Source organism: Numenius arquata, chromosome 7, assembly GCF_964106895.1.
Source record: "Numenius arquata chromosome 7, bNumArq3.hap1.1, whole genome shotgun sequence".
NCBI lineage: Eukaryota > Metazoa > Chordata > Aves > Charadriiformes > Scolopacidae > Numenius > Numenius arquata.
Genome location: NC_133582.1, coordinates 35,114,530 through 35,236,425, shown reverse-complemented (window position 1 = coordinate 35,236,425; position 121,896 = coordinate 35,114,530). Strand labels below are relative to the sequence as shown.

General features: G+C 41.4%; 1 protein-coding gene across 1 annotated transcript; it reads right to left on the bottom strand.

Annotated features, from left to right (window-relative positions):
* Positions 1-4,831: 4,831 nt before the first annotated feature.
* On the bottom strand, positions 4,832-109,287 carry ITPRID1 (ITPR interacting domain containing 1). Its single transcript, XM_074150864.1, is given in 15 exon segments — positions 4,832-4,888; positions 5,803-6,159; positions 6,854-6,965; positions 7,791-7,918; positions 10,081-11,568; positions 11,974-12,059; positions 27,816-27,870; positions 29,994-30,457; positions 30,460-30,567; positions 36,460-36,662; positions 37,244-37,330; positions 38,114-38,153; positions 40,932-40,938; positions 107,220-107,291; positions 109,264-109,287. Coding segments are annotated over 15 exon segments (3,288 nt in total).
* Positions 109,288-121,896: the final 12,609 nt, after the last annotated feature.

The window sequence follows — 121,896 nt, the reverse complement described above, 5'->3', positions numbered from 1 at the left end:
AGCAAGAAACCCAAGCCCCCAAAAGGCACCTCTTGCATTTGCTTGGCCTGGTTTGGGACGACTCGACTGCCCTTGCTTCCCCTTCTCTATTTGTTAAATGGAACGAGGATGTGAGGAGTCCAGGCTACCCTGCTTCCAGTGCGCTCTGCTCCAATTAGAGCAACCCTAGATCTGGAACAGCTCTCCTGATGTAACAAAAGTAGCACTTTCTCATTATTGCTTTTCCTTATAGATCAAAAATTAAGGGCAATGGAGCCCTTCTGCAGGACACTACAGAAGTGTCACTGATACAACGGGCCCTACTTTTCCAATAATTAGGTATGGGGTTGGTTTTTTTGTTTTACCTTAAGTGACTCAGACTATTTCTTACTCCCTGTAATTTCTCTTCCTGTCAGTAGCTTAGAAAAACCTCCAGAAATTCCAGGCAACCTTTGAAAAGTTAATTCACCAGGAAGATAATGCTTAACTACAGCCTTTATGCACACACGCTTTGTTTCACAGTAGGGCTACAATAGCTTGACTTGAGTTGTCTATTGGAAAGGAAGCTCTACACGTTGTGAAAGGTGGATCTTCCTGTACCTTTACAAGTTGGGAGCTGACATAAAGCAAGTTCCCAAAAATACAGTGAAATTGAAACGTCATGGAGTACAGGAATGTTGAGATGGGCACCACAGTTTTCTTCACCACCCCTCTAGAATACACGACCCTCATCCTGTTCCTTTTTGGTACTGCTGGCAGCCTGCCACCCTTGCCAGATGCTTGCTTTACCTAAAGTCCCTCTAATAAGTACTTACTACAGCCATTCCTGGAGGCAGCTGACTAAGCGGAGAGCACAGAAGAGCAGAAACATTTTACCTGTTTGTATTTGCAGAAGCCTTTTGCAGGTGACAGGGACAGAGCTTGCCAGTCACATGCAGAAAATACACATACAGACATCTTCAGGTGAGGCCCCTTCACGCTCCCTTTGGATAAGGGGTGAGGAAAAAAAAAACCCTCCTTAGCTTCTAACTTTCAGTCTCTTGTGCTTCTTACCCCCTTCCTATTCTGTGACTATCATTAACTATAAGCTCTAACGTCCTGATACTGCTGCTTTTGTATTTTAATGCAAGAGGGGGAGTGGAAATCAGGTGTTCTGCATTATTTGTCATGGTAATAAATGTTTCCCCTATTAAGGTTGAATAGCCTCAATGGGACACATCTGTGTCCCTCTTACTAGCTGTGACCTGTGCTAATTGAGTGAGTGATGTACCCATTGAAAGAAAATAGAAAAGAAGGAAATTAAGATGGATGAATTCAAATGCACCTCTCCAGTGAGGTGAGAACAGTGTTGTTTCACTTTCTTTTAATTCCTGGAAGTCTCAGATGTTCAAATTCTGAATTTTCCCATTTGATAGGAAAATTGCCGTTTTGTTCATATTTCAGCCTCTTTTACCCATATCCGTTTTTACAGGGAAGATAAAAATCTTGTTTCTGGAGCAGAGGCAGTTAAAACAATCAACAGCCTTATAAAGCGGCACTGCAGCTGTTTCTTAAGTAGCAATGGATCTTAATGAAAGGCTGCTCATAAAATTATTATTGCAGCAGCAAGTAGAGGTCCCAACTGATATTAGGCTCCTATTGTGCTAGACACTGTATGAACACATTAGGAGAGAATAACTTCTCTGCAAGGAATTTAAAACCTCATTAGATAAGACAGGAAGAAGCTGTGCCAGGAATAAGGGTCCTCACAGGGTAAAGAAAAAAGCTCTGGTCACAGGGAAAACACATGCTAGAGCCTGGAGTAAGACCCCAGGTTCTTGCCACCCAGGCTCACTGGCAGCCCTCGAGGAGAGCGAAATTCGTATCTAGCAGCTCAGGACCACTATATTCCTATTGCTTGAGGCCAAAATTTAAGGCCTTCTTTTTTCCAAATACAAATTCCAGTCCTACGCAGGGAAAGCCACAGGCCTGTCCTGGGACACCTGCTCGCCATGCTCTGGGAGGCAATCTGGAGGCAGCCTGCCCAAATTACATAGAGCTGGGCTGTGAGTCCAGCAAGAGGCCAGCCCCACGCTGAAAACAGCCATGCCCATGTTATTTGTCTGTCACACCCCCTCTCCTGAGCCCTGCCTTCTTCTAAGCCAGTGTCAAATCTTCTTTGGAGTTGAGGTTGGAAGGGGCTGAACTCCCAAGATACTACTTTTCTTAGAGTCTGCTGGCAGCATTGACAATTAGGCAGCTGATGCATTAACATGCCAGAGAGGCTATGATGTTTATTCATGTGCTGCTCTCGAGGGTTTATTGAATTGATGCCTGGTAAAGCAACTAATGGGAGCCCTTGGCAGGGTACCTTAGATGGATTTCCTTATTATCTCTCTAGATTTTATACTCTCTAGCAAAATCAATATTCAAGCTGGTGCACAATGCGGCCTCTTTTAGCTTCAGGGTTTAAAGATTTATGAGGCATCAGGGAAAACCAATGAAGGCAAAAGACAATGACAAAAGAAATAAAATCCAAGTGACACAAATTGCTACTGAACTAGGGTGGGCAAAAGAAATCATTAGTTTTCAGATTTTCTATCTTTGTTAGGGAACCATTTTTTAATTGACCTCTCCCTGCCTGCCCCTCTCCCTTCCTCCCTCCTGCATGTAAGGCTGCATGTTGCCCTTGCCCTCCAGAAACTGTGACCATGGCAAAGAAAGGTAACAGGCAGTTACAAGGATTTCAGGTGGCAGTTTTCAGTTTCTGCAGGCAAGAGATGCCAAAAGAGGGAAAAGAACCACCGTTGTAACATACCTACACCCTGTGCATCTTACACTTCCATAGCAGGTCTGATCTATATTGCATGGACCTTTGTGGGGCTTCAACTGTCCTGTGAGACAGAGCAAATGGTTCTACCTATTTCAATTTTGGAAAGGTGGAATAGGGAGGAAAACAGCCTTTTGCTCAAATACTTCCACTTCTTTATGTTTTTTCTTTTTTTTTTTTTTTGTGTGTGAGATGTTCTGCAGTGTCACAGAGTCAGTTTTCTTCAGATTTCAAACTTGCAAACTGCCTAGCACTAATGTTTTTCACGAGTAATGTAGTCGTCATCCCCTCCTCCCCATATACGATATGACCCAGTGCCTTGTGAGCTTGCAAGCTAATTTGTATGGTCCTAGCTAGATAGATTAGGATACTCAGGTATGTTATAATTTCATTACTTCCGTGGAGTTATTGAGATTCTCACCATATTTGCTTATGACTGCCCTAAAGGGAAATAAATGATAGAGTTTAAAAGGCTGGTAACACCGTGAGGTTAAGCGGGTGCACAGCTGGCTCCCACGCTGACCAGTGCCACCCCCGAACTTTCTTGATGACAAAATTGCTGTGTATTTTCTTTTCTCCCACATCTTCAACAGTAGCATTATGAGGCTTAGTTCAGCCATCCTTCTTAGCTGTCCTCTCTTCCAGGAGACCTTCAGCATTGGCATCATTGTGTATCCTTCACCATGCTCTTTATTTGCCTTCCTCCACAAACTAAGGTACAACATCTGTAAGTGCAGTTCATAAGTCAGTGGAGGGAGAAAACAATAAGCTAAATTTATTGCTTGTTCCACCAAAACTTAGGTGAAGGATGCTTTGGTCCTGTTGCATGCTGCCTGAAGGTACCGTCACAATCACAAATCTTGACATACAAACTCTTAAACTCTTGATAGTGTGGAAGTGGTGTACAAATCCCATGCAGGGTCTCAAGAAAGGGGCAAGTTTCAACCAGTAAATTTCATGGCCCAGCAGGCTCTGGAGGATCTTGTCAGTTCCTCTGCTATGTACCTCTCTCCCCCAATCATTTTATTACCCTGAACATCTGTGGAAACGTGGAGGTGCAGGAAGCCTCGAGGCTGCTCAGCATGTTTGGCTCCATTTTCTTCTTAAACATGTGCAAATGCTACTTCTATTTGCACCTTCCCAGAGCTGTGATTTTCAACACCAAAGCCTAAATGACACCTAAGATCCCTCCAGAGAATTAAACAAACAAGCCAGTAGGACATCTCACAGGCTGGGAAATGCTAAATTGAAAGCAGTAGTACAAACTGCACTGCTTTGAAAATGAACCGGTTTAATTTCTTTGCTGTAATCCAAACCTGAGAGGTCTTTTCTCATGTCTTTTTCTGCATGAATCCAGGCTCTGTGCATACCCCAGAAAACTGAACCAGGATTCTGATTCAAGACTTAAAATGTAGTACATCCTGTGTTTCTAGTCTCATTTTGATTTTAATTCAATTTATATGAACCCAGGGGACTATCCACAGTAATAGTTTGACAGAGCGGGTGTTTAACATTTTATGCACTGTCAGTGAGCTTCTGATTTGATCCTGACAGTAGAAACAAGCCTCATAAAATTACTAAGAGGCAAGTTAGTAGGAAGTTAAAAGCTAGACCGTGTTTAGGACTATACAAAGTATTTTGAGCTTAAGGATTGAAGGACTGTATTAAAATAACTGGCTGTAAGGAGAATACCTACTAATGGGGTCTCTTGGGCTGTCTGGAAGTTCTTAAGTTTCTTCTCAAAAATAAGCCCTCTCCTCTTCCTTTTAAATGACCTTGCAAAGAACATCCCTATCCAGTGTGATTGCCCATAGGAGCATGGTACGATTTGTAGTCACAGAACAGCAAAATACATAGCGCTTCTATTCAAAACATCCTTTAAAAATGCCTGTTTTTTGGGCCAGTCATCCCATTGCAAATGAAACTGCTGTGATCAGAACTTTCTATAATGCAATGTTTTGTTCATTTGTTTCTGTGATACACCATGCATTTCAGGAGAAAGGCCACAATGATTAAAAACAAAATCCATCAGTCTGTTCTCCATCAGTCTTTTCCTTCTGTTGAATCATTACCTAAAGAATTTCTGAAAGATTTCTTCAACTGGAAAAAAAAAGGAAAAAAGTGTTATTTTCTTTGGCTGTTGAGGGAATGACCAAGACTAGTCTTAAGAGGATATGGGTGCAAAAGATGACAAAACACAATCTCAAATATTTCAATTCCTTGTTCCTCACTGTCTATGGTTCTCCTTCTTTGAACAGTGTGCTAAGGAACCTGATTCTGCTTGATACATATCAGTGGTAATGTCAACATAAATCAAGAAACTGGTATAAGATTACAATAAAAAGCATTCCCTCCCATGGTGTTTACATAAAGTTTATACAGAATTTAACCCTAATTATTCATTTAAGACAACAATCAATCCTTTAAAAACTGGGACATGTGCTTAGGTGGAAGAGACCATTAAATGATAAGGCAGCTGTCTAAGAGATTTTCTAGGCATATTTTATATTTTAAAATGCAGGCAAACAATTTTTTGTGGTTACATTGTGAGACCAGATCATTCAGAAATGCTGACTTCGAATTTCTTCAGAAAAACAAGAAACCTTCCAGTTCACTGCCTTTAGTGCCCTTGTAAAACTGGATAATTGTCTCTGCAAATTGAAGCCATAAATTACTAATTTCACATGGTGGGAGAGGACTGAATATACTAATTAGTCAAACAGTTGCACTCAAAGTTTAAACAAGCCAGGCAAATACAATCCACATACTTAGATGTTCTTCTCTCTGGAGCACCTAGGTCATTGCCACAACTTACTGAGAAATACCAAAGCAGGTCTGCCTGTGCATACTGCAAGTGCCCTGAAACACCCATCCCTTCGGATGAACGCAGGGCTTGGCAGGAAAGGGTCCTGCCCTAGGCTGTGGCAATGAGACACAGAACAGTAAAACCACATTGCAGGTCAGGGATCCCTTCCACTTAAGACCTTGAGGGTGAGACTGAAACATCTCCTTACATTGTGTAAAAATGCCTTAAAGTCCATTTTTGCTTGGGGAAGTCCTTTTATTTCCTTTTTGCTGGCAGAGAGCTCCTGTGGGTCAGACCCAGCTGAATTCGGCTTAGGTGTTGTCCTGGTAGGAAACTGCACTGGGTGTGCACCTGACTGCGAGGCAGAGAGTGAGCCTGTTTATGTTGTCACGTTTTTGCTAGGAGCTCCTGGGAGCACCGTGTTTGAGCACCCACTTTGAGGATGCACAGTGTCAGCAGCATCTGAAAACGCTTGTTTATTCTGGGCTTTTCTTTCTCCCTTCCAATCAGAGAGTCCGAGCTCAGAAAACAGATGGGATTGTTCTATTAGTAATTGGTCCAGCTGCTGCAGAGAAAATAGAAGGAAAAGCATATTGCAGTAATAAAAATATAATGAAAGGAATCAAGCAGGATACACAAGAGTATATGAAGCATACCTGCTTCTTCTGCTTGGTCCAAAGAAGACATGCAATATCTGGCAAAGGAGACGTTGCCATAAAAATGAGGAGAAAAGCCTAGAGGACATTTTATTACAACAGACAGATCTAATTGCCAAATGGAAAATCTCCAAATGGACTTCAATCTGTGACCATTGCAGTCTTGACCCTCTAACCCAAATTTATCAGGGAAGAATCAAAGACAAGTAACCAATCCCCTGATCATGTTTTCTTCACCTTTCCTTATGAAATGGAGAGCTGGTCCAGAAAAAAAACCCAGACCAGTAACCATATATTAGTAATTCTGTAGGCTGACTGCCTATCACTTTATTCCGGAAATCCCAGGACCTTTATAGAGCAGAGGAGAGTACAGTCACCTCTATAAGTATTGGCACTTTTCCTGGGTGGTTGATCTCAACAGCATAATCCAAGAGAAAGAGAGTCAAAAACATAAACTGTAAGTCTGCTATCGGAAATCCTCTTATTCTTGGCACTGAAAGGTTTATTCAAGTGTACCTCAGAGCTAAGACTTTCAACACTGAATAGCAGGACTGACTTTAAACTCTTCCCACATGACCCAGAGCGGTGGCTTGTGCAATGTACCATAAGGATGCCCTCTCTGACCTGGCAAGCTTGATTATTCAACTGAAGTTCCAGCTCTGCAACCTCCTGACGAATGGCTTGCCGTAAGAGTTGCAGGTGTCCGCCTTCCTCCCTGTAGGGAAAGCAGTGACAGCACAGTTGACTGAGCAATGAACATCCTCCTCTTCCTCAGCCCCAGCATAACACCTGTATCTCCCTCTGTTGTGTTTTTTTTTTACCCATGATCACAGGATACCTTACAAAATAATAAATAACAGCCCTTGTCTGCTTGACTTTCATTTCTTATCATTCATTATCCCAGTTCCAAGATTAAAGACATTGTAGTCGCAGAGCCAGCTTGACTCTAGGCAAGTTTATCACTTCTGATTTGTTGCCAGCACAAAGACTACACAAATGCTCTACCTTCAGGCAGATCAAGACTGGAAGCCCCTAGTAACTTTTTGTGAACCTGGAGGCTTCTTAGTAATCCCTGTGAAGTTGGGCTGAGTCCATGATAAACTAGTTCAATCTTTCCTGTATCATCACCCTATTGATCATGGGCACTAAGTATATGGCCTAAAGGGACTGATTTGTCAGAGGTCACTCCCACCTCCTTCCCTGAACCCAGCATTGTCCTGGAACACTGAACAGCTGACTGAGATCTGTTCCTGTGTTCCTATGTTAAAACATTGTAGTTGCACACCAAAAATCTAGCCTGCATCTATGGAACAATCTTCCCTTCAAAATGCTCACGTTTAAGAGCCTTGAACAGTGTGGAGAGAGGCTGGACAAAAATCACAGCACAATAAGTTTCTCTTCCACTTGCAGGATGCCCACAGCTGCACCTCATTGACCAGTAGAGCTCTGCTAACACAAGTGACCAGACACATTGCACGTGCCCACGGGCTGTTGCTGATGATAGCTTTGGATTTAGGTAAGTGTGTTGGGCTGCCATTGCCTTCCTTCATCTGGCATCATGCCGGAAAACAGGGCCTGCTGTTCGGTCAGGTGCTGTTCAATCTCATCCAGCTTCTCCTGGAAGTGCTGGCAGGACCTCTTCATCACTTCTATTTCATGGAGGGTACACTACACAGAAAAACAAGAAGATACCCCACTTGACTACTTTTCTTTGAGCATTTCCATGTTGGGTGCATTTGAAGCTAACAGCCTGAATGGCATGGGTCCTCCTCTTACCCACACAACAAGGACCCCGTGAGCAGCTGCCGTGAAAGTCCAGATGGCACTTCAAGAGAGTTTTCTCTGGGTGCAATCATCACATCCCAGTCACCACCTTTTCTCCTAAAGCATGTAGGATTACGTCCTGGCACTACTCGAGCCAGTGAGAATATAATTTTTGCCATTCCTGATATAGATGGCTACATCAGGGTAGACGTAAATGATCAGTCATACTAGATACCTTCTCTCAGTGAAGAGAGTTATGGCATATTTCCTCTGAAGTATTACAGATGTCTACTTTTGGATCAGAACAATTGCTCTGTTGCAGAGTGAGGACTTCTAGCCATCAAAAAAGTAGACCCAAATGAGCTAGAAGAGATGCTGTCTGTCTTTCAGGTCACCAGGGAAAAGTCAGTGGGCCACCGAAAAATTTCTAGTTGGTTCTTCAAGGCTAACAAAAATCTAGAAAGCACCACGCAAAAGATACAAGAGGCACAATGTGGGTAAGTTTGGTAAATCATGCCACCCCTTATAGATGAGGTCTGGGCAGCTCCCCTGGCACTGACTCTTTGGTCATATTGCAGAGCACAAGTTCACATAGATTTATTGAGAGTTCACACTCAGCAGGGATGGAGGGGGGACTAACTGTACCAGGACTAGTCTCATACAAGACCTTGTTTGAGATAAGGTGTGTGTAAACAGGGTAAATTTGCTGCCTAACAGTTGCATTCCCCATGCACGCCCTCAGTAAATGGGACGTAAACTGAGGGAGCTTCTCTCAGTAACAGATGTAGAAACTACTTCACCTTTAATGGAAAGCACAAAGTAGGCATGGGTGTATTCTCTGCAGAGTGACTAATAGTAAATTCACTCACATATTGCACAGTGACTTGGGTGTGGAGCCATATCCTTAAGAACAGATCTTGGGTAACAGTACAGTGCAAAGTCTGTTCCTCACACGTTCCCTGTCCACCAACTAGAGAAGACAAACCACCATTAGCTCTCCTTATAAGAGTGATACAATGAGAGTAGTCAATGAATGAGAAAAGGCTTCCCAGTTGACCATAAGGTACTGACTCACTGCCATCTTGTGGCAACAGCAAGATAGCTGACAAAAGGTGTTAATACTGTTCAATATACTGTTCAAAGACAAGACATTGCAGATTTATATATTCAATGATGTGGCAGCATAAAATTCACCAGTTTCACTTCCCAAAACTTTTATCTAATAATTTTCTTCCTAATTTGTACAACAGTTCCAGTTTCATTTCCTTATGAAGAGCAAAGAGAAGAGGAAAATGGAGCAGGAGGTATGCTGCTGCTTCCACATTACTCGCAGGATGCAAAAGCCACTCCTGACTCCCTTCCTTGCTTTCTTTCCCAGTACACTCTGAGTCTTTCACAACTTTTTGTAACCCTCAGCAATTCTGAACAAAGAAATAAAAAATCTGGTGACCTTCTGCTATCAGTATTTTTATTGCAATTATTCATCTTAAGTGGGACTTTAGATTTAATGCAAGCTTTTTATTCTGCCATGGGAAAATGGTTTGAGGCTCTGGGAAGTCACAATTCACTTTGATTTAGAGCAATTTGGCTTATGGTATCTATCTAGGTGACCACAGTTAGTCTTTAATAAACACTGAGTAATATAGACTAAATGAGTTCTCAGTAAAAGAGAATTATGCTATATCATTTCTGCAGTCCAATAAGTTACTCAGTTGCTGTAACTCAGCTGATTCACAGGAACTCACTGAAACTCATTCTTATATCTCAGCTCTTCATTTGACCTGTAAACTTTATCACCCAGTTCACTTTTATCAACCATTTTAAGACTGAACTGAATGTACATAAGTCACTAAAAGCAGCAGCCCAACAAAACTGAAGGTACACAGTTAGGTTTGCCATTTTTCTCTCGATGGGAATGCTTCTTTCCTCACCCATTTTCTAAGTTACATTCCCAAGATATGCCTCACTAAAGAAGCAAGCGTGGCAGGAGAGGAAAGGATAAGGCAGCTTGTACATTTAGCTTGTAAGTGTGTCAGCTGCCTATGTATATGAAGAAACCTACTCACTGGAGCAAGATTACACATTGCAGCATCCCGTAAGAGCACCAGCATTTTCAAGAGCTGCAGCTCAGTGGCAGCATAGTTTGAGCAGCAGCCTGCAGGGTTCTGGGGCGAGAGAGCCACAGGGAAGGTCCATGGGCAGCAGCTGGGGCAGCAGCAACAGTGACAGCAGTGACTGCCCTGTGCACTGCTGGTGCCAGAGGCTTCACCCCAGTGGCGTGACCCGTATTCACCACAAAGCATGGTGTCAAGAGAGGCCGATTTTTTCAGGTGAGGATGATGTGGATGAAGCAGCGATGGCCACCTGAGTTTCCTGGCACAGATGTCAGTTTGGCTGGAGGCTTCAGTGGTCTGCTTCATGCCGCTCTTTGAAGCTCCAGGGTCTGAATGTATGAGAGAATCACCCTCAGGGAAGTCCACGGCATCTTCCCTAGCAAGGGTCTCACTGAAAGGAGGATTTTGCCCTACGCTCTTCACCCTTGAAGTCAACTCCAGCTTCAAAGGCATCTGAACAGTAACAGATTTCAGAGGAGTAAAGGCCATTTCATCATTTTGGACAGTGTCTCCCTGTTCTGATTTGTTAGTACCTAACACCTCCCCTACACTTCCAGTCTCTCGATTGTCAGATGAACTTAATCCAGGCTCTTCTGCTAGGCAGGAGGGATGCCTCTGAGATTCTTGCATAGAATAGCTCGAAGCAGAACTGCTCCCACTTTGTGCTGCTGAGCCCTGCTGTGGAGTTTCTGGGAGCTCTGTTTGGGAGGAGCATCTTGTATTTTTTGAATTGCCATCTGTTTTGCAGAACTTCTGGCTGTTTGTCACCTCATTCACTGCAAGCAGGGTACTACCTTTGCTGATCACTTCCACACCCCACCATGGTCCTTTAACACGTCCTGTATGACCTCCATGGGCACTTTCATGACATGTAACTCCAACATCCTTTTCAGTCAGGCACTTCTCACCTTCATCTTCACCTCTGATTTTGTTGTCACTGATGACTGCAGGGTTTATATCAATCAGTTCAGTGAAGGCTACATTCACCTTTTTGTGTCCTGTCCGAAAATATAACTGATGATCAAATTTTGAGCAGCTAGGATCTCCTTCATCCTGAGTATCACTCTGAAAACAAGGACTATGCTCCTTTATGCACTCCTCTTTTCCTGGTTGCTTTCTTCCAGTTTTATGCTCCTTCCTGCCTATATCACAAAACTTTTCTTGTACAAAACTCTGTGGTTCAGCATTACGGGTCTCATACTCTCCATTTTCTGCAGTCAGGAGCAGATGAGTCTCTTCTCCCTGGTCACTGCCTGCTTTTGTTGATCCAAGTGCTGTCAAAATGCTCTCGGAAGCTGTGACGAAGACCTTAGCAACACAATCATCTGGCTTTTATTGAAAATCTTGATTTAACATCAGAAACTCTGTCCTGTATGACACATCTGTTTCTTGATTCTGGATATCAGAAATAAAATTAATCTTTCCTGACAAAGATGCATTCTGAAGGGAAAAAAAAAGAGGAAAAACAATAAAGGAAGGAAGAATTGAAATATTATACCTGTTCTATCACACTGGTTTGCCCATCACTATTTTGCCCTGGGCACCCCCAGACCCAGAGGTATCTTAAAATATGTCTTTAAATATCTTTAAATACCCAGTGAACCAAAGAATCAAATATTTTTGTAATATTTATTCTCTAATGCCTTGCACAAACCTTGCATTAATGTGGTGAAAGAGTTGCACAGAGTTCTGAGGCAAGCTTCTTGCCTTCTGGGGTTTTCTAGGAGGATGAATTTGTTTTCATGAAGCTTTCACCCCTGCATGATTATTATTTTTTTTTATGTTACTTGTGCCAGAGTTACAGAGTTTTCATAGACCTACCAACAACTATTGCTCATTTCTTACTTGCAAAACTACAGGTTCTGGCAGCTCCTCCATGAACCCACTGCTGTCTGACTGGCAGCTGCTTGTTCTTGTCACCATCACCTCTACTGGGGAAAACAAAAGGATAAGGAAAATTAGAAAGAAAGGCAGAAAGCAGTACCAGGTCAAAATGAATATAGAGCTAAGAAGGGGCACTTTAAATGTACATTTTTAGAAATATTCTTGATCCTGGTCAGAAATCTGCAATATTGCTACAACCAGAAAAAATAACAACACATGCTCAGGATAGCTACTGCTGATGTTACTAAGCATTGACTTATTCACCAGCTTGTCACCCGCAGATTTTAGATTTTTATTTACTTACACAACATGCACAATATAAATAACCTATAAAGCAGCCAACCACTAGTTTTACTTTGCTAAAAATACTGACTTTTGACTGTTAGAACTGGTTCAGACCAAGTCTCATTCATACCTATGCAGTTTCGATGGCTTCAACCAGGTGACTCCTCCAAAGAAAGGGAGCTGCCCTAGCCTTTCCCTAGACCAGTTGGTCTCTACTTTGAGGCACCATGTATCATATCATCTTTGTTGTTTTCTGGTCTGAGGACAAGAAATCACAGTAACAAGCAGAGAAGATGTGGAGTTGCATGGCAAGACATAAAGGCAAGGGGAAGATATTCTAGATTTACACCAGACAAGGTTTCCAATCTAGCCGTCACATCATCTGGCTAAATCAATTCTTACCCCAACATTAGCAATTAAATTACACCATTAGCTATGTGATTTAATGAATAAAAGCCAATCCTCTTTAAAAGTACATGATAGAGGGTAAAGCCTGAGTTATCCTGTACATCCCAATACCTTTCAGCCCTTGGATAACTTGCACTTTCAGACAACCTTCATCTTCAGATAATGCCCTCATTCTCAGATACCTGGCACCAAAACAGAGGTGGAGTTGGTGGAGCAGGCTGAGGGATTCTGCTGAGGGAAGGAAGGTATGGAGACTGAGACAATCTGGATACACTTCCTTTCTTGTTTCTTACATACATAATGGTTTCTGAACCCTGAGACCTTTTACCTTCTGGTTAAATCCGTGAAAATGTGACAAATCACCTAGCGGTTCTGAGACCCGAGTTATTAATTCTCATTTGTGTGAATTGGAAAATGCAGGGAAAAAGGCTACAAACTATGTTTTCACACATTACCAGACTATGGACTTTATTAAACATATCTTAGGCATCAAATAATGAAAATCACACAATCTATTTGTAGGCAGAAACTGTAAAATCAAAACCAGATATCATTTTATGTTTTCAAATGAATTACTTGCCTTGTCACTCATCATGAGCACATCAGTCAGATGCTTTCCTATTTCAGATGAGAAATATGTGGTTCCCATCTCACACATTAAAAAATCTGCATTGATGTTGCTGAAAATTGCCTGTTTTGTGGGTGGTCTCGAAAGTCATCCTTGCAGTTTCCCACAGATGACATCATGATTCAACTTCTCCCCCAGGGAGACTGCTCTACAGATTCTCTAAATTTTTTTTAAAGCTGCTTCAGTTACCCATTGCATCTTTCCCAGCTGTTGCTTCCAGTGTGTCAGTCTGACCTGTAGTTTTCCATACATAAAAATGAAGAAAGAAAGGCTTAGGAAAATTTTGAAAAGCAGAAATGTTTCAGCTGCTGCAGTTCCAACTAGTTTCCAACTCAAATTATTTGAGCCTCAAATACTCAATTGTATCCTCCAATCATAACAACTGACCTTCAAGCTTTAAAGTTTGCAGAGTTAAAAGACTACATTATCAGCAGATTACCTAGTGTTTTAAGGCACCTGCTTTTCTCCTGAGACATGCAGGATACCGAAGTAGCTGGCATGCTACTAGAAATTACATGTAGAGAAAAACCCCATAACTTTTAATGGAAGATTAAGTGCTGTGAGAATTCATCTTCTGATCTGGTCAAAACCAGGTGGCTGAAGTCAGGTTTGACCCATTTATTATGATAAATGCAATGCATCTGTTCCAACAACACAATCAATTGTGTTTGTGTATTGCAACCACACAGCCTTCCCACCCATGTTTATATTCATGCACTAGCAAAAGAACTACCCAAAACATGCAATGGTGGACTCTGGGCTGATCTTTAGACATAAGGTGAGACATTAAAGAGTGGATGAAATGTCTGCACACCAAGTTAATACCACTGCAGTTAGCCTACAGAAAGACTGTGTCTCCCTGGACTTGCCCTTTAAGGAGGTGTGATGTGCACTCTGCTATCAAGGAGTAAACATGCAAGGTACGTACATAAATCAAGGCTTTCTGTGTATGCATTTAAAAATGGTAATATAATAGGACCTAATGACCATTCCAAGCATAAATCCAACTTCTACAATTTTTATGTTAGCAAAATAGAAACTTATAAAAGAGAAGTACAGTAGGAGAACCACGTTAAGCACAGTTCACCTGTTCCTGTTACTGTGGTTTCCTGTCCTCAGACCAAGTAATCATCTCCACCTGAGATAGGCAGCTAATTTGCACCTACCTACATATTAAATGTGTAATGAACTAATACTCCTAGAATAAAGGTTTAAATTCCCCATATAGTCAGTGCAAAGCAATGTCTCAGAGGGTCTGAGCTGCAGTTCTTTTCCAACCACATTCAGATGCCTAATTTAATCATTACATCCCACACTGACTTGCAAGATGCTACCCAGTGTGCCAGGCCCTGTTGAAGGTAGGCAGGTGAAGATAAGATGAGATGGTTCTCTAAATCTGTAACGTTATTCAAAGCCAGTCAAAATTCCCTCGATTTCAGTGGAAGTCTGCAATTAAAAAAAGACTTAATAAAAATGAATATGAGCCTCCAACTCAAGGTGGGGTAAAAAGCTATGAAGAGACTGCCAAAGTGTCTCCATGAGGACTTCAAGCTGAATAACATGCTCCTGGGAGAAACACAGCAGGGCTGGGCTGGGAAGGCAGGTCACACTGCAGGCTGAGGCTGTGCCGACGCTAGACTAAACATTTTCAATTTGAGTCAGCTCACTTTCATCCTATGTAAATATAGTTTGATATAATGTCTGTATACCAGGGCCAAGTAATGTTTGCATAATGGCAGGCAGCATTTGCATACCAAGGAAACTGTTTTGGGTGGGGAGTGGGCCAGTCTATCCTCTTAGTGTCCCAAACAGCAATTAAGTGAGTCTGCAAATTAGACCATGCCTGACGCTGTCCTGAGGAGGAGTAGTTTCCCTCTTTGTGAAATTTTCAGCAATGTTAATAGCTTGCCAATGGTAACAGTCCAGTTTTTCTTGGCAGGCTCTAATACCCAGTGAGGAGACCCCTAGCCCAAGTTTCTACTAGGAGATTGAACCTAGAGAGGTCTACTAGGACCTCTACTAGCAGAGGTCCAAAGCAGGTCTTTCCTACGTCTCATAGGACAAATTCCTCTATCTACCAGGTTTCTAAAAATATCCAGGCTGGATGCTGGTGGTGTTTTCTCTCAGAATGGACTAGCATCTAAAGCCCTTTCAGCAATGGCCAAGGTCACCATAGGAACACCACTTCTTCACAGCAACAATTCCTTATGTTTAAATTAACTAAGTCTTTAAGCAATTGGAAGATTGTCTTTAGGAGGGATACAAGTTGGCCAAAATTTACATAGCTTATTTTGATACTTTTAAAATGCTCTTGTCTTTCTCTTTGAAATATGCATTTTTTCTTTTCTGAAAGCAACTACATTTTTTAATTTGAAGAAGAAAGATGAAAAAAAAAAATGGGCTAAACACCTGAACATTAAGCAAAACGTATTTTCTTTTCGAGTCTACCCAAACTGCATTTTCCCCTGATCATTTGGTTCAGCCTCTGAACCAAATTATCCATTATTCATATAGCTCTACGCAGTTCTCCTAGTGTGTGGAGACACCCAAACCTGTAGAGATTCGGCAAATACGTGCAGAGCATCACACCAAGGAAAGATAAAGTATGCTTGGAGAAGTAGAGACACAGACTAGTATTCAACTATGAACTAAAAATTACAACTCTGGGCCCTGTGTGGAGAATACATCTGGCTATGCTGGAAAGAGGAAACATGAGAATCGTCCCTAAAGACCTTGGTGAGGAAAACCTTGGCTATTCGCCTTTCTGTGCTAATTCAACTGGGGGAGTTTAGTTCCTGCATCCCATTTCTGTTCTGCCTGAATTTTAAATAAAAATAGGTTAGAGGAGCTCACTAATCAGGTTTCTGCTTCATTTTGTACCCTATAAGAAAGTACATGCCTTCCAAATCTCAAAGGTCCCACACAGCTTTCCAGGCCTTCACTTGATCAATCCAATTTCATTAAGAGACTTTTTCTCTCCCCTTATTTGCATGCAGATATAGTGTCTCCCATTTTCAGCAACCATCAGTGCAAGAACTTTCTGAAACTAGGTTCACCATTAGTGAAAGAATATTCCCTAATTAGTTAAAAAATAAGCAGAGGAGCACAGTTCTGCATTCCTCTGAGGACTCTGCAGCAGGTTTTCTGTGGACTTGGCTGCAAATAACACAATCTCTTTCTAGTTTCCAGCCTGGAGAATACTTGCAAACTGCAAAAGATGCCATGAGAGCTACTGCACTGCTTGTAAATAATACCAGAATTCTTTGCATGCCTTTTGAATCACATTAACATTGATGAATGTACGTCAACAGTTGTTTTTCGACATCATTTGAATATGTGGGGAAGCATAGGCACAAAAGAGTATTTGTGCAAATTTGAACTTTAAATTCACAAATTAAAAGCTGGACTGCTCATCCTGGCAAAGTAGAATGGCCAATGGCAGTCTAGCAAAGCTGTTCAAAATTTAGATTATTTTTTTTAGCTGTACATCGATGTGCATAAATATTTCTAAAACTATCTGCTACATACATGGGACTAAATAATGCACAGAAACTGCAATTTAGTCAGATATTTTGTAAAAGAAAAGGAAGCCTGGAGAACTTAGAATAAGACTTTTCCACTTCACTCTATAAGTAAAGGCATTTTGCAGTCTCTCTCGCACAAAACTCTCAAGGCTTTGACTTTATTACAGCTTAAACACTCAGGTTAAATTCAGCAGGGAAACTAGATTCAGGCTTAAATCTATGCATAATATTCCCACATCCAGAGTTAAGTGAACATACAAATCTCTCACTGATTGTGCCTTAAGAAACATATCCATTGACAATAGTTGAATTCAACAGTAGCCAAATGCAGTAAGAGATGGGGTGAAAGAAGATCACACCATGTCCACAGAAGTGCCAGAACAGAACAGATATTTTATTATGTTTTGGATGGTTTTCTTCTCAAATACAGGCATCAAGTACTAAAAGTGGTTGGTCCACCAAAGCTGCTGAGCACTAAGACTCTAGCAGCAGCGAGTGGAAGACGTGAAGGCTCTGATTCTCCAACACAAGCCAAAAAAAAAAAAAAAATAAAGAATTTCTGTCTTACATGGAAAAAAAGGACTTTCAAAAATACATTTTCAAACAGCACTTTCAAAATAGAAATGGGTTCGTTTTGGGTAGTTAACCGGATTCTTCCCATTTAGACGTTTCACTCTATCTTCTGCTCTGCAAATTGGTAAATCGGTATGTTACCCTTAACAACACTGCCCTGCCTACAGCATCGTGCAAAATGCTGCTGCAGGACAAGCTGGCTGTGGACTAGAGGAATACATCAGCTGCACGGCACAGTTCTGGATGGTCCAGTCTTATGCTGGGAGAGCTATTGCAGCATACTCCCCTCTCCTGCTACTCAGAGGACAGGCACCACCAATTTTTAAGTATTACACTCCATGATACGGCCAGTAAGAGCTAATAAAACTCCACTGAAAATATGTATTCTGCATAAGCCATGAAGAATCCTTTTTTTTAGTGCTGTTATCCAGAACACTGGACTTTCTGAAGCTCACTCAACCTTGATGCGCCACCAGAAATTATCTTGTACAACTTTCAGCATCTTGGGAAAAGAAACATTGTTATTCATATCAGTTCCCATGTACGCGGAAAAACTTGATCCTATGTAAATGTCCCATAAAAATCTGTTTGTTCGCAGCATACCATACTGTCTTTCCTTAATCTAAGAAATAGCTCCCCCATAGGCAACTGCACCGGTTACTGACTGTTGACTGTGAACATAAACATTTCAGATTGGATATTAGGAGAAATGTTTCCCCGGAAAGGGTTATTGCACATTGGACTGGGCTGCCCAGGGCAGTGGTTGAGGCACCGTCCCTGGAGGAATTTAAAAGCCGGGTCGACATAGTGCTTAGAGACATGGTTTAGTGATGTGGGTGTGTTTTGGTTTTTTTGTTGGTGTGTGGATTTTTTTTTTTTGGTTTGGTTTGGGTTTTTTTTTTGGGGGGGTGTTCAGAGTTAGGTTGATGGTTGGACTAGATGATCTTAAAAGTCCCTTCTAACGTAGACAGCTCTATGATTCTATGATTTAATTTAGTGCCACTGAAATCTCAAAGGAAAAGCCTATTCATAGTCTTTATTTTTTTTTTTCTTTTTGCATCTCTGCAAAACTTCTATAACACCGATTCACTTCCTGCATTGCAGAAAAGGCAATGAACATGCAAACTGAGGTGAGCAACAACTAGTTTATATTTATTTCCTAGCCAAATGCAATACACAGTTCTTCATCTTGCCCGTAAGAGAGATCAGTCTAGAATTTTTTGTCACTGGAGCAGAGCTGCAGCACCGACCCCTTTCTGCACAGCTACATCTCAGTTTTGTGCTGCATTTCAAGAGAATAATCACCAGATGGCAGCAGCACATAAACCACACATGGTATTTCCAAAGGCCAGCACAAACCAGAGTTTTTATCCATGGCCTTCTGCAAATTTTATTTTTTGATGACGCTATAGCAGAGATTAGATAAACCATCCTATTAGAATAGTCATATTATTTGAAAGCAAACAATACACCCCAAAATGCACCAGATGCAGCAAAAGCTCCTATTCTTATTCAAAGCCAAGTGTAGCTATGAAATTTGTCTATCCCTTGCTCCCTTTGAATTGAAGAGGAATTTCATGTCAATCATCTTGCACAGTGTAACTGGGTGAAAATATATTTTAGAAAAGCTCTACAGAAAACATTTTCTATTATTAATTGTTCCTCACCTTGTTGGTAGGTGCCGTATGAATAAAACAAAAGAATGGTCTATGCCCAGAAGAGCTTACAAGTGAACAAAATCTGGCTCCTCTGAGGTATCTCCATCTGCTTGGCAAAACCTAGTTCCCCCAGCTCTCGCCCACCCTGAAATGTTCTTCTCCCCATCACTTTGGTACCACTGGCATATGGAGGAATTTGGGTACACTATTCATTTTATGGGGGTGAACAAGGGGGAAAAGCCATGCAGCCCAGTGACTGCAATGACCTCACATGAGTGCACGGATGCTGCACCCTGAGGAGGTGAGACAGGGCTGGGGGGGACGAAAGGTGGCAGGCACATATGTCATGCAACAGCTATGGATATTTTGCTCCATCTCCACGTTCAGCCTGCAGTTCTTTATATGGTTATCTATGGGGGTCCGGCTGTCAGAGCCATCGTTAGCAGGAGACGTGCATAGCTCTGGGGGCACTGGGAGTGCACACACCGTGCTCCACAACCTCCTGTGCAACCTCCCACTCCTCGCCCAGGGCCCAGCTCCCCGCAGAGCCCTGGGTGCCCATGTCCCCCTGGGAGGACATCAGCCTAGATGCTCTCCAGATATCAGCCATAAGCACTTGAAGGAACCAGGTCACGGAGCATTAAAGAGACAAACTGTGCTGGCCCAAAGCATTGCAGAAATAGCTAGGTAGCAAATCTACGTCTACTATCAGAGCATTCAGCTTCAGTCCTCCTGCAAAACACCCAAGGAAAAAGCAGTTTTGCACCAAGTTCAAACCAAGTTTCTGGCTTAAGACTCAGTGTATGGTATGGTTATGTCTGGCGTGCTTGTGGCACAGCACAGTCAGCAGGCAGAGCGCAGCAGCCTGGAGCGCTGCCCAGGTTGCAAAACCTGGTGGAAAAGCAGGGTGAGAGGGTGCTCTGTCAGTTCCCGATGCGGGGGCTAGACAGCCACAGCTACCTGCACTACACGTTACCATGTTTTAAAGCTGGTGCACATATTTACTGATTTAAAACTAGCTTCAGTACATCTGCTGTGCACTACAGTCAGCACCACAACAGCAGGTATAAATATACTCCTCTGTGAAATGCCTGGGGCTGGTGGGTGGGTGGGTTGGCTCTCTCACTCTCTCACATTACAGATTGTCCTGAGCTCATGTGTAGAGGGAAGCTTTGGAGAAGAAATGAATTAGCTGATAACATTCTGTTAAACTACTCATTAACAAAAATGAAACAATTTTGATTTTCTTTTTTGAATGTTCATTTCCCCTCCTCCTTACCCAAATCAGAGATGAATGTGGGCATGTTCTCTACTCTGTACATAACTGAAAAGGATGTAATTTCCTGCACTAGTGAACCACCCTGTGCATCTCTACAGAGGGTCAAAGCTGACATCTGGGGGCATTGGTGGCAGAGATTCACCATCCAGAAGTTTCCACCTTTGCCACTTTCAAGAATATCCCCAGTACGATTTGGTCCACGACTCTGGGAATCCCCTTTAATAGCTTGGCTGGAGTATTTAAAGTAGCTGGGGACAGAGGTCTTGTCAGGTTTATTAATAAGATCAACATTGTGAATCTCCCATGCTGTTGACTGAGAGCAGCAGAAGCGACCCTGCAAACTGCCATGCTCGGGAGCAAGGTGTCTGCCTTCCCATCAGAGCTTCCCGTCCTCTCCTGCCTGTTCTACACAAGAACACGCTGCCCTAGAAATGATAAAAGTATAAATGAGTAATCTGAGAGCTGAATTTGACAGGAAAAGAGAGAACATTGTAGGCAGTTCTCTGTGATAAATGATGTTTCTGCAGTCTGGGAGGTTAGGAGTAGTGATTAATCTAGTCAAAACCTGAAATTGCAGTCACTTTGACAATAGTCTTTTATCTTCCCTCAGCTGATGAAACAGCCTCAAACTTTGCCAGGTCCTCCTCCTACTTTTCCTTGAGAGTCAGTATCACTTCCATCTTCTTTCAACTGATCTTCAGCTAACTGTCATTAATTCAGATTCCCGTTGCTGCCAAATGCTGGGAGAGATGGGTGATGGTTGTGTCTGCTTCTGATGAAAATGAGAGGTAGAGCTGAATGTCATCAGCCTACACTGTAGATCACGTTACATCACAACTTCTCCCAGTAGCAGCTGCACAGAGATAATGAATAAAAAATAAGCGATTGCAGGGAGCCTGGTAGGGCTCTCTGCAACTGAGAGCACCTCACAAAAGGGAGGACGGCTTCCAGCAACCTCTACCGGGACCTTTGAGAAAAATGAGTGAAAAGCCCCTATGTTTTTGCTAGGTCCTGCAACTTCTGCCTGGTCAGTAGTGCCAAAAGCAATTGGGGGGCCGAGCGTCTGGCTCTCAGGTGTTACTTTGTAGACATCAACAGCCAATTATAACAGCTCTATTTCCACGGTAATAGCCATTAAGTTGCATTCAGGGGGTCTAAGAGTATCAGGATTAGTCAGCATGTCTCTCTTTGCTAGTGATATTTTCATGAGGCGAAATCTTAAGTATCAGTCAGTAGTTGACAAGTATGTAGAAGATCTATGGAATAGGAATCGTGTTTCTTATCCATAAAGAAACCCACGTTCTCCAGCGCATAAAAACACTCCCAGGATAACACCAAAGGGCCCCTTCTCTCAGGTGTCACTGACAGCGCAGGGATCAACCCTCTCACAGCAGCCATGGCGAAGCAACGTGGGGCTATCAAAAAAAGTACGTACATTTTCACGAAGCTGCCTTGAAGCCCGAGCTGGGAGTGGGGTTGGGATTTTGGATCTTGCAGCAAGGTTCAAAGGGTCAGGCTGTCAACTGGAACAATTAGTATAGCAACATGGGGGTCTATGACTACACAGGCAAGGCTCTGATCCTCCTATGCTCTGTTGAGGGCATGGGAAGAAAAGGCAGAGGAGGCAATATTAGAAAAAACCTTTCAAGATCTCAGCACAACTTTAATACAACTAGATTTCATTTCAGGAATTTTCTTGTTTAGAAGGCTGTCACGGCTAATCTAAAATGATGTCTCTTAAGTATTTGGTTGTCCTCCTGGATACCTAAGGTATTTTATTATTTTTTTCCCCCTAAGATTTAAACAACAACAGGTTTTATAACTTCCACCAGGCCATCTGCCTTAAGTATGTGGTGTGTGCATATCCTTTCCCAATAGGATGAATCAGCCTGCTGCAGCAGGACCTAAAATATGACACATATGTGCAACAAAATGTTATAAATGTGCAATGACTTTTAGGAATGTACTCACTGAAAATCGTACAACCCCCCAAAGCTCTTTGATGGCTGCTTAGGCTGCAGTCAGGGTGTCCTGACACCACTGGCAAGCGGCAAGACCTCCCAGAAGCCATTTCAAATGTCTGCCAGACTTATGCTCTTTGCTGCCCATCTAGATTCTGTACTGGTGAATGTGGCATCACCACCTCCTGCGTCTCCATCTTTCTATCCATTGCTGAACTTAGACATATGCATGTGTGTGAGATACATCAAGGAGGACTGTTCGCAGCAGCCAGGGTATTCTCAAGAGCTGCAGAAGTAAATTGCCTTTCTAGGAGAACTTCTCTGAGGGAACCAGACAACTCAGGATGCTATCAGGCAGGGAGAAGATGCAGGAAGGTTTGAAGACTCATCATTTCACAACTTTGCTCTTTTCCCTTTGCTCTCTCCACTTTGCTCTTTTCTCTCAGTCTCTGCTTCCCGGCAGTTTCTGCTTCTTTCTGGGACCATAGCTCTTTCCCTCCAGACTTCTTCAGGCTGCTAAATGCACTGAAATAATACAGCTTCCTCTTATTCTCCCTTACAGATCCCTTATGTAAGAAATGGAAAAAATAAGAAAGCCTTTACATGGCTCATGTACCAAAGATGGGAAAAATGTGGCCTGTGGTATCATGAAACATACGGGGGCAACTCAAAGCAGCTAAAGAAGGCAGATGTCTCCTTTGTGCCAGGTCACTTACAGAAAACTGTTGCAAAGAGGAATCTATCTATTGCGGATCTATTATTCATCATGTTTTATGAAGAAAGAGCTTATATTTGGAGACTGTATGTGATAATTAACCAATGCCAAAGTTCAACATAGAGGTCTGGAAGTATCAACACAAGAGTAGGTTCAGGACATTTTTAAGTTCAGCTTCTGATTTTGATTGCAGGTTTAGTAAGTCTTCCCTTTGGCTGTCTCTTTGCCTTTCCCTTTCCTTTATTCTGTACTTAAAACTAAAAGTCATTATGTCATACGTGAAGAAAAACAGTGTGATGCAGGCACTACAGCAAATAAGAAATGCTAAATAGCTGTTCTCTTCTTCATACTGAAAACAGAGAAGGTACTCGAAAAATCCTGTACTTTTTGAAGCAAACGTTTTCTTCTTGCACTTTTGAAGACATTGCTCCTTCAATTGGAGGCAGACGTTACAATGGATAATGGGTAATAAACAGGATTCACGTTTTTGGCACTCAGTCAATTAAAAACAACACCAATTGCATTCTGCGAATATTCCCACGGTGCCAAACCACCAGAGGAGTTGGTGAGTAGGAGGAGCGAAGGTGTGATAGTTGAAAGAATTGCTACTTGGTAAGTCACAGGAGCTAATGTGTTAGCTCAGCTTGCGGGGAAGCTAGGACGTTCCCAGCTGCCACAAAAATTGGGTGTATGCAATCCCTGGCAACACTCGTTGGGACAAGATGAATCACAGGCACTTCGGTAGTGAGCTACCATGTCACAGGGAGCCAGATGGAGGTGGTTACTTCCCTGATTGATTGCCTCTTGGGCTACCAAGGGCTTTTCCAGCAGGCTAATGCCTTTCTGTTGGCACTTGAACGCCCAGGAGCAGCGTGTCCACTTGGGTCAGCACCGTGCAGGAATTCCTGCCTTTCGGGTCCATGGCCACCCCGCAGAGGGAGAGGGAAATAAATAAGGAGCAAGGGGGAGCGGGTGACTACGGTGAGCACTGAAATAACACTGACTTCCGATGCCTCCCTAATAGACGTTGCTGCTAATGAATTTTCAGGCACGTGCTGAGTTAACAGGGGTGAGCAACGTTGAAACATCCTTTAGTTAAACCCAGTGCTTTACAAAGGCTAATTGAAAAAGGAAGGAGCAGCGGGGGTGGGGGGGGAGGAGAACAAGGCAGAAGAGGGGGTGGAGGGGGAGAACAGCTCTATTTTTCAAATGCTGAATATGAAATCCCTGCAACAGATGAGTTTACATGCAAGCCTGCAACTCATCAGGGCAAAGATACAGCGAGTAGAGTCAAGTAATTTTCCTCTGCACACAGAATCCCCAGCCTCTTACCCTGCCCAGCCAGCTTTCTCAACTGTGAGCTTTAGAATATAAACAGCCAATAAGTAAGGACAATAATTGTAGTTCCTGCTGAGAGCTAACTCTGCCTGTCATGCATTTGCTGGGTCCTAATACAGGACAGTGAATAAAGCTTCATTACAGAACAATGGAGTTAGCTGCCAGAGCCTACAGATTTGAATAAACAACAAATAAGCAACATCTGCTCCAGCATATGTGTATGGTAAAAAAAAAAGTCACAAAATAAAAGAATTTGTAAATGCCAAAAGCAACACTAAACTGCCAGTGCTACTGTAGAGTGAATTTTTAATTGCACATGCATACAGGCAGGCTGTGGGTATTAGTCTCACATATGTCTGGTTGCTGCCAACCTGGGAGTATAGATGAATTTAATTAAATAAGGATTATCCCTTCTCCCCAGTACAATTACTTATTTATAACAATGATAAAATTGCCTAATAAAATAGATTGTAATATTTTTTAAAACAGAGCTAGAAAACACTCTGCTTTCCCTGTAAGTCATTCAGGGATGTTCAGGGGGTTTGAGCTTCTTTTAAAATTAAGTCTCAGCATTCTGCCAAGAGAGGGAAAAAAAGCCTTATCATAAAGCCTACTGCAGTTAAACAGCCAGAATCTACATTATGGAGAAATATAAAGAAGACACACAGCAGCCAGGGAATTGGCTTTCATGGGGAGTGCAGAAAATTAAACAATTGGACTAAAATTGAGACCAAGCTACAGAGCCAAGGGACAATACCACTGGGACAAGTACTTCCATAAGTCACCCGTCTCTAATATGCTCCATCTAGGCAAAGCAGTCTGTTCCTATCTGTCTCTATTTCTTCTCATAGTGGGCACCTTGCACTTTTCTGCTCAGGCGAGCTCCCCTTTCAGCAGAGCTGTGTCAGGCTCTCACATCTTCATCATCACTCATACCCTTTCCAACAGAGCCCACAAATAAATGAGAGTGGGCCTTTATGGTATCAGGCATTGTGTGAGAAATAGGGAGCCTGTGCCCCAGGGAATTTGGAGGCTGAATCTAAATTCAGGCATGCTTTCCAGGGAGCTGAGGTTTTCCTTGTGTAGGCTCCTGATGGACTCTGTTTCCTACTCACTCCTACTTCGAGGACCCCTGCTTATGGGTCTGAGCCATATTCTGCTCAATTCAGTAGGAATCTTCTTAAGAGCGAGGTATTATTCACTAGCAACAATAACCAGCAATTTTTAGACTGTTTCCATGATGCACAGCAAGTAGAAGTTGCAATAAAACTCCCATGGGTACAGAGGGGTATGGCATTTAAGAGCAGTGGGAAACAGAGAAAGAATATGATAAAAGCCTGCAAAAAAAAAGCTGGAAATCTCCACTTTAAATTTAGGCCAAGCATCAATGACACTAAAACAACAGAGAAAGAAAGAGAGAGAGAGAAAAAAACAGGGAGGGAGATATTCCAGTGTTTAAACAAAACTTTAAAACTTATGGTGCTGCAAAGGCATAAATCTTACTTGTATGACTTTGATCGATTACTTAACTAGACAGCAGTCTTACCAGAATTAAAAACAAATAATTATTTTCTGCATTTTCTGTCATTAAATTACTGCTAAATACATGCTTATTCCTATGTCTTAAAAGATTATTCAGGGTATACAGCTATGTTTTTTCCCTTACATTGTGATTGATATACCCATACAATCTGCTAAATCCTTTAGCTAATGCCCTTCATCATTAAATAGCACAGTCATTTTTAGAGATGGACAAAGAAAGCAAAAAAGCATTTGTGGATATGTTATTACACTTCTAATTTTTTCTCCACTGGTCTATGTCCATATTCTCTTTTTTTTTTAATTTCTCACTGAATGTTTGTCCAAATGGTGTTTTTCACTGCACCAGTCCTGAGGAATTGCTATTCTTTGTATACATATTGCTACAAGCAAGACTACTGATATGGGGGCTCGTCTTTGTTCATGAAGATCAAGACACCCATCAGAAAACAAAATCAAAGTAACCTCATGTAACTCAGGGGACAAATCATAGAGTCTGAATAGCAACAGGGACCTGACATTAGGCCCCAAAAGTCACTGGAGTCACGCATTGACAGATTGGAGACATACAACCCTGCCAGAAGGTGTGGCAAGTACAGTTGAATGCCATAGGTATGCAATCTATTACGCAGTAAAAAAAAAAAAGCCTAGCAACAGCAAAGGTATGCTTACAGATCATTTGAAACCAAAAGTAAACCCTCCAGAACTCAGGAATTCATGCTACACTCCATTGCATTTACTCATGTCTAGCATTTATCAAGAAAACTCCACACACTGATGAAAACACTGGTCTCAGTGAAGTCAGTGCCACTTGTGTCACTGCCTTCAACAGGCTGATGATTTCACTTCCCCACATCCAGCTGTCATGCCAGCCGATGGCATCTGTGAATGACCAGCACCAGAATACCCACTGGTCGTTCACATTTTTTTTTTAGATACCTGTGTATGAAGTTGGGTTGCTTAATTATTTGTGCTGTCTCCCCAAAATTGATATAATGTAGTCCTCAAAAGGTGAGGGCTCGCCAAACTTTCACCTTTGTCCCTTGCAATCTCTGCTTCTTGCTGCTTATTAGTTCTTTCACATGAAATTTCTAACCCATTCAAAAAAAACCAAAACTGTCAGTCCTACTCTAAGCACTGGTTGGAAAGGGTCACTAGAGAGCAAGGCCAAGCACTCCACGCTCTGAAGGCTGAACAGCCGTTTCTCCAACACCAGCACCCCTGCCAGCAAACGCTTCTCAGGATCCAAATTCAGATTGCCCCAAATGACAGCATAACATCTGGTCTAACAGCTTTGCTTTTAATCCTTTCATAGACTCCTCAAATAACTTATTTCCTAACACATGATTCAGTGTTATCTCAGCTCATGTGATGACAGCCTATGTGATATAGGAGACTCAGATGATGGAGTAGAGGCCATGCTGCTGCCAGAATTTCCTGGTTGCATGGTCTTGGTTGAGTTGTGCACAGAGTGGCTGCAGAGCCACTATATCCAGTCTCCTAGTTGACTGCTCTCCTAGGGATCTGAAAGTTGGCACAAAAGTGGTTGTCTGAGTCTGGCAAATAATTCATTGAGGAAGAGCGAAGCTTTGGTATCACTTGGAAGAGTAGAGAGGTCTACTTAAAGTATCAGACAGGGACCCCACACACTCAAAGCTGTGCATGTGACGTGCCCTCTTCATGTGCACTCATTGTGTCTCCCTGACAAGCTGAGTATATTTTACAGCCCTATGATTTGTCAAGTCATATAATCTAGACTGCCATGTCTAGAATAATGCATCCAAATGCCAGAGGTGATGGGAGCAGAGAGGGAAAACATATTGTTAGAATAAGCTTTAGAAGCAGCTACAGGGTGCTTTTAAAAACTGGCAAATCGCCTGTTTCTTAACACTCACCTAAAATGGTGTCAGGAGCATTTCCAAATGGAGTTTCATCCTCAAAACTCTGAATCTGAAAAGAAAAGGAAGAGAAGAGGAAAATTTATTATTCATGGTAATGCTTATGAGTGTATGCCTTATTATGTGGAAGGGAGGGAGGAACAAAAACCAAAATAATTCTCAACATTGCAAAGTGAAAACATGAAATCTTTCAGATGGTTCCATTTCAGTTGTCTCCTTTTAAAAATATTTGTTCTTGTCATAAACTAGGGTCTAGTCTCAGAACCTTTCCAAGCCTTGCTCAAAGTAATCCATACATAATGGTTCCTAACACATAACTATACTAACAATCTTGTTTGAACAGCCTCAAATAAATGTTCCTAGAAAAAAATACGACTTAGTAGAAGAAACTCAAGGAATGTAACCATATGGAGGTAAATTCTTGCCAAAGAGTGTATGTAAGGTCAGAATTTTTTTCCTCTAGGAATGAAGACCCGTTTGACTTTTTCATAGTATCAAGGGGAACATCACGTCATGATGTTGCATAAATTCCTTCAGAAAAAGACTTTACAGAAAAGGGGATCTATTAGATACAAGTAACATGTGAACATGTATGTTAGATGTATCCTCCATACAGTCTGTAGCTCGAGATCTCCAAGTCCCTCATTGTCAAAGGCTAGGAAAATATAAGAGAAGGATTGCTCTGTATGTGACTGTTAGTCTGCTCCCCATACTTCTGCTACTGGCCATTGCCAGACTAATGATATAGGTGGCCTGATGGTTTCAGCCAGTACACAGTTCTTACAGACTTAATTTAACAATGTGGTAGATAATATTCAGAAGTTAAACAATATATACGCTAATTTGAACATATAGCATTCATCAAATTGTCTTAGACATCAAACTGGGGATTTTACAATCTGCATTTACTGCTCTGTCAATAGCCTCATTTTTGTGTGAGCCTCTAGTCACAGGGCTGCAAGTCCAGCATTCTAAGTGTTTTACAAAGACATATGGGCTGCTTTGGGATTATAAATTTGCTGTGCTGGAGATCTCTGAAAGATATCCTCTCCCCACTGAAGTTGGTAATCAGGCCCATGCTCAGATTCTTGAATCTGCTCTGCCAACATAAAGGTTGCACCAAACCTTTCACAGAAAAATACACCTTTGGAAGAACTTCAAAAGGTAAATATCCTTTCCTCAAGAAGAATGCCACCACCTTAGCTTGACCTTTTCCAATGCTTTAGAAACTGGAAAACTTTTTTAAGCCTCCTACCTTTTCCAGCCATTCACTGCTCCCTCGTTTCTCTCCCTTCCTACCATTCCTCCTTCCCTCCCATGCTCCATATATTTCCAGGGACCTACCAACCATCCCATTTCTCCATCTTTCTTTGATTCTTACAGTGGAGTCTGTATGATTGGAGAGTATCCTACCATAGCCCTTTTTCTGCAGTAGTATGGCCAGAAAAACTGCTGCTCACACAACAGCTCTAGGTGTTAGAAAGGGACTGGCAAGTATCCTGGTCCCTGCTATTTCATGTTGAACCCCCAGTGACAACCCCCGGTTGCTAAAACATACAAATGAGTACCATGGACTTTGCAGACTGCATATGAGGACAAGCTGCTGTTCTGAGTTATTCTGGCTTTAGGATGCTCAGCTTACAGAGTGATAAAATGTTTCAAATGCTGCTATAAAACCAAGACTAATTTTTTAATGCAACTTTCTGAAAGAGCACACCAGCAGATTAGCTTAGGGGAAAAAAAAAAGATGGGAAAAAAAAAAAAGATAGAAAAAAACCTCCTGGATAGAAAAAAACAGACTGGATCTTTAAAAATATCCTTTACCATATGTATTAGTGTTCCTGCAACTTCCTTCTATAAAAAACCCAAAACCAAGCACTGTATAAAACATATTGGCATCTTACATTATCATACTGGTTGAATGAATCCTATCTCAGTAACTTCAGTGCCAATTTCTTTGATGGTATCCTAACACAAAGACAATTTAAAATAATCAAAACCCCAATGGGTAGTGTAAATCCTACTGGTTTTCCCCATAATGCTACTGCATGGTGTTTGTTGAAGTAATTTACTCTAGATTCCATCCTGAAGAAAAGAATCCAAACTTATACCGTAAATATGGGTGGAGATACATTGCTAGCACAATACACAAAAATCCACAAAAATCCACCTCACCTCGTCCATTTCAAATGACGCTGGCAGCTTGCAGCTTAGGCTGGCCAATTTTTTGAGAGTGTGGAACACAAGCATAGGTGGCTCCTTTCTTGGCCTGGCTTTGGCAGACACCTCACACGCAGTGGAAAGGGGAGGCTGTTTTGCAACTAGGTGTGATGAAGCCCAGGCTTTCCCTGGTGGCGTCAGTGGACACTGGGATGTGGGATATGCCAAGGCACCTTTGCTTCTGGGGGCTTGCTCCTGGGTCAGGCAGCCCAATGCAACACGTGCAGAAAAGCCTGCCTGGACCATACCCCTCTCAGCAATATCTGGACAAGAACGGGGTTGCTCTTTCCTGCTAGGCAAGTTGGCTTCTCCAGGTGCCAGCAAGCCCTGTTTCAGCAGCGTTGTCTGCTGAGAAGCCCTTTTTGGGAGCTGACCTATTCTTCTCTGTTTCACTTGTGTGACCACAGGTCTGCTCTTTGCTCATCCCCACCGGCATCCTGTGCTTTGATCTGTTGGATGTTGACGTCAGTCAGCATAGATGAGAGGACACTGGTTACATGGTCAAGTACTCCCACCTGTTGAAAACGTTCTTCAGACAGGCAGAATGGAAGGCAACATGGTTATTAAAAATACAATTTGAAATAATACAGTACAATTATTCAAACTTGTCATGGCCAAGAAACATACTAAGTACCTCATTCAAAAGTGTCTAAATTTTTCCATTTGCTTCCAGAAGATCCATTCAGGCTACACAGAGACGTCATTGCATAGTGTTTTATATTAGACAAACAAGCAATGTTGAATTTGTTGGGTCAAGTACAGCTGAATGCTGCTGCTCTGTGTGAATAAAGGTTACAGAATCCAGCCTGAAATTCTCTGGTTGGCTGGGCAGACTTGGATGCCATTTTTGAGGACTTATTAAAATTTGTGTGAATAAAGTTATTAAAATGTGATCTCAAATGTTTACAGCTGCCAGCTGTCCAGGGTAACTGCAAAATGCATATAGCCATTAACTGATAAAAATTGATCGTGGAAGCTATGTTCTCATTTTCATAGCAGCACAAAGCAAAACACCCCTCAAAAACTCATAGCTGACATCGTATAAAGGTTCCCAGATTTTTTTCATTGTACTAACCTCCTGTAATTTCTGGGTCATTTTTTCCATGGCATAACATCTAAAGAGAAGCGAATAATGTTTTCTCAAAGAGATCCTAAAGATTTCCATCATCACAACACTATGAAGTTATTTATAGAAAGAAACACAACACATTTGCTTGCACATTGTGTCTGTACCTATCTTAAGGCAATGAATATGTCACCAGGACTCCTCCTTCCTTGAGAGATTCATTGAGGGCAGTAGATGGCAAAATGCTAACTTTCTTGGCTGCCATTTCTCTTAGAGAGCAGCCAAATTTACTGCATGCAATTTGCATGTGGCTTCACAGACAATTAGACAACAAGGGGATATTTAACATGGATCTGAGTTGGTCGTTTGCATTGGAGACCGATCCCTGACATATAATTCCTGATAGTTACTATATCTCAAGAATACTCCTCCTCTTCTTTGCCCCAGACATTGCCTGATTTTTAACACTGAAGGAAAACATTGCCATTCCTGTCACGTTTTAAGACATGGTCAAAGGTTTCACCTGATGTTTAAAGGAGTTATCTGATCTATCAGTACACACATTACACCATATTGTATCGTTTCCACTTGTGTAAGTTTGAGGTGTCAGAGTAAATAATTTTTGGTTTCGTACAGCCACTGTGCTACGACGTCCTCTCCATGTAAAGCATATTTTATCCTCAGTATTTCATCTGGCTCCCACTATGTCAGGCCATAAAACTGCCAAGTGCTAATGTCCTTTGACTGACAGCAGCACAGCAGTCCAGTTCTTCTTTTGATTTGAACCAGAACCAAACTAGCTGCAATTTGACATAGTTTTTACACACTTTTCAAAGAGCTTGGAATACCTAAAGAACAAATCAAACAACAAGAGAAATGATAAATGGATAACATACCCACCCACCCCCCATATGCAATCTAATAAATACACAGGTCATGAAGAAATTATATAAGGGACAGCCTTGCTTCATGGACTATTTCTCTCCAGAAAAGCAGTCCCTTCAGTTTCTAGGGGTGCTCCCCAGGGATCACGCCTCAAATAGGCAAGAGGCTGATAATATCTCTTTAGTCCCTGGAGCCTACTGCAAAATAGTCTAAATCTGTAGCACAAACGAGATACTAAAGGGCATAATGAGGGATTCATTTTCACTAGAAACTTCAGCCAAAACAGCAAATGGCAGTGCTGTAAACAAGATCAATGAATCTTCAATAGAATCTGTATCTTTTACAGGGCTTCTAATGACTTAATGATCAACTGTTTTTATATTTTAGGAGGGGAAGCTCACAGTTTTGTTCTTCCTTCCTTGAATCTGGTATTACATAGTTATCTACATGAAAGATTTGGGAAGTCTTCAGTAGGCCCACAGTGGAATGAAGGAACACAGAACATTTCCAGAGCCAGCAAGAAATTTTCAATCATCAACTTTTTTTCACAGCAAATGGCAGAATTTGGAAAAAATAAAAAAATTTCAGTTGGAAAATCAAGACATCTGAAATTGCTCATTTTTTGTCAGGAAAAGTAAAAATGAAATTTCAGCATTGTCTACTTTGTCAAATATTAAAATATCTTCCTTTTTTTAGAATGTTTCATGTTGAGTCTCAGCAGTACTGCCTTTGCTTGAATCGAAGCTGTACTTCAGAGAAGGTATTTAGCAATTTACATTTCATTTCTCTTCTAGGGTGTGGATTTACTGGCTGATATATATCTCCAATGATGTGTGCACCTCCCTCCCAACTGACCTGTAGCGGTCACAATACAACCATGTATCAGGGGAAATGGCGTCTACCTAATACACTCATCTCACAGAGGAGAGCGAAACTACAGCTCCAGTGAGGTGCTTGCAGCAGCTGAGACAGACAGAAATGAGAGTGAAAATTCCCCAGAAACAAAACATGTGTCACTCTCAGAGAGTGAGAGATAAAGCAAAAGGTTATAGGTACAATATAGAAGACAAGAAAGCTGGAGGAAAAGGGAGAGGGAGGTGAGGAAGACCAAGGGCTTCCATAGCAGTGACTCCTCTTCACTTTCATATTTCATTCATTTCCTAATGAATGAACCCCAAGAAGCTCTAGATATGGCAGTATGGATAGGTGGTACTGAAACATGGTGGGGGTTTTTTATCATTAAGCATCAGATCAAAACATTTCAACTTTTCTGAACTACGATGTTCAGAAACTTGAAGTTTTCAAAGAATTTGGGGATCAACATATTCAGAAATACAATTATTTTTCACCTAACAATTTCTAAATTTCAAGTGACTTTATTTCTTCAGTTAGAAAGTCAAGTACCACTTCTAATGAGGTCAGTAAAATTTTCACCACTGGCAGATGATGGGGATAAGCTTTTCTTTTGGATCTGGCTGAGAAACTGAAAGGGTGACTAATATTTTTAAAAATACACCTTATTTATGTGAACTAAACTTTTTGAAAACTCTCTCTGACAATACTGTGGAAACAGCACCAAGTGAGAAGACAATTAATAAGTAACTGTAATAATCCACATATATTTTAAAGGGTCTAATCAGCAGTGAAAGAAGCCTGGAAAACTATATTCATCACAAGCAGGGAAGAGCCATACAGAAACAGAAAAGGACTGCATTAGGAAATGAATGAAAGTGAAGAGGAGTCACTGCTATGGAAGCCCTTGGTCTTTCTCACCTCCCTCTCCCTTTTCCTCCAGCTTTCTTGTCTTCTATATTGTACCTATAACCTTTTGCTTTATCTCTCACTCTCTGAGAGTAACACATGTTCTTCTTATCAATTAACTTCCTCTGCTGATTCAGAGAATAGGAGAAAGTAAACTGGTAATGAGATAACCTCTCAGGCATTCACTAACTCAGATTAAACAATTTCTCCTTTTCCGTGGCTAGAGACAAATGAGAGGGATTCAGACTGTATTTGCATTGAAATGGTCCAGTGATAATAAACCAACCAGGGTGACAATAACTGAATTCATCCAGCAGGTCTCTGGGAACAGTGGTTCAATACCGTCTTGAAATCTCCAGAGGTGGCAGATGGTCTACCTCATTTTGGCACTTTCATTTCAATGCCGTGGTGAAGCAGTCCTCTAACAGTAAGGAGTCTGGAGTTCCCTAAATTGTTCATGGAGAGGTAAATGCTGTGGAACACTTCCAGACCTGAATCTTCTACTTAATTTGCAGAGAAGGGTCTTTTTTCTGAGGTCTTCTTCTGGAGGCCTTCGTAAGCACCTGTTCTCCTCATTGCTGTTACAGGGAATGCAGGCTTCTGCTTTAGAAGAGATGGCTCGTTAGATGCCTGAAAATTTAGGTGCAGTAATAGTACTGAAGGCAGATAGATTAGGTCCTGTTCTAGAGATTCAATCCATTTTAAAATCTAATAAACGTGAATTTGTCGATCTTCCTTCTTGCTGTACCTCACTGCAAAATCATTAGACAACCTAAGGTTGGCAAGATTGGAAAAAACCAGTTTGCAAACAAATGCTATTTGAGGATATTCCTCCAGTGTTTGTACACTAAGCCTGATACATCCCTTTTTAGCTCTAAGTCCTCTCCAGGAACACCAGCTGTAGAAAGATACTTGTGCAAGATTACCTACATGGTCACTGAGACAGACTGGCTTCTTCTGAGAGGTGTTTTAAGTGGTGGCTGGATGATCACCCGCAGGAGTTGCCTCACTCGCTCCACTTGCTATGGAGATAAAAAGACTCTACAGTGATTAAGCTCCTTGAGATGGTGCTTCAGCTAAATGCCTATAATTTGGTGCAGGGAACAAGGCAGAGGTTAATCACCGCTTATATGGAAATATGTAGTCAGTGAAAAGAGAAAAGGTAAGTATCTCTAAAGGATGAATCCCACCTCTCTCAATTAAACGCTCCCAGCCCTGGCACACACTTAGGATGCCTAAGCAGATGGCGTGAAAACCCCCTCCCCAGCTGTCAAAAGCAAGATAATATGTTTTGATGGACATCACACCCACCAAAACAGAAATTCAAATCTTATCTTACTTCACAGTACCTCCCCCATACAGATAAGCCATTAACATGTACTGGGAGTGCTCCCATGGAGGATGACTGCAGGAAAAGCCATTAAATTCACACCTTTGCTTACCACTGCCTGTCTCCACTGTGCAAACTCCTTCCCTCAGAGGCTCTTTCTCTTCTTTCATTCCCTCCTAGTTCTCTGCCTTCTTCCCTGAGGTCTCCATCCACCATCCACTCATACTGATTATCTCTGATCCCTCTCTCTCAGAAGAGTTACAGAGAGAAAGAAAGTGAGAGCTGAGAAACTTGTTTGATGTGTCAGTTTGCTGTAAATATTGAAATGTGTGCACGGGGCTTGCTATAAAAAAAAAGGGAGAGAGAGAAAAACACATTTTTCACAACGCTCTGACATTTCTGTTTCAATTCTCATTCCATCCATAATGCTTCCTTGGTGTAATTCTAAACAGGAATGCATGGGCTATGTGAGAGATCCTGCTTCGATGAGCATCTTAAGTAAACAGAAGAATTCAAGAGCCATCTGGCTATCCTGTGCAGCAAACATGAGGGGAAATGATGTCAAAATTGGACTTTTCAGATGGGTGATATACCAGCAAATTAACAATACTATTTTAATGCAGATATATCTTTAGGATGAAGACCTTGTATTCATTTCTCAACTGCAAAATACACAGCATGAGAACTAAACCCATTCAAATGAATAAAAATCAAGACTGTGTGCCTTAAATGGTGTGATTTTTATTGTACTTAAAATACAGCCCTCATCTACATCTTAGGGCATATATTTGAACCACAAACCTGTCAGGTTTTAATTAGGGGTTTTTGGGTCTGATGCAAAAGCTCTGGCAGCTCTAGCCATGGAGAGTTAAGACCTTGTCATCTGCTCACACATTTCCCTGTGAGAGGGATCCTTTCATCATGGGAAAAAAGGGATGCGAGCCTACATGTGGCCCGGCTGAATTTAAAATCCTGTGTATTGGCTTACAGCACCAATGGTGGGTATGCGTTGCTGGTGAAGTGGCTACAGAGACATGTTAAATTATGCAGCCTCTGCGACACCAGTGACAATCTCTGCTGGTGGGGTAGGTCTTACAGTGAGGGAATAGGCAGTTATGTTTTAAAATGCTGTAAGTTGGTAGCTCCAGCACACAAATCAGAGTTCACAGCTGAGGAGAGGTAAACTGTATTTCAGTCACATTAGGAAGTATCATTGTCACAACAGCATATATGAGGATTTTTGATGTCTCCTGAATACAGGTCCCATTTTCATGCATTTTGTTTCGTAAGCCTCTTCTTCCCTATCCTCACAGTCCCCCCTTGCTATTTATTTTACCTCCTGTCTAAAATTCCTCCTTTATCAAAATATCTCTCCTTACCATATAAGTTTGGTCTCTCAATGTCCATCTGCTGCTTTTGAGCTTCCAAAAACACTCAGATGTTGATCCCTTTTGCTACAGAAGCACCACTGAGGAACTGAGGAGGGATTTTAGTGCAGACATCAGATTCTTCTGTACCAAATCCCAAATCAAGAAGAATCTCCACCGGTTCCTTCTCCCAGAGCACCAGCCATTCAGTGATGCTGTGGTGAAAACACCAGAATTATTTAGACCACTGTCTTGGTGCCACTTTTCTCTTGCAGTAGCTATCATATGGTCCTGTTTTTGTTAAATAATTCTCTTCCCTTCTTCTCTCTTGTGGAGACTACTGCTTAAGTGCAAGTAGTCATTTTCGGTCACATTGCGAAGAGATTTACACACATTTCTCCCCCCAGAGGAATCCGGTGGCATGAGATCTAGATAACGTAGCAAAAGGAACATTAATAAAAGGTGTAGGTTGACAGCTCTGCAGGGTCACTTCCCCCTAGACACAATGCAGACCGGGCATGCTGCTGCTGCCCTAAGACCTTGCAGCCTTTTACCTTCCAGTGGATCCAAAGCCCACTGCATTTTCAGGTAGGTTTCTTTTTTTACTGGTACAAATGCATTTGCAATCAGACTCCTGTTATTAAGATGGTCATTTTGATCTTGTGAAAACAAATGGGGAGGTAACTTTTACAAACTGAGACCTTGCACTGCTTATTCAAAGTTTTACTCATGTTTGTTGATCTCTAAACGGCTAATTCCTTGTATTCCTAGCTGGAAATACATGTAAATAAATAACCTCTGGGGTGTACCAGTGAGGGAGTGACAAGAACTGAGACTGTTTTCTCTTGACGTAATCGGACTTTCCGAACTCTCTTGCAGGGACCTGGTTTGAGAAAAAGTAACAATGAAATGTGTTTACTTGGGTGCTCCTCTAGGATGTCATTATAATTTTTTCCTAGAGTAAACATTTGCATTTTGTCTTGATTTAAAACGATACATAATAGCAATGCCTTAGAAGAAGAGTCAGCATAAGAGTGTGGCAATACCCTTATTCTCAAGAACAGTATGTTACAGTAGGTGTGATAACGTAGGTGTGAGGTACCAGTAAATGCTAATTATAAAGGTGGCAGAATGGCTCACTTTTGACAGATGGTGAATCTTTGGGGAACCTTTAGGGAGTAGGGTTTCTCTAGCCACCTACTTCAGAAGATATAATTGCTCTTAACAAAGTTTTGGAGAGACAAGGCACAATGAGTTGCAGCAGCAGGAGTGGCACCTGAGAACAATTCTGTTCCTTGCTTCTCATAGTGTTTGTGTCCACTAATCTGCAGAGAAATAACTGCTTTTCAAAGCCTGCTCCCTGCAAAAGCAACATCCGGCTGCATGAAAGTGTTTCTCAAAAGGTAAAATGACATGCTATTTTTACATCCAAACTTAACTTTACCTACACATACCTACCAAGATCAGCAGCAAATGTTTATATACAGTGGAAGCATTGCCTTTATAATATTTTTTTTTATCATTACAGGTTATCTATCAGCTCACATCTTATTGAGGGATAAGTAGATTTTTTAATTAACATAATAACCTGGAATTCCTCCTTTTGTCATAACAAAAAAGAAGACAAAAGAATTTATACCAGATCTCTATGGTATCCGACACCTACCTCCTGTAGCTTTGCACAGTCTTTTGTACCATTTCTGGTACTGACAAGGAAATTGCAAACAAGAAGAAATAAAAATAATTTATTTTCTTACCTTCCCCCCCCCAAAAAACAGAAATGTGTCCATCTAGAAAAAAGACCAAAAGACTGATTGCATTGTGTAAGGAAACATTTTAGCCCAAGTGACAAAGTTGCAGAACAATACCATTGTGGGAAGTTCAACTCACAGTATACGTTAGTTGTAAATAAATGCAATACATGTCAAAAAGAAGGGGGAAAATAGGTGCCTTTATATTGCATAAACCAGTAGCTGCACATTCTAAGCCCCTGCTATTTTAAAGTAAGCATTATGAATTGGCTTCCACCGTCTGCTGCAGAGCCGCTGGAGATAAGCATACAGCAAATATTATGAAAATAACTTTAAATCCCTGCCTTTATAGTAAAAAAATACAATTAAAATATATTATTTTAAATTCTCATTCCAGCACACTGGCACAACTTCTTTGTGTATAACAGTTTTTCAGGTGTAATTAGCATGGATGTTGTATTTTACTATTGATTTCTCTGGGCTTTGCATCATGCTCTAAACATGTTTGAGAGGGTTCAGACAGTTGTGGGACGACTGCAAGAGTTTCTGGAAGAGAAAATATTTGTCCAAGAATTGCTAACATTGTTTACTGGACTCCAAGTGTGCTATACCTATGTGCTGTAAGGTGCGCTTTTCATCCTTTCACAGTAAGTCAGATGCAAATACACAGTGCCTGCAGTTGTCACTTCCACTTTTAACACTGAAATAACACACTTGTTGATCCTCTGAAAGCTGGGGTAGCATTTGCCTAAGAGCACAGTCGATATCCTTCTGCATTCCACAGGATGAATTTTTTTTTTCCTAGCTTTTAAAGTTTTCTTTTCTATTTAACAAAATTGTGTCATTAAAGAAGGAGAAAACATCCTTTCACGCTCTCTACTGGATTATTCTTCCGCTCGTAAATTCTAACACAAGCTCCTTCTGGCTTACTCAGTGCAAGGATATCCATCCAAATTGAGAACATAAAGGTTACTGATATCCTGTAATTTCCCGTGGTAACATAAACCAGATTTTCTAGCAGCAAACTGAGCATAATTTGAATAAGAATCAGCAACTTCTTGTATACCATTTCCTACTCACGTGCCAACAGAAGCTGTAGATTCACTATAAAAATCCTTGAGAATGTAAAAAATAAGATCTGAAAGTGAGAGTTAATACAATTTTTCCCTAGCAGCACGTAGGCACTCCTCTCTGCAACAAAACATTATACCACAAGCTGGCTGCTGCTGTGATTTCCTCAATACTTCATATTGTCAGGACTGAATGAACACAAGCACTGCCAAATTAAGAACCTAACACTGAGAAACACGGGCTGGGGTGTTAAGTAAATAATTTGATGATGAGAAACCTGGTAGATGTAGGAAGTAGTAAGTCATCAAAAAAATCAAGGGCTGAGACTCATGATCAACTGGGCCAAACTTACTGCAAGTTGGATGAGAGGCAGCAGCTGGTGTGGCTGTACTCTCAGATAAATCCTGGGCATGACACCTTAGCTGTCTTCGGCTGTACGTTAAAGTAAGTTGAATTATCCTGTATTGTTGTGGGTCAAGAGCGTGCTAATATACCATTACCAAGGCTAAGCCATCAAAGTGACAGTAAACTGCTCAGGAGCCTGTGTCCACCTCATGACTTTTAGACAAAATTCGCACTGAGTGCAAGATGGGCCATTTCACTCATGGTTAGAGTCTCCACTCCTTTCTCTGATGAGAAGACTGTCATGAGAAGCTCCTCATTAGAGAGCCTGACATTTTGAAATATTAGAGATTGTTTTCTCTGCATTTAAGTGGTTACAGATATAGTAATGGGGAGGGTACGGAATTTATATTTCCTGATCTGTATATTTTGTTCCTGACACAAGAAATGCTGAATCTCATTACCAAACTGGAAGATACTTTGGGGGAAATAATGCCCTTTAGAAATCTGTCAGAAAACCTCATGAAAACAAACAAACAAACAAAAATACTTTGTAAACCAACTGTGGTGCTAATTGGTGCTCTGTTTACTGCACATCTAAGTATATCTTCGCTTATGAATAATATATTTTGCTAAGCAAAATGTGGCCTCTGATATTTGAGGGAAGATATGGCATTTTAGCCTTAGTAATCCCTGATTAACTGGAGTCAAGATTAAATCACATATTGTTGAACTGCATCTCTTACTTGCAGACCCAATAGACAAAAAGTGTAGATATGGAAGCACTGGTAAATAATAATTTGGCCTACCAAAAGCACTAAAAATGTGGACATTTTCAGGAATATGTGAGGAGCTGTAAGGTGATTTTGGGATTCTGTCTCTGTTTATAAACAAGCATATCTCTAAATTCACTACTTTCAGCAGATCAGGAAAGCAGGTGAGAACAAGAGAGAAGTTCCGTGTTCACGTCAGGCAGAATTTCAGCCATTTGAAACTCTTATACTGTAACCTCCAGATCACTGTGCAAATCCATCCTGGAAATCTCTACTTCTTCAATAGAAGAAAACAAAATTATGGCAATGGAGAAGGTGAACCTAAGACTTTTCTATTGAAGACCTCATGGGATAATCTTCTCATTATGGTTCCAAACAGAGGAAAAAACATACAGCTTATCCACGATTATCAGCTTTTCCCAATAGCCCCCTCCTTCAGAAGCCTGTGGTGCTTGGTATTTTGTGGTGAAGCAATTCTTATTAGAAATGACAAATGATGTTCTGTCTTACCTGCCTGACCTTGGCCTTGTAGTTTATCCCCACTTACAGATAGACTGTAAGATATAAAAAAAAAACATGAAAAAAGAAAAAGAAATTAAGTCCCCCAAAAGAATGGCTGCTCCTTCCTGAGAAGAGATGGGGTCAGGGAGGCAGGCTGGTGGGCAGGCACAGCACAGGGCACTCGGGGCATGGACAAGCTGAGTGGGGATGGCTGGTAGAAAAACAGAGCCGTAGGCTGCCTGTGAACATCACCTACTTTCACCTCAACATACATTGGCCTCTGCTAAGTCTTGAGATTCAAATCTTGCGTTTGTACTTCAGGCAAAGACCATGAAACTGTAGCATTCTGCATGAGTAAAGTCTGTCACTTCTGAACTTAAATTTTACTAACCATCTAATTAAGGCAGCTTATCCAGGACAGGAGTGAGAGGAATGGAAGCTAAAAAACCTTTTCAATGCATCACATAGGAGGCAGCTGTATGATAGCTCTCAGCTGATCTGTGTCTGCGTAGTGACATAGTAATTATTAATGACAGTAGTGATAATAGCAAGCCCTGTAATGCATGAGTTTGGCTGACTTGACCTTACCCTGCCACTGGAAAACACTGCTACAACTGTTACATAAGATTAGTGCTGTTTTTTACTCCTCACCATACCTTCAAATATCATTCCTAAGGCTGTGTCTCTACTTCTCCTATATTTTTTTCATTTCTCTGGCACAACCCTGCCTCTAACCAAACCCACTTCAGCTGCATTTGCTCAAGCAGTGAATGCGTGAAGTCATACTGAAGAGTTCATGGGAAGTACCAGTCTTTCAGACTTTATTTTTCTCCCAAAGAAGAACAAAAAGTTAAAAAATCAGAATTTTGGTTATCAAAATACATTGAAGTTTAAGTAAGCTCAAGGTTAAACTATATTTCCCTATGGTAGCACATTGCTTCATGGAGTTGTAGGTACGTGTAACCACAGTTTGTGCCATAAATCACGGCTGTGTGGCAGGCTACATGTCCCTTGGGACAGCCAGCATTTTGAAATTCTCATGATGTAGCAGACAGCTTGATCAGAAAGCTATCCAGACACACGATGGGAAACACTATCCTTCAAAGAATACTGTGGAACTGAACAGAGCACTGGGATACATTTCTCATGAGACAGAGGGTCATAAGCCAGACACATCAGTTCAGACTGAAGATTTGTGAAAGAGTATTTTGATGTAGTTCAATAAACAAATACTTTGTTCTGAATTTTCAGGCGTCACAATTTTCCTACAGGAAACTTCAATGTTGCAGACATTGTATTTCCTGTTGGAGAAAACAGGCAACAAATAATTAAGTAATAATGTGATCCAAACTTACTAAACACAAGAATTCAACCAGTGATTAATATTTTCTTCTATAGAGTCTTCTAAAAATAAAAAGTAGAGCACTTAGGTAAAGCACTGCCAGATCAGTTTATAGCCATTAACCACCTCATTGTATGGCTTCTTTTTTGGTGAATCCTGGAATGCATGAGAAATATTGGGAGAAGGTTCTAGTAATTTCCATTAGTAATCTCTGGGCTTTTTTTAACCAAATTTGGAAAGAAAAATAAAATTCTGAATTTTCTCTATTTGAATATTTCTATTCATTTGTCTCTATTATCTGCCAGTCGTCCATACTCTGCAAGTATCTAGCAGTCCTAATGAAAATGGAAAACTAGCTTTTCTGATTCTGTGTGAATGCACCCCTATAGCATAGTTCCTGCATAGCTTGGAATGGGAGAGACAGTCCACTCTCGTAGGGAGGGAGGATTAGTGCATCCTTTTTATCAAGCAGGGTAAGCGCAGCACAAGTCATCAACCTTTTTTGCCCAAGGTCACACAGGAAGCCTGCAGCAGAGCCAGGTACATATCCCAGCTCTCCTGCCTTTCCATTCAGTTTTTCAACCTGAAGGTAACCAAAGATGGCTCAGAAGTAATCAGCTCGTTGCTGAAAAATACTACGGGCAGGCTTCTTTTCCTTCAGGTTCAACTGAAGCCACTGAGACCACCAGTTTAAGGAGCCACCTTGCTCTCCGCGACACAGGATGGAGGGAAGGTCCAATCTGTAAGATGGCTTTGTCGGATACAAGATAAAGCAGGGGGCATTTTGATTGCATTATCACGATTCAATGGTGCAACTCTCATTAACACAGTGAAAAGACATGGAAAGACTGCAGGAATCGTAAGTCTTTACACTGAAGTCTTCAGAGACCTAATTTTCATGTGTAGGACATAGTACATACAGATTTCCAAGATTACTCTGTTTTTTGTTACACTAAAGAGCAACAGAGTTGGTTTAAGGCTGTCAAACTCTGCCTAGCTGTAACTCTGAAATCTCATTACTGGTGCACTGAAGATTAAGCAAACCAGCATGTTTTCTCTAAACCAGTCTTTTAGGTTCCCTTTATGGTCAATGCAAAGAGTAAGGTATCTCCACTGCAGTTCACCTGCATTAGGAGGAAGAGACAGGAACTCTTTGGAGTTTGGAGCTGCTTTTCTCCACTGACCGAAGAAGCAGCCTAGCCTTGGATTAAACATAGAGCTTTGCGACGGCTAGTGAGACAATCCTAGGTGTTAGATGATGTACCATGACAAGTGGCATATTTACACAGGCAGAAGCAAGAACAGTAGAACAAGGGTGAAGTTTTGATGAAAAAAAGATCAGATTTTGCAGCACACGGTGATTCTTCCTCATCCAACGAAGGGAAAGAAGGCAAGCCGCAACCACAAGCATTACATTGAGTATCAATTTAAGTACCTGATACTTACAAACTGGCCCGGAGAAACAACGGATTTGTGCAAATTGAACATTGTAGGAAATACAATCAGATGCCCAAACTCCACCAGAACCTCTGTGGGCAAGAACAAAAGACTGAGAATAAAACTGAAGATGGAGTTAGTGACTAAGAGCAAAGTGCGAATGCTCATCACCAGTACGTGCACACTAGCACAGAAAAAAAAAACCTGATATTGCCCTCAGTCATCACGGGATTCTGAGAATCTGCAGAACCATTTCTTCCAGTCTTACCAAGCAGTGGTGGTCTACCACTTTTTTATAGTGGAGATTCTTCATCTAGGTACATCCATGATGCTCTGCTGCACAACAGATTCCCACCCTTGTCCACCTCAAAGCTATGGCCGATGCATTGGCCTGGATCTGATGCCATCTCACAAAGCAAGTCTGAAAACTGAAGAAAAAGGTCTCCTGCCCTTACTTATCATAACACATCAGCAGCAGTTTTAGAGCCCGTCAGCCAATAGAGATCTCTATTGTCCATCATACAGTGGAATGCTAGTTTTTGAGGCTAAATCCCTTGGGCTGGTACTATGGAAACATGGGTTCCTTCTTGAGTGGGCAAGTTTGCTCTTTCTTTTGCGCCTCAGTTTCCTGTGCGTAATGCAAATATAATAATACTGCCTCTTTCCAATGGTATTCATTTGAATTTTGGCCAGTAGGAACTTGTACATTGATGAGTGTAATAATGTGCTCTTTTTCTTCTTTCCAGTGCCACTATAAAAGAAAATTTGAAGTCCTCTGACATGACTAGTCTTGGGGTATCTCATTCCCAAACAATTCCCATATCTTTCAGAAATTAACTTTTTCCTACATTTTCAAATGCATTTGCAACCAAAAGTGAGCTTGGTATGATGGCACTGACATATTTGCCCAGGTGCTTCCCCTCAGACTGCGAAAACTGCTCCAGCAAACCAGTAAGGCAATGTTCTCACAGCTATCAATGCAATTATTAATCACATCAAGGTGGGGTTGTTCCTGAGGTGATGAAAGAAGGTGAGCAGAAGGGGGTGCATGCAATGACAGATAGAAGCCAGGCTGTGTGAAAGACATTCAAAGAGAAAAATGGATGAAGCCCCATAACAGCAGATTTTAAGTGGTTCAGTATCAGTGGACGTGATGGTAAAAGGGAATGTCTATTAAATGCTAATTTATTTAGTGAATTTGGGAGGCTTTTTGTCTGACCCTGAGAGTGTCAGTTCAAGTAAGGCACAGCTCAGCAGCTGCTGAAGAGATGTCTCCACTTAGCTATGCTGAGACACTTGATCTGCATCACCTGGGACACTGCCACCATGTCCTGAGCAAAAAGCCCATCCACCAAGGTGAACTGCAGCTAAAAGAAGTGGTTTTATGATTCTCCTGGCTTGAAAACCCAAAGGAGCAATGTCTAGGTCTGCTGTAGGCACATACAACAGCCAAGATGTCACACCAGAGACAAAAGATTTTACAAAGCAAACTACCAATAATTGGGGTGGGAAAAAAATTGCTTACCTGTCCCTTTTGAGACTGTTCTTGGGACAAATAAACCAGGATACTTGACATTCTTTGAAATCACTTAGAATTTTGGTTGTAGTTAGTCATTTGTCATTCGGTTGGTACACTCCCTGATTTTTTCTCTATTATTACCTTTTAGGAGACCTTGAGACTAAAGCCATGAGTAAAAGACTGAAAGAACAGGCTAGCAATCTCCTTTGTGCAGACAATGGGATATACAGCATGAACCGTGTTTCTGAATCTTTTGGCAGAGGGAGTCCAGAGTCTCATCTACTTGCTATGGCCTCTCAAAGTCCTTTCACTCAGAGCACTGCAGTTACTCACAAGTGGTGAGAAAATACCTGTTGCTGCATTTGGACAAAGAAAAAAACTGCAAAGGAAATGGAGCCTCCCATCTGTCGGAAAAGTTGCCAGGAGAAGTGCCTGAGCAGCAGAAGGATGTCAAAGAAAGGACAGTAGTGTTTCGGGGGAATAAAGGGGGAAAGTGAGGCAGTTCTTCATGTTAGGATGACTCACAGTGGAGGAGATGTAGTGACACACCTTCTCAGGGGTAGAAGTCAAGGTTTAGAGCTAGTTTAACTGAAATTAACTCATTTCCCAGCTGAGTAATCCACTGGCCTGGTTCTCCACTGCCTGACGACTTGCACAGCCATTTACAGCAGGGCACAATGAGGGTAAGATGCTACAATAGGACTGAACTGTAAATGAAACAACACGAAGGGCAATAAAGAGTTTGGCCCCAGATGTGGGAAGTACAGAGGTAACTTCCATTACATTTAATTAGTGCTATCACCATTAATTTCCTGTGCATAGACAGCAGAAGACATCCTTTTGATTTCAAATTAATTAACACATAATGATTAATCTGATAGGGTACATCTTTTCCGACAAGAGTGTCCTCTTGATCACAGTTTGGGTGCCAGCACCACTCATCATCTGTGTGTTTTAATTTCTAACTGCTCTCCAGAAGCAAATTTAGCTCTGCAAATCTGTTGATGGAATGAATGACTGGCTGGTTTCCATGTTCTGTGTGTTTTGTTCATTTGATAACATGATTCCTCTCTCCCTCTCCCTCCCCTCCAAGGAGGTTTCAAGGTAGAAACTGAGGACTCTGCATCAGCAAGAAATTTATACCAGGTCTTTACTACTGAATGCAAGAAATTAAAAGTTTCTAAAAATTGAAAAACACGTAAACAGTTTATGGCAGGTTCCCAGACAGATTTGTCTCACTTCAGTTGCCAGCATTTAACAGAACCATATCCTTGCCACCAACTACAGTAAAGTGTGTTTGTTTCACTGAAACAGGATCTTGAACTTCATCAGCTTTGCACCATATTCCTCACACTGTATGATACCTACTGGATAGTGCTGTTAGTACTTCTCTTCCCCTTCCATTTGTCAAGTGATTACACAATCACACTTGGTTAATATTTATCCGCTTTCTTTAGATGTTTGTGAATGCAAACATCTCCATATCCAGGTGCACCAATACTTGAGTATACAGCACATGGTTAACTTTATTATTGAGAAATACGCAACTAAACTTGTAGTTATACAGATATGAATTAGGAGGCAGCAGCAAATCTCAGATACTTTGACTTAAGGCAGCTGTTAAATTCCCAAGACATTCCATTTTGATACAGAAAAGTATTTGAGCATATTTATGGTGACCAGGCTGTTTTTGTGCGACAGCAGAACACTAAGTATGCTTTTGCAATACAGAACTGAAAAAAAAATATTTTTTCAGACCCCATAGCTAGGATGAGAAGTTTTTCTATTATCAACTATAAGAATTCACATATATATAGTTTCTGAATCAATTACTGCATCTAGTTAACCATTAAAAAAAGAAAAGAATGGGAGGAAAACAATGAGGAAGATCCTTTACACTGTTACTGTGGAGTCATTTATGTGATACAGTTGTGTTTGGCATTCTGGCTTAGCTACACTTTTATGGCAACTCCATCAAGGAGAAAGCTCATGGTTTCATAAGCTCACCCATCTCTGCTCCAGTGAACGAGAGATGAAGCTAGCATAGTGTTCTCAAGCAGGAACAATCCTCATTTTTGGTCTGTAATATTCAGTCTTTTCAGTTGCCATTTACTGGGACAAACCACTGCCTGAAGACTGAGGACTCTTGTTTTCTCTCTGTCTTACTAGAAGCAAAATGAGATGACAAAAATCTTTTCAGTGTTCAACTTTAGCCCCTGACTTTGGGCAGCAAACTGAAGTTGAGGTCCCCTTTCCCTGCCCATCAACCTGAGAGTGGTTAAGCACACTGAAATCGTAGTTAGTGTAGGAAGATATTAATTTGTCTCTTCAGCGTGCCTGCCATTTGCATTGAAAGAAATGAAGGACACTTGATTTGCTATTCAAAGCACCCCTGGAACATCCATGTGAAAACTCACAAGTGAAGTGACTCCAGGGAATGAAGCATTTCTGAAAGTGTACCAGGCAGTGAAAGCTTGTAATAATACTTCAAGTCTTCTCATATGTCAGTAAATATAAATTTGGGTAGGTTTCTGTCTGTGTGAAGCCTTTGTTACGCCTTTGGTAAAATTCCTGCTTGAAGGCCACAATATCAACCAAAATATCAACTTTGTCCTGCTCTTTTCAAAGTAGAGGTCCAAGGGCTGGTTGAGAGAACCAGTGTTGCTCACTGTGAATAATGGAATTGGAAGCTGATGGTATCATCAGGCTGCATTTTCATTACAATTCTTAATTGAGAAGAAACATAAGAGGTAACTCTAAATAACAACAGCTAAAGATGTTTCCATTTGAAGCAGCATAAGAGTGTGCTGAAGAGGGAGACAAAGAGTTGTATTTTAAGCCTCCCAGGTACGTAAAGGAAAGCACATCAATTCAGTGCACAGGTTGTCACAGGCAAGGAAACAAAACAACAGTGAAAATACTAACAACAGCAATAATTTTGCAATACACTCAGTTTGAGTCTGGTCCTTTTGCTAAAAACCATAGCCTGCTGGCCAAGAGACAGTCTATGAAGCTATGAAAAGATCAAAACTTTTTGAATCTGGAATTAAACCCAGAAATTAAAAAATATATATATATTTCCTACATCGTATCCAACAGATCATAAGAGAAAAAAACAAAAAAGGTTTTCTAAAATTTTTAACCACTACAATGAAAAAAATTTATAAGCTCCAACCTGTATGGCTTGATCCAGCTGTTAATATAATGGAATAGTTGCAAGCTGGTGCATCTGTGCCTCTGCTCTGCCACACACCCAAAGTCTGAAAAACTGGAAGACAAGGGCTGGTATTCTCGGGTTGGCTTTCCACCCCCATTATCTATTTATATATTTTCAAAGATAACAGGAAGGGAAAGGAAAGGCTTTTTGCCAAGAAGTGATGTTAAAGTTGACAGTTCGGACGAATGGTTGTTTGCTTAGCCTCTGGGTAAAGGAAACCAGAAATCAGGACTAGTCTAGTTTGTAACAATGAGAACTCTAGAAAAAGACAGGATGGGAAACAGAGAGTGGAGGAGTGAGGGCAGTGCTAACTGAAACAGGAAAGAAAAGGAAAAGAAAAAAAAAAAAGCCAGAAGTTGCTTTGGTTGCTTCTATTTCCAAGAAATATATTGCTGTCCCTTTAACTCCGTATGCCTATTTGGCACATGTACCAGGGGAAGGATTATACTTTACTAAGGAAGTAATGCAAACTTGTCTTCATTTGGTTGCCATGGATATGGCATTATGTGAGACAAAGCCTCCCATTTGCATTGCAAACAACTAGGAGCAGTGAAGGACACCCAATTTGATATTCTGGCCACAGAGTGTCCCAGGTTCTTCCTCTTGTGCCTGATCACAAGTAAAACAATCACCAGCTTTGGGTCTGCACTTGCCACCAAGAGAACAAGGGTAAGGGATGTTGCATTTCAGATGAAGAAGGAAGAGGCAGAATCACACACATCTGCAGCACAAATGCCATTTCTTCTGCTACCTAGTGTGAAGTAGCTAACAGATAGGTATGGTGATCGTTTAGTTTCCAGCTTTTTCCCCCTGGGCTACTAGAGCTAAATCAATATGTTGGTAATTTGGAATAAGTGATTTCCACAAACACTGGAATGGAATAGGAAGTGGCCAAATCTTATGATTGCTGGGCTTTTATGCAACAGCTTTTATCTAGCTGAGTGTCCTCTTCATTTTGCGGAAGTACTATATTAAGTACCATAACTTTATACAAAATCCAGTTAAACGAACAAGATGGACAGTCCCCTAAGCAGACCTAGTGGGAACCAGCACAGTACAGTTAACAGTGAAGGGGGAAATTGTCTTGTTTCCCTAAAACAAATTGCAGATGATTGTTTGTCTATTAGATTGCTAGACTGTCAGTAATTCTTTTTCATTGCTTTAAGCTCTGCCAGATATGTAGTCATCATTTTTATTTCAATTGACATGGAATACAAATGGTACAACCCTGCTTCTATGGATAGAAATGGCCAAATTGACATTTGAGTGAAAAAAGAATTGGATCCCAAATAGCTAGCCCATATCCATGAATTGAGGGTTTTCTTTCCAAGGGATTTTAGGCATAGATTAAGCAGAACAGCAGATCAGACACTTGGCAAAAACATTGTTTCCTCCCTTAGCACTGGTCTAGACCCATCCCTGATGGGGCCAGGACAACTACATCATTCCAGGATACTCTTCTTGGCTCCCCACTTCAGGAGGGCGGCCCACAGCTGGTGACAGAGCACCAGCACCATTTAAATAGCTTTCCTTTGATAAAAAGGTGCATCCAGATCTCCCTCTGTCCTTAGACCACTGTTCTCCGTGGGTACGGGGAAAAATCAGGACCAACAAAATCTATGTTGCCCACCAAAGAGTCCACAAGGTAGTACCTTTGCACCACACTCAGATCAGTGGATATGTTTAATTCTGGTACCTGTGAGAAAGAGAAGCATCAGCCCCAGATGTGTTTGCCTTTTCCCTTTCTTCCAAGGCAAGCAGCTGGCACCATACCTAGTCCTGAACACATTTTCTAACTCTGTGCCCATGGGGCACATGTTCAAGTCCACTGCCGTTGTGCCTCTGAGCAAACATTGTGAGCAAAGAACAAGGAGCTTTGCAAAAGAATTGTTATCTCTTTGCCCTGCTGTCCCACCTCAGCACCTGCCTTGAACTCCCACTCAGACCCCGTAGTGGCACAGTAATATGTGCCCTTGAGACTGCTTTTAGGGGCCACAGCAACAACCAAGACCTTCATGTACCCTGAGGACTATTTCAGGCATTTTCACCAGCCCTAGTGCTAAGTTAACTACCAAGGGAACAGAATCTGCCAGGTCCTTCAGTGAATGTGCTGCTGAGGAGAGTGACGGGGAAGGGGGCAACTGTTAAACACAGAAATACTGCCCCAGCCTTACGGTGCCTGTGTAAGCACCAACGGACTTTAGAGGCACACGTTTCAGTCTTTTCCTACCCTTTTGGAGCACCCAGCAATGAAATAAAGCCCTGGGTCTACTCGTTCCTCCTCCCTCTCTGCACCAGCCCACGAAGCACGTCAAGAGGAGAGGGGGGAGGGTGGGACTTGAAATGGGAGCAAATACCTGGACCGGCAGCTCCCTCCACACGCCTCCGACAGCTCTCCAGGGCTCCCCAGTCCTCAGCCTCCCCTTGCAGTGGTGCAGAACAGGGACGCATTGCCCACGGGCTGCTCTTAGTGCTCTTCCAGATGCGCCCTGCAGCAGCAACAGGAAAGCATCGAAAACGCCAGTGCCAGCCTGTCGTGTCGGGCCAAAGCAAATGCAAGCCCTGACCATATCTAGGTCTCCTTGACAATAGATCTTAACATTTCATTTACTTTTAGTCCCAGCCTCTGGCCCTATAGGATCCTTTCCTTCCTCTGCAACAAAATTGATTAGGAAACAGTTTTTCTGGCATTTCTTTAAACATTACCAGCCAGTAATGAGGCAGACAGGATGGTAAGACTCATGAATGACAAAATGACTTGGAGTGAATAATCTATGAAAAGCACTGTTTTCTTTAATGTCTGAAAATAAGTTTGGGCTCATTCCTCCAACCAATAGGTCTGTTGCCTCTGTGTGTTTAGTCCTCTGTTTATTTTAGTAAAAAACTTTTTGTGGCTTTAATTCTGTTAATCCGGCATAACCATAAAACAGATGGGAAAAGCAGCATTCCCTTCCTCCTTACATCAGCACAACCGCAAATTCTATATGATAGCACTGAATCTATAAAGGGTAGATTTCCTGCTATTTCCACTGGTTTCAACGGAGTTACAGACAGATACCCCAGAAGAGGTAAATGGCCTGTTATTTTTATTTTCAGCACTGTCAGAGCCAGAAATAACTCACCCTGACTCTTATGAACAAGGATAAATTTGCAGAACTGGAATTTAGAATGTTTGTTTCCTTTTTGATAAAACTAGGATCTTTAAGTCATAAAGGATATAGCAATAGTTAACTGTATTGGCCCTTGTCATTCTTACAGGGCTCTATATTTATATTTATAACAATACAGTTATTTATATTTATAACAATACAGTTCAAGTGGAATCTGGTTCTCACCAACCCCTATATCCCTATCCCACCCTCATATGTGAGCTCAGACTTCTCATTTGATGATAGCAGTTCAAAAAGCAAGTACTGATTATGGGATGGGAAAGCATTTCACGTGTCTTGCATAACATCCTAATGTGAAGAAGCAGACACTGATTCGGCTTGCTTGCAGCTACTTGTACTCGATTTTGCCATGATTTTGGAATAGATTTGGACAGCTTTAGGTTAGTTCACAAGCAGCCTGGCTGACTTCAGTCAGAAGTAAGTGTGCTTGGTATGCGTCAGCGTATAAGGGAAGAAATCAGATAAGGCTGAACTAATCTTAAAGGTCTTTTCCAACCTAAATGATTCTGTGATTCCTATCTCAGATTAGAGATACTACATGTTCACCAGAATTGCTCTGACAAGTGTTCAACCGTAATTAATCCCCTCTTTCTCTCTTCAGTGCAAAGTTTCAACTGATTTTTCTTCCATATAGAAGTAGACAGGTTTTGCCCAAAATTACTCATGATTTAACTGACAGTCACTTCAGGTCTAGCCCTGAGACCACAAAAGTCAACTGAAAATGGCCCACTGAGAATTCGATTCAAGCTTCATCCACACCAGACCCTGCTAGCAACCATGAACATTTATTTCCCCCATCTGTGAACTGGCACTGGAAACCCTGAGGGCAAACATTTCACTTTTCTGTGTTGATAAGAGTCTGCTTTGCATATTGGGGGTGGGCTGGAGGGGGACCGCAAGTATATGTACTCTTTTGTGTTGTAGGCCAGATTTTATGTTCTTTAGTCAAACAGAGATGTCATTTAAACAATTGCTAATCCTGCCTCTATGTCTGAGAAAACAAATGTGGTCTGTAAGTCAATAACTTAATCTGACTTTATACTGACCAGTAAAACTACATGTCTCATCTTAGATAGTGGTATCGTTAGACATTGTATATTTAATTACTCAGTGAAGTTAGTTTCAAGCTTTAGCTGCTGGAAACGGCATGGAATAATGCACATGGAGTAATATAGTATGAGACGCAGCCCTGCTGTGTTAGATACACCTTCCCTCTCTACTACATGTGCTTTCATGCAGTGGAACAGCAGAAAAGGAATTCTGTCCTCTCTTGGCATCACCCTCCTGCCAGCAGTGCTTGTCTGGGGTAGGCTCACAATACAACTGCAGCTTAGATAAAGAATAAGGGAAAGTAAACAAGACTTACCTGGGCCAGCACAGCATTCCTTCAGAAGCCAGAAGATGCATGGGTGAGACCCTCCAGCAGCTCTCCCATCTTAGCTCAACAGCTCTAAAAATCTCTTGCAGCTTTCACGTTCCCAAAGGAGAGAGGACAAACATTTGCCTAACCTGGGCTGATATTTTCATAATTGCCCCCCATTCATGCCCAAAAGAAAGCTGTTTTTTAAATGTGCTTTGTCTACTCTGTGTCACATAAGTGTTTCCAAGAATAGACACGTTCAGGAAGTTTTGTACTGTTGAGCTTTTTCTTAAAGTGGTGCAAGAAGTTGATGTGGTGCAGACTTTAGGGCCAGCAAGACCTGTTGTGAGGGCTGTTGCCCTGTTCATGCCACAAGGGCATCAGTTGTACATGAGTGCAAAACACTCTGGGCAATCCTGAGGCGTGAGGCTGGGAAGAAGTCCCAACGACATCCAAAACTGGACTGCCTTAATGTGGTCTATCCACACCATCTTCTAGAAGTGTGAAGGTTGAGATGTCTGCAAGAAGCTACCCTGCCCAATTGTCAGTCAGGTGCCAGGGTGGCGATCACAGAGCTTATCAGGGCAATAAAAATTCCTAGTGCCTTCATGACTCATGGAAATGGCACAAAGCACTCTCAGACATCAATCCCAAGAACAAACAAGACTTTTAATACAAACAGGCGAGCTAACAAAAACAAACTCAGCACTTGAAAACTAATGAAAATAACACCACAGCCAAAGCCTACAAAGCTGCTCTCATCAGACTTGGAAAAAATAAATAAACAGCCTGACAAACAAATCCAACCTTGCAAAGCTACTCTCAGTAGCACAATATTCATGAATATGCAACTGCTGAGGGGCGTGCCATTTCAGCTGGGGGCAAGGACACTTTCAATAGCCCCACTACACCACAGATACTGAGCAGACCAGCTAGCATGAATATCACCTGGGGCAAATCTCATATCCTCAACTAGGCTCAGCCTCTGCCTTCCACTAAGTATTTAGGGGAAGTAATTTGACTTCTTTGTCTCTACACTGCATGCCTTGTAAAATAAGGGTTCTAGCAGCCTGACACATGTACATTAAGGTACGTGTACAACTTTACACATTAATATTATATATTCCCTATGGCCATCTAAAGTGAGCCCTGACCAGGGATGAAACAAGCACATGCTACAAACTCAGAAAGCAATGCTTGTGAGGGAAAGGATGCCCTTGAGCAGCCTTTTGACCAGGAATCCTGACCAGAAAAGTCTTCATAATGTCTCCCTCTATGCTTAGTGAAAGCTCAAACTTCATACTAGATGCACTTCATGAAATAGCCAGATCACAAAACTGTAGTCAAGTAGGTAAACTAAACCAGTACTGAGACTAGAAAAAACAAGATCAAGGTAAAACCTATGAATCCAATCTGTAAGTGTAATTTATCCTTCCCCCTTTCTTCCTCCCAATCTTCTACACTTTTTGACTTCCCACCTCAACAGTGAGGAAGTCCAAAACACAAACCACTGGTTTCATGTGTAACTTCAGTCCATTTGCTGTCCCTCCTCTCTCATGCTTGAGGATAAATGTACAAAACTGGAAATAATATAAGCACAACAGAGCTGCACTGATCTCCATCAAATGCCTGGTATATAGTGCTAACTAGTCTGAACCATTGCATGGCATTTTACCAGAAGTAAACAAGTTTAGCAGCACTAGTTGATGTTGCTGCAAGATGCAGCAAGATGCCCAGCAGAGCCTGCAGGGATGTCTCTAAACACAAAGTTGTGTTGGATGATTCTATGACGTTCATATAGCAAACTCACCCTCACAAAATTTATTTTCCCTAGTGAAATCCCAGACTCCTTAAGAGAGAAAATGTCACCCAGCCTGGATTAGCAATTTATCTGCAGTTCTCCTCCCTTTATTTTCAGAGCATTCAGTGGACCATTGTACTAAAAAGATGAAGTGGGAAAAAAAATCAAATTAAAGAGGCCAACAGAAATAAACCAGCTTCTTTTCCATAGCTTTTTAACCGTCAGACACTATATCCCAATGTCTTTGCAACAGCCAGGATGTTGCAATTTGTTGTTACCATGAACACAATTTATTGAACATACAAAAAAAATCCTTTCATGATGATTTTCATCAGGACTCAGAAACTGGGTTTCAAAGACAACATCCAGTATGTAACTGCTAGGTCAAATGGTCTCATTTTTCTCTCTAAACTTTCCCAATGTACAAAATTCTTTGATTCTGTTTAGATTACTGATCTTTCTACCATTCTTGTCTAATATTTTTTCTCCTTTTTTCCCCAAAAGATATCAACTGAAATTTTACAAATTCTTTCAAACCCATTAAATGTTGCTATCTTAATAATACCAAGCCAATTGTATTGTTATAATTTAATTTGAAAATATGTATTTTTATAAACTCCATTTCTACGTAAAAAACCTTTCAGACTGGAGAGGAAAAAAAAAAGTCTTGTGATGAAAATGCTATAATGGTACATTTTAAACAAGTCCAGAAGAAAGGCTATCCTAAACAGTTTCAGGTCAAGATGAACTAATTCTGTTAAATGTTCTCATTTTGGCAGACCAACATTTTAAATGAAGAAAACATCAAAAAATGTTCTAACCAGCTTTATCTCTAATTCCTTTTCCTACTCCTCCCTCAATCTCAAATTACTTTGAGGAGAGTCATGTCCTGTTAAAAGACACATCTACCTTTCAAGAACAAATTTTACAAGTTCCCGAGAGACGCAATATGCTGAATATTATTGCCAAGTGGTGGTAAAATGCTCCTCAGGTTTGCAGGCAAATGTTGTGCCTTTGGTGGGAAACAGTGCATTCACATCCTTCTCTCCATGTAATCTTTCACTTGCTATAAAGAAAGCCTTGACTGGGACTTCAGAGTGAATATACTTTGTTCTGGCCCTCAATAGAGGATGAAAGGCACATACCTGTCACGTCAGCTCCATACGAGCCACAAGAGGGGACCATCCCAAAGACCAGGTACTAAAATATTGCTCATTCATTACTGGGAGGATTCATTCTCACCCACTGCAAAGGATGTCAGATTGCACCAACAAATCTGAGGTTATATTTTCAGTAGACAGTGAATTTGCACAAACACCCCAATGGCCAAATTCCCTTCCTTATCTCAGTGTGACCCATTGAATCCAGAGCAACTGGCCAGAATTTAGGCTCGGAAGCAGGAAAGTGTGTGCTTAGAATTAAGGACAACTTCTGCTGTGTTTTTCTGACTCACGCTTGAAATTAAGCTAGCTGGACTCGCCCTTCAGCAGTAGATTTTCTGTCAACATTTCTGCAATAATCTTTTAAATTTTCCTTCTTCATCTCCTTTAAAAAATAAAAAATCAAATAGCTCAGCTTCTTCCTCAGAAATTTAAAGCCACAGATGCCTTCTGTACAAATAAAATCTAAAAGTTTGGTTGATGACCTGTGACACTGAAGTGAAACTATTCCTCTCAGAGCTATTTCTAGAATACTAGGCAAAAAAAAGATAACATTTTTCAATAGGACAGTTATTAATAAGGAGCTATTTGCGTGTGTGCATGTCTCTGCTTTTCTATGGGTGCATATGGGGAGTATACAAAATTAGAAGAAAATGCTGAAAGTATATTTTTCCAGCATTCTCTGTGAAGTTAGCCAGAAACATGACAAAGAACAAATCTGGATGGGGAAACAACTAGTATGAGTTCTCTTGCAACCCACGGCACAAAGAGCTCATTCTGGGCTCTTGCCATGTCTGTTCTGCCCCCTTTTTGTCACATGGGAGACTTCAAGTCAGAGTGCTAAAGACAATTTGGGACCACAGCATATAAATGACAGGGCCTGCCCCGTCCTGTGACTGCACATTCCCTAGAGACATCTGGTTGGAAAGTTTCCAAAGAACAAACTTTCCTGAGTGAAAAATGGATTTTTGTTGAAATTGAGATTCTTATGGGAATGAAGTTTTCACAAGCTGGGATTTTTTTTATTTTTTTTTAAACAAACACATCTAGAAAGACACTCCATTTTTTTCACATCCCATTTTCCCACTCTGTTACGATGCTACAACTGGCAAACATTGCTCAGCGACTGCAAAAAGTGGGTAAACCCCCTCCCCTTTTTTTCTTGATTATGTTCAGAACTTTGTCAATAACAAAAGTGTGTGGACATGGGCATAGAAAGTAGCTGTTGTCTAGAAAATGGTACTGTGATTTTAGGGAATATTTTCAAAATTGCCATAATCTAGGAAATCTATATGGCCATAAATTTCTATTTCTCCGTGCCTGTATAGAGATTAATATACTGTCTATGCAAAGTTTGTTAGTTGTTAGCATTCACTTAGTGCCCTTTATAGGGGGAGATAGAAAAGGAGATAGAAAATTACATATTATATAAACATGATTCAGATCATAAACCTTTTGGATCCTATAGAAAGTTCAGAAAGAGAGACTCTATTAGTAAGTGCAAAATGACAATCTTCCTCCAAATCAAATCCATCTTCTGTACAAAAAGGAGTAAAATGATTCTACTTTCACTTAGGTGATCTAATTTTATCCTTGTTAGGAGTCTGTTCATTATTTTTAAGGAGAGGATGCTGCAGGAATGGCTGACACAGTCAAAATGCTTTATATAAGAAAAAATATTTTTGGGTCACTGTGTCTTATTTACTATTTCAGCGTTTATGACATCTTCCCTAATATTCCTTGGACCTGTATCTTCTTGGTACTGAAGATAACTGACAATCTTCTATCGTACAGTATCTCTGAAATATTCCAGTTCCCCTTAGATCTCTGCAATAAAATACACTGAGAAAGCAGAGCAACAGCATTTGGACACAAATGTTATGAAAAGACCTGCATAATATGTGATTAAATGAACAGATGTGCAAATTTCCACCAGCAGAGGTCATTTTCACTCTAGAATGACTTAAGGAGATCATAAAAAGCTCTGTCTTTTTATCTAAGGGAATATCTTAAAAACAGTTCCAATGCCCTGGGTATTATTCATCAAAGCAAGTAATCTGGGGCGGGTTATAAAGAATGTTAAAAAGCTTAAGGAAATGCTCTTAATTTGATCAAACAAATTCAGTCTGTGCTGTGAAATATCAACAAAGCCCCTGCCCCCTGCTTTCACATTTCTTGTGCATATAGGATTGGTCAGTTTAAGCAACCCTGATGGTCTGAATATTTTTCCCAAGCAATTATATTTGTCTGCCTATGCCTAAAAACTTGCCTATGCAACACTAAAACTTCACAGAAGTCTCAAGTAAAAATGCAGTGGGCAAATGGGAGCCATCTGTTTTCTCCCTTTTCTTCCTTGTGTCTATCAGCATCATCTGCAACTCCCTTCCCAGAAGGCCAAATCCCCCCCTCACGTACACAGCCCCAGTGGCATGGCTGTCATTGAGGGACATCTCTGACAAATTGGCTGAGTACACAATTCACCCAAAGATCAAACTATGAACTAATACATACCAACGTTTGAGTTTCAGGACAGGGGTGCATTTTAGGTTTGTAGCTTTAGCAAAGGTAAGAGCTATTATTTAGAAAAGGAACCTGGAATTAAAACAATATATTAAAAATTAAGAAATACGTGTTAGGCACAGCAATGGCATGAAAGTGAGAAAGCTTTAAACTGTTGTCCTGTAACAAATTAAAAATAGAAACAAAGGGAAACAGGAAATTTGACAAAATGTGCGATTGTCCAAAATGAACATCATAACACAATGATTCAGAAAATGAGTAGATGTGTGTGAGAGGAAAGTTGATATAACTAACCATCATACAATCATACCAGGAAACACACCTATGCTGGACATCACGGAGTTTTGACTTTTTGGGTTGTCTTGGCATCTTGTGGGTGATAAGATGCTTAGAAAACATTTCCCTTTACATTGTCTCACTGCCATTAAAAACACCTACACTCACCAGCTAAACACCTGTTTACCATTTAATTTTTTTACTTTGCTGAAACTACAAGTTTCCACCATGGATATATTGTGCTATCTGCTTAAGAAACACAGTACAAAAGCAGGACCATTTAACATTCCCACAGAGCTTATCATCTGTAACATCCCATGATTTTTTTCCCCACCCCAACAGGGGCTAGGATCCCACTGCACCGGACACTGTGTGTAAGCATGGACTATCTTCCAAATGAATAGAAATAATTTCTAAATCATTGCAATGCAAGGAACAACTTTATAGTTCATTTGGAGCTCTAGAACATTTTTCTAGCAAGATACGTGAATTTCTTGGACTGACAGGTCAATCATCACTGTCTTTCACACTCAGCATTTTGGTGAACTCTCTACCCCAAAACCTACCATGGGACTAGATGTTGCATGTGATGCAGAGATGATGCTATTTTGTATGTCTGGTGTTTTGAGAAGATCAATATATGTTGACTTGTTATAAAGCAGTCCCAGACCAGAAAGTAAGTTCCAAACTGGACTGTGGACAGTCTGGTGTCTTGCACAACAACACACTCAGCAAAGTTGGGCTTGAGTTTGATCCAAAGCATCTGAAAGACAAAGGGAAAACTTTGAATTAGGCACAGTGACAAAGATAGCAAGAGACAGGTTTTGTTTATAAATACCAAGAAGACTGTAGACTGTTATTGGGGGCAACAGGAAAGACAGAGGAAAGGATGTGAAATATCCCTTCTAAATCTGAAAACACTGCTCAGCAATCACTATACTGGAATTAACACTTGGCAAAGCAATAATATCCCTATTTCTCCTTGGTTTACACCAAGGACCAAAAGGGGAGTTGAAGGAGATTAATTACTTTGCCTGCTAATCAATGCAAAGACATATTTTTCTGCTCCTCCATCTCATAATTTTTATTTCATCTAGTTTGGGTTTTTTTAGGGTTGCCAGATGTCCCAGTTTCACTGGGACAATCCTGGTTTTTGAAGGTACATCCCATCTGCTCTTGAAAATATTTCTGTTCACTGCTCTCTTGTTGATTGTGTGCTTTTAGAGCAGCCAGCCAGCAAAGGACTGCAGGAGAGAGGCTGATAAATTATTATCGAACTATAAAAAGCTGCCCTTATTTCCCCAATGCTAAAAAATTAATTCTGCAGGGAGACTTTTTTGCAAAATGTAAATGGTCACCATGGCACACAAGAAATTATCATTACAAGTCCCACTGCTGCTCAGAGATCAACTCTTAATGTGCATACATTTCAAACTGGAAGCTCAGGTACTTCTGCCCTTCCTGGGCTGCCTGACCTCCCATCACAGGGGAATCCCTGGACTTGTTGACTGTACAGCCAAGAAAAGAGATCCTCTAAAACCAGTGTCGGGGAGGACATTGCAGGAAAACCCCACACTAAGAGCTGGACTTGGAGGTAGTGGCAGTGCATGTGACCATCGAGAAGACTATGCTGCGTCCCTGATCCAGAAAAGTCCCCCAAGGAAGTCGCAAGGGAAGAAGTCTACAGCTTGATTAGTCCAAAGTATCTAGAGGCTTACTCCTACACTTTCAGGTCCAGATCCATTTCACAACTGCTAGCTCCCACAAACATATCATGATCACAATGAATATATCGTGATATTATGCCTAAAACTCCAGCTACTGGAGTCATGTGAATCTTTAAGAATCAAAGCTGTTCATTAAGAATAAAAAGTGAGTTTGTGGTCCTTGTTACAAAAAAAGCTTGCAAAATCAACTGCGAAAGCCCAAATGAAAAGCATGCCAAATCAGTTATTTTCCACTCCTTTTCATGGTGTTCTTCTGAGGCTTGACTCATGGTTTCCAAATGCTTTCAAAGAACAGAAGATCAAAAGAGAAAGTAATGATACCTCAAATGGAAGGACATCTTCCGTCAATCTGGTGCCACATTTGCAAACAAATCCCATCACAATATCTCCCATGCATTTCCTCAGACTTAATAACATTCACACAACTACCTCACTTTGTTTCAGCAAACATCTCATTAAAAACTGCCTTTATCACAAAAACTGCAAAGGACTTGACATCTACACTGTAGGTTGTGCTGCAAGGAGAGGCACAAAACTTCCAGAAGTTAAGAAACATAACTGCTCTCCTTTTCTCTCCCAAAGTATGAGGAATTAAAGGGGAAAAAAATATCTATTTTTTCCACTCATCTGTCAATACAAACAAATACTTGAGCTCTTTAAAAATTAGAAATACGGTAAACATATTTCAGCTAGTACATCTAAAGTACTGATAGTGTACTTATAAACTAGATCATTACAAACCTTTTCTTGTAAATAACAGCATGCTGGAGTACCAAGTTTGTGGTGGGAGAGAGGGCTTATCAATTGATAGAGTTCAAAAAGGGGAAAGAGTGGAATACCAGAAATAAAAAAGTTCAGTCTTGCTTACATGAAATCTAAAAGGAAGATTTCATCCGTGAAACTCAAGACACCTAGAACGGGATTTATTTGTGCAAATGACTGACTGCAAAGGGAGCCAGACTCACTAGCTCAGGCACAGAAATTTGCATTCCAGACAGCTGGAGTGAGATGGGATGCACCCCACTCCTAGCGCTCTCATACAGATAGAGGAATACCTGTTTTTAAAGAGTTCAGAAAGCCACCATAACTGCCCAGTAATTATTGAACATAACAAACACTAAGTACTAACAACATATTTACCTTACAGCACACCTGAATCATAAGGTACTAATACTGTCTAGAACCAGTAACTTCACCTGAAATACTTATTCGGTACAGAAACCATTTTGAAGGGCTGAAGTACAACGAGACTATGATTCTCTCATTTTCTTCTGGGATAAAAAAAATTAGCAGGAGAACAACTTTAGTTTTTTCCTCTGCATTTCCAGTTGATGGGAGGAAGCTGTAAGAATGTTCATCCTGCCTTTCCAGCTCTGCCTTCAACAGTCAGCTGTCTCACCAGCCAACAGAGTCATCTGCTTCCTCTTCCTCTTGCCTCCAAACACAAGCTCATTGGAGAAGAAAACTTCTCTTTTATTGCATTTCAAGGTCCAACTTAAAAGCAGGTGCTTTGATAACTGTCTCCATCCTGCTGCAAGGCTCTTCTTAAGCACAGCCCATGCCACCTCCATATCTCCTACGGCACTGTAGTGGCCTGACCTTACCAGGTCTAACCTTGTTCACAGCTGGAGCATGACCCACACACCCTTTTTTGGGAGGAGATTTAGGGAAGAAAGCTCCCATCTTGTGCTAAATGAGGTACCTGTTATAGCATCACTGTGTCAATGTGGGGTCCTTGCAAGGATGCCATGCTTTTAGTGAAGCACACAACAGGCTGGTTGCAAGCGCACGTATCACAAACCACTGAACTTAGGCAAAAGAATGAAGTACATTGGTTGGCAAATATGGGTACCAGCAGTTTCTGACAAGTGAACTCAAACTCTGCAGCTATGTGCAACCTTCCTGAACTTGCTCTGTCCAATCTGATGGCATAACTAGGACATAAGCTTAACTGGTAGCAGACAGTAAGGAAAGCAGTGACTAGTACAGCCATGAGAGAACGTTTAGAGATCATGATTCCCTAGTACTATGGCAAAAAAATCACAGAATCTTCATGGTTGGAAGGGACCTTTGAGATCACTGAGTCCAACCATACACACAAAAAAAAAAACCAACAAAAAACACCCAACCCAACAATCTCGGGCACTAGAGCATGCCCCGAAGTGCCACACCTACACGTTTCTTAAATACCTCCGGGGATGGCGACTCCACCACCTCCCTGGGCAGGCTGTTCCAGTGCCTGACCACTCTCTCAGTAAAGTAATTCTTCCTAATATCTAATCTAAACCTCCCCTGCCCCAACTTCAGACCAGTTCCTCTGGTCCTTTTATTATTCCCTTGGGAGAAGAGGCCAACACCCACCTCTCTACACCCTCCTTTCAGGGAGTTGTAGCGGGCAATGAGGTCCCCCCTCAGCCTCCTCTTCTCCAAACTAAACATGCCCAGTTCCCTCAGCCTCTCCTCCTATGACTTGCTCTCCAGACCCCTCATCAGCTTGGTGGCTCCCCTCTGGACACGCTCCAGCAGCTCAATGTCCTTCCTGTAGTGAGGGGCCCAGAACTGAACACAGCACTCAAGGTGAGGCCTCACCAGTGCCCAGTAGAGAGGCACCATCACTGCCCTGCTCCTGCTGGCCACGCTGTTCCTGATACAGGCCAGGATGCTGTTGGCCTTCTTGGCCACCTGGGCACACTGCTGGCTCATGTGAAGCCGGCTGTCCACCAACACACCCAGGTCCTTTTCTGCTGGGCAGCTTTCCAGCCACTCTTCCCCAAGCCGGTAGCGCTGCCTGGGGTTGTTGTGACTGAAATGCAGGACCCGGCACTTGACCTTATTGAACCTCATCCCATTGGCCTTGGCCCATTGATCCAACCTGTCCAGGTCCCTCTGTAGAGCCTTCCGACCCTCAAGCAGATCAACACTCCCACCTAGCTTGGTGTCATCTGCAAACTTACTGAGGGTGCACTCAATCCCCTTATCCAGATCATCAATAAAGATATTAAACAAGACTGGCCCCAAAACTGAGCCCTGAGGGACACCACTGGTGAGTGGCCACCAAGATTTCACCCCATTGATCACAACTCTCTGGGTACAGCCATCCAGCCAATTTTTTACCCAGTGAAGAGTACACTTGTCTATGCCATGATTCGCCAGCTTCTCCAGGAGAACGCTGTGGGGGACGGTGTCAAAGGCCTTACCAAAGTCCAGGTAGGCAACGTCCACAGCCTTCCCCGCATCAGGAAGGCGGGTCACATGGTCACAGAAAGAGATCAAGATCCATGATCTTTCCTGACACCAAGGTCAGGCTGACAGGCCTGTAGTTCTCCTGGATCCTCCTTCTGGCCCTTCTTGTAGATAGGTGTCATGTTGGTCACCCTCCAGTCATCTGGTACCTCCCCTGTTGACCAGGATTGTTGACAGGTGATGGAGGGGGGCTTGGTGAGCTCTCCCGCCAGCTCCCTGAGTACTCTTGGGTGAATCCCATCCGGCCCCACAGACTTATGCGTGTCCAGGTGCATAAGCAGATCATTAACTACTTCCTCCTGGATTATGGGGGGTTGTTCTGTTCTCCATCCTTATCTTCCAGCTCAGGAGGCTGAACACCCTTGCAGTAGCTGGGCTGGCTATTGAAGACGGAGGCAAAGAAGGCATTAAGTATCTCAGCCTTCTCCTCGTCCTTGGTCGCAATGTTCCCCCCCGCATCCAGGAAGGGATGGAGATTCTCCCTGGCTCTCTTTTTGTTGATGTATTTATAAAAACTTTTTTTTGTTGTCCCTTATATTAATGGCCAGGTTGAGTTCCAGCTGGGCTTTTGCCTTCCTAATTTTTTCTCTGTATAACCTAACAAGATCTCTGTACTCCTCCTGAGTTGCCTGTCCCTTCTTCCAAAGGTGGTAAACCCTCCTTTTTTCCCTAAGTCCCATCAAAAGCTCTTTGTTCAACCAGGCCGGACATTTTCCCCACCTGCACCTCATGGGGACAGCCTGCTCCTCAGCCTTTAAGATTTCCTTCTTGAAGAGTGTCCAGCCTTCTCCAACCCCTTTGCCCCTCAGGACTATCTCCCAGGGGACCCTCCCAACCAGAGTTCTGAAAAGGCTAAAGTCCGCCCTCTGGAAGTCCAAGGTGGAGGTTTTGCTAACCCCCTTCCTTACCTCACTAAGAACTGAAAACTGGACCATTTCATGATCACTAAGCCCAAGATGGCCTTCAACCACCCCATCTCCCACTAGTCCTTCTTTGTTTGTGAAAAGTAGGTCTAGCGAGGTGCCTCCCCTGGTAGGCTCTCCTACCAGTTGTGTCAGGAAGTTATCTTCCATACACTCAAGGAACCTCCTAGCCTGCCTGTTCTCTCCTGTGTTATATTTCCAGCAGATGTCCAGTAGGTTGAAGTCCCCAACCAGAACAAGGGCTGTCGATTGCGAGACTTCAGCCAGCCACTTATAGAATACTTCATCTGCCTGCTCATCCTGGCTGGGTGGTCTATAGGAGACTCCCAGCACCAAATCCCACTTGTTAGCCTTCCCCTTCATCCTTATCCACAAACACTCAACTTCATCATCACTGGAATCTAGCTCTATACAGTCAAAACACTCCCGAATGTACAGAGCCACACCCCCGCCTCTCCTTCCTTGCCTATTCCTTCTGAAGAGCTTATAGCCATTCATCACAGCATTCCAGTTGTGACTGTCATCCCACCATGTTTCCGTGATGGCGACTACGTCCTGCTGCACAATGGCTTCCAGCTCATCCTGTTTGTTGCCCATGCTATGTGCATTAGTGTAGATGCACTTGAGCTAGGCTCACGATTTCATCCCCATCCTTGGCCCTTTACCCCCAGGCTCATTACCAGTGGGCCTGGTTTTATCCCCTTCCCTCTTTGCTTCTAGTTTAAAGCCCTGTCCATGAGCCCAGCTAACTCTTGGCCTAGTACCCTTTTCCCCCTTTTGGGGTAGGGTTTTCCCATCATTCGCAAGCAGACCTGGTGTCCTGTAAATCAAGCTATGGTCAGAAAACCCAAAGCCCTGCTGGTAGCACCAGTTATGGAGCCAGGCACTGATCTGCCTGATCTTCTTGTTTATCCATTCATCAGTTCCCAAAACTGGAGGGACAGACGAGAACATGATTTGTGCTCCCGAGCCCCTGACAAGCTGTCCCAAAGCCCTGAAATCTCTCTTCATTGCCCTCAGACTTCTTCTCTCTAACTCATCACCTCCTATCTGTAAGATCAAAAGGGGGTAATAATCTGAGGGCCGTATCAGGCCAGGAAGCCTCCTGGTTATATCCCTAACACGGGCCCCAGGAGGCAGCAGACCTTCCTGTGGGAAGGGCCCGGCCGGCATGTGGGACCCTCAGTTCCCCTCAGAATGGAAACACCTATAACTATTGCTCTCCTCTTGCTCTTCACAGAACCAGTCTTCATGTGTGGAACTGGCAGCTTCAGCAGCTCCCTGGATGGGGCTTTGTCAGCATCCTCATTTCCCTCATCCTGTATCTCCAGAGGCCCCTATCTGTTCTGTACGGGCACCTGGGAAGGCAGAGGAAGTCTGGAGGGGACTCCCCTGCTGCCCCGAGCAGGAACCTGCTTCCATTGTCCCCCATCCTCTCCTGGTTCCCCTCCTTCTGCCTGGTGACAAGAGGGCAGGGGATCCTCTGCCTCTCATGGAGCCTCCATCTGCTGCTTTTTCCCAAAGGATGGCAGGGTGTGGCTCCACCAATCCGTTTCCCTTTCCCATTCCTAAACGGTCCTCAGTCTTTCCACTTCCTCCATAAGCTCAGCCACCGGGCTGAGCAGATCGTTTACCTGCTCACAGCGCACACAGGCGCTGTCTTTGCTGTCCTCCCGCTAGAGTGACAGGCTCAGACATTCCATGCAGCCCGTCACCTGGACGGCTGCATGTTTCTGTGGTAGGTCAGTTTGGGTCGCTTTATTCCTTTTGACTGTGGCTACAGACCTAGTGGAGACCATCTCCGGATGTTTTCTTCCCAGTCAACCTGGCCTGCCTGCTCTGCCCTTGTTCCTCCCCTCACACTCACCCGCCACGCGCCGCACCCTGAGGTGGCCCCGCCCCGCCCACCGCGCGAGGGTCTGCTCTGCCCGCGCGGCTCCTGGCCACGCCCCCTCCGTGCAGCGCCGTCCCGCCCTCACCTCGGGCTTAGGCTTTCATATTGGCATGCTTTTTAAGACTAAAACCCCACCTGTAAAAAACACATTTTTGCATGCAAGGTGCTCTTTGCAGAGGTGGAGAGATACACCTCAAAGGTCGCAAGACAGAGGTATACCTCAACGGTCAAAAGAAAGACTCTTTCGTATTTTAATTTACCCAGTCTGCGGATTCAGCTACCACAGTACTTGCTTGTATTGTGTGTATAATATTAGACCTATATAATCTGAAATACAAAGTTTATTGCCAAATGCCTGCAGAGGAGTCAAAACACCTCTACCACTGACCAGCAAGCACCTCAATAATTCACATAGCAATGCCAGCAATAGCAGTGCCACCATTTACACAAAAGATTCACAGAAAGTCTTTTTGGCTGCTACATCCCATGTTTTTGGTAAGGATGACAGTCATTTTTCACTTGACATTTGTTCTATCTGAGTTAAAAAGATGTTAAATTAAATTTTAAAGGTGCACAGATACACTTGTAGGTGCATGGAGCGGAGCAGCACAAACAAAGCCTCTTGTCATTTTTCACTTGTCTCCACATGGTAATTTTGTTGTTTCATCAAAGAAACAACACGGGAAAGGTACTTTCCCTCAATAAACAATCACAAATGTTAACCTTAAGTTAAATTCTCTGCAAACAAAATCCTACAACTGGTGTTTGTATAAAGCTACTCTGGTTTTGAGGTCCCTCAGACCTGTCTTCTCCTGCTGGGTGAAACACAAAATTTTGTATTTGTATATATGCCTGGTGAAGAGCAATGAGCAAATATGGGTAAATCTTATAGTCCAGATATACTGAATCTGTCACTTCCAGGATACATTTGATTCACGTGGTGTTTATCACAAAGACTATCCACATATATGCACCGTATCTGATGGTCCCCAAATATTGTCCACTTACAATGTGTGTCCAGCACACATTCAAATATTTCTGTCCAGGAAACATGCTAGGCTCACTCTTGTCATAAAATGCAGTTCCCTGTGCCAGTTCAGCATTTTACTGCATGGTTTGACATGGAATTTAAATACCAGAGTAAATGCATTTTTTTTTATACCAGAACTATTGTCATCGCTTATTCCAACCTGGATACAGAGAGATCAAGTGAAGTGCAAGAACTAATTAATTCCAGAGACCAAAATGTTAAACTCGGTAGACCTCTAAACTACAGGCAAATGTTCAGAAAACCAGTGCAGCACTAGGGTGTTGTATGTTCTATGAGTGGGTTGAAAAGCAATCGAAAAAGATCCAAAGACAATTCTGCCTCTAGGATGAATTAATTCAGATAAGGGAAAACAATGCTGTTAAATAAGAAATGACACAAACTTTTATTTGAACTTGAAACAAATCAGATCACAGACCTTTGGGGAAGTGTAAAAGATTGTATTTGATTGTTTCCTATTTCTTACCCTTATTTTCTCTAATTGTGATCAAGACAAGAAGGGCCAGCACTGAAATACAAAAGAAGAAAACATTTATTAAAAGTGTTCTCACTGTGACAGGCTAAAGCATCAAAAACATTGTGAAATGCCTTTATTAAATATGTAAAGCTATTTTAAACACACACTTAAGTGCTCTATTATGCTTGAAATGCAGACTTTTGTTTCTCAGACAAGATGAAACACAATAAAGAAAGAGAGCAAGAGGAGTTGCTTTAACTCCTGCATTGCACATCTGGTGCTACAGAAGCCTTACAGCAAGCAGTTTTGGCAGACCCAAGCACCAGGCCTGGCTGCTCATGATCCCATATGCAGCAACCCAGCACAGCAGAGTAAAGGGAGATAAGGTGACCACCACCCCAGCTTGGACCTCCTGCTTTCTACACCCAAATAATTCAGCAGGCCAGGAGGCAGGGAAAGAGGCAAAGCAGGCATTGCAATGCTTGACTCTATGCCTTTCTTTCCTTGCTCTTTAAAAAATGCTACCAAGGGTCATGTTACTGGCCTTATAGAAGTTTCACCCTCAGGGAAGCACAGGAGCCCACTAAAAGGGCTTTCTCCAGTGGCCTGCCTTGGGTCAGCCTCTGCCTTTGGGCTGCCATGCTCTCACATGGCCCCACATGGCTTGGAGGCTCTGACACCGCTCAGCCCCTGCCATTTGTTCCTGCTATGGGAACAAATCACTGGTCAATCACCCATGCCCTTTTTGTCTTTTGCAAAACAGCCTCAGCTGGGAGCCTGAGCACAGAATGGTATTTGATAACTGCCCCCAACATTTCCTGGGAAGATGCTTATCTAGATCCACCAAGTTGATTTCCCACTTAGTTATCCAGTATGCCCCTGCTCAGCTAGGGTAATGTCTACGTGCTGGGAAATTTTGTGTTTCAGCAGAATGATATTGTATTTTGTCTCACAGATAAGATTACATATGGGATTTCCAAAATTGTTATAGATCAGTATTTTAAGTGATTGCACAGCAGCTCCATGTCTGCTATGTGCCTCACTAGCAGACAGGATACTTCCTAGTCCTAAATGCAAAACAAGCCTCTTGTGTTTTAATTCAAAAAGCCTAGAGAAGCAGCGAAGCCTTAAAGCCTGCAAGCATAGATAGACCCACTGGCACCTATTTACTTCAGAAGCTGGACAAGGAATCTTTATCCAAAGTTGAAGGGTATGGATATTATGCTTAACCCTTGGCCAGTTGCACTTATTTCTGCAATTTTAATACACATCGCCTCCATTGTAACAGCTTCTGAGCTCACACACACAATCTCTAATTGACATCTTTAGACACTATATTTTTCTTAGGTGGGTAGACAACAAAGTCTCAGAGAAACTAGATTACCTTCTTCAGAATACGTAGGAATTCTGGAGCAGGGCAAGACTTTGCATATCCTCCTTCTCAGGCCCATCATCTTCCCTTCCTTTCTGAAGGACAGAGAGTCTGTTTTCAGAGGATCAGAAATAGAACCTATACAAGAGTAAATTTTCCAGATCTGACCATCCCAAATATGAATATTTGTATGAATACTTTTGCATAACATGTTCCTATTCTGGCAGAATATTACACCCTTTTGACTCCTTTCTGCTTCGGTTTCGGAATGCTTAGCAGCAATGAAAATTTGGGTCATTTCTGTCTACAAACTAGATTTTACATGTGTACATCACCAGGTGCTACTGACAGTATGGGAGCCCTCTCATCATTGCTATGGACAGATGAGGCTGTGCACGCTTTGGCACTACACACATAAACCACTTGTTTAGTACAAAGTGGATATATTTTCTCCAAGGCAAATAAAACCATTTCAACTTCTGCCTATGACTTCACAGGAGATTTGAAGAATCAAGCAAACTCATTAAGGCAATTAAATGATCTTTAAAAAGTGAATCAGCTCAGCTCTGGTTTCCTGGATTTTAAGGGAGGGAGGCAACAACAGAATTCTCTAATCTAATCATGACTTGAAAATAAATAAAATGAGAGAAACTGAAATAGTTGCTGATTCTCACAGGAAGAAACATAGGAACAGTGGCAGATAAGTACTGTGTCACTTCAGGGACAGAAGAATTATGTTTCTCTGCTCCTACATAATTGTCTCTACCTGGACAGACTTCCAATTGTGTCATCCCCACCAAGGGGAGCACTACTAGGTTAATTACTGTAGTCTACAAGATAGTCAGTGACCATAGTATCTAAACATATTCAGCATGGAGTATGGCATTTAAATCAGGGAGAGAAGAACATGTAAGGCTTTGAGGGCTGCAAGTCTCTTCAGATATTTTGGAACTACAACAGAGTATGAGCTTTTATACCACCTCTCCCCTATCTGTCATACCCTCACATTCTTCCTAACGAACAGTCCTTTAAATATACATACCCCTTTAACAGGGGTAATGAGGGACTAACTTGTTGCAACCATTTTTATCTAGGAAAAACAAACCTGTGAATATTGTGCATCTAATAGTGCAAAAAGCTTTTAAGGCTCCTGAACACTGTGGTATCAAGGCACCTCAGAATGAAGATGCTCTGGCATTTTCAGCTGAATTTTAAAAAGTTAGCCTATAATATCTAATAGTTCTCTTGCTTTACTAAATTTCCCTAAACATCATTTGTCTTTTATAATGCCAAAAAAAAAAAAAATGCTCTCAGTAAAATAATACAGCTTTGCAAAACCAAGGCAATTTTAATCTAAAATAAGGTTTTGTATAACAGCAAGTTTGACTTTCCTTATTTTTCTGTCTTGCTTTTAATAGTTCAGAAAACTTCAGCCAAACTTACCATTTTAATTCCAGTCAAAAAGCAGTTGCTTATAAAAAGGCATTTTCAAAGAAGAGATTTTTGTGACCCCTCACCCTGATACTAGATCAGTGAATTGCACACAGCTCTGCGCCTTTGATTTTCAACTGGTAATAGATTGTGGTGCTGACAACAGAGGTCAGACCCATGCTGAAGGAAGCACCTTGTCTAACAGTAACAGGATCTCTGACCAGCAAAGTGCTTCTCATTTTTTGAGAGTGACAGTGGGCTTTTTTGGTAGTAATTAATCCCACTTTTACAGGCAAAACAGAATGTACTGACAAAAGCCCAATTCTGTTAGCATAAAATACCATAGCTACCCTTTGTACAGCTACACATGCCATACATCACTCCTTGCCCTGCCTATCCCCGGCGGTTATGCCTCTGCTAACGAAAATGTGTGGCATAGACTAACACTGCCCAAGCCATTGACATTATCAGCCTGTTTTTCCTGCTGAGCAATAACTAGCTGGAGACAGCAGCACTTGGGAAGACGCAGATGACAAGGATTATGCATTACCTGTCCGCCTGCAAGCAGCCCTCCCTGAACTAGGTGAGGATGAGAATGCATGCTTCAGAGCTAGCACCCTGTGGGGAGGAAGGGGCTGCTGCTGATTCAAGCTGCTACACGTTTCTGAAGACAAGGGAAGAAATGGCCCCAAGTAAGACCAATGGCCAACTGAGGTAATCCAGCTGCAAATGCCACACATCTGCTTGCTCTTAGGGGTCCTTCTGGAGGAAAACTGCAAGTCAGGCTGCAGCCTGGGCTTAGTAGTGAGACCACTAAGCCCTGCACATGAACGTGAATGCCGCAGCAGTGGTCCAGGAAGCCCTTCAGTCTCAATTTAAATTTTAACACAGTCATAAATTAGAAACATAATTTGCTTTAATCAAAATAATTTCCAGAGTGCAATATGAAGCAAGGAGTGAGTACTGCTGGTGTGAAACATGCAGTGTAGGAGATGGAGAATCCCCCAAAACACTTCACTAACGCTAGCCAACGCTTTATGTGCTGCATTTTTCTTTCAGTAAGAATTTTTCTTCTTAGTCTTCACAACTGTTTTTTATGGTTTCCCTAGAAAGAAGAGGGCCCAAATCAATACTTTGAATCATGAAGCCCAGTTTCAGGACTTACATAAATGAGTAGCAGTGATACTAACAGAGTTGCATCTGTTTTTACCACTTCTGAATCTGACAAGCAATCTTAAATTCAAAAGTCATTTCCCCATTCTTCATATAGTCATAAAGACATTTATATTCTGGAACCAGTTTCCTTTCCTTTTTCCACAGCCATTAATACATTTTTTTCTTTTTTGTTTCATAGCTGCCAAGTCTTGCAAAGCTCCATGTGTGAATTTATGCAAATTTCAGAATGCGCTAATTCACATATTTGCAAATTGGCAAGTGATTGGCAAAGATGTAAATGAGCTCATTTAGTCATTTTCCTCTTCCCTAAAACTTCAGTCTGAGATCAGTACACCCTTCCCTAAGTTACAGCGATAAGGGAAAGTTAATGCAACTGCCCCAAACATAGCAAGTCTGATAGGGATTTGGGCTAGTGTACCCATACACCTGGCTGAGTAAGGGAAGGATGGTAGAAAACAGCATAGGCTGCTCATGCACTGAGGAGATCTCCAGATGTGGTAGGAATGCGTCAGGGGAGTACCCAGCACAGCTGCAGAAGTATCAGCAGTAAATGGGGATGTTTAGTACAGTCAGGCCAGGGGTGGGAGCTGAGCTGTCTGACGGCGTGAAGCAATGCTGGCTGTGAGGGGAGCTAAAGACTTGGTTTCACTGCAGGGGACAGCAGTTTGGAGCATAGCCTAGTGTCCCTGGATGAGGGAGAGATGGTTTGACAGAAGGTGGCTGTGGGATCAGGAGGTATGGTGAATAAAGTAATCTCTTGACTCTTGTGGTAGAGCCTAAGATTTTGCTGTAAAACAGGCAAGGAGGATGTGGAGCTGGAATGGAGATATCCCAGCTCCTAGTATCCCCCTGGCTACGGTTGCTCTTCCCCCTCCAGGCTATGCAGCCCCACAGAAACCTATCACAAGAGAATCATAGAATCATAGAATTGTTTAGGTTGGAAGGGACCTTTAAGATCATCTAGTCCAACCATCAACCCACCTGACAAAAACAAAAAACCACATCACTCAACCATGTTACTAAGCACTATGTCAGCCTGTCTTTTGAATACCTCCAGGGATGGTGCCTGGAAGCTCCTGGAAGCTCCTGGAAGCAGCTCCTGCTGTACCTGCAAATCAGTGTTCGCAGCGGGGGTATGACAGAACTGCTGCAGAGGGGCAAGCCATGTCAGGTACAGGGTGGTAGGCAGCCCTCTTGTTTTTTCCTTCTCAACAAGAGCAGTTTGCTGCTTTTTGCATGAAGGGCAATGGCTCAGGGAGAAAATAAATATTACTTTCCAGTTTTCCCGTTGCTCACAGCCCAGCAAGGTTGGGTACAGGGTATGTCCTGCTGAGCCACTTTACACCAGCAGTGTCAAGATTTAGGGCAATCTCTAATCTTCTCCCTTTATTTATCTGAGCCAGAACATGTTAGAAGCCCTGTCACAGTATCACTGTGTGAAGCTGTACCACTTCGAAAAATGACAGATGTCTTGTAAAGTACCTGTAGTTTTGGGTGACGGAATTAAGAGTAGCCTCAGGGCCGAGAAACTCAGATAAATCAAAAGGGGGAAAAAAAAAAAAACACCCCAGAAAAAAACCAAACCACCACAAAAAAGAAGGGCCAGAGAAAACATACAATTCATCTTCAAGTTATCTAGGGCATCTTGCCTTAGAATCAGCTTAATTACCTTCATTACCCTGTTTCATATGGAAATATTGTAGGAACAGTATTCTTTCTGTGGCACTCAGGTAGTTAAATCCGCACAATTTGCTTTTTGAAGCTTGGATTCTGCTGACTTTATTTCAAGCAATCAAAAGTATCTAATTTGCATTCACATTCACATTAGTGGTCCATATGTTAGCCCTGTTTAAAAGCTATATGCTGCATTCATTATGAAATATTTGGCTTCCTAGCTTTATCCTTTTACTTTGAAATTATTGTGATAATATTGCAACTCTTCTATTTATGCTGCTCTCAAATACAAGGGGTTTTGTGTGATTTGATTCTTTTTCAAAGTCTTCCAAGGGTAGGGCTTTTTAATTTTTGTTTACAGTTTTATGGGAACTTGCAAATTGGTGAAATAACTCACTACCATCATTTAATATGACAGTGTATTATTCTTCATACCTAAAGCTTCATTAAAATATCAGGATTTCAATCTGTCTCTGCATAAGATTTCAGACCACACACAGCATCATGAAGTACATGCCCTTCAGAGTTCATCATGCTACTCACTGAACTGAGTCAGCCTCTTAAAATGATAAAATTTGGTTACGTTACATTATTGTTCTTCAAGTTTCTTTTTCATTGTGGAGTACAGAGTAAGGCATTTCCTTCTCACAGAGTTCATCATTCAAATGAAAGAAGAAATAAATTGTCAGAATTAAAAAACTCAAGTCACTGTCAGATGAAATATCCTGTCCATAGTGACGTAAAAAGACTGTGACAAAGCCAAGAATTAAATCAAGGTCTTCCAGGATGTCTCCTCTGCCTAGGACAAAAGACCGCCTACCATATACTATCAGGTCATCACTTTGTCAGTACTTGCTATAATGCATGCATTAAAGCCACCACAAAAGTATTACTTCCAGAATTTAATCTATATCACAGTTTGTTATTATCCACCAGCTTGTACATCTAACATTCATAGTTTGGGAAAAGAATTTCTTCCCATAAAAAACACTGATAAATTATTCACTCTTGGAGACTGATTCTCTTACCCCTGAAAACGTGAAGAGAGCATCAACTCTAAAGCCTTTCTCACCTCCACGTTCACTGCAGCTTCCAAAATTTGGAAAATCCTTTCCCACATCAGACTTTGGAAGCTCTCTGGACATCCTAGAAGGTGATGAATACTGAAATGAACATCACAAAAGGGTATCTGCCGAGTATGAGACAAATACCCTGAAGTAAACACCTCAAAAAACCCCCAGAAAAACTCCATTAAAAATCCAATTATCAGAAAAAAAATTATATCCCTCATTGGTCTTGAATTTTTACATGAAATCTGTTTAAGCAAGAGTTTCTTGGATGAGTGGAAGAGAAATGGAAGGTTTACTAGACAAATTGTTTCTGAGGTGTGGAGCTTGAAATTATTATGTTTGTTGTTTGGAGATCTCAACCTGACTCAATTAACAAATTTAGATGGTGCTTTTGAGAACAAATTGTCACTAAGGGTCAAAGAGCTTATTCACAACTAATTCCCAAGTGCAAGAGCTATATCTTTTGGAATAAAGGTTGTGTATGGAAGGAACATGAACAGAAGCCATTGGGTTATGATGGCATCCAGCATAAAATAAAAAATTCAAATAATAGGATCCAAATCCCATTTGGTTATTAAGAAATTTAAGAAGAGGCCCTGAGTATCCTATTCTAATCACGAACGGAATAGAATAGAATAGAATAGAATAGAATAGAATAGAATAGAATAGAATAGAAAAAATAAAATTCAGTCATGAAATGTAAGATATCAAAGCGTGAAACCTATGATGGTACATTAAGAAATACAAAATCACTACAGAGCATTTCTGAGCATTGTGGGCATGTCTCTGGCACATTTGAACTAAATAGGAACTACTGCCTTTTATTGGTGGACTACTTCTTTGCATTTTTTTAAAAAATGGAGCTCTTTACACCACCTGAGTAGTATAGTAATACATGGCAAATTGCAGCTTGCTTTCTAGAGGAACTCTGAGTGAGGTAATAACAAATAATGATCCACAACTCACAAGTGAGTTTTTCAACAGTTCTTTCTGTTGTATTAGTTTAAGCACGTCATGCCAAGCTTTATGTAGAGTCAAAAAGCTAGGAAAGACTCAATGTGCATAATAAATAGATTGATGTTTTCTTAAGTCCAAGAGAATTCAGATCACACTTAGTCTTGCTAGACATTACATGGAACCTTCCCCTCCCCCCAGAAGTTGAACAGTTTAGAGAGTATAGGCAGAAAGCCAAAACTTCAGTGTTAAAATCAAACAAGGTTCTTGAGTCAAAGATTATTAACCCTGAAGTGGTTACAAATAGAACAATATGCTGGGAAATGCAAACATAACCATACACTGGTGTGTCAAAAAGTTATGCATATCTTCACTCCATTTCTGCCTATATAACCTAATCGGGTTACAGCTATGCTATCCATACTATGCATGATCACTCTTGAGAGTCAGACCCTTCAGAAGAATGAGAGATGTTTCAATAACAAGAATGAAAATGCAGAGATACACCATGTCCAAGACGCTTCCCACTGTGCTGACTCTCTGGCAGGAGTACAGCTCTGAACATCTTGAAATAATTTATCCATAAAGGGTGGGGGCACATCCTCAGTTGTGGTAAGTCACAGAGAGCAATGACTGTATCTGCAAAAGGTCCCCTGAAGATAGCAGGGCAACACTGACTCAGTCCAGCTGTGGTTCTGGGTCAATTGGACCAGTTTTCATTGGTGTAAGTGAAATCTGATAATAAAATCGATATTGAATATTTGCTATGGTTGGGGTCATGCTTTTCTCTTAGCATGTGCTTGCAACTCCTATGTGAAATAAACAAAGGAAGCCTTCATGTCTGGGGGGGAAAAAAAAACCCCGAAAGCCAAAAGCTTTCTACACCCTACACATTCGTTGGCTCTATGCAGTTGTCTTAGCCAGAGGCAATGTCAATGTACAGAGAAAATAAATGAATATTTAGGTTAGGGGAGCCACTCACTCACACTAAGAAAATTTTTTCTCAGAGACAGGTGTACTGGGGGAAAAAAAGATAAGCACATGAAAATCAGCATGTAAATCAATCCTCACTAGCAATGAACAATGAAGCTATGCCTGGATCCAAACTTCCAGTGTTTCATTTGTGTGGCAACTGGAATATCCCAGTTACAGACATCAAACCAGCTCAGGTCATAAAATACTGAGAATAACTTCAACAAAATCCATATTTAGTCTTCCATGAGCCTTGAAAAAAATCATGTAATGTTTTAATTCTCTGTGCGCCTGTGAGTACATACTGCTTTACTCCCCTGAAGTGCAAATACTAATGATTTTTTGTTCCCTCTGTGGTACTTCCAGTTTAGAAGAGATCCAAAAAAACAGGCTAAAATGCTATTAGTATGAAAGTAAGGTGAATGCTCCAGGTGGAACTATCTCAAAGAAATTCCCACTAGGGTGTTTACATTTTTCTTGCCATTTTAAGCCGCTAATTTGGGATCAGAGTTGTTAGGAGCTGACTGTATTGTTGGGAAGGCGCTTTGGATAGTACAGAGTTTTCTGTAGTGGACTGAGGAGCCTCATGACCTCAACAAACCTAAGTTTTTGTCACGTAACTTCCAAATCACATATGCTATCCTCTGCTGCCTTGAGATACATTTCATTAGAGCAACAGAAATATCTGCATCTGTCTTGGGAATAATGTAAAGGCGACCCATAAAGTGGGACCTTCTTCGCTCACAGTCCTTAAACTAGGATTTTGCTATTCTCCCATACCTTCCTCAGTGAATTTCAGTAGGTAACAGCACATCCCCCATTATGTTCTCTTATCCTATGAATCTGGCTGCATGGTTCTCCACAGCTCAATGAACACATCAGATGAACCACTTTATTGTTGCCACTTGGCAGGTAATAAATATGCAGGTTAGGAGTGTTAATGATTTAAAAGGTCCAGTCCTGCTCCTGTTGCTAGCATCCTCTTCCCCAATGAAACAGAGCTAAAACTGGCTAGCTAGATTGTGTGGCAATTCCTACCATTTAATACTAGAAATTTCCTGTAGCTTCATACTGCACCAGAATCTCAAATATTCTCCCCCCTGTTCCTTTTCTAACCAGTGTGGAGGGTGTGCAGCATGCTACAGCTCTCATCGAAAAGTCTGTAGCCATAAAGACATAGACAAATCTGGCCCATAGGTTTTAAATGCTGACTGAACAGTATGGGAGAGCTAGCTCCACATTTTAAAGGTTCCTTTCGCTATAAAGCAATGAGATTTAAAGAAAAAAAAAAAAAAACACAAACAAGTAATGACATATATATGTATGTATCACCACATGATGTCAGGATTTACCCACAGTACCTCTTTGATTCAGGACTGAACCACACTCCAGCAGGGTACTCAGCAGCATCAGAGTGTAGGGAGTTTGTATAGAAACCAAATTGAGAGTCCCATAAACTCTGAGGACTAATGATCTAGCATAACGCTTTCACATAAGCACAGAGCACACCAAGTATGGGACTGTAGTTAAAGTCCATTTCCAGGAATGGCTGAGTGCTGTGGTGTGTATATCCATTTTCCTCTGGAAGTGTGCATCTTGTACATGCTTTTTTGTAGGTAGGGCTCATTTTTCCTCATTACCTAGGATGATTTTTGTGTTTCTCTTGACAACTTTTGAATCGGTTTAAGCCACCAAGTCAAACCATCATTGTTACAAAGCTATACCGGGGAACTGGTGATCCTGTCAGCCACTATCACAGGAATTACTAGGAGAGCAAACTGGTGACTAGCTGGGTCAAATAAAGTCAGGAAACTTCAAACAGCCTTCAAAGTGCATCAACTCTAGGACTAAGGAAGTTCAAATGCAGCTTAAAATCAGCTTCACATGTTCATCTTTTTTGAACTTGAATTCGTTTAGACAAAGTGCAGAATCTGGTTTGTCATGCCAACAGAGGACTAATGTGAAAGTCTAGAGTAGATTCTCCACAGTATTGGGTGTATTGGGTGGCTGGATTAACTCTTTGATTTTCTGCCTCACTTGCAGTTGTGGTAAACTGTGTCAAATGGAAAATGTCCATTGGGAACCATCCACAAGCTGCAATGGGCCCTACTGTTGTGGTTTAACCCCAGCCAGCGACTTAGCACCACACAGCTGCTCACTCAATCCCCCTCCCAGCAGGGTGGGAGGAAAGAGAATTAGAAGGGTAAAAGTAAGAAATTTCATGGGTTGAGATAACAGTTTAATAATTGAAATATATATTATATTATAGTATAGTATAGTATAGTATATTATAGTAATAAATTGTAATGAAAAGAAAAATAACAGAGAAATAAAACCCAAGAAAGACAAATGATGCAAATTAAAACAATTGCTGACCACCAACTGACCAATGCCCAGCCAGTTCCTGAACAGCGGCCCCTCTTTTTACCGCTGAGCATGATGTCATATGGTATGGAATACCCCTTTAGTCAGTTGGGGTCAGCTGTCCCGCCTGTGTCTCCTCCCAATTTTTTGTGCACCCCCAGCCCACTTGCTGGCAGAGTGGTGTGAGGAGCAGAGAAGACCTTGACTCTGTGTGAGCACCACTCAGCAATAACTAAAACATCCCTGTATTATCAACACTGTTTTCAGCACAAATCCAAAACATCACCCCATACTGGTTACTATTAACCAGTAAGAAAATTAACTCTACCCCAGTGAAAACCAGCACCCCTATGTTCTTCCAAGTCCCCTCCATCTGCAGCACCTTCCCTGGAGAAGTTCCTAGGTGAGTTCTGAGACTCCCATGGCCAGGGCCACTCTCCAAGCAGTTGGGACTAGATGCTTCATATGGGACAGGAGAGTGGTAAAATGGGCTGATGGATGTAAACTCTGAACTCTTAACTTTTGCAGATCCTTACTTGATCTGTAGTGTACTCTGTATGTAGATTTGCATCCTTTAGGTACTTACAGTATAAATCAATTCATTCTGTCATCACATCAACTAGTATAATATCTGTATATTATAATATACAATCCTCAGCTCACGTTGAAATAAATAAATGTTGACTTAATATAAATTGTTCTCTTACCATATCAGAACATTGTGTAATTAAATCATCTCACTGGTAGTGTGTACAGATGGCTTAATTTTCTATAATACCCACTAAAGCTCAATTGACTTAAAGGGGACTACTAATCTATTTAAAGTTAAACCCACAATGGGTAAATTTGTAGCTCAGAAAGGATTTGTCTCTCTAGTAGACCACCATTTTCTTAAATGTTTGGGGAGAACAAAAGAATTTGCCATTTAGAAATACTAGTCTCTTTAAAAAAGAAAAAAAAATAAATAAAGAAAAGCCTAACCCTGTGGCCATTTACAAAGCAATAAGGCTGGCAGGTGATCTCTCTCCCTCTCAATAATCTTTCACTGTGAAACATTTCCATCAGACTGGAACACAGCACTGAAAGAAACAGGCAAAGTTTAGTTTTCTTTCAGACACTGCTGCATAATTCTACACCTCTGTATCACAACATAAGAAAAAAAGAAAAGGAAAAATACATATAACCAACTGGAGTGAGTTACAAGCCAGCACATTGCATGAAAGTTTACAGCTTTTTTGTAAAGTGAAATTTAACATCTCCAGAACTTGTGCACCGAGTCAGTTTTCTATTTTTATTGCGTTGCAGCTTTAAAAAATTGCCAGTTAAGTCAAATTAAGCTGTTGTGCAGTCAGCTTCTATAATTACTAGCAATAGTTTACGGTGGGTTCAAGCAAATAGAGGGTGTTTTGGTTTTTGTTTTGTCTTTTTTTTTTTTTTTCCAGAGTAGTAGTTTCTTTTTGTAGAAACAATTATCATGGTAGTGCTTCCCAGAAAAGAAAAGCATAGCCTGCAGCCATCCTATATTTCATTTTCAGTCCAGCAGTTTTAGAGAGGCTTTTTGCTTTTCTAGTGAACGTACAATTAGGGGAAAACAATCCAAGGTGACGAATGAAATGTGGAGCATCATAAAGCAGGCAGAGAGGCAAGGGAGCTGTGCTGGTCTGGATGGCTCCTTCCTCTCATTCTCAGACTTACAGCAGTGGTAAGTCTGTTATATCACACAGCGCCAGGACTCTTACACAGCCCCAGCCACTGTAACAACATTACTACCACACTTGAAATAATTGCAATGCAAGCCCATGAATGACAGACTTGTCACAGAGGGCAAACCAAAGATGCACGTATAGCATATTAAACATCCAGAATGTGCTCATCCTATGCAAGTTGTTTGCAACTCCAATCCCTCCTCCTTTAAAAGAATATGGTGGAACTGAAAAGGTAAAGGGAATAGTGTCAAGGATGGTCAAGAAAAGGATGCAGCTTTTGTATAACACACTTTTTTGTAAGATGAATGACTAAATAGACTAGGACTTTTCCACCTTGGCTTGGGATGATGGTGTGGATATCTTAACACACCTATAAAACCATGAGTGCTGCTGTGATACAGGGAATGATCTGCTGTATCTTCTGGTGTAAGAAGCAAGGCATGTGAAATAAAACTAGCAATGGCTGGTTCAAAATTAAGGGGGAAGAAATAGTTCTTCACACAGGATGTGGTTAGGCTGTGGATCTCTGTGTCAAAGGGTGCTGGAGAATCTGAGAGTCTGCATGAGTTCAAAAAGGGACCGGAAAAATTCAGAGACGTAAAAAAAAAAAACAACCACATCAGGATCAGTAGTCTGTACTACTTTGATGGAGCTGAGACAGGGGAATGACTGCCCTAGCCTTCTCTTTACAGCTCTGGCATCTCCAGTTTTATGTCCAGTCTGCCTTTTACTCCAGCGCTAGACACCCTTGTCTAGCCTACCATGTCAAGGTAAAATAGCTACTATATTAGGGAAGAAATTACATGAGCCTCAACATTGTACAACAGAGCAGAGAGTAGTACAAAACTGTATTTTATATAAGGTGCAAGTCAAATGCAAACACTCTAGTAGCAAGACATTAGTAACAGGTAACACCTAGCCCAATACTGGTTCATAGTGCTTTACAAACCTTCACAGAGTTTCCCAACACCTTCTGTGTTGGCAGTAGGATATTATTACACAGACCAGCACCTGAGAAAACTCTGACATCCGCAAGTAGAGAGATTAGCCTTCTTTTACAAAAGGAGAAAGCAGAATACACAGATGTTAAGTACCTAGCCCAAAGGGATCTATCAGCATAGCCCAGACAGCAACCACCCCAGCTACCTCCCAGTCCTATGCTTAAGCCTCTTGACTGATCTGCTTTCCAGTTGACAAGCTCTACACGGATCTCCGCACCACACTTTCAAGCAGTGCTTGCTAAGTGGCATATCCATTACCACCAAAGAGGTGCAGAGAGGGAATGAAGCATCAGAATCAGTGGCCGCCTTGATTCCTGCTCCAAGCAGCCTGTTCACTGTGCACCTTATAGATTTTCCACCCTATAAAGAATGAATAATTTGTTCAAGCACTGAAGGCAAAAGCTGGTGCCAGAGCAGTAAGTGCCAAGTTAGAGGCTATTTCAATGAATGTAGGTAGCCTGAGTTCTCCACAAAGTATGGGTTGCCATGAGGACCTATAGAATAGTCCTTCTTCTGTCTCCCTAGGAGGTGAGCTAAAGGAAATTGCTTCTGCCCCACAGTCCTACCACTGGCCAGGAGGATGCTTTGGCTTGCACCTGTATACAATGTCTGCCACAATTTGGCCTTGATGCATTAAGAGATTTACCAAAGGATTATGAGGATTTTTTCCCCTCCAAGATTTTTTTTTAAACTATCCTAAGAAGTGCGTAACTCCAGATTAATTGCAAGAGGGAAGGGAAAGGAATAACAAGAAGTCCATTTTTATTCTCCTCGAATTAGAAACATGAATTTTCTTCCCCTCCCACTGATTCACCACTCAGCATTTAGTGAAGATGATCACCGAAAAAGGAAAAGCAAATGAACAGTGATGTTTCTTAGGGTATGAAATACTTTACAATTAAATAAGGTGCTGCGGAGTATTGTGCTGATCACCAGTGATTGGTAGCTCTCTGCTAAGCTGCAAATGAATTCAGCACAGGACAGCATTCCAAATTGCTCTTACAAGCTTTCCTTTATTATTTTTATTTGGTTACGCTCTGACTCTCATCCAGAATTGTACTTAATGCCCTCATCTGAAGTTGTTGAAATGGCACCCCATGGCATAGTGTGACAGTGAAAGGATATTGCCTTTGGAAGCTGCTAATGGTCCATGAAAAGAAAACAGCAGAAAACAGGAGAGCAGTTGTTCCAAAATAATGCGAACAAAAATCTTTACATTTTTAGCTCATCGTCTTCCCATTGTCAGAGGACTGAGAATGGGCAGAACGTAGTTTGCAGCTAGTAAGGAGTTGCAGATCCAGATGGGTTGCAAGTCAAAGATACCAGTAATGAAAAAATAGTGCATTATATGTAGCAAAATAATTTAATATTTTTAATCTTCCACTTGCCACTCAGAATTATTGTTTGCTACATAATGTTATCCGCAAGGTATCATCATTCCCTGGGGTGGGACAGATGGCCCGATAAAGTATCATTTGAAATGAGCAGCAAGGGTTGCAAAGCTTCAGTCCCAGTAACTCCGTCTTAGACAAAGGTACTTCAGTGACCCCCAAGCACAAGGCTCTACTGAAGCCAGAAGGAGCTCTCTGCCTCAAGTTTTTTAATCTTAGAAATACAGAACACTGTGTGAAAGGCCTAATTCCTCAGTGACTTCACTCCAGACTTGGAGTATGCATGTTGCTCCAGCAGGACTATTACAGAGGTGAAGCAATAATCAGTTGAATAAAACAATGCCAACAGGTAAGCTATGAGCATACCTATCTTTTAACAAACCTGTTTGTCCTAATTCTGCCTAAGTGATACACTCCCTTACTGTGGAACACACTTGTACAAGTCAAAACAAAGAAAAGAAATTAAAGGTAACAATAATGGTGGCTCATTCCTTTAACAACTCTCTCCCTACTTACAGGAGCTTTTCCTCCAGTCTTAGACTACTTCTATGGTCATTACTGCCTTAGCGTAAGGTTTAGTACCTGCCTCTGCATCACACAGACCACAACAGTAAGAAGGCACTAGTTGGACCTTTTCGTGTCCTGTACCAGTCTACCAACTTACTGCACTGCTTTAGGAAAAACAAAGAGATGCCAATCTCTTTGCCCTGGCACAGCAACATCAAACTGCAGTCTGTGTGTCCTAAGTTACTGTAACAGCTGTCTAGCTTACAGTATATTTCATCCCAAAGTAAAGCAGTGCATTTTTTCCATATAACCCTTACTTAAATAACTTACCACCATAAAATTTGCCATTTTTTTCTTCCCCTCTTCAAACAACAATATGATAAAATAATAATAATAATAATTAGAAGGAAAAAAACATTGCCCTGAGAGACAGTTATGTTTACTGTGTAGTGATTTCCCAATAGAAATTAATTCAAAACAAATTTACATTCTACATTTAAAGAAGGTATAAATAATTCATGTTCTCATATCATGAGCACTCTGCATGTCATACACCGGGGTACCTGCCATTTTTCAGTTTATCCATTTAAAATTTTCATTTAGGAACTCATTATCATGTTTTTTTGTTCTTCTATTCCACTGTGGTAATTTAATAGTCTTCAATAGAAATATGTTCAATTAAAATGTATTCAATTTTACCATTCCAAATCTTTTTAGCTTTTAATTTAATTGCTGTAGGCTTCAATTTTACTTATGTACTATTAACTCACCTTGTTCACCAATTCTGCTCTCAGAAATATGAAAAGACTAACCCCATAAAGGCTGTGAACTGGGGTTTCATTCCTCTTAAGCCACATCTGTATAAATGTCACTCCATCTCTTTCAGGCCAGTGATTTCCATAATCTCTGAGAGCAGAGTCAGACCCCATTGCTTCATTTTTTAGCGGCCGTTCTTCTTCCACATAAACACAGCAAACTTCCTTGCCAGCTAGTGCCCCTCATTGTCTTCTGACAGACCATTCCCCCACCAGCACAAGGTCCTATGATTTTCTGCTTGCCCAGGTTCTGCCCATAATTATCATGCATGTGAGCTCCTACAAGAACGTCCAAGTCACTGAGGGGCTCAAAGTCAAGCAGGTAAGTAGATGCTTCGCTGCAGAAGGCAGGAAAATGCTCCACTTCTTGTAGGACCAAATGACATCGCATGAAAATAAACTTCCTTCCAGTCACTGGAGGTTTAGTGTCTCAAAATAGAGAAAAGGAATGAGTGACCCATGGAAAGGTAGAAAACAGTAATTCAGGCTTTCTTCTGGATTTATACAACTTTGTATCCCCACAGGCATGGAAATGGTAGACCAGGAAGAACCACATCAGTTTCTGAGTCTCTGCTGCCAAAAGCAGGTTTCCTAAGCTGCACTGACATACAAACACTGGACTCTTACAAATGTAACACAAGAGTTGTCTGGGGGAAAAAAAGAGAGAAAAATAGCTCTGCATCTTCTGTATTGTCTGTATTGCCCCTTCTCTGATCCTATGTTGCAGGTGATGAGACACACCACTGATAGCTCCATTTTAAGGTTCACATTGTTCTGTAACTGATTGACATAGTTTTATAATCCAACTTGTACAGGTACTAACATTTTGTCTATTTTTGAGCTACTATTACAGACTGTCTAGTTCCAACTGACCTGTATTGAGTGGTATCAGTATTGAAGTTAACTTGTAAACTCAAAAATGGATGGGCTATTTCAAATTCTCCCTCATTATCCCAAGATAAAGTATTTGCATTTCTCAGCTTGCCTTTTCCTCTGCCATTGTGCTAGGTCCTGTCATGTCCTTCTGGCCCTTGACTGTCTTAAATGACTACAAATTCTTCTATGTGAGGGTTTATTTCTCTGTTCCCAAATGCCAGTCAGTACTTCTCCAACTGCAAAAACTTTGAGTGCTCTTTTCTCCTATACTAAAAGAAATACAATTTTTCCTTATTTCTATCAAAAGGAACTTTTTTCATAAGCGTCTCATAGACATAGACATTTTTGTCAAATAAACACCATCTCTTTAATTTTTTGTGTGCAAAGACATTTCAAAGGATGAATATAAATAAAATCGGGAGACAAATTTTTTTAGAAAACACTTCCCTATCATCTGAAACTACTAAATTTATGGTAAATATCTTGGAAAAGCATGCTGAAAAAATGGCTTGAAATCAATCAGGTATACAATTTACTGGAGAAAAAGGCCAGGTAGACACATATTGTCCAACTTTGCCACCTTGCTGGTCTTAGGTGTGCAAGATGTCCTAGACTCAATCTTTACGTATACGTGGGCTTGACTCTCTTCTCCCATCTGTATGCATACATTGTTTATCAAAAGATTAAAAATCTACCCAAATCTAACTGGCCAATCAGATTATTATGACCAGTTTTCTGTAGTCAGTGGCATGGGAACAGGCAATGGGCCCAGCAACACACTTGGCTTGCTTCAGAAACCATTTACATGTAAATAACCATAGATGAAATCTTCGTTAAGGTCTACAGCAGAGTCTAGACCCACACTGTTGACAATGCATTAAGACTCTTCAGTCCCCCTGTTCACTGTTCTGTTGAGAAGAGGCAACGGCTCATGCCTGGATCAGACCAAATGTCCAGCTAGCTGACACCCATGTCTCTGACAAGGGTCAGCCACAGAGGCTGTGTCGTGGACCCTCCACAAGTGGTAAGAGAATTCCATTTAGGAAGGGCAACACAGGCAAAACCTGTCAAAAAAAATTATCTTTTTTCTTCTTGTGCAGTGATACATGTATGTCCATCCAGAACTCATCTGGCCTATGATACAGGATTTCTCTGCAGTCAGCAGTAATGAGTTCCTGTTACGAACTAATGCCAGCAACATTCCATTTTTAATATTAGAAAGACATTTTTCACTCTACAAAGAAGCCATACAAGCATCCCAAAGCAACTTGAACATGGGAAAGCAAAGTTTTGTGTTTTAAGTTTCAAGCAGCATTGAAGTCTAGCTGAGATTTTGTGTGCCAAGTTTCAGCTTAAAGGGAATTTTTTTTGGCTACAGTATAAGCCCTGGAGAATAGGAAGCATTCTAGAGGAAGCATCAAATCACACTTAACTACTGTATGGCAGAGTAAGTGGCTGTGTTACAAGACAATCACTCAATACGATAATTTCTTATGTTAGCATTTTAATTAAAATAAAGAATACTTTCTTCCATCTTACACTCTACAATTCTCTCTTCAAATTACACAGACAGACAAAATGTACAAAGCAAAGAGAAAATAGGATCACAAGTCCTAGCAGACTTGAAGGCATGACTCAGAAGCTTTGTGAGAAATATGGCAAATAAAACTGGAGTTAATGATTCCATAAACATTTATTTTGAGGAAATATTAACAGCGGACCCTAAAGTGTTTCTAGGCAATAAAGGATAAATAACACCTATCATTAATGTAATGGTAAAAAATGTCATTTACTGCACATTTGCAGTACTCTAGTTAAATACATTATTAACCAGCATCCCAGTATGGATTAACACTGAACAGAAGCTCCAGATGCAGAGATGTTTCCCTGTGGTTTTATCAGCCGCAACATGGTTGGTGCTAGCCCAATCCTGATCCCAGTGTGGACAGGGCCTTTGGCTTGCTCTGTTTGTTTTTTGGATGAATAATAACACTTGTGCAGACTTCATGCTGGGCTTGGTGCTTTGATCAAAGCACTTTCCAGTGGGCACAAAATCTGCCTCTAATGTTTGCACCTAAGCTTTCATTTTAAAGTAAATGTTTGGGGTGAGACCCTGTCAATCCAGCCTTGCGTACCACACTCTCAAGCCAAACAGTTGCACAGATTGTCCCCTACAGGGTCTTGCACCAAGAGAAAAACAGGTCTTCTCCCATCCGTGCCAACAAATGGTCCAGGAGCCTTGTGGACCTGGACCAACCTCCTTCCCTTGTTGGCTCCCCCCGAGCAGTGTCTTTGCTCAGCCCAAAGGCAGCAGTAGGGGAATAGACATGGGCAACATGCAGCAGGAACTGAAAACGTGTGAGTGCACAGTAGAAAAACTCCTGAGGAAAGAGAGGGTTTTCTGCATTGATCTTCCACTTCTCCATACAGCCATGGTGCTCTGGGGTGAGAAACGGTGTCTTACCCCGCAGGTTTCTTGAGAAAGACGAGCAGCATAGCACAGACCAGCACCGGCTGAAGATGTGGTTAATGCTTTTTCTGCTCTTTTTAGTTAAAGGTGATCTCACTGGAGCTCAGATCAGATGTGTTTTACAGAAAGGCATTGCTGATGGTGTCCTGGATACTCAGGTGGGTCCATGAAGGCTTCTTTTATTCTCTCCAATCCCCACAGTCCCCAGATGCTTAACAAATCAGCAGCCTTTCACTTGGGCAGTAGCACTCCAGCCTGGTTGACATCTGCCTCCCTGCAATGGGAATTTTTATCACTGATCTCTTCGTGGTGGTAGGCACGCTCTAGGTTATATGAGATCATGTCTCCCTCTAGTGACTAAATGTCTACATTTTTGAAAGTCGTGACCCCAACTTTAAAGACATAATTTTTAAAGGGGTTGTAAAGTATCTACCTATCTACCTATCTACAGCTACCAATATATCTATAGATTAAACTCTCTTTTCTTCCACTCCTCATTGTGCACCAAGGTGTGAACTGGTTTTTGCTTAAAACTATCCAATTATTAACAGAGTCATAGGACTTCTCAGTAGGCATTGTGTCTCCATTATACTGGGCTTTGAAACAAAAAAAGGCAGTATCTGACCAGGAAGAATGACAGATCTTGATTAAACATTCATGCTATTTATTTTGTACTGGCAGCTAATCTTTGTCCAAACATTTAAATCCAGGCAGTGATATTTAACAGCAACTCTTCTAAAACTATCACTTGTGCTTGCTACAGATATGAGGATCGCTCTTTCTTATTTGGCAGGCTAGAAGACATCTACTAATCCTCACCAACAAAACAGTGCCCAATTTGTTTTTAAAACACATAGGAACGAAAAGGGAAAACAATGTTCAAGGTTTCATCAGCTGGAGAGAAGATGATACAAGAAGAGATTGGAAGCTTGAAGCTTCACAAAAGGCCTGCCATGCTGGTTTCTTCTCTGGCTTATCCCACAGGCGATAACACACTTCACACTGACAATAAGAAGCAACAACGCACAAAGCATCAGATAGGGAGGATGTCCTGAGATTTAGAAAAGTAAAATATTTTTATCTTTAGCCCCAGTAATACAAGGCATAGTAAAAAGTGCGGTATGTACACATCAACAAATGGAAGCATAACATAGAATATACGAGTGACCAAAAAACAGTGCCATGGCACATATCAAGGATGAGCACTAGGAAGCAAGGAAAGGTAACACAAAATCTCATGGGAGGTATGTCACATTCCTCACACAGGGACAGAATGAAACAGTAAAGAAAAATTACAACATACTTGAGTTATGCTGGGGAAAAAAAAAAAAAACCAACATTGCAAACCAATTTTTTAAATTCTGCTGAAAGCTGCTAAAAAAGCAACACAGGACAAAGACAACTTGAGACTCACATTTCCACTCAAAATTTTAAAGCAATTATTATTATAAGAAACATAACTGAAAAAGGAGGTGAGATTAATATTCTTCTATGTTTTCTTTAGTGAATGAATTTCCCATACATAGAATCAATTAAATTTTACATCTGGCATCACCTTTGTTCTCATTTTTAGTTGCACTGAGCTTGCCTAAATCCACATGTAACCTGTGGGAACGCTCAGAGCTCAATAATTTCAGTATTCCTCCTGACTAGGAAACCTGGGCCTAGTTCTGCAACTGCCAATATGTTTGGCCTCAAATCTTCATAGGATCCCATGACATGGAAGCAAGAAACCTTTCTACCAACTCTTGTCATGATCTGAGTTTCATGTTATCCTGCTGGATTGCCTAGATCTTTCACAGAAAGAGGGTTAAGACAATGTGATATAAAATCTACAGAGACTGATCAAATTTGGAAGTGGGAATAGAGCCCAGGGCTAGATGCCAAGCCTATGGGGTTCCTTGAACTACTCCTACCTAATTGCAAGCGAGTATTATACCAGTATTTTATATGGTCTGAAATATTTTAATTTTTTTTTTTTAGTAGTAACAATCTAAGTAGGACTTCAAAGCTAGAGAAGAGCCCTTGAAACTTTTCTTAAAAATTCACTGTCCCCCCAGTCTGGTTTCAAGGATGGTTTTGTTTTTCCTTCTTAGTCAGCTTCAGCTTCTCCTCTCAGCTCTATTCTGGTCCTGCTGCAAAGGATTAACTAAACCTAAGTGCATGTCCCTCATCTCAGGATGTTTGTAGCTTCCTTTAGTTACAATGTAAAAATGTGAAATAATAGGTTCTTCTTTTTTCTTTCCCCTGAAGGAATGTGTACAATATTTCTGTTTCAATCATCGACATACCCCAAGTTACTTCCTCAGCTTCAAGTCACCAGCCAGAGCAACGGTATGTCCATACTAGAAAAACCTGGAAAGGATAAAGAAATACAACCCACTTACAAACCTTGCAAATAGTAGAAACAACTACATCGATGCCAAAATCTAGAAGCTATTCCGGTGCTCCTCATCAGCAAAGCAGTCCACAGCTCCACCGGTTACTTTTCTTCTACCTATAGGTGGCACTAGTTATGTTCGTAACATCCCAGCGATGATTCTGCGGACCGTGGCTCCAGCTTCTTGTCCGGTTTATCCCTTGCTGTCGGTGGAGATGTTAATCACAAACTTTAAATACATTCAGAAGCAGATTCAGACAAACGAAGCATGCATTTATAAAGCAAGAAAAAGCTCCCCCGATATTTGCTAGTTTACACACCTCCACCACCTGGGCGTAATCCACGTCCTCTGGGTGTCCTCAAACATTAAGGACAACTGGTGACAAATACCAATCTGAATCATATTTTCTCAGGAAAGGTGGCTTTATAAATGTTAGGGCATATTTAATACTCTTCTCCCAGACCCGGCTCTAGTGAAGAGAAGCAGCAAACCCCCCAGGCTCCCATTTTTCATGGGAGCAGCATCAACCCACAGTCCACTGAAGTTCACCCAAAATTTGACAGTGCAACATCGACTGTCAGTTGAGCCACAGACCTTTTTAGATTTTAATCATTAAGCTAAGCCACAAATGTTTTTCCTGTCACATGTGAAATTTTGGTAAAAAGCCAAAAACCTGAAAAATAATGCTGTTCATGAAGACAAATTAATAGAAACCCCTAAGATTAAATTGTTAAAATGTTTCCTGTAAATAATATTCTTATCTTTCTTTTCTTGTCATTTATTTTTAACACTTTAATATAAATTAAACCAAAAAACTGTGATCAAAGCATTGGTTTGGATTATAAAACAGTAAACTTTTTTTGAAAATATCAAAAGGGGCCATTTCAAGAAAATATATTTTCCCCCAGAAATGTTTCAGCTTAGATCACAACAATCAAAACTGATCCTTTCTAAAAAGCAGGTTTTATTGTTGTTTCAATGAACCTACATTTTCCAAAAGAGACAACAAAAAATTAAAATGAAAATGTCAGACTTCTTTTGTGTCCTGTTTCTTTTTCTTGCGATCTGTTTTTACCTTTCTCTTGCCTTTCATTTTGTGATTCAGTTTTTGTTGTGTTTTTGTTGTTTTTTTTTTAATTTTGCTTTAATTCTGAGAGCCAAAATGTTGGAGAATAGACATCTAATTACATTTCCCCCCTCCCCCCTCACACTCTGGTGTTTAATCCTGGCCTTCATAAAAAGAGGTTGCCCTTAACACCCTGCTCCATCCAGAAAGAACTACTAGGCAAAATCTTACTCCAGACACATGCAAAACTTCTCCAAACAGCCCAGGAATTGCCTCAGCTTACTCTGTCCAACTGTACGCCCAGCACACAAGAAGCAGAGAAAAGATGGATCAGTCTTACAATATCTGTTTAGAGAAGGACTCATTTCACCCAACTTTAACCATCTAAAATGGAGATATCCAGCTGAAACCACCCGTGCAGGGTATCTCAATACTCAGTAGAGAGTGATGGTTGCTCAGCCTGAAGCAGTTTCCCATAGGATGGATTGCCCTCCAGAAATGTCTCTCGAGTGCCTTCTGAAGCAGCCTGCAGAACGAGTTTATACTTGGCATGTCAGATTTAGCTGGCGTGGCTGACCTGAAGGCAAAGACCCCATGCACGTACCCTGAATGCAAAGGCTGCTTTTGGGAACAGAGGCAGCTGCATCTCCTTCCCCTCTGCTCTCACCAGCCAGTCGCCATCTGCATGTTTTTAAACTTTGTGTTTGTTAGGTGTTGCACTGTCCTGCCCCTTACTCTTCTTCTTAGCCCCCAGAGCCAAGATAAATTTATTATAAATAAAGATAAATAAATACACTGAAATTACAAGGCTTTTCTTTATTAAAACAGGCCAAGGAATATTCTGAATATAAAACACTATATTATACCCTAGTACACTCCGAGAGGCTAAAGAATTATAATTCATTCCTACTGCAACATTATTTTAGTCCACTTGTTTTGTTTAAATTATTAGTAATTGTGCAACTTACTTTTTTCATAAAAAAAAAAGATCAGTTTTAACAAATCTTGGATCTGTTAAACTACCTTTTACATATGAATTCATGTGAATTTTATTGCTGTATTTTCCCAACTTATTAAAAGGGCTGTACCTTACAAATAAAACTGCAGGATGGATTTATTATTTACAGTCCTAGTCCTAGCCTTCATATCTACTTAATATGTGTAAAGTGTTTAGTTTTCCAATGTAGTCCAGCTGCATCACTGGAATCAAACTTGTAATTGCCTCTTTGGGATTTAAAACCATTATAGTTGTGCTTTTATGTTCTCTTTTGTTTTGCCTGAATCACTTTTTCAGGTCTATGAAGTACAGCTGGCACAATAAAAGTTTGATCAATGCATAACCAATGCAGTGTATATTTCTTCCAGATATATAAAACCCAGGTGAAAAATGTCAATCTATGAAAATTATCTTTGTCAGCTACTTATTCTTGGAATTTAAATCGGTTTCAGTCTTGAGGTATATGGTTTGGCCTGGGGTTTTCCAGTCTGGGGTTTTCAACAGTTTCTTGTAAAGTGTACGTTTGACATATTAAAATGAATGATTGCCTGATGTAAAGTTTCAATTACCAGGGCAGATTTTTTTCTCATACTCTGATACTTGAATAAAATTATCCTGGTACGACAAGAGTTAGCACTGGAAAAAGCCTACACAAGGAGCCTTTATTTCCTTAGCAATTTAGGATCCCCTCACGCATCATTGACATTGATGTTATTGAATCATCCACTCAAATCATTTAGGCCTCAAAATCATGCTTTGGGCATATGGAAAATCACCAAATCCCTGACAAGAAAATAAAAAACTAAACCATTCAGTTTTGGCAACATGAAACTGGTCTTCACGTTCTGGAGTACGTTAACCTGCTAGACAACTAATTCTCGTTCCCCCCCACTGATTTAGTGGCCTTCACCTAAAGCCTGACTCTTCTGGAATTGCTGGTAGAGCATAGTGTTCTTCAGTATAAGCCAGGAATCCAAACCCTGGCCTTCAGAAAACATTTATTACGCTATACCCTTTTAAAGTCAAATGTAAAATAAAGTAGAAAACAGGTAAAATACATGCCTTTTTGATGGTAGGTTTTCTACATAACAGTGTATAAAAACATGGTAGGTCTATTAACATAAAACTGCAGAGCCAGCTTAAAGGTGGTGTTGCCAGAGCTTGTGGTTTCAGGAAGTTTCACAATATTTGATGTTTGTCTCTGAAAGCTCAGTTTCAGGATTTAAATGATCACATTAGATTCAGCAGCAAGACCATAAATAAAATGGACTAAATTTGTAAATAATTTTAAAGCCAACTTCATAGTAAGAATTCTGGTAGCAACTTAGATCCCAGACTCCTCTGTTCTATTCATGTCATATGTAGTAAGTAACATAGCCCTTTATGGTTCCAGAACAAGATTGACTTTGTCATTAGGCACAATCAGGCGTGTAAGCTGTCCATAAAGCCTCACACAGCCACACTAATGTATTACAGAATGAACCCAATTTATAAAGGTGTCACAGTTTGAGCAGTGAGCAAAGTGTGGACTTCCTACACTGCCTACGCTGTAGGTCTGGTCCAACTGCATGTGCAAGAGAGTTGCTTCTTGGAGGCGTGCATAAAGACAAAGTCCCTAGTAGTTACAAGAAGGCTTTCCTAGATGCTCTTGAGATAGGTATTATAACATGTCTGTAGGAACAGAACTTGCATCGGAACATAAATGACTGGAAAGTGCCACTGAAAGTGTGAGGGGAAACAGCTGCTTCTACATCAGACTTGACTAGTCTGATTACAGTGGAGGCTCTCATATCATCCAGAATGAGAGTGATTTTCTAGACAATATTCAAATTTATTCTTCCTGTCTAAATAAACCTAATTATGAGACTTAGGTTTCTGGAGCTTATTTTCATATTTAAAAATTCAAGGCTCACATTCTGTGAATGTGTTAAAATAAATAGCTAATATCCATAGGAATACCAAGCCTTCTTCACTATAACTTTTGCCATACAATGAAGATACTTTGTATATGCAAACGTAGTCATATAAATTTCAGTTAACACTCACTAGAACGATTTTGTAGTTCTCTTTTACCCTGTCATCAGAAATGGGTGTAGCAAGAACATATTCACAAGTGCAGTATGTCCCATCTATTTTCTAAAGCAAAAAATATGCACAAGGTAATCATAATCATCATTCAAGGGAAGACGTCACTTACTAACACTACTAAACCAAGAGAAAGCCCCCAGATATATTCTGAGATATTCACCATCAATATATATTAAATAGACAGCTTTTTATTTACTGCCCAACTGACATTGCTGACAATTCTTCTATAATATATACTGCAGGGGAACTCTTCTTCTAGATTGTTCCTTGAATGAAGACTCTGACTGTGTTCAGATAAATCTGAAAGACCCGACTCCACCACGAATATCTACAAGAAAACAGCCATGTGATCAGGATAAGTTCTAAGGAAGATCTTCTCTTCCTCTTTCTCTCCAATCATCACCAATTTGTCACCTATGTCCCCATTTGTGTGTTGTTTTCCCACCTCTTCTGCCCATTCCTCATCTGTTCTTTGGTTCAGTCACTAGTAGTAACTAACTTTCCCCAAATACCTCAGTGACTGAAAAAGGGACTCAGGCATGATTTGGCAGATCTCATGGAGCTTTCCAAAACCACCTCATTTCTTGACTTTTATGGATTTGAAACACAGCTAATTGCAGAGGATCATGTTCTGACCACCCTCTCTGGACAGCCAGCTTAGGCATGGTCACTACTGCTCCAATGACTGTATACTGAGCTCAGATCTGCCAACTTCAAATAGCAAATGCCCTGGACTGCTTACCCCTTTCTAGTGCTTAGGCCATAATAATTCACCTCAAAACAGCCCCCAGACATTTTTTAAAATCTAATGAGGGGGTCTGCTTGCATCATTTTCTATGTAGATAGTGAAAAAAAAAATAATACATGTCTAATTAAAAAAACGTCTCCCTTCTTAAAAGTCAGTGGGCCTCAGGCTCCTATATTCCTGCTAATCTTGAAAACTGGACTTAAGATTTTGAAAGTTCAGGTCTTATGAATCCTTCTTAAACAGACCTGGCTCAAGAAGAGGTTTTCTACACCCTCCCCAGAGCTTCCTATTCCCACTACTTCCCCCTCAAAGATCTCTGTTGGCACAATGATTGTGTGTTTATATTCAAGACCACTTTTTTTTTTTTTCAATTTCTTTTTACAAAACAAGATTATTTCATATATATGAAAGAATGGTATTGAAGAACTGGCTCCAGTAAAGAACTGGAGCTAAGATAAGAAGGAAATTTCCTAAAATGATTTTGCAAACAAATATTTTATAAAGTAGCATTTGAAACTAAATTATTCAAGGCTTTGCAGGTTCAGTGACCAGCTATGTGGGCTTCTCCCACCCTCGGACCTCATATCGCTGTCACATCCCAGCATGGGAGGATGGGAGCTAGAGAATCCAATGCTGTTGCCACTCTGACTTATATCACCCTCTTTATAAAAATATCTTTATCCCATCTAGCTCCTGCTATTGTACTGAGACTTGATTTGTCAAATTTTAGGTCAAATCAAGCTTTTGCAAAGCAGTTCCCTATTTGTGACAGTAGAGATTATGATGTGAATAGCAAACTTCAGCAACAGAACTGCAGGCAGAACTGCTGCTGTAATTTGGATGGAGCGAGGTGTCTGGGAGGTTAGTTCATCCTTTTAACACAATGTTCAGGTACAGTAGCTGCACTACATTCCAAATTGTGCTATTTTAAAGTAAATTGTTTTTCTTTCACAGCACAATAATTGTTAACTGTCAACATTTGCAGCCACTACAGGGGTACACATAGGAGGCAGAGTAACAGAAGATTTGTCATATGTGGGATATAATGGTTCCTCAGCACCTCATTTCTTCTTTCCTAGAAGAAAGAGGCAAGAGGAAAAGATGTACTGCACATCTTTCAAACTTTTGCTTTCTGTCATAATTGAAATTAGATATTTGTATAAAGACCCACAGCATCATTTGTAACAGTGCACTCTCCAGAACTGTTGATTTTTACTCTAATGGGAAAGGCCAGAGCAGCGGGTTTTGGAGGCTGCAAGTCAGACGCTCAACCATCAAAAATGCTGTATGGAGACTCATGTTCCATATATCTTCCCATCTAAACCACCACAAAGCTTTCCCCACCCACAGTCATCATCAAAAAGGAGAAGACACTTCAACCTCCATTCTCATTCCGATCTAAACATCTGTTATGAAGCAACCACAAAAGAAGATCTTTAAAGCCAGTATTAGCCATAATTATCTTGTTGCTTGGCCAGATTTTCAACTAACTAGGAACTCAGCTCCCACAAGATGCCAAACCACTACCAGATGGTTCTCTGAAACCCTTTTTGCCAAGCTCACAGTACAATCTGGATGAAGTACAAACCTTGTGTTAGAAAGTCTCTTTGTGACAGTACTAGTATTTCTGGACCCCTCAAGCTTTTTATTACCTGCACATGCCACCCATGCATGGGAGATGCATTTCTGGCACACTCAGCCATGGCAGGTATGTTAAGACATGCTGGAGCTACCCAGAAAGAAAGCATACATTCAGCCTGCACTCCTTGAAATGACATCCCTGCCCCCCCTATTTTGCCATGGACTGTCTGTCCCATAGATACTCCATATACGGCATCTCATTGGCGGATGGGGGATCAGGAGGGAAACCGCAAGGCTAAACTGCATATGCATGAGAACAAGCACTAATTATGAGAGAACGAGAGGCAGAAGTTTGTTGTGTAAGATCTGCACCAAATGCATGAGTCTTGACTACTCGTGCTCTTCTCAGCAAGCCTGTCTTTGCATTCAGATGCCTTCCTTCTCTCATGAACCATGGCAGTGTTTGGTGCTGTGGTTGAAAGGAAATTGCTTGGGGATTCCCCTTCACTGGAAGTCCCCTGGTTAAGGCTGCTGTTGCTGGGGGACTCTGTGCAGCTTTTCCTCTGGTTGAGGGCTGAACCCTGTAGTCTTAATCTTTAATTAACTTTCCCTTGACCCCTCCACAAGGCTTGCCACTGGAAGGCTTCTCCCTGGGATAAGGAAGACACCTGCTTGCGTAAGTAAGACATTTTGATGAATCTCTTTAGAAGTGCTCAGGCCAAGTGAGCTGCCAGGACCTGCAGAGCACTCTCTCTTGGCTTCACGAGAATGGGGCTTTCTGCAGAATACTGCAGAGTGGCCACCAGTTAAGGTCATTTCAGCTTTGCCTCTTTTGTCTCACTGACATTGCCTGGGTTCAGGCTGTTCCCAGCCGTGCAGATTTTACACAAGACAGAAGAAAACAAGAAGGGCTGATTTAATAAGTCTTTTCACAAGCAGTCCCCTTGTTCTTCAACCCAGCTAGGCACCCACATGCAAGGACACTGTCCTTCTGTTAAACTCATTCAACATGGATATGAAGTATTCCCCATCAAGAAGTCAAGGATTTTTGGTGAAATTGTTACTTCAAAACAGTTTCAGCTGGAAACTCCTCCAGTGTCTAGAGCAAGTCTTACTTTCTGAATGCAAAGACACGTAAGAAGAGTTATCACAACACCTACCATGAGGCAGCTTCCTACAGAAGCCACAGAGCCGCCACAGAGCCACCACAGAGCCGAACACCCCAGGTCTTTTCATGGTCAGTAATAGCAAACAGGCACTGTCAGAGGAAGGCATAGCCCAGGACCCTACCTCAAGTGCTCAGGACTGCCCTTGAAAAGTTTCTCTCTTCGTTGGCCATACCTTGGGAGATGAGGCTACAGTTTGGCAGTTACAGAAAGCTGAGTGGCTGAATACACACTGGTTGTGTCATCGACTGCTCATGATAGCAGGAGTTAGAGTTGTGTTCTCCCTTTCCTCTCCTTGCTGGGCTTCTGTGATTGCTGCTAGTGATCTCACTCACAGTTTCTGCACTGCAGCCTGAGTTTTCATTATCAGTAGTTGCACTAATATTAGCAATTCCCTGGAGTCTGCGGCTTCACTTCAGTAAATACTTTTTCTAACTGAATGTTTTGCATTTCACCTGGGTGACTACCACATCAGCCAAATACTGCCCAATAGGGCTTTCCTCTGTTAGAAAGGAGGTTTTCTTCCACCTTAGGGCCTTCAGTCATAGGAGGATTTCCTCCTCCTTCCTCCATTCAGGAAGTTGTATTAATTTTCTCAGCTTTCCAATGCTGATCCATGAAATAGGCAACACCTTCATAGCTGGAATCAGGGGAAAACCTTGTCAGCTGTGTTGAAGTCACTCGGCTGTCTGAGGAAACAGTCTGGCTCCTCTTCAGTCACCCAGGGTAGCCCCTGGGACAGTGTGCCATGCAAACCATTAGTTGTTTGCACATCAGACACCCACCCTCTGAAATCTTCAAGACTTTTCAGGCAAAATTTCTTCTCTGCTTTCTGGGATTACTCTGTTGGTAATATGGTATCTATCAGCCTTGCTTTTCTTGAAGTGGCCTCAAAAAATTCTGTCTTCACTCACTGTCAGATAGTTTTTCCTCCATGTCAGAGAAGAACAGCTGCTGCCTCACTTTTTAAGGTCCAACACGTGCGCTCAAAGGTTCCGTGCAGCAACAGCCCTGCCACGTGGAGCAAGCCCAGTACCTTGTGCATTAGCGTGGGGCTGTCAGTGCACAAATGTTGAACTGGGAGGATGTGTCTCCAAACCGTATTTTGGATAGAGGTATAATGAAGGCGTCTGCTGGGTATATTTTTTGGGTCTCCAGCCACAGCTTCTTTGGACTCAACTTGCTACACTTTCCACACTTTCTGCAGTTTGCTGCATTTTCTCTCAAGAGCAAAAGGAACTTACTCTTGTACAGACCCTCTTGACATGATCTCTTCTTTCAAGACTGATTACATCGCCACTTTCTGTTTCTTTCCTGGTAAGTGCTGCTGCAGCACCCAGGGCTGCTCCCTTGACTCTTCCTCCCCTTTTGCAACATGCTGTCTGACAGAACTGCAGTCAAGAAAAATCTCCCAAAGGGACTTTTCTTCTGGGTTTGCAGCATACTTTCAAGGAGTACCTTCACAGCTTAAAAGTGCTGCAATGAAGTCTTGGCCATGCAGATGCTCGAGGTTTGTCAGGAATGTCCTCTGGGAGCCTGTGATCTGTTTCAGTGGTAGCAGCACAGTTATATATGTGCTGATTAAGCTCCCTATACCCAGGGACAACAGCAATAATCCTGTTTTTCCATCTGAACATTAATTTGCTGTGTTGACATCTGCGTTCTCAATCCTTTCACTGTGGAGCTTCTTGCACTGGTCCTGTTCCAACTACTGCTTGTTAAGCACTTTCTTGCGATGGGACTTCCCTTATTTTCATAAAGTATTTTGTTTCTTTCCCAAGGCAACAGTGTCCTTCATGTTCCACATCGCTGACCCATCCGGCTGTTATGGAGGCCCTGTGACTCCTGCTGACCTTGGTGTTAATCGGTAAGTAGTTACCCAACACATGGCTTCCAGTTTCTTAGAGGAGGTTGGTTTATGGCATTCACTTCATTGATGGTGCCTGAAGTCCTTCATTCGCTATGCAGTGATTTACATTCTGCTGTCATTCAGTTTTAGTTTATGCTTCCTGAATTTTGGCTGAGTGGTGGTATTCCCTCTTGTCTTAGTTGCATACCTCTCAGTTGTCATGTATGTTTTCACCTCCTGTCAACATTCATGATTCGTGCACCCTTTTCCCAGGAAATCTCATGTGCCAATAACAGGCCAGCAGGTGTTTCCTACCAAATATTGTGGCTGCTTGTCTCTTCTTCCAGTATCACTGGCCTCGCCGAGGACGGACAGGTTATATTCAGAATATGCTGCAGAGTCCTGATAAATAATAGCTTATAGCCTCCCTGAAGTACTGAGTTGCTTTTTTTTTGCAGTGATCAGTACATATCCAGACTGTCATTTTCTTCCTCGTTGTACCCATTTTAGAGGTTTAGCTACTTTAAATCTACTACTTTCTTGTGTCAGGCACTGCAGTTCCTTTACCTCTTTGTGCCTCGCTTGTTGAAGTGGTTGCTGAAATACCTGAGCTGTTGGTACCAGGACCCTGGGAGGTGACTTATTTTTTCAGTTTCCAGGTATATAGCCCACGTTTGCAAACAAAAAATTCTTAGCTGTTACAAAAATCCCATTTTACTTGCCTCTGCTATAAAATGGATTGCACAGATATCAAGTTTTTTATCACGTAAAACCATTTTCTCTCTTGGGACTGATTTGCCATCATGTCAACCATGTATGTAGAAAGAGACATTCTGACCTTTCCCTTTGCACGTACATTCAAACTGTATTTCTCCAACACTTGGGGTGGAAGACCTTCATACTTCGTTAGTCCAACTGATGTAGGCAATGCTAGAGTCCAACTGCAAGCTGGCTTTTGCCCATCTTCCATCTCATGAACACAGATTACTTTTTCTCCACTTATCAGTTTTGAATGTCACAGGTTTTCCTTTGGCCCTATACAGCTAATTAGACCTAGGAAGCTAGATGCATTGTGATCCTTTTCTTTGTACTGTGCCGTAGCCAAGAAGAGTGCTGTGTCACTGCTGCTGCTCGAGTCTCTTCGGGGGTGCTCTCCGACTGCAGGCACTGTACGCCCTGTACTTTTCTGTTTGCTTATGTGTCATGCTTCTGCAAAATGGTTTACTTTGTGGTTAGAATTAAATGGCCTTATCAAAATGTAACTCTTCAATAAAGCTGAAATGAAACATTTGGAACTCGTGAAAACAGAATGTTTTGCTATTTTGCACGGGGGCGTTTAGGAAGAAGGTGAACAGCTTCTCAGTTGCTGAGTCAGCATTTGGGGGGAACTAGGGGGGAAAGGATCTTCCTAAATGGCCAGAACATTATTTTTCTTTTAGCAGAGTTTTGATGGTCAGAATTGGAGACTGTGTCAGAACACAAAGCTGCAAATACGGGAAGATGATATTTCAATCTAGATCCAAAAGGAAACCCACAGCTGTCTGTAAATTAAAACAAGGAACAGCTCAGTGATTTGGGAGCTTGCAGACACGGAGAGCTATGCATCTGCCTGCACTTCAGGCTGACGGGATACCAAACAATCCTAACCTGCCAGCAGGATAGCTGTGTGCATGTGGTGCTGAGCCCAAATAATAGTCGTTAACAGCAATGTGTCCTACATTAAGGAGAACACCCACATAATGTAGTGCCGTGGCTCTCAGGCCAGGGCTGCCGCATATACATACATGCATCTGTGTCCAAAATGATTCTCACCTGCCTGCAGGGCTAGATTTTTAAAGAGTGCCAAAGGATGCAGATAGACAGCTCGATGGGAGTGGGGCACTGAAAACAGCAATGGGAACCAATCTGCCTCTATAGATCCTGAATGTGTCTGGAAATGTGGTTATGTTTCAAGCATAATAATGACTTTGGTCAAAAGTAATTTTGTCCTACAAAATACCTGAGATGACATTGATGAAGGACAAATTTTATTTTAGCTCATATTTTCTCCAAATTGTTTATAAAGCAATTGAGTATGAAATAATTTTTGAAAAATATTCTTATTAAAAGAATGACTGTAAAAACTGTAACTTCATCTGTAGTGATAAAAAGATTCTTTTAAATAACATTCTTTATGCATATTAGTTCTTTCTCAGCAAATGTTTATTCAGAAATTCTTTCTTACTAGTACTGGATTTCATAATTGAAATTTCAGAATACTATTTCAGAAATAATAGAAAACAATATTTACTCATCTTGTAGTTATTTTCAAATACTGATGGAATGTATTAATTTTTTGTGGTAAATGTAGAATTAAAATTTACTGATTGGTAGGGGAAAAAACCATAATTTTACTAGGAATCCCCACACAGACCTTATAATAACAAATTAGCGTACCTGGGTGTAGGTGTGTAAAGGAAAAATGGGGCTTGTCTTGTTTCATAGGGATGATTACATTTTGAATTGTCTTGCATATATCTAATATGCCAGGGGTATCTTGGGAGCTAATCAACACCTGCAAATCTTACAAAAATTAATGCATTCAAGTTTATAAAATATTCCTGTTGACTTAGGCTCAGTTTTCACTTAGATTTTACAAGCTAATGAAGGTACACCAGAGGGGACAAAGTTTATACCTACAAAGTGTACATTAGCTTAAAACCATTCCTTCAACAGAATAGAAATATACTTTATTGAAAGTATAACTGCATCTGTATTATAATTCTAACTGCTGTAGCTAAATTTTTAAGCTGAGTAGCAAAAAAAATCCCAAAACAAAAAAAGGAGCAAAGTGACTTGCTGTGATACAGCAGAGGAGCGAGAGGAAGCTGCTACGCCTCTTCAGTTCCACTGCTCTGTAAATGCATGGTGATGAGCAATGCCCATTTGAACCTTCCACAGCACTTGCAGAAGTGTCAGAGTGGCAACAACAGCTAAAACCTGATCAAAGCTTTCGGACAAGGACCCAGTGAACTTTCAGAGGACTGTTTTGAGGCCAGCCCCTGCTCATCCTCCATTCCCAGTCACAGTAATCTTGAAGAGGAGACAACCAGTCTCACTGGAGGAGGACTGGAGACTTTGTCCAACTGTAGTAGAGAGAAGAATGTAAAGTGCCCCAAAGAGGTACCAAGACTTCCCCTACTGACCCCCATGAAAAACCAGCTCTGCTCTGGCCACCTGAGAGGAGTCAGCCTACAGATATTACGGCATCTGGGTATATTACCCAACAGACACACATTTCTCTTCAACGTTCCCTCAAACCTCACTAAAACCATACTAAAACTTGGGACAATGGCTGTCCAGGCATAGCAAGTTCAGGTACACAGAGCAGAAGGACTGTTTAGATGTATACAAAGAGGCACACCCACAAGGGTGTCCAAGGAGGAAAAGATGACAGCAAAGCAACCTGGAAAGCTAATCACTTATCCCGCGCTTTTATGGGCTCTGCTGAATTTGACCTCTCAGCATTAGCAATTCTATAGACGCTGTAACTAGAAAGAGGGGAAATATTCCTGTCCCATCTATCACACGGCAAGGAGGCTCCTTACAGCTCCCTTTTGGCACCTAAATCAGGAGATCTGCAGCAGCTACACTCCCTTAAAGATGTGACTGTTCAGAAGCATCGACGAGTTTCATGGTTGCAGTGGCTCATTGCAGGAAGTAAATTAATGGGGAAAACAGCTGAAAAGATGATTAAAAAGAAAAAAAAAATAGCAGTCTTAGTATCTTAGACCACATATTTGCACTCCGTTCTTCTAACAAAAGACATGATGAGCTTGCGCACGCACACACACGCACACACTCATGCTTATTCTATGCTTTTTCGCCTCATCTGGCAGCCTCTTTCCGGTCCAGCAGACACTAACATCTAATGAGTCAAACTTCCCATTTTCAGACTAATCAGTCGGCTGCACTAATTGCAAATGCAAATATGCAAATTTATATTAATTAATTACTCTGCTAATTAGTTCTGCGGTCTTTTTGGGGTAATAAATCATTGTGCAGTGGAAGGGAAACACGTCCTGTCCCATTTCACTCCACATAAAAATTTAATGTACTCATTGAAGAAAATATACAAAACTACCCCCGTTTCTGATAGCTCTGCTTCTACTGATGAGTCCCCTACAGAAAGGTATGATTGTAAGGAAGCTTTCACATCTCCGGCAAATGCCATCACTAAGGTGCCTGTTAGCAATTTAATTATCACATTATGAGCTCCCGGAAAAGCCAGTTTGCTGTGCTGCAGGCTGTGACTCCAAGCTCCGTAGTTCACATATTTTGCAGCAAATGCTGTTTATACATACATGAAAGATAATCTGGAGGAAAGCATTTGGTCTGCTCTACCTGAATGGACTCCTAAAGCTTGCGCTCAAATCCCAGGAAGCTGGAGCTGCTAAACCCATCATGACTTCAGTCCTGTAGCCTCACTAGATCACATTTGAATGGGTTGTCAGGACAAACAAAGAATAGCCGAAGAAGAAACTGCTTGCAGAGCCCTTCCCTGGCCTTGAATTTTACTTTGGCTTTGATCCATTTCAACGGGGAACTCTCAGCTCCCCAGCTGGCGCCACCTCTCCCTTGCACCCCTTCCCTCTCCAGCTCACCCCGGGAATAGGGAGGGTCATCTCACCACCCCCCTGCTGGTGCTCTGCCCAGCCTCAGGGGATCTGTGGTCTTACTTCCCCACGCCTACCTCTGGAAGGTGCAGTGAGTTCCCCACATTGACTTGATGCCCCAGCAATAGGCTTGGGGCTGTGCACTGGTGGAGGCTCAAGTACCAAAGTCCATCAGGGTGTGAAGGTCCATGTGTCATGGTTGCAGGGCTTATTCTATACCTTCCTCCTTTTAGGACAGGAGAAAAACATCCCCACAGCACAACAAACCCAACAGCACCTGGCTGTGAAAAAAAGAGTCACTGAGTCCCCTCATCATATGGAGCTATACCAACTCACAGTTGCACAGTTTGTCCCAGGCATCCTAGCAGCCAAAGAGGTTTAGAAAGGCATTAAACAAGTTACAATCTCTTATCTCGCACAAGTTAAGGCTAACTAGAAATGCAGCATCTTCCACAGCTCTCAGAAAGTTTATTCATCCTCCACTTGCTTAATTGTCACTGTAATATACCATCATTTCAATAAATGTGAAACGTTCACAGAGCGTTTGAGAGTTTGAATGTGATCAAGTGGGTTAATCCATCTCATAGAGATAGGCTGAAAACCAGATTAAAATGTTATAAAAGTCAACAGAGCTCTTCTCTGAGATTCAGGCATCTCACATGTAAAAAGTCTTCTGATATTAAAAAAAAAAAGAAAATGCATTAGCAAATGTTTTGCTTTATGCTTTAAATTATTTGGTTTAAATTGAAACAATAAATTAAGCTTACAGGTAATTAAATTCCAAGAGTCTTTCTCATGCTAGGTTTAACCAGAACTTGTTTTCTCATAGTTTAGAACCCTAGAATAGCTTCTTTCTCATATATTTATCATTTCTATCCAAACACTGGAATAAAATCCTGTTGAACTGATAATCTGAAGACCTGTGACTTAGGTTCTGGGAAACAGAGGAAACTAAAAAGATTAACTGGGTAGTTTATGGAACAGTGAAAGACAAAATTTATTTTTCAAAAATTGCCACCTTTGCTTGAAATACTAATATGCACTAATGGCTATGCCATTTAACATCATGCAAATGAAAGTATTTAATTAAAAGCAAACCACCTTTGTAACCTTTCTTGGTTTGTAGGATCCTGGAGCCACATGGGATCCAAATTGTTTGTTATAGACTACAGTCCTCCACACCTGCTGCAAGTTTTGCCTGATATTTAAAAAACAGCTTTTTTTAATTATTTTTAAACTGTGCAAGTTTTCAGAGATTAATATGCAAAGATTTTGACAAAATTCCACAGGTAACTCTTTAATAATGAATAGGTACAAGAAAGTAATGAGACTTTGTTCTGGTTGTCTGTAGCATTCTTTAAAGAGTTACATTTAAATCATAATTGCACTGGGACATGAGCTATAGCTTAAGATATTTGACAAAGTCTCTAGACCCTTTGATGGGTCAGCTTCAATTATAAAGTTTCAACAGCACACGCGTCTTTTGCAAATTGCGGTAGGCTTCCTCACGGCAGGCACTGTGAACAAAATTTCCTTTTTTTTTTTTTCTTTTTCCTTTGATTGTGTTCATAAAATCGCTAAGAAAGTTTTGCCGATACTTATTTCTAAAGAACATTGTCTTGATTCAGAATACTTACATATAGTTGGAAAAAAGTGATACTAATAAAAATTCCATCATGATAGTCTATGTTTATTCCCCTTCAGTTACTTCAGGCTGATATTTATTCTCCTGTCAGGGCTGTGAAATTCAGACTTTTCTTAACATATAGGACAGCAAGACCCATTTGGCATCCAAGATGAAACCCAGATGAGTGTTAAGATTGACAGTGTTTTCACCCTTATAATTAGCTATTCGCACAAATGGGGTTTTAGTTTGCACTTTACGCTTGGAACATGGCACTTCTTCATACAGAGAGCAGCATTCACATGTTAACATTTTCACTTTTGTTTTTTGTTGGCAAGTAAACCAGCGTACTCGCTATTGACTTCTGTTAGCATTTTGCTATATATTATTCACTATCTATTAGCGCCCTCTTTAAAATGCTTTAACGCGAGCAAAGCACAAACGAGCTACAGCGATGCCCCTTTCCTTTGTCCGGCTCTGGAGGAGGACAGCACCTGCCTAGAGTCACTCTGCTGCGTCCAGGTGAATGCTTTCCACATGCATAAGCGCTGAGGCATTGTTTTCCAGCATCTTTTTTTTTTTTTTTTTAAGGGTTAAAGACCCCTCTCCCTTGCTGAGGGAAGGATGGGTGACCCCAGTACAACAGAACGCGTACCATGCCGAGCTAATTTGCAGCCTTGTCCTCAGTCGTGCACTGACTCAGTGATGTCTGGAAGAAGGGCGCAGAAGTAGGAAACCTTATGGCAATACAGCAACCGTTGCCAGAAATTCATCAAGGACTGTGATGGGCTCTGAACAAAGTCCTGTTCATTCTAAATTGAGGAATAAAAGTCTCAGTAATAGAAAAGAAGGCAAAAGGAAGGCTAAAACGTCGCTGTTTTGCTAGATCTGAGATGCAACTGATTTGTTCTTACACATTAAGAGCTTTAAACAGAAAAAAAACCAAAATAAAGCATCCTAAATGGACTGCAGTCAATATGTATTTAGGCTAGAGAGCTCACTGCTATAAGAAGTGGATTACAGAAATGTATGTTTGCAAAAAGGAATTGATATGCATATCAGAGTTACCATAATTAATTACAATAACGTTTTTGGGTCATGCTTCAGGGCTCACAGAATTCAGCAACTGTTAGAGAACGGGCTGAGACTTAACAAGGGTAATCTCTTTTTAACCTTCATGTACACACTTTAGGAGTCTCTCTTTAGCAATGGCTATTGCCAGAAAATAAATAAGAGATGAGACTGATCTTAGGTCTAAACAAACAGGAAAAATTCCTGGGTTCTCACCTGTGGACTAAATCCATACCTTGTCCTTCATTTTATGGGACTGCATGGCTTTTGGCAGTAGATTTAGTCTCTTTCCTAATTCTTTATAAGGCTAGAATAAAAAGGGGATGAAAAAAGATAAGGAAAACTTGATCACTTGAGCAGAAGCTGTGGCATAATACACAAGGTCTTCTGCACCAAACAAATTAATTAATATTGTTCATCCCTTTAGAAACAACTGCATCTACAATGGACAAGAGGACAACTATCAGGCTCCATTAAAATGAAGATTACATATAAAATCACTGGGGGAAAAAAAGGAGAACAGACTAATGGTGGAGAAAAGGCACAGAGAAGCCCTAAAGGGAAACAATAGAATGAATAAGTATGGCAACTGCAAACCACCTAAGCAAAAAATAAAAGTAACGATTGGGGAAATAGCAGTAAAATGGGAAAATCATTTGCCTATACCGATGCTCCACAACCACAGATCTTTGCCTCCAGGCACTCCAAGCACAAGGATGCCTTCTCACCCAAGTGGTAAGATAGCCAGAGAAGCAAACCCAGACTGCTGTACCTCTTTCTCAGAGGAGCAGAACGATGCCTCGCTCTCTGCTCCTGCATGGATGCACCACCACCATAGCTCAGAGAGGGCAGCTGCCTGGGGAATCAGACTTGAGGCCAGGCTGGGGTGATATAGCAATATACAGCAATAGAGGAGCCCAGGGCTCAGATGCTGCAGTTATAGCTGCCCAGGAAAGCAGCAGCAAGAAGCATCTCTGATGCAAATCCAGGTGTGAAGCAGGTCAGTGCCTCAGGGATGGAGACTTCCACTGGTGCAGGTCAGAAAAGTGGAACTGAACCACCACATGCCTACTGGAGATAAAAAAGTCTGGCTTACTCTCTTTCATTTTATTTCAGTGTCCTTTGTTCACCTTTGTTGGGGAATACTTCAATGTACTACGCTGAGGAAGAAACACCAAGCCTGCTTTGTGACAGGTTAAACTGGAGTTGTGGCTGCAAGGCACCTTGAGGTAGTTACAGATAAACCAAAATCAGAGTGTTCTTCCACTGAGTTATCCCAAAATTTCCAAATTTTTTTTCAATCCCAACCATGATGATCCATTGCAATATTTGGTTGATATACTCCGTAGCAGCATTTTCAACTGAAAAACTGTATTTAAATTTCAGCAGCTGAACCTTTTCAGCTTTGATGTACAAAGCAGGAAACACCAGCTCATTGCCAGACACTGAAAACAGAGAAACACCTATTTCTCCAGTGACACTTGGTGTTGTGGGGGTTATCCTCAGGAGCGAGCACCCCCTGGAAGCCCAGCTTCCTACCCTGGCTGCACATTGCTGTACAGAGGGGGATGGTCATTCAGAAGCAGGATTGCACTGTGCCTTGGAAAACGCATTATGGCCACAGAACAAAAGCCATAAAGAAGCATTGGGGCCCACACCACAGCTCCCATGACCCCACATGTCTTCTAGGTCAGGACATATTGACGTACAACTGACTAGAGAAATAGACATTTTGGGGCAGCCCAACAAACAGATTATTCCTGTTGGGATTTATTGACCCCACAAAAGACTGGTTTTGGCTTTTTGAGCAGTCAACAGACTTCACCAATGATGAAACATGCCCAAGAAAATTCTGATTTGTGAGAACAGCTTTATCATGAGGAAATTGTTCTGGCAAATGGTTTCCAACCAGCTCTAGTCCTGACCCTGCAAAAACTTACAGTGGAATTAGGTTTATCTAGCATCAGTCACCAAAAAAATCGTCTGTCCTGAGCAGGTTGGTCTAACACACGCACAGAGTCAGTGGAAAGTAGTGGAAGGTGATTCATTGTACTTAGTTTACACCTGCCAGGAGAAGATGGTGCCTCCTCTTCCCAGTCTCTAAAAGCAAGCTTAGACAGTTGGCTTTCACTCAGGCAGCTACTGAGCAGTAAGCTGGGGGTACACAAGTCCTTGCACAGCTTATGTATACATGCAGGGTTATTATTGATCATCTATTTAACGTGATGCTGCTGGTGAGTGAAGTCCACCTGGAGCTGAGCTCAGTGAAAAGCCCCTACCCTCTCTGTCATCCTTAGCGTCATCATGGCTGCATGGGTCTGCCTTGACAAAATGGAAAAAATAACATTTTGGGCTCTGTCAGATTAAGTGACAAAGACCTGAAGCTATGGCGTAAAATATGTGTCTGAGTGCAAAGGCTGCAGCGGCCTAAGATGACAGGACTCTCTTTCCGTTCCCTAATCAGAAAAACTCTCACTGAAAATGGGACTGATGTATTTGGAGTAAACTTTTGATAGGATTTCAAATGTCCTAGTGGTCTCAGATTGGCTTGACCACATTGCCTACAGTGTTTAGGCAGCTCAAAACCAAAGCCTTGAAATGAATGTACTCGTACTCATAAAGAAAAAAGGACTCATGGTCAATAAAAATCCCTAAAAAAAAAAAAATCAACTAGGGGTTTGGGAGAATTCTTATGTGTTTAAAAAGGTTTGCTTTGGGAGAAAAGTTTTTGTTGTTAACTGATTACTAATTTTTAGTTCCTCTTTTAATTTATCATTTGAATTACCCTCTAACATAAAAAACAGAGAGCAAAATAAGTTTTGTATATAGTTCTTCAACATTCCCTACCTAGCTTGCTTAGTGAAAAACTGAATTAAAAAGCTGGCTTTCAGTTAAATAATTTTTTAATCAGTTAATTTCTTTTACTGTGTCTTAATTATTTTTCTTTTTCAGCATTTTACTTATCCAGGATCAAATCTTAGCTTTGAGCAATAACATGATAGGACCTATGAAGCTTAAGTTTGTGGCTGATTCTTAAATCCCTTATCCTCTTCTAGCTCACACCACCATTGCCCCAGATAAATAATAACCAGTACCATCACTCTTGCCTCAATCTATCACCAGTAAGAGATTTCAGAAGGCAATCAGCCCAGCTGGAGAAAACATTAAAGAGGAAAATATATTTGTACCTGGGAATCGTTATGTTTGTACTTGGGACTTGGACACTTCAGGCTCTCGCCTGCTTCTCTAGCCGCCTGAGCACCCTTTTTTCCTAATCGCTTGCAGATATAAATTGGGCTCTCTGTGCATTGTAGTGGTGTACATGGAATTCACAGCAGTGTTCACAGCATCCACCTCTGGGAACTCGTCCCTCATGCTTTCAGTTAGGAGCAGATGTTTTAAATACGTAGTTTGAATCAAAGTTTCTTTATTTTCCTTTGAGGTTGAAAAATAAAACTGTTTCGCTCCACAATCTTCTCACCACTTAGCAGTTAGAATTAGGTCGATGGGAAGGGCACATGTGCATGTGGGTTAAATCCAGAGACTGAAAGTTGCTGAGCTCTCAGTGTATTTCCCACTGTACGTCTGACTCACCATGGGAACTTGAGCAGTGGCTCCTCCATCTATGAAGCACTGATATGAACTCACTGAACGAGCAGGCGCTGAAGCTTAATTCCAGTATGTACAGTGCTGTGAGATCTTTATTTGACATGTGCTGGACGAAGTGCAAAACAACTTTCACAGTACCAAAAGTAAAAGCAAGGAAAGTGGATTTCTCTTGCATGTTTCCAATAAGCCTTTGGTGCTTTGAGTATGTTTTCCAGCCACTGATAGGATTTCACCATTTTAATAGTAGCACACAAAAAAAAGTTCCAAGTTTTTATTCCGCAGTGCTACTTTTGTGCATAAACAGTTATTAACCTTGCATCAATGTCTCCATGGATTAAACAGTCCCTAAGTACACATTGACAGCACGGATCGTTATGGTTATGGACCCTTAGCATTTAAAATGGGAGAGGAGGGAGGTTGCATGTGTGTGTATTCATCTCCTTGCTCCCTCTCTTTCACAAACTGTAAGGTTTAATAGCGATTAACACTAGACCGCAGCACTTCTAAATTAACGATAGCCCTGCCAATTCTAATTGGTATTCTAATTAATCTGACAATTCTACTAATTAAGAACATTAAACTTTTTAACAAAGGCTATCTTTTTTTGTGTTATGTTTGGCAAAATGGAATCGAGGGTATAGGGGAGCCTGAACTGCTACTTCAGAGAATTACTAATGATTAAAGGAGAAAAAAAAAAAAAAAAAGAAGACAGAGTTAGGGAGCATGTAGAAACATTTATATATGGTAATTAAATAACAAGAAGAGACTATCTGAATTTTAGGATATAGTGAATTATAGAGAAATGGATTAATAAAGTGAAAACCGCAAATCCAGAATACATGGCTGAAAGAGGTTTGCCTTTTGGAAACACAGATTTAGCTCAGGTGCTGTAGGGATTTCAGTACAGTAGTCAAACTGAGACATTCCTTTGTTTGGAGAAAGCTCACTTTGTAGATTTGCTTTCCTTGAGATATCAAAAAAAATGTTCCACAATGCAAAATTTTCAGTAAATGTTTCACACCAACTGAAATGTCTCATTGAAAAACATAATTGTTCTGGTTTTCATTTTATGTATTATATGTGATTTTGAAAAGAAATATCCTTTTGAATCCCTTTGAAATGAATTAAAACCCTTACTTTTCCTAAGTGTCTTACTCTCAGAATGAAATTACATTATAATGCACTTAATATACAAAGTTTTATGCTGAAAAGTATACGCAATCTTCTGAAAGAAAACGTGTTTCGTTTTCTGCCACTTTATATTAAAAACTGCAAATATCTTGTTCATAATCAAGATTTCTGTTTCCACTCTTTTGCACAGTCATTGCAAAAAAAAAAAAAAAAAAACCAAACAAAAACCAGAATAACAAAAATGAATAACAGACTGAATGGAAAGCAATATTTACTCCAAATCCCACCAAACTGAACCTCACAGATATTACTCTTCCAACACCCAGCCTCCAAGGCATAGAGCAGGAGCTCTGAATCTCTCAGGATCTGGCCCCATGCTGTAACACTGAGTGTATTTCCTGCATCACTTCACCGAATTGTTACTGCACTGCCTGTATTCACACTGTTTGAGGGCTTAGAGGTACAGGAAGAGACGGCTATTCCAGTCACCATCTGCTGGTGACAGCAAATGTCCTCCACGCGGCTGTCTTCAAAATTCATAGCAAAGTACCCTTTTGAGATAAATTTTACCTAAATGGCTTTACATAGCAAGATGCCTTACAGGTCCAAATGCAAAATACAGAAGCCAGCACACCTCTCTAGGCAGAAAGTGCACTTCAAATTTCAGCCCAAGCCACCCATAGAACTCCTGAACACAAGAACAAGGCCTGAACATATTATAGTACACTCTTCAGAATGCATATCTTTGAATACTTGGTAAAGTGCATATTTTTCCTCTCCTGGTCACACAGCAGTAATAATGAATTGAACTACAATAAGTATTTCTCCAAAAATAGCAACTGAATTAAAGATGATCACAAAGAAATCAAAATAAGGCCAGATACATACTGACTGACTCCATGAACAATACCATGGGGGAAAAAAAAAAAGGGGGGGGGGGGGGGGGAAGGATTCCTAAATTGCAAAAATATATGTATATTCAGTACTGTTTCTGCTGACCACTGACTGCTTTAGCACTTTGCAAGCTCTGTCTTCTATGACCTTTTCCATTACTTCAAGAGTTTAAGGAGTCAGGCCCCCAGAAAGGCCAGGTAGAACGTAAGCTTATATAGCAACTGGCACAACAAGAGGGGAAAGGGAAACGCAAGCAGGGTTTGGGCTCAGCAAGCCATGCTCCTGTCTTAGGAAAGGGAATTTGGCCAGAGAAGAAGGCTTTTTGCCAAGCTTCCAGGTGCATTCTGGCCATGCTTGCTTTAAACTGTTTGGGGATTCAGACCAGTCCTCAATCAGCCCAAGGACTGAAATGGAAACTCCGGGCTGCCAGAAGATACTACTCAATTTCCTTTGCACACCCTGTCAGGGAAGACCACTTTGCAGAGCCCTGACCTCCAAAACAACACTGTGTGCTCAAGGCTGTGGCATGAAGTGCTGATTTTCATGGTGCCTGGTGGCTGAGGAAGCTGGCAAGCTGTACGGCTTACACAACTCCTTAGAGATTATGCAGATATAAGAGATGGAAAGAGATGCAAATTACTGAAACTACTGTTTACTTCAGCTAGTACTTCAATACGTGATAACCTCATGGCATATCATAACTTCATGTTGATTTTGGTAGCTTTTATTGACTGTTATTAGACAATGCTGCTTCTGAGGGGATGTTCACAGATCGTACCAAAAACATCTATGTAGATATAAACAGAATTCTCTCTTGAGCTCTACTTCTTTCAGTTGTGTACATGAATAGACAAGAACCATCACTCTATTCTTAGTCTTCTCTTCTTTACTCTGTCCCAGGAACATTATGAGGCATGCAATGAGAATCTAAGAAATTTACAGCTTACAACATCAGTATGTCCACTTGCTCAGGAAATTTGGTGAAAAACACAATAAAATAGGGTTTTATGAAGATGAGAAACATCAGTTACTCTAAAAGTAGATCTTGCAGCTAGAAGTAATAGAATTGTTCATTCATCACTGAAAAAAATGTTCTTTAAACATTGATTTTCCAAAATGTTTTTGGAAAAATATCATTGCAGTCCAATCTGAATTCAGCACCATTTTACAGCTGAGCTGAAATTGGCTGTGCCTTTCACTTTCTCAGAAGCTTGGGGATTGAATCCAGAAAACAGTTTTATAAAATCCTGTTCTATTTGTGGTCAAATTCTGCCACCAGATCCCCAGAACTGTCAGGGGAAAATTGATCCTGTGGCTAAAACAGCTCAAATGACCTGGCTTCCACTCTCAGTTGTGACAAACTTTTCTGTGTCTTGAGATAAAATCTGACAGCCAAGATCCTCCGAGGTATATTGATGTCCATCTTCCACTGCCTTCAAATCAGTGAAGATATGTATAGTTCTGTGTAACAGGGAAGAGCAGGAAGGCTGTAGGATATGGTGACCAACCACTTCAACTAAACTGCTTCTGAAAAATAATTTCTGGAGTATTTATAAAATAGATATCAGATATCAATCAATATCAAATTGATTACTCCTAACATTTGCATTGGGCATTTAAATCAGTGAAACAAGATCAGGATCTGTGCTGTAAGATCCTTGTGCCTGTTTTTTCCTTTTAGAAATTAGCATTTCCCCACTTCATAGGATGGTATAAAGATGAACATTTAATTCTGACACTGGCTTAGGTTTTTTGGGGTTTTTTAACCCAAAGTTACCTCTCTTTTCGATAAGGAAAGATCTCCAGTAAGGTTTATTTACATGCATTATCACATCCTGCAGTTGCTGGTTGGCAATCGCAGATGTTAGGAGAAGTCAAAAGTGTAAAAGCAGATTTGTAAAATGTGAGGGAGGCCATAGTTCATTAGCAGCTTGTGATGTCTGTACAGATTTTCTGCTTTTTGAATGGAAAATTCACTTATCTTCATCAGAGTAGTATCTCAGGAAGAGCCCTGTCCAAGAAGGGTTATAAATTCAGGTAATAGAAAGCAAACCAAAATGAGGAGATATCCCCAGTCATCCTGCCCCACACTTAACATTATTTCATAAAATAAAGCACCTCAGCTGAGTTCTGCTGTTAAGAAACTACCTGTATATTTGTACATAAGAGAGAGAATTGAGATTTCATAGGCAACTGGCATTTACTACTGTCAGCTACTCAACTTCTCAACTTTAATAATGTGCTTTCAAAATAGGTTTAGAGGAGTTGTTATTTCTAAGGCTTTTTTTTTTTCCCTAAGAAGTTCAGATATTATTTCAGCATGCTGCCAAAATTTGCCTGAGGAGTGCATGCAAGAGAAAGGAAATTATGATTCTTAGGAGCTTACAGCTCACCTGAACCTGGATAAAATTTCATGGGGATAAAGAAAAGTCATTTCTCTAGCCTGAGGGCTTTGTCCCTGCTGAGTTTCAAAGGTCTACTGCAAATAATGGAAATGTCAGAGTTTCTCATAAACTTTGCAAGGATCTTTTACAAAGTTCCCCTTAGAAAACATCCTATAATTTCCTCAGAGGGAACTGAAGTTCCCACCAGAAGTTGATGTTACTCTTAGATTTGATTTTGCACTTCCGTCAAGTCAGAGTTAATTCAACTTCCTTGCATCTCACGTTTAATTTAGAGCATGCTGGGTAGTCCTAAGCAAACTGCTCATCTCAGCATGTGCTTTCTTGTGAGGCCATTCTGCTCTTTTGAGTCGGTGCTGTGACCGTACACTCAAAGCTCCCACTGCTTCCCAGAGGGGCTTTGCCCCAGCACCAGCTCACCACGTGGGGCTCAGCGCATTGTCACTCCCCTTGCAATGGATAATCCTCTCGCAGAGAAGGCTGCAGGAAGGGAAAAAAAGTACCAGAAACATCCACATGGGTGATCCAGGGAGAACATTTATCAGGTGCCTCTTGCTGGGAGAGATTTGCAGCGGGGAGATGAATGTGGCCCATCTGCCTCAGAGATTTTGCAAGGAACGAGTGTCCCCAGTTCATGGAGGAGAAAGCCTGCATCATAGCCATGAGATCTGTATGGGGAAGGGCAAGGAGTGCAGGTCCCTTCTGGTGTCACACACACCCACACTACCTCTTCTAGAAGGGACTGGCTGCAAGGTCCATCCCAAAAACCATGCTTTGATGGGAACAGAGACATTCTCAACATGGAAGGGTGGAGGAAGCCTGCCTGTGAATCACTGTATGCACAGGCAAAAGAAAGGGAGGAAAAAAGCAGCATCACTAACTAGTTGTTTGACAGAGACTGCCATTAAAGAGTAGATGCCAGTCAGCAGTGTCAGGGTGTGTGCTACAGCCAGGGGTCCCTGCTGCAGCATCTAAAGACTGCCAGACTTACTGATCTCAGAGCATCATCAAGGTAGGGTAGCAGAGAGTGTGAGAACTCCAGTCACCAAGTATGAATGAAAAAGCTCAGTTTCTCAGATGTACCATGGGGTTGCTTCACACCACAAAGTAATAGGAATGATCTTAACCCCCTGCAGTTTCAAGAAGTGATACAGCTACGTGACTGGTCTGACTAGAACACTTTTCCCCCAGGACAGAAGTACCTTAAATTCCACATTTCTGCAAAATACGTATCACCTCTTAACCTGGCTATAAAACTTTCAGGCCATATCATGCCACTGCTTTTCTAGTGTAGGGCACATTTTTATTTATTTAATATATTTTTCATCTTAAGATTATTTGGTCCCACTCTCTCAACTCATTTACATTAGTGTAAGACAAGAGCAGATCAAAATTAACACAATTATGCCAAATGTATGTCACATCTAAATCAGACTGATACTAGTCACGTGTTTCAAAAATCTTAGAGCAATTTCTGGTCACAAACCCATTTTTGGTTAACCATAAGCAATTAGTATTAGAGTCCATTTTTGGACTCTAAATTCATGTTTTACTCAAGCGACTCCCATTAAAAGAGAGTAACTAACCCCTCTGCAGCTCTTTCATATTTGTCCCTAACAGCCTATTCAAAACATAAAGCTAAGGATGTCTGATTAGAGCAAGAAGTACATCCTCATTACAAGAGGCTTAGATAGTGCAAAGCACATTTATAATATTTTGCAGCATTAGCAGATGGGTTGAAATCAAGTTTTCAGACTGAATCAAATCCTCTTGAGCTAATGTAGGTTAGTTCCCTTGACGGCGGGGGTCCTTATTAGTGTTTTCCTTATTCTCTCCTGGGAGAAGGATGTATATCCCCATACATCATCTTAGCACTGGTAGAAGAAGGCTTAGCCAACTTGATGGGAACGGGATGTTCCCCTCACAAAGCCATCCGTAGTCTATGGCAGTGTAGTGGGGATGCAGAGAGGCAGAAAAGGGCAGGGTCACCTCTGAACAGGGACACACATCACTTAAGTCCCATAGTTGCATATGGGATATGCAGCTGGAACGCAACATGCTGATGGCACATTGGATTGGTTCCTCCCTCAGCAGCTCCTTCTGAAGGGACACGGTCCTGCCTTTGTCAGAGGGTCCGACTTCTGATCAGTCTGAAACTCACTGGGGCTGGCAGACCAGAGTCCCTGCCCAAGGCACCATCCTCTTTTGCCTTACTTTTGTAGAAAACAACCAAACCAAACCATTGGTGGATTGAGACCTGGCTGAAAGACAGAGCTCAGAGGGTCGTGATCAGTGGCACAGAATCTAGTTGGAGGTCCGTAACAAGTGGTGCTCCCCAGGGCTCAGTACTGGGTCCAGTCCTCTTCAATATATTCATCAATGACCTGGATGAAGGAATGGAATGTACCCTCAGCAAGTTTGCTGATGACACAACACTGGGAGGGGTGGCTGATACACCAGAAAGCTGTGCCGCCATCCAGCGAGACCTGGACGGGCTGGAGAGTTGGGTGGAGGAGAACCTGATGAAATTCAACAAGGGCAAGTGTAGGGTGCTGCCCCTGGGGAGGAATAACCCCCTGCACCAGTAGAGGTTGGGGTTGACCTGCTGGAGAGCAGCTCTGCAGAGAGAGACCTGGGAATCCTGGTGGACAACAGGATGCCCATGAGCCAGCAATGTGCCCTTGTGGCCAAGAAGGCCAATGGCATCCTGGCGGGCATCAGGAAGAGTGTGACCAGCAGGTGGAGGGAGGTCATCCTGCCCCTCTACTCTGCCCTGGTGAGGCCCCATCTGGAGCACTGTGTCCAGTTCTGGGCTCCCCAGTTTCAGAAGGACAGGGAACTGCTGGAGAGGGTACAGCAAAGGGCTATGGAGATGATAAGGGGACTAGAACATCTCTCTTATAAGGAAAGGCTGAGGGAGTTAGGTCTTTTTAGTCTGGAGAAGATTGAGGGGAGATCTTATCGACACCTATAAATAATTCAAGGGTGGGTGTCAGGAGGATGGGGCCAGTCTTTTTTCAGTGGTGCCCAGTGACAGGACAAGAGGTAACGGGCACAAACTTGAACATAGGAAGTTCCATCTAAACATGAGGAGGAACTTCTTTCCTGTGAGGGTGACAGAGCTCCAGAACAGACTGCACAGAGAGGTGGTGGAGTCTCCATCTCTGGAGACTTTCAAAATCTGCTTGGACATGTTCCTGTGCAACCTGCTCTGGCAGGTGGATGATCTCCAGAGGTCCTTTCCAACTCCATATCATTCTGTGATTCACAACCCACAAAAAAACCCTACAAAAAGCCCCAAACAGTATTCCCACCTCCTTCCTGAGTTCTGAACCCAGCAGGAAACCAGAGCCAGTTTCATGCTGTGACCCATGTATTTGCCCCTTGCGGCCTGGCTTTGCAATTTAGGATGCACTAACATTTAGACATTTTCCCCCAGTCCCACTTCCAAGGCTACGAAGGTAGCCACCAAGGGAATCTGAGAGTCCAGCCCTGCTGCAGACGTACAGTGTGTTCTGGCATAGACACCAACCGCTGGAGCCTGCCCAGAGGTGAGTGGGTTTGGAGGTGCTATTTCTGGTTCTCCCCAGGTGTTCGGGCTGCGCATATGGGTGCTGTGGCAGGAAGGAAAACTCACACCAGGTCATGAGTGAGGAAGAGGGAGTTTGGCATCGCAGGATGGTCACCATGATTTTACACGTGTGTGAGAAGCAGAGTTGCTTTGATATTTAGTGCTTACATGAAAGATGAGGAAAAGAGAAAGATTTAGCTAACTCTTCCCCTTCTGAGCAGCCCCCCTCCACTGCCCACAAGGTCCCATTGCTACCAGTGAATGTCCCAAACTACTACATACTAAAGTGGTCTCAGGGAAACATCATTAAAGTTCTTTAATTCTGATGCAGTTCTGTTACAGCACAACTGGGAGGTAAAAGCCAGGGAGGGTGGTAGAAGATGATGAAAAAATAAAATTAAAAATTAAAAAAGAGGAGAGGAAGAGGAGAGGAAGAGGAGAGGAAGAGGAGAGGAAGAGGAGAGGAAGAGGAGAGGAAGAGGAGAGGAAGAGGAGAGGAAGAGGAGAGGAAGAGGAGAGGAAGAGGAGAGGAAGAGGAGAGGAAGAGGAGAGGAAGAGGAGAGGAAGAGGAGAGGAAGAGGAGAGGAAGAGGAGAGGAAGAGGAGAGGAAGAGGAGAGGAAGAGGAGAGGAAGAGGAGAGGAAGAGGAGAGGAAGAGGAGAGGAAGAGGAGAGGAAGAGGAGAGGAAGAGGAGAGGAAGAGGAGAGGAAGAGGAGAGGAAGAGGAGAGGAAGAGGAGAGGAAGAGGAGAGGAAGAGGAGAGGAAGAGGAGAGGAAGAGGAGAGGAAGAGGAGAGGAAGAGGAGAGGAAGAGGAGAGGAAGAGGAGAGGATCCGACGATAGCATATTGAAGTTATTGGTAGGGCTCCCATTGATTGCAGTGCAGTTTGGGTCAGTCCCCCTGATGCACCATGGAGGATCTGCAGTCCTTTGAACTCAGTATTATTTCAGTGAATCTATTAATGTTTCGCTGTGTTAAATGTATTATAATAATATTGCATTTGAAATAGAGTCACAATTCAAAACTATACAGTTTGGGCACAGGAAAAAAAAATTGTGGTATGTGTTCAGTAACATATTTGGTGCCATGCAGCCATTCTATAAAGTGCATTTAACTGTGTTTTATGTATTATTCTTAACATGCATTCACAGTAGACAGCAAAACAGCAGTTATGGGGTATGCTGTGAATGCATATTAACAGCAGTACACATTTGCATATCATGGATCCATAATACAAAATGCGTAGTAAAATCCTTATGAAAAGTTATTATGCATGCACAGTAGAGGCTTTTTAAACCTTGATATCTCAGCTATTTTGTTTCTCCACTATTTATTTGAAAATATTAAAAAGGTCAAATGATGGATTAAGAATCTGCAAAAATGTAATGTTACTACTACAGAGGGAATCCTTCAACACGAACTAATTCATTGATTTTGTTTTTAGTAGCAGTGTAAGAGCCATTCAAAAATGCATTTTACAATAACATTTGAGTAGCTTTAAAAAAAAACAAACTACTTCAGCAGTAAAAAAAGAGAGAGAGAGAAAATATTTTTATAAAAGTGTATTTTGGAGGCTGGGTGATATAACTGGAAATTTCAACGGTCCTTCCCTTAACACAGAGCTACTACAATGTCAACCTTTCCTTCCATTTCTCATAGTATTTTTAGTATGCATTGAAATGGGGTTTGATTCCTCAGGACTTTGCATATTTAGATTATCATGCATTGTATAATACTCTGAATATGCAAAATCCTTGAAAAGGTTGGCAACCCTTAGGACCTTCCACAGTATAAAACTTAATACATAAATTCCTATTGAGAGTAATGGGATTCTACCCTCTGTTATGCAGATTGTAATATTTGGGACAAAATGAAGGTCTTGCTCCTTTTGAAGAGTTGCCACTTAAGTTTTAACATCTTTGTCACTTCAATTACATTTGCCTTAAAAAATAATTAAAAAAAAAAAAAAAGAGAGAAAGAGAGACCTCAGCTCTGTAAAGAATGAATGACCCGATATTTCTCACTTCTGTAAAATAATGCAAAGTTTGGGTTGAGGGCTTTTTTTTTTTTTAATGAAAGCCTCTAAAATCATTGAGCACATAGACATAGATGTACATAACACGCTTTCCACACACACATCGTTCTGCTGCTGCCTTATTTTTTGTTCCCTTATCTAATCAAAAAATGTCCAAATAGATTTAAATGAAACTTTGTGAAAACAAAATAATTGGATCACGGCTGAGAACATTAATGCCAAGCTTGGGCCCAATGTGAATTAAAGCAGATGAGTTATAAACCCTTCAAAACCAGGATTTATAATCGAAATGCTGACACAGACCCATAACAATAGGAGCTCTGCCAGGGATTATTTTAATACTAAAAGCATACTCAATCACTCACTTTTTAAAATAGAGATTACTTAGTCACTAAAAAGCAGTGTTACGCGATAATATTGAAAGCAAACTTTAAAAAAAAAATGTTTCTAAGATGACATGTCATTCCCCCTGTAACTCTCTTGATATTGCTTATATGTGACACGTTACTCCTTAAATAAAAAAACCCACAAACCCCAAACACACTAAGGTGGAGTTTGCCATAAGCTCCATGGCAAGGCTGAGCCGAGAGGCTTTGTCAGCTTCATTTAACAGTTTCTTGCCTGTGGAAAGAGACAAAAGGGTTAAGGGAGGAAGAGCACGGAGTACAGGAGAGGCAGATGATGGGAGAAACAAGAGCGCAAAGAAAGAAGCAGCCAGGGAGTCAAGTGGGGAAGATTTTAGGAGGAAGAAGAGCATGTTTCCAAAGGAAAGAACTCCGTTTATAAGGAGATTTTGGGGAAGCGTTCACAAAAAGGCCAGGCAGGCAAAGAAAATTCAGCAGAGGGAGAAGCCCTCCACGCACCCCGAGTTGCCTGCCAGCCTGTCGCCCCACCAGGAGCAGGTGCACCCCAGTCGCATCCCGCTGGGGCAGGACTGGGACCAGTGAGCCCCGCCACACGCTGCTGAAAAAACACATCGTTTGTTAAATCTTCATGTTGTACATCCAGTTTCCCACAAATGCCTCTTTTCTTTCAGGAATGTCAAAAAACACTGAAGGATGCAAGGGGAGGGTTTCTTACAGCTAGCAGGAGTTTTGCTCCCGTTATCCTGCACTCTGGGGCAACGCACTGCACTCAGGAAAAAAACCCACACCCCAAAAATTGCTCCCAGCAGCATCACACAAAAACTACTTTTTGTGACCGTGCTACGTGTTACAGCACTGGCATTACTTCCGCACTCCTGCCTTCCCTTCCTTGCCTTTTCTTTTTTGT